This window comes from Aulostomus chinensis, chromosome 23 (assembly GCF_037954235.1).
Source record: "Aulostomus chinensis isolate RoL2024-O1b breed Wild chromosome 23, RoL_Achi_v1.0, whole genome shotgun sequence".
In the NCBI taxonomy this organism is placed as follows: domain Eukaryota; kingdom Metazoa; phylum Chordata; class Actinopteri; order Syngnathiformes; family Aulostomidae; genus Aulostomus; species Aulostomus chinensis.
In genome coordinates, this window is record NC_141342.1 from 16,114,091 (window position 1) to 16,241,664 (window position 127,574).

Below are 127,574 nucleotides of genomic sequence, written 5' to 3' on the forward strand. Positions count from 1 at the left end.
CTTGCAAAGATATTACAACATATTAAAATAATACACGATAAGTTCCTCATCGGTTTCAGTCACTCGGTGCTATTAGCAAATTGCTAATGTTAGGCTGTGGTGCAGCAAAATAATGGAAAAGTTCCTGAAGCAAATCAAAATAGGAGCATCACTAGCGTCAATTTTCATTAAAAAAATTCTGCATAATCTGGAGTTTTGTTTTGTTTTGTTTTTTTACGTCGCTGGATTATTGCTCCTTACGTGTAGGAATACGTGAGCCTTGAAACTTTTTTTTTTTTTAAATTCTCCTCTTAATTTGTTATATTTAGGGCCTGAGCCTGAAGGTACTTCATTTGGGGTTATTATTTATGTTCCATTAGCACAAAAACAGTATCACAGCTTGTCAAGAGGTATCTAACTGTGAAAAGTTAAGTCCAATGGCTGCATCATCAAAAGCCAGTATTTGTGTGTAGGAGACAATATTCAGTGAGCCTCATTGTGTCAGCTTTCACAGGCTTGATCTTCCTAACGCGCGTCCTTTCATCAACAGCAGGAACAGTCTCCTCTTACATGATGTAACGGCAGATAAAAAAAGAGACCTGAACAAGGTTATATCATCATCCTTTCATCTTCATTTGCTTTCTAACAGCTCCATAAAGCCAGTAGCTGTCATGATCGGTCATTTATGAGCCCTCCGCTAATTATAGACTCGTCCACAATGAGATCAGGTAGTCAGATGTGTGCAATGTGACATGGTTCGAGTTAATCACCCGAGCTCCCCTCGGCGTCGCTACGCTCGTCATCATTACTGGGTTCCTTTAAACGGAGCTGGGTGTGAGTTAAACAGTGCTGGCTGATCACTCATTCAACATAACGCATGAATAAATCTGCATCATCGCCTCAGATGTTGTGATAATCTTTTAGTCTGCCCTTTTTTTTTTTTTTTTTGCTTCGACCTCCAGTAATCTACTCTTCCCAAAAATAAACTTTAAGTTCATCCCAGTGGGTGTCCCTCTTCTCTATTTGAAGATTCCTCAAGGTGAGGTGTTAGATTTGAGGCGACCTATTCCCTTTCAACATCACATCGTTCTCGAGTCTCATGGTTTGAACCAAATTTTCGAAGGAATTCCGGCGCCGAGACATGAGAGGAAAACGTCATTCAGTCTCATCTGTTACGTTACTGTGGATTTTACTGCTCTCAGTCCAATTGTCTGCTGTGAGTTTGCCTCTCGTCTTTCAACTCTGTTTGATCTTTTGCAGGCTCTTTGTGCAAATGTGACTCTATAATAGCCAGACAGGCCCAGTTGTTAGCTTTGTCTGCGCTTTTGTTGCTGTTACCTCTCCCTCGAAGTTCCATGGGTTCTCAGCATTTTCTTTGTTGAACCGAAGCGAGGGAAGCAGCGATGACCTGTAGTCCCTTCAAATGTTGCTACGCCACCAATATCGTGTCATACGTTCATATAATCAGTAATCCCACATATTCCATGATCCTTCTGCCAGATTCGTTGGAGTTAATCTGTACAATACAAGCGAATTTTACGATGGCGCTTTGGGGATACTGTTTTCCAAAATGAGCCAGCAGCGCCACAGATTATTTTGCCGCTATATTATAATAAACGTGTGCATACAAGCGGTGATACATATTGTACTCATCTGTGTTTGCCATCAACTGGTTGCAGCAGTTCTGGCTGAGGAGCTCAGGTTTCTCAGCGTTACTGTTAGCAGTGTACACAAGGCTTCGCTCGCAGGTTTGGCATTTCATTCTGTTTGTATCAAGCTTCTTGTCTTGAGTCCCTCCAGTTTTCAGCGAGAAAACCTTGACAGGGTATAAGATGACGGCTCTAGCAATCAGCTCCTACAGTGTTTGCGCTCCTACCCACTTTCTCTCGGCACATAATGTCAAGTCTTGTCAGGTTTCCCCGCTTTCAAACTTGCAACAAAAGCGCCCCACTCTTTTTCAATTCCTCAAAGGAATCACAGCATTGAATCCTGACTTACTTTTGGGTTGCATTTTTTTGGAAATGTAAGGTATATATATGTAGGTGGCTAGGTGTGTGTGTGTGTGTGTGTGTGTATATATTCAAAAGGCAAAAGTCAAGAAAAGGGAACAGCTAAGGCTTATATATCTAGGTTTGAAAAAATATCTAAATATGAAGAGCTGCCAATCAGAAGGAAATCAAGTGTGGAATTGAAACTGGCAGCAAATTCAAATCCACACTGTCACAAGGAGTGCTGCAGGCCCTCTCTCTCTCTCTCTCTCTCTCTCTCTCTCTCTCTCTCTCTCTCTCTCTCTCTCTCTCTCTCTCTCTGTCCCTCCCCCTCTCCCGTCCCACCATCTCTCACCGTCAAACCCTGCACTTGTTAAATCTTCTGACAGGAGGTATTAACTTCAAAGTAAAGATCTGCAGACTTGAGATGGTGTCTCAAACACAGTAAACATCAAGTATCCACACACACACACACACACACACACACACACACACACACTCCCCCGATTTAAGGAGAGTCCAAACTAATCTTGTATTTAGAGTTGAGAAGATAATCAATAACAAGAGTGTTAATTGTAATAATGACTGTTAAGACGGCTTTGCAAATCCTATCGAAACAATTAGTCAGTGAATCGTAGAACTTTATTAGGGTTCCAGGTCGTGTGTGCTGACTGAACCTGCAGTCTTCCATGGAAGCAAACGTCCTTAAAAAAGCAGAGCCATGACCCACATTGGGAGTAAATAGTGAGTTGGGTCTGGCTCAAGGGTAGGACTTTAATGTTATGGCTATAAGTATGAGGGCAAACACCATAAAGGCATACATTTTTACGATCATATCTTCAACACCTTGGCCCAGAGTTCGCTCTCAAATGTGGGTCACGTCTTTGCTTTCCCTCTTTTTTTTTTTTTTTTTTTTTTGGTCGGAGGAGATGTTCATCCAGGTTGCTACTGTTAACTACGGTTACTAAAACCAAATATGACATTTGTCTGATGAGTTTAAGATCTGGATTTCAGTTTCAGTTCATTGTATTTCCGTATAAACGAGCGACCCTCGCATTCAAACGGACCTTTGACAAACGAGGTCACGTTGCATACAGAGATGCACCAAGGATACGCTAGCTGAGTTGGCTACTTTTGGTTAGCCTTCTGCTAATTTCAGAAGCTATCAGTTTAACAGCTGCAGCGGTAGTGACGTAGTCCAGACTACACGACGGAGGCGATGATGTAATGTCCTGCACCACCAGCGTGTCCATTTTTTTGATTTACAGTATGCTTTGGGATACGGCCGCCTTGAAACATCAAAAGCATCGAATCGAAACGCTTCTTTACAGCTCCGCCCTGTTGTCCAAACATGGTCATGTCTGTTTGCAGAGACACCTCGATGGAAGAGCCAAAAAGCCAACGGTCACGCTGGCTACATCTAGTCTATCGCTGCGGCGCGTTTGCATTCTTTCACAAAAACGTTTCAAAACATTTTAACATGTAACCAAAAAAATTAAAAAAAAATCAGTCGCTTACTCGCAATGACCTCATCAGCTTTTACCTGGAGAAAATAATAGCATCCTTATCATCTTTGTGTGATTATTTTCGGGTACATCATACAGAACTCTCCTCAAAGATGTCAGGAGGAATGAGACAGGACTGCATTCATCCTTGACAAAAGCTGCTTGTCTCACTAATGTGGCGAGGTAGGAATGTTTGTCTTGCTTTGCTCTAGCTGACTCAACGCCAGCATCACTGTTACTCTACATTTTTAAAGAATATTTACCAGCTTCTCAATAAAAACCCATCAGAAACATTGCCATTCAACCTCCATCTTATATCACCTCTCATGGCTGTATTTTTAGAAACCCCCGGCCACGCATTATTGTCTGTGGAGCTGGCATTTAATTAAGAAAATAATAATTAGAGTGAGGCCCAGGAAGAGCTGCACCTGTGCCTGAGACCAACTGGTGCCTCCGTGCTGATAAGGCCAGTGAACTGACAGGAGGAAAGCTGCACAGGCACTTGCATGACACATCTCAAGTATGCCTTTTCTCTAGAGTTGACTGACCCGTCACACGTGAAAGTATAATGAAGGAAAAGCATCCGTCACAGCCAAAGCCTCAGTCAGGGCCCAGATGCAGGCAGCCAGGGGCAGCATTTCAGCTTAATAACACCCAGCGGCTGCAGCTTGGTTTGTGTGTGTGTGTGTGTGTGTGTGTGTGTGTGTGTGTGTCCCCACAGCCACCTTCTCTCAGCAAAGAGCAATCCATGGCAAGATTTTAATGAGCTTCACACCTCCCCAAAATATTTTCACTTTTTCCCCTTATTTGTCTTTCCTTTCACCACCCAGGAGACTAAAGAGAACACAGTGGCCTGTCACATCTCCACAGTCAAATATTGCAACCCTGCATGTGCATGTGTGTTGCAACAACAATAACTCTTTCCACCCACACACTCTCTCTTTCACACACACAAACACATACACACCCTGCTCCATGAAAGCGCCTTTAGTTGCTCACGTGCCACAGCACACTTCAGTGAGTCCCACGCTTCAGAGGAAACTCCACGCTCAAGTCCAGAGGGGCAGCAAAGTGTGTGGGCGTTCATCCGGGCTGCCAGGGGAACGGAAGATGTTGCTCCTGATCAATCTGATGAGGCAGACTAGTTGAGTAAAAAAAAAAAAAAAAAGGCGGGGGGGGGGGGGGGGGGAGAGAAGCTGCTGGAATGCAAGGAAGGTTCAAAAGCAATGACACAATACCAAGCAGATTTATGGCAAAATAAGGTTTAAATGTGATGATGAAGCAGACATGTTTTGTTTGTTTGTGGCTTTTTAAACATGACACATCCGTGTTTTTTTTATGATATTATGTATGTTTGTGCACGCAAAGGCTTTTAATATTGCCCATAATATGCTGCATTTCTGACCAAGTCCCTCTTGAAAATGATTTGTTAAGAAAATGTAAAATTCTCAGATTAAAAAAAAGGATGATCACCTCTTAGAATTTGTGTTACGCCAGTTTATTTATTTTTTTCTGACAAGAATAAATATGCATTATCCGAATTTAAAGACTGGGGGAGGGGAGGGGGTGAATGGCATTTTATTTCTCCAGAGAAGGATTCACACTCAACCGTCTAATACGGTTTCCCAGAGGAGACGGAGGGAGATCAAGTGGCCCACACACTGAGCCGTGTGCGCGGAGGGGTGATGCCTCCAGAGCGCATCACAGGACGACAAAACCCCACTGCAGTGCCGGGATAGAGCAGCTTTGGCTTGAGAGATTGTTTCCTGTTGGGTTTTTTTTCTTTTCTTTTTTTTTGTGTGGGGGTGGGAAGGTGAAAACAAAAAGATCGATCTAAAAAAAAACAACAACAACTTCTTATCGTACCAGAATCGTCCTGATCCGTGTCTGTGCACAGACGCAATGTAGTGGAGAGAGACGATGAGGCGTGTGTGTGTGTGTGTGTGTGTGTGTGTGCGTGTGTGTGTGTGTGTGTGTTGGGGGGGGGGGGTCTCTACTGGTGGAGAGATGCGGGGATGCATGGACACCATCATGGGTGATTAGCTGAAAAAACACCGCTGGATATGTGCGCAAAGAAGTGTGGATAAGTGAGTTTCGGGGTGCACAGGATGGACACTGCGGAGGTAATTATCTTTGTGTCGGTGGTTGTGATTATTATAGTTTCGTTGCTGTCCAACGTCCTGGTGCTGATCTGCTTTCTGTACAACCCGGAGATCCGCAAGCAGGTCCCCGGTCTCTTCAACCTCAATCTCACCTTCTGCAACTTGTTGCTGACCGTCTACAACATGCCGCTCACTTTAGTGGGACTTGTGAGTAAAGCTCAACCGGGAGGTGACGGCTTCTGCCAGATCGTTGGCTTCCTGGAGACGTTCCTGTCTACAAACTCGATGCTGAGCATGGCAGCTCTGAGCATCGACAGATGGATCGCGGTGGTCTTCCCCCTGAGATACCACTCCAAAATGCGCCACAAAGACGCAGCGTTTGTGCTGGGGTACACGTGGGCGCACTCCATGTCCTTCTCCACGGTGGCCACCTGCCTCTCCTGGGTGGGTTACCACCGGCTTTACGCATCCTGCACCCTGTCAAACCCGAAGGCGAACAGTCGGACCCAGTTTGTTATCTTCACCGTCTTTTTCCACTCCTTCACCTTTTTCCTGTCTTTTATAGTGTTGTGCGTCACATACCTCAAAGTGCTTAAAGTAGCAAGGTTTCACTGTAAGAGAATCGACATTATTACAATGCAAACTCTTGTGCTGCTGGTGGATATACACCCCAGGTGAGCTCTCTTCCCTTATCTCTCCTGCTCATCCACTTCACCTCTATCCATTTCATCAGTAATTACACAGGCAAAGAGAAAAGAAAAACAACTGGGAAACTTAAAACCCCCCCCCCCACCTCACAAATTTCATTTTCAGTCTTTGCTCCCACAGTTGAATGACATTCACTGTACAGGATATATATATATATATATATATATATATATATATATATATATATATATATATATATATATATATATATATATGCAGAGTTGTGCACTAGAGGTCTGATTTCACAAGGGGAAAGTGGAAATGAGTGAAAATCTGATTGAAAGAGGCGGTCCCACAGAAGCAGGATTTGTGACATCATCCCGGTGTAATAATTTCAACAGAACAAAGTAGAAATTTGACGTCTCCGTTTTGCAAACAGTGAGGGTTGATTTGAGGATTATTTGTGTGTAATCTGGAATTTGTAATGAGGGAGAACGAGAGAGATTTTAAAGCTTTTAATATCTGCCAAAAAAAATAAATAAATAAAGTCAGTAATGATATTTGTGTGTGCATGGAGGGGGGCTTCAAGATCGCTCAGGAGAGCAAAAGAACAACCCGTACGAAGCCACCTTCTGATTAAAAATGGCTGTCCCCTGGAGATGTAATTTATTTACACCATTTTATTTGTTACATACCAACCAAACATGCTTTGCTGTGTTTGTATTGACATTTGAGTTGAATTCTTCTTTGATTCATGTCAGGAGTTTGTTTACTATGACCCCTCCCCCACACACACACGCACACACACACACAGGCATCATAATCCATTCCAATGGTCAGGTAGAGTATCAGTGTGCATGCTAGTGTTCTCTACTCACACTGATTAGCTCCACAGTGTAATATATGACTGAAGCATCCCACACAGTTTGACAGTTCTTCTTCTTTCACCCTCATATTTTATCTTATCAGACACATTTTTTCCCTTCAAGTGTGAGTGTGTGTCTGCTCAACTCTCTCTCTCCCAGTGTTCGACAGCGTTGCCTGGAGGAGCAGAGGAGGAGGCGACAGAGAGCGACGAGGAAGATCAGCACCTTCATCGGCACCTTCATGCTCTGTTTCGCTCCCTACGTGATCACGAGGTAAGTAAAGGAGAGAGAAACCCAGTGGAAGGAGGGTACGCTTGCACACGTCTCCATTACCTCCTTCCTCTGTCGCCACACTCCTCCTCCTCCTCTTCCTCTACACATCCTTTCTGCATCCTCTCCACACTGACCACAGTTGAAAGATTGGATTGGCTGACCTTGTGATAAGTAATATGCCTCTGCTCTGCTGTTGTTGCTGCATTAGCACTTCAATTTTCTTTTTATTTTTGAACCTTCAAGTTCACCGGGTGCACCTCAGTTAGTAAGTTAGCTAGATTCCTAACTGACATCAGGCACCAGACCAGCAGAGAGGATGCAGAGGTAATGTGCGAGTGTGAGAAAGTGGTACTCCAGTAGAAAGAATACACGAAGGATGTGGAAATAATGGAGGAGGTGGGTTATTTATTGCCTCTGATATGAAAGAATATTCATAACCTCGCAGATCTTTACGACGTAAAACCAGAAAGCATTAAAAACAATTATAAAACAAGGAGTGATTCTCCTAAACGACCAAACACAAAAAGTGAATGTGGTAATGACAACTAAAGGGACCTCAGGCATGTAAAATGTCAACATGCAACAATGCAAATAACACAATAAATGTCCGGATTTATTTCCAGAAATATGTCCAACTCATGTAAGCAGTTGCAGGCGTCTGTTTGTACAGCGATTGAAGGGTGTGCACAAGAAAACTGTGATTTCATAGATATAATCACTGTCAATTGGTCAGCCCCCCCCCCCCCTCCACACACACACACATGTTTTATTTCCTGAAAAATTAATGGAAATAGTCAAAGTGACATCAATGTCAATCAACGAGATGCTACTCGGGAAGTAATTCTGTGTTATTTTGGTGAGATTTAACTAGAAATCCAACAAATATTATTGGTACGACTTTTAATTTACAATAAATTGTACTGGGGTATCCCTCATCTCTGAATCAGATGGTAGAAAAACATAGTAGGTACTGCAAAGTCCAAAAGAAACAAGAAAAATCCACTGTCGGTTACTTCGAATTTAAAATTCTATATTAATGGGGAAAAAAATAATATAAAATGTTCTGCTAGCTTTTACTTTGCATACGTTATCTTGTGGAAAAAAAGTCTGATTTCTTGGGATGTGGAAAAACTTTTTTTTTTTCCCCCCTGATTTGTATCTTGACAAAATCCACATTAATATCATAAAAAAAGGAATTAAAATCAAACCAGGCTGCCAGGAATGAGTGTCCATCGTTCCGTTAATGGCAGGTTAACCAATAATTCTCTCGACAAATTGCTCCTAAAAGCTACACCTCTTCATCTCTGAGGTTTTTGAGTGACACATAATTATGTGTTGGAATAAGGAGCTCCGTGGCAGCTGACTTTACTTCCTGTTCACTCCCGGTGCTGTGGAGTGTGTTGGCAAATGTCAGTGATGGCCACTGGCCCGTGTAAGGCCCGGCGTTAATGTGCTGACAGGGCTTGACTCTAGACGGAGTAATCATCCAGAGTGCAAAGAGTGGAGGATCAGCGATTTCTTACACCTTTTTATGACAACACCTAATATTTCCAGACTTGACAAAAACTCGTGTCAAATAACCAGTTTTGTGTTTTTATGACAGTGACAATACAGCAAAGCTCGTTGCTTTAGTTCATGCGTGAGAGTCATATTTTCTGCAGAAAGAACAGGAGGCTGCAGAACCCCGTGTCCTTTGTCCTTTAAGGGGTTCTGTCTTGTCCAGTCCAGCACTGCTTTGAATATTAATTAGCAGCTCTGCCTTTTCTGATACTGCTGACTGGAATGGAGAAATGAGATGAGATTACACACTCAGACGGGAGAGCGAGAGGGAAATTCTTTCACTGTGGTTGTTTGATTAATGAATAAAGTCCATGTAAAAATGACGTATAGAAGTTGAAGGGCACGGATGCCTTTTCCAACATCTCTCACGCTCTCTCTCTCTCTGCCTCTCTCTCTTTACGCTTGCCTGCAGGATCGTGGAGTTGTTTCCAGCGGTGCCTATCAACCCTCACTGGGGAATTGTCTCCAAGTGCTTAGCTTACAGCAAGGCAGCCTGCGACCCTTTCGTGTACTCTTTGCTCCGAAACCAGTACAAGAAGACGTGCACTGACATCATCAACAGGCTGCTGAAGCGTAGCTCCCTGAACGCGTCAGGCACGCGCGGGCACGAGAATCAAGTCAACAGCATACCGACGGCAGAGTGACAGCCAGCCCACTGATGGGATACGCTCCAGTGGTTGACTCGGCAACTGTCAGAGAAAAAGCTGATTTATTGACGATGAAGAGGAGGACAAATATTGGTTGTTCTTGTCTGTGTCTGCTTGAATTTGATCTGACATGCCAAACAAAAAAACAACAAGTCAATTGAGACAAGGACAAATGCAAGCACGTGAATTTGACTTTGCTTGCATTAGTGAAGGACAGTAGGAAATACATTCACCTGGAGAGACAGATGTGATGTGCTCACCCAAGAATTAGTCTGCACCATTGCCTCATTTTATAACGGCGGGTAGCTTTCAGATTTGTATGGGAGCCCATTTCTGCTAGTTTAAAAAAAAAAAAAAAAAAGCAACAACAAAAAACAAAACATTGATTATGAAAAAGATATTCCAATGGTAACTTGTGATTTTGAGATGATCCCATCACTCTGATCTATCTCATAATTTTGGCAGCGTATTTAATTCGTCTGGGGGGGGGGGGTCCCCCATTTTTTTCTGAATTCATGACATTTTTCATGCAGCTCAATGTAGATTCTATAGAAGCCACTTATTCAAGAGTTTGATGTTATTCACTTTCTCTTCAGAGGTGGCTGTCACCTCGCTGAATGCAGTGTGCTTTAGCATATTTATGATTTGGGGATAAAATGTTTGTATTTTTTTTCTGGTGGAACTGGGCTTCCATAGAGTTGACATACTGATTTTACAGTATATCTGTTTTGATTTTACATCATTATAGTGTCTTCTTATTGTCTTATAAAATGATCCTTGCGTGTGTGTGTGTGTGTGTGTGTGTGTGTGTGTGTGTGTGAGTGAGTGAGTGTGTGTTAGTCTGTGCAACATGTGTGCACGTGACACTTTGTATCTTCACACTGTATGTAGCACTGAAATCCAACTTAACCAAAACTTGATACAAAACCCAGTCCCCAAATTGTATTACAGAGGAACATAACAGCTGTTCTGATTGGTTCAGACCTCAATTAAGCACATTTTGGAGGGTATTATCATTCTTTTGTGTGCCGCCTTTTGGATAAAGGAAAGGAATATCCATTTTGAAGGACTTTCTGACCAGGCGAAGATGTGTTTTCATGGGTATAATGGGCCTTTGCTGTCATGGCTGACTTGTGCCCCTCAGGTACTTTAGTCAGTGTAATTGACTCGCCTCAATGAGAGGAGGAACGCCGTCGGGACTTCTTTATGCTGTCTCATGCTTTTGAGCATAAAGGACTCAAAAGAGAAAGAAAAAGTCTTTGTTTTCTTTTGCCCTGCTGGGTGATCACATGTTACGACATGATTCTTAATACCAATTACAGCTAAGGTGCACTTTGGGAACAAATGATTCTTATAGCAGTGTTTTCTAATTTAAAAATTGTAACCATGCGGCTTGTAATGTCTTGGATTCCATCTTGACAGCAGCGTGCAATATTTATTCAAGCAACTGTTCCATATGTTTTCACACTATCACTGTGGAACTGGAGAAAAGCTGCGAACTGACAGTAATTGCTGAAAATTGCACAGTCGGCCCCCAAACAAAGACATCATGTCCATACAGTCGACCAATTAATATGAAAATATAAACCTATTTAACTAATAATTTAATAATAAAGCAGTTATGCATTCAGGGAGAGGCAGCAGACGTGTCCGCTAGCATGTTGAGGGTCGCCAGCTAGTTTTCCCTCAGTGTGATTGTGCTCAGAGGGAGAAAAAGCAAGACAGATTGGAGATCCTGTGAGACTTGATTACACTCTGTCACATTTCAGTTATTCAGTCTCAGGTTCCTGTGATAGTTGCCAACTATAACCTTTATTCTCTGTTGGCAGGTCGACCTCTAACCTCAACCCACAGTTGGAGGGCGTCGCCTTTGTGAATCTACCCTTCCCATGAAATAACCCCTTTTTCTCCCCTGCTCCCACCAGCCTCTCTTTGTGCTTGCCTGCAGTAGAGCGGAGTTATTTTCAGTGCTGCCTATCAAGCCTCGCTGGGGAATTGTCTGTTAGCGCCTGGCTTGCCGCATGGCAGCCCCGCGACCCCTTTGTGTAAAGCAAAGCAAAATTACTGACCCGCTTTCGCTGGGAAACATTAATTATATGAGGGTTATGAGCAACAGTGAATTCCACAATTATAGAACTACCAAATAAGAGATTTAAAAGGAAATATCACCAAAAATGTTAGAGCAATAACCCTGTTTGCATGGGTATGGTAATGTGGCGCGTGTATGCTATACTGAGCAATATCCCTGTAAATTTGGGAATGTATATGTTTCCAAGACAATTACAAGTTGCAGTTGCTCCTTACAGCGGAAGAATAACAGCCTGAAGAGAAGGGAAAATGAGCTGCGATAAGAAAAGAAATAGTTAAACACAACTGACCTGCTCATTAATTTAAAACTGATAAGATCCATTGCTTTGACCATGGACGTCAGACTCATGTTAGGCGTAGGTATGGCATGACCTTTAATATGCTCGCAAAAATTGCAATTGGAAACTTAAACTGGATCGCGCGTATGGAATTTGAAAAGAAAACAAACACCCTAAATCTTAGTCTCCTCTACTAACTTGACGCGTTTCACAGAACCATTTGGAATCATTAGAAACTATTAGGAAAAGTTCTGATTGTTGGTGGTAGTAAGTAAATGACCAACCAACCAGATGAGGGAACCAGAAGCCCCAGCCAGTTGGAAGAAAACCCCCTTTCCATCGAGAAACGCCTTCAGTCTCCTGTTCTGATTTAGCCAGTGCTAAGGCATCAGTGCTAACCTCTTCTGGAGCAGCTGTTCTTGTTGTTTCACGCTAAAGCAAACTACGCCCAAATCTCCAAAAGTTGGTCCGAACCACTGGTGGTTTGGACACAAATGCGTAACTTGAAGGCTATCGTGTTTAGTTTCTCATGAGATCCTGGAAAAATTACAACAGCATGAAAAATCAGACAACCAACGCTTGCTAGCCGGGGTAAAGATGTAGCAGTGAAGTGTGAAGCTAAAGGGATGACTAAAAAAAAAAACCAAACTCTTTTATAATGAATGCTGTATTGACTTCAATTGCTCCTGCGGTACAGAACATCATCTAAGCCCTAAAGCTCTGTCTCAACTAACCCCCTACGTGATTAATCTGCAACGCAGGAAGCTCCGTCCGTCCGAGGGCTTTTGATTGGGCTGCACTTGTTACAGGGGAGAAGATGAATGAAGTTTACATAAAATAGAATAATGTGATTTTTTAAAAAGTTCACTTTTTCAACTGGTAATACAGATTAAAAAAAAAAAAGAAGAATCTTCAATTAGAACACGCACAGTGTCAAAATAATCCAGAATGCCCAGAGAGCCAAACGTCAGTAGCTACAGATTCTAAAAAACAAACACGAGGGATTATATTGCATTTCTACTTTAATTGTGTGCCAATTTATAATCAATGCAATGGAAAAGTAGTTGACTTCATACATTGTGTAACCGCGACAACCAATGCCTTAAATTCTGTAACATATGGTAGTTTTGAATATTTCCGTTCATCAGATGAAGAATATAGAAATATTGATTATTGCCTTATCAGGTCTGTTCATGACTGGTAACTAGAGTCTGCCTCTGTATCTGTTACCATGGTTAAACTCTGCTGATGTTTTTGCTCTGATCCCACCCCCCCACCCCCCCAATAATGACTATTGATGGATAACAAGCAAGACTCAGTCCACATATTTAGATAAATGACAATGTGAAAAGTATTTTTGTGTCTTTTGATATACGTGTAACTTATGACGACACCGTATTTGTTTTTTTTTTCCCTGAGTGTTAAAGAATGTGCTGCTTCAAAATGCAAACTATTTTTTTTCAATGTCGTCGATAGTTGACAAAGACAATTGAGTGTAATATACCTCATTTTGGCGACTGACTGGATCGCCTCAAGTGTTTTATTCGCCTTCTAAGTTATTAAACCTCAGCTTAACGCTGCTGCTAGGTGTAAAAACATGATGATGACGACTGTTCGCTCTCTCTGTTGTCGACAAGGTGAATGAAAAGGAGACGACTGGTTGAGATTTTATCCACGACCATTAAACAGTAGACTTCTGTGGTTCTCTGATGTGGTGACTTATTGTGTGTGTCAGGAATTTGAAAGCTGGCGAAAAGACGTTTTCAGCACCACCGCGCATTTTGTACTCTGTGGATGAAAATAAACCAAGATTCATAAGAATGCATTCATTGATTCCACTAAAAGCTATGTGACATTCAGAAAAATAGGAAAAGTGAAACACAGGAATTGAAGTTTTTGCTCTAATTCTAACTAAAGCTATCTTTTTTTTGTGTACTACAGCCTAATTTGTCCACTTTTCAGTTATTTATTAGTGTTTGCATAGACATTCATAGATAACAAGTTAGAATAAAGTACGTGGCGTTCAAATGATTTTTATCTTTTTTCAAATTTTTAATAAAAACAGCGATGAATTAGTGATCGATGCAGCGAGCAAAAACAAAGAAACAAAGTCAAAGATACCTTAACCTATTCAGACAGACTGCTTGTGGACCGGGTTCATCTACATCTGCGGTACAGGGACACATCAGTGCCATGATCTTCTCTGGTTTTAATAAAGACATAAATAGAGGAAAGAATCTGAGTGATCTGAGTTTTTGCTTTGGAATCTGCAGAAATTGTGAGCGTTTCCACCTGTAATCAGTCGGAGCCGGCAGGAAGCAGCCCCTCTGTTCACACCACAGCGCAGGTGGTAATGAAGACAGCCGTGCTTGTACCGACTGTGATTCTGAACACTGATCGACACCCCAGGAGCCAGTGATTATTATCGGGTGGGTGGCGTTGACCGTAAACACACGGCTCGATCATGGTTGGCCTAAACCCACTCAGACAAAATGACACCTCTGGGCGAGAAATGAAACACAACTCAAAGTGAAAAGTGGACACCTACAGTACCTCTGCTAAGAAAGAATGTTCTTGTTCCCTCCCTTTACATTGAGAAGAATTCAACCCATGGCCCTCAATGGAACACCCCCACATTTTGGGAGAGACACTTATTTGACAAGAGGATAGATGCCCTGTCCTCTGACAGCCACAGACAACATCTGACAGCTAGTTAGCCTAGCGCAGTGAATGGTAGTGGAAGGGCATGGAAGCATACCTCATCGTGAGGTAACGTAATTCTGAACAGGACACAAAGCTGGAACTGCTCTCCTGACTTAGCGCAGACATTTGATGCAGCGGCTCAAAATTTAAGCCGACAAGGTAGAATGTTTTAGGACAATAAGAGGAGCAACTGCTGCTGCGTCTGTTTACTACTATATGAAGATCGCATGAGATGAGACAAGGCGGAAGGATTGATTAACTGCGCATGTGTCCTTTATTCTGAATTCTGAAGCTGTGCCTCAAATTAAACAACGTTTTCTACATTTTTAACCATGTTTTCAGGTTGACCTGTGCTCCGCGGTGTGAATTGGCGGGCAGGTAGCAGCAGCATCTATCAACAGCTGCAGGAGATGGGGTTCGCTGCCCATTTCCGAGAGGTCGTAGTGCTTTGCTCGCTGAATGGACCAAGCTGCAGCACAAATGCTGAGCTGGAACCTTTACAGACAAACTACTCCGACCCATATGACAATAAATAGATCACTTTACGTAAGTTTTGATGGTTTCAAGCGATGATATGACCCTGTAGATGCTCAATGTGGGATCAGTTTATCCACTTGAGGAAGGCTGCGTTTCAGGTCGTCCAGATCTGGACTCAATTGACCCCTATTGATCCTGCTGGGCTCTGTTTCATGGAAATCGGATCACGTGTGCTGCCGATGTGCCTTTTCACAAATGACTGTCACTATCACATTTCAACCTCATCTCACAGAAACATGTGAAATAGCCGCAAACAAAGAAGTGATCCTGCAAAATTAGATAGCACATCCCTGAGGTGGTCTGACTACAAATCATCTTTGTCCAAACCCAAAGAGAGGACTGTACCATCGGTGTCTGGCGGGTGTGCTTTGAGGGATTTCTAGTTGCATCTATATTGGATTATCACCCCGTGAAGCAAGATTTTATCATTATGATTAACAAGCCTACCCATGTAGCACATCTGAATATACCAGAGCTTTGGCTTGGACCAGGAGTGTGTGACGAGCTGAGCCACCCACAGTGTGTGTGTGTGTGTGTGTGTGTGTGTGTGTGTGTGTGTGTGTGTGTGTGTGTGTGTGTGTGTGTGTGTGTGTCCTCTGTGCTGTTGCTTGTTACCTAAACCTGTAACATCTGTGCTAGAGCTGCTGGAGATACAAAAAAATGACTCTCCCTGTGCAGTCACTTCCTCTTCTTACTTGCTACCATACAATACAACAGTTTTACTAACACACACTTGCTCCGTGTTCTCTGTGCAGTAAGAACATTCCAGTGAGTTCTTTTCAGACCCGGGGACACTACATACATGCAGTGGACATTATATTATAGAAGCATCCTGTGCTTTGTTTGGATTTTTTTTTATTGAGGATTGTGAGCTGCAAAGTTAATTTTTGGTGGCTTGGAAGACATTTTTGTATGGATTTTTGCCGATATCCACACAACCTGCTGACACGCTTAGTCACATATATAGATACAACGTGGTAAACTGGAGAAACGGAAATTTTCCCCGACTAAATCAAAACCCAGTGATATTTCTCAAAATACAGGATACTTTCACACCAGAGGAATGCAGATATTTTACTGGGTTATATGAACACAGTATCGCTCTGTGCTTAAATGGCATGTCTATTCAGAAATGACCCTTTTTAACCACACTTCTTCTCTCTATTGACCTGGACCCCTTTGATGTTGATCATTCCTGCAGAGAACTGAATGAGTCTCCGATATCGTGGAGCAGGGGAGGTGAAAGAGGTTAAGAGCGGGTTTACCGATTCTGCATGGCGACTCACTCCTGTGATCGCCAAGCAAGCACTCGAACACTTCAAAGGTTGGACAGACTTCTGAAGAAGCCTTGGCTTTTTGACTGCTGGCAAGGTCAGACTGCGCATGTGTCTTCCCGCACAACCTCCTCCTCCCCACCACCCACCCTGACTCCAAGGGATCCCCTACAGTCGCTGCAATCTTAATTTTCCAAACAAGTTCTTGAAACTAACAACGCCGCTGATTGGTGATCAGTGGATTTAGCCAAATGTGTTGCATCTAAGATAGCTTTTTGCCTCATTGTCGCCAAGTGTGTACACAATCAAGAGATGGAGAGTTTATTCAGTATTTTCAGAATCCTCCAAATTCGATCTCTACATCTGGTCCTTGAAGCGTATCTGCTGGCCAGATTCTGTAAACCGAGGCAGGAAAGAACAGGCTGCAATCAGTCTTATTAAAGTTGGGGTCTGGACAAAATATGAACACAATGTATGAACATAACCACAGATGACATTTCAAACTTTCTAAACAGGCAGAGTCACTCAGCCACATTCATTTTTAGAAAATCCCAAATATTCTTTAGATATATCATTTTAGATACTTGGGGTACTGCCGTGTGAGACGAGTTCCTTTAAATTCCTCAAGGAACGGTCATGCTGTCAAAATTGATTTTATATTTGCTTTCACAGCGTTTAGATTTTGATTTAAGGTGAAATCTAGATTTAGTATTAACATTTAGATTCAAAATTTAGATTTAATATATCAAAAATATATCATTTTAGATTGGGCATTTAGATTTCCATTAGCACTTCCATTTAGATTTTTGATATTTTAACTTTAAATTCGGATTTTTACACGTAGGTTCAACATTTAACCCATAGATTTAGCATTTAGGTTTCAGTTAACATTTAGAATGAGATTTAATATTTAGAGTTAACATGTCATTTTTTTTCACATGTGAATACATTTTTGAGGAATTTATGCCTGGCAGCTCGGTGTGCAGCGGTCAGCACTGTCGCCTCACAGCAAGAAGGTTCCGGGTTCGAGCCCCAGCTGGAGCACGGGGTCTTTCTGTGTGGAGTCTCCATGTTCTCCCTGTTCCTGCGTGGGTTCTCTCTGGTACTCCAGCTTCCTCCCACAGTCCAAAGACATCAAGAGGTGACGGATGCTCTAAATTGACTGTAGGTGTGACTGTGAGTGTGAATGGTTGTGTTGGCCCTGTGATGGACTGGCGATTCATCAAGGGAGAACCCTCCCTCTCCCATGGTCCTGAGATAGGCTCCACCCCCCCCCCGTGACCCTTAACAAGAAAAGTGGTAGAAAATGGATGGATGGAATTTATGCCTTAAATGTAATCAAATGGCTAATTGGAAATATATCGATACGATCAAGTTTTTATACTCTGTGACACACGAATCCTCCTCGGTGTCTTGAATGTGAATGAAATAGTTTCTGCTGTCACTGAGCGGGTTCTGGTCATGGCGGGTTGACACAAAATGCTCGGTAAGCCAGTGTGTGAAGGGTTCTGTTTACTGGTTCTACCATCAGCCAGTTGGACTATTTGCGGTCTCACTTGACTCCCCATGAGGTGAATGACGTTGTAGCAATGCTGCTGATAGCTGCTCTGTGGAAAGCCATTTTGCAGATGGATGCACTATTTAACAGTCAGTATTAGCGAAGGCGATGGCGGGCAGAGATAAGTCGGGCCTTTGTAGAGGATGACACGGTTATCTTTGCCTCAGGTTACTGCCTTCCCGCTGCGTGCCACACGCTGTAGCGCTGCTGTTAGTCATGTGGCAGCTGATATTAGTCATGCTACTGCTGCTGCTCGTCATGTTGCTGTTAGGGCTGATTGATTTGAGGCAGATGTTTTTGTACCAGGGTGTTTATTTTTTTTTAATGTTGGTGGTTGTATGAGTGTTGTTCAGGAATTCAAATGAATAAATGCTTGTTTTTTTTGTTTTATATGTTTTACGCTCGAACTACCATTCATCTGATTTCAACTTTTCCAGCTCTACTACAAAGTTATACATCGCTCAAAAATGTGATTTGTTTATCGGTGACTCACCATTAAATGTCTTAAGTTCATGAAGAATTTTTTCCCCCCTACATAAATCTTGGTGAATCCAGAATTCAGAAAACGCTTGTCGGTACACTTCACTAATGGAGACCAAAAAGTAACAGTAACAAAACTAAAAAAAAAAGAAAAAAGTCAATTTACCAATTTCCAAATGCTTCATACAGAATAATCCAAGTCTCATGTATCCAGTTTTTTGCTCATGACACTTTGATTTGATCTAAAACAACCTACATACCACCGTATTCTTTTGTATACCTGTACAACATAAGTTCCCTTGTGTTAACTGCTTGTATTTTAACAGTTTTACAGGTTTAGTGACCACCTCAAAAATATTTCTCATACCAGTGTATAAAATACCAATAATTTCACGGCGCTTCCTTATCTTACACATCTGTCGTTCCCAATAATCTAAATAAACATTCACTGTGTTTGAAATCATTGTTGAAAACTTAAGTTTCCATCCATCATCATCTTCCGCTTATTCCTTACTAGTAAGGGTCGCGGGGGGGGGTGGAGCCTATCCCAGCATCTACGGGCGAGAGGCGGGGTTCACCCTGGACAGGTCGCCAGTCCATCACAGGACCAACATACAGAGACGAACAACCATTCACCATTCAGTCACACCTACGGTCAATTTAGAGAATCCAATCAGCCTCGTCCCCAAATTGCATGTCTTTGGACTGTGGGAGGAAGCCGGAGTACCAGAGAGAACCCACGCAGGCACGGGGAGAACATGGAGACTCCACACAGAAAGATCCTGCGCCCGAGCCAGGACTCGAACCCAGAACCTTCTTGCTGTGAGGCCACAGTGCTAACCACTGCACCACCGTGCAGCCCGAAAACTTAGGTTTGTTTCATATAAATATATATATAAATATACATATAAATATATATAAAAAATATATATAAATATATATATATATATTTACACAAACACACACATTTGGTGTTAAAACAAGTTGCAATTTCATTTTCATATGTAAAAAAATGGTACAGAAATGTATTTGCTAAGTGTGAGGAAGAAAACTTTCACAAGAACAGCGGAAGAGGTTAAAACTATTCGTCTTTTATTTGCTAATGTTCTGAAAGCAGTGTACCTTAAAAATATATCTCTATATATCTATATATATATATATATATCAATGACCAACAAAAGGTCAGTGAGTCCACAAGTTTTTCTTTTAACAATGAAAAATTGTAGAAATGCAGGTAATACAGCTTTCGTATTGGTTTACATAACTTACGTATGTACAAAATAACAGTTTGCCATTTCTCACACTGGCTACATTAGATACTTCCTCATCTGTAATTTGTATTTTGTTTTTCTTTTATTTACAAAAATAAAGTTCAAATCTGAATATTCTGTTAATGTTGATATCACAAATAGAGCTCGGTTTGAATGTCTCTTATAAATTGAAATAGTGGGATCGTAAACATAACCTTTGACAGCTAAAAGTACTTCAATGTTGACGGTGGACGTAAAAAAAAAAAATCAATTGAAACAGGCAGCTTGAAACAATTGAACAAATAAAGCATCCTGTTTAAATTAATCCACAAATTTTTCTATATTTCAACAGCCACCCTCAGGGGTCCAAACCCGGCTTGGAGGTCATCTTCGTCTGATCAGAGCAGATGTTTCCTCTTCCAGTTGCTTCGTACAGTCATTATGTTCCCAGACGTCTTGCTCTGGATTGGCGAGCTTGGACTGGTTTACTGGGCAATCTGATGGGCTGTTTGTTGAATTTTTCCATTATTTCTTTGATTCGCGACAGGTTGGTGCGTCCGAGGATGAAATCGCACCTGGTGGCGCCCATCTCGTAGCCCACCTCACACTTCTTACTGACCAGGTTGTAGCCTTCAGCCCTAGCTGATACTCGGTACTCTCCAGGGTTCAGCAGTCGCCAGTAGTCGCCATCGGCAGCTGAAAATACACAAACACATGGCGGGTAAATATGTGGCACTTTTGTGTTTAGCTGACAAATGACTGCAAGGAATGTGCCATGAGTCAGGCTGCAAGTGTTGCACACTGCAGATATCTGGTTTTGGTAGTTTGCCAGTTGGTGGCAGTAGCAGCAAATAACAACTCCGTCATTATTGAGTCGGCTTTAATTACGCAGTACATCATTTCTGCCACTAGGGTTGTCTCAATCTGAGCTAACGAAAGAATTTTCTGAATTGACGATTACCCAAACAGAAACCATCTTCACGTTGTCGTTTTATAGCAACGAAACTGCCCCACCTTATATTTGCTGGCGTTAAATTAGCTTATCAGCAAAATCGATACCATTATCATTATGTATATCAATATATTTAAATTAGACGGGTTCCCTACTCATGCATCTACTGTAGTTCAGGTTGTGTGAGGCAGCCCAGTTCCAGAAATGGGTACTTGTACTTGAACTCTAGTCGCACTAGAGTGACTACAGACAAGTACAGTGACTTCAGACTTGAGACTCGACGCGTCACACTCCACAACAATCTTATTTGTGCTCTGGAGAGGTCTCGCAAGCTGAATCTCGGTTCCTTCTTAATGCGCATGCGTCGTTATCCTTGCGCGATCTGCCCCCTCCCGCCGAATTTTAAACAAACGGCGTGCTTTAACGCGGGGTCGCTACCTACCGGCCCCGGACCGGTATCGGGAATAATATCAATAATAATCACAATACTCGGACGGAGCCGGGACTTTGATCGCGAATACAGCTTTCCCGACACTTGGAGGCTCGTCGTCGTTTAATTTAACGGCTAGCTAGCTAGAGCCCGCTTCCGGAACTCCACCAGGTGATGGATGACGTGCTGCACGTGCGCTGAACAACTTTGGTTCGGAACGCGGAACACGAGCGGCTCCTGCCACACACCGAGGTCGGTTCAGTTTTGAATTCTCTTGTTTTTTTCTGCAGTATTTCAGGTTGTGTTATGCTTTTACTGTACTTCATATACCTTCACATAATATAATTAGAGGATTATCATCATAGTATGCAAGCGTGCATGGCTCATACACTGTAGCAGTGTGTTTTTTCAAGGGAAAAATACAGGTTGTTGACTCAAAAGTAAGTTGTTGTTTTTCTTCATGTTTAATCAGTGTTGCTTCTTGATGAGGGAGGGATGATAATGCAGTACATGCTTTGAGTTGCTTAGGTAGAAAGTAGCTATGTTGTGTTCTGAGCGGGCCGGCAGGAGACGATCACTCGCTTCCATCACTGGAGACTTGAGACTTGACTTGAAACTTTAGCTCAAAGGCCTGAGACCTGAGCTCAAAGACTTGTGAGCATCTCTGCCCAGACCTTTTATCTGTCATCAGAACTCCCAGGGTGTCTGAAATCCTCCACTTATCCACTGCTCGCTGCCTCAGGAGCTCCACGTAAAGGACTAAAGGGGACTCGTGTAAAACGTAAACAACTTTTTAAGATACTGTGAAGCTGAAATATCTCAAATATTGGGGATTAAAAAGATTCATTTAGATAAGTCTATAAAATAAAGAACGCGGTAAACTGCAATAAGGGTTGTGTCCTATAATACCAGGCTGGCACTAATATGTAGTACTGATCAGGGGTCCTTAGATGACGTGAATAGGAAGCTAAAGATGCACAGTTTGAACCTAGTATAGTTTGTAGATTGAACATAAAAAGCAACATTTCAGACACCTCCATTTAAAATAAGCAAACTGGTGATTTATTTTTGTTTGGCTTCCGAGAAAGTACTTTAAAAAAGTCTTCTTTATCCCTGTTGGATTTTCTCAGTCTCTTCCTGTTGAATGCCGCCTCTCTGTGACCTGGAAACTTGAGTGCGCTCACGGTGTATTTTCAGCCTTTGAGTCACTCATAAATCAGCATTGCTTCATTTCCGTCATCCAGACACCCACCTGACACATTTGAAAAGCTGCTGTGACAAATGAAATATGATGGCAGCTCTGTCCTCGCTGTTGATCTACCGTCAGCCCAAATATTAACACCCGGACATTTGCTCGCACATATTTTTAACCTCCGAATGGCAGGACGGGATCAAATTGTTTCCTGAAAATTGTTCAATAGAGATTTTCTAGTGGGATAATGCATTCCCGCTGCATCAAGAGGTTTTATTCATCATCAGAATGGAGCAAATGTCTGTGTTTTGAGGGTTAATACCAAGCACAATTGTCAAAAAAAACAGACGAAAAATCTGCAACTGCAATATATCTTAGAGGAAGCAGTGACTTATACTTTGTTCCAGGAAAAATAATAATAATAATAATAATAATAATACTAATCTACTTTTGGGCACTCGATTTCACGCTCTAAGTACAAATCTACTTCGGCTTTGACGGCTGCAGAAATTGCCTTGAGGATGCAATCGATGGTAAAAGTCAGAGCACAAGATTATGGCTATGACTGAACTGACTGCAGCTCAAGCTGAAATGCTTTAGCTGCTTTTTGTTCATTATTTTTTCTTCTATTTTACGCCGTAAAATGTCTTGACTCACTCCTGAGGAGTATGCGCTGCAGTCGGCAGACAGTCTGCGCTGTGCCGAGGTCGCTCCTGCTCCTTCCATTGCAAAAATAGAAGCTTACTCGCTTTTAAATTGCAGGGACAAAGAGCAAAAATAAACAAAATCCCCCAAACCAGAAGCCGCAGCAGCGTTACCTGTGCGAATATCATGGTTGATTCCCTCCACGGAGATGGTGGCATTGGCGATCGCACGGCCTTGCAGGTCCCTCACGATGCCTTTGATCCCGCGATGCACCTGGATGTGGAAAGCACGACCCACACAATCATATGACAACATGCCTGTCCTTCAACATCAACTGCATCATTTATGTTTTATACTGATAATAAGATATCTAGGGAGCACCTGAATACACCGTTAATTTAGGATTAGGCTGATTAGAAATAAAGCCCATATTTTAGTCTGTTTCCATTTGAGTTTGAGCTACAAATATTTAAAAAGGGTATGAAATTTATTGAAAGATTTTATTTTTAAATATCAATATTGACAGAACAGCTGTTTAGCAGCTGGTAGCTACGGATACAGCACTTCCAAGTAATTAGTCGGAAAAGTAAGGGTTTAAATAGAAGCTGCTTCTAAAATAACCTCCAAATGTTCTAAAAAGCCTGTGTTCCGTGGCTCTTTTGTGCGTGTGCGTAAATTTCCTTGTGTGAGTTGCGGGGGCTGTTTCGCTACTGTACCTGCTCCATGAAGACGAGGAGAGACTCTCGATTGTTCTCCCACTCCTCAGGCAGTTCGCTCTCATGAGGGAATTTGTCACAACCCACGTACATCGACAACTCAAAGCAGTTGGTGTGCAAGTAACTGAAATCATTCATACCTGCCAAGACAGACAAACATATCTGAAGGCAAGCATCCATGGCAGGTTAGCATTTTGTGAGCTGGGATTCAGGGTAAAATTGAAACTTCAGACTCTCTGATGCCTTTTTTTCTCTCCCCTTATTTGTTTGACTTCTTACATGATGCTTCAAGCTAAATGCAAGACGATTAGAAACAGCCGAAAGGATTCAACCCTGAATATGCAGATGTGTTCATGGGGGCTAAACAAAGCTACAGCTCAAAGGCTCAATGCTGAACAGCATAGAAATCCTGCATAAGACAGCGTTAGCATCAGCAGGAAAGAACACCCAGGCAGCAACGGACACTCACTGCCAGCTGCTGTATGCCAGGACGCCCCGTTGATGGTGCCGTCCTCCTTGGCAAAATCCTCTGTGTGACAAACCCTTCGGTTGGCGTCAGTCATCAGGCGGTGGGTGGAGGCGTAGGAGAAAGCTAGCCAGCGGAAGACGTGGTCATCTGGGGTAGGGGTCTGTTCCCTCGTCACCCCGTGGGAACGCGTTTTGTCGTATGGGAAGGTCACCACCAGCTCCCCTCCCTGGAGGTTACCACCCAGCACAAAGGGTATCTTCTCCATCCATGCTATCAGAGCCCGCGTCTCCAAGGCAACCTAGCGGGGACATGGAGTAGGGAGTATAATGTGATTCATGCAATCATCTCGGCACTGATTGCTAAATTAACCCTCCCTCGTGCCAAAAAGAATTTCACTGCAGTCTGCTTTCAAGAGGGACTGATATAGATGTGAAAAGGCTATTTCACATACCCTCTTGATGCGAACTAGTTACACTAAATTACTACTTCAACTAGTATCCAGAGCATGTATTTTCACACCACGAGGAATTAGATCCAATTTCCCCTGCTGTTTGGGCTCCTATAATTAAGCCAGCCCTATCTCGGAGCACTGGTCGGGCCGAGCAGTCAGCGAGGCGAGCGAGGACACGTTTCACAGCTTCCTGAGCAGAGATGGGCATCCCAGCTCTGCAGCTGCGGCAGCTATTCTGGGGGGGTTTGTGTGACTCACCCATGGCGACATGGTGACGACAAAACACCTGTGAGGGTGCAGCTTTTTTTAGACTGCTGGGTATATTTTAGCTCTCAGCTTCACTGTCGCAAATAGCAACCACAAGTTCACATCTCCGAAAATAGACAGTGCTGACCACGTGTTGTTGTTTTTTTTTAAACGCTATTCAAGACACAGATGGGCTTAACTGTGCGATTTGTTAAAGTGGAGGCGTGATAAGACAAAGACTCATTGAAGCTGTCACACCGACATTAAAAGTGAATGCAGTGAAAATTATGGAGATGAATGTTGTACTTCCATGAGTCTAACTCTGGAAAAGATCATTCTTATATTTAGAAAGCACTTTACAAAACAAGACAGATAAAATTGAGCAAGACAACATTTTATTTCCTCTCTCAGACAACACAAGTTAAGTTTTGCATTATTGCGAGAGAAATTAGTCATATAAATCATATCTTCTGTTGACACGACATAGTTAACTAATTGACCCATTGTCTCAAGAAAAGCGTTCCTGTGGTTTCTTGAGATGTCATCACTCGAAAAGGAGACAGAATGAACTTGTGATCATGAAGTAATGGCAAACATGACTGTTCTCAGCCTCCATCTCAAGTAACTCGACAAGAGAAATCAAGACTAACAACAAGAAATAACAGCTATACTCGCAAAGCTGAAATAAATAAGTGGAAAGCAGTGAATTTCCAAGTCCTCAAGTCAACTTCTGCGAAGGATCGGAGCAAAATCTTGGAACAATATTATGTGCATGCTAGAAGATCATGAAACATTTGACTCACCGATGCGTTTTTGGCCTGGTACCACTCTGGGATGGCTACATGGTGGTTGAACGTTTTGCGTGGGATCCACTTCTTGACCTCAGCTTCCCACAGTATGGTGTTTAGATCAGGGAAGTTATGATGGATGTCTATTCCATTTTTGCTCCACCGCCCCAGAGACCAGCCGCTGAGCTCTGAACCCTGGGTTAAAAAAAGGAGGAAATTACTGATGGTAATTCAGTGGGAATGAGAGTACTGCAACTATTAGGGCTGTAGCAAAACACTAATCTTGCGATATGATACACGATATTTGGCTCACGATATATGTATTACGATATTCAGCTCACGATACAATTTGATACACTTACATCCTTTTCTGAAAGATTTTAAAGGGACAAAGTGATTTTGGTGATATCTTGTGAGTGTTCCATTGACTTGGACTGAATTAATTGAACTGAAAGCATCAATTACACAATATATGGCTGTGACTGGCAGCTTGCAAATGCTGGACAAAGTGAATCAAAGATGTGGTGAGAAAATGACTTTCATTTATTGAAACTGAGGGCAAATTGTAGCTTTCAAGCTTTTGAAAAGTAAAGTGAGCAATGGAGAGTTAAAGTGCAGCCAGTGGCCTTCTTTGGTAGCTTTTTTTAGCTTGATACTGAACATGAAGTAGCTACTAGCCAGTCTAGCCTCCAGGTTAACTAAAAATAAACCATGGCAGCCAATAATTCAATTCACAGGTGACTATAGGATAGCGGGGCTTCATCGCCATGCGTCTTAGGCCGGTGTTTTCCACCACCGAATAAGGTCTCAAATCCTGACAAATAAAGTAGGCAATGGACTCCGGAATTTTCTGCGACCTCGGTGAAGAAGATGTTGCTAACTTGTGGCAACCACCGCCGTCACTGTCCAGCGTGGTTTGTTTCGGGTCGCCCCGCAGCTTCTTTGGCTCGGTCTCAGTTAGCATTTCCTTGTCTGGGTGATGACGTTTTAGGTGGGCTTGCAGGTTGGTGGTATTTCCAGAGTACTTGACGTTTGTGTGACAGTTTGCAAACCGCCGTACTTCTGCCTCAATCCTCGCTTTCCTTTTTGTTTTTGAACCCAAAATGCCCCCACACATCTGCGTTTAAGCATGCAGGCGCTGGATTTATACTCGCCGCCATTCTCTTGAATCTCTCAGCTCTCACCGCATGAGAAAGGCGTCGGCGTCTGGGTAACTAGAAATGCTCTACAGCGACGCTAGCGGCTGGCAGACCGAATCGCTCTTCCTGCAAAGTGCGGACATGGGGAATTTGAACGGGTCTTAATGTATCGATACTCGTGGCTTAAAAAACTATACTCTCTGGGGAAACAAGATATCGATGTATATCGCAGAATCAATAAAGTTGCTCAGCCCTAGCAACTTTAGTTGTATGAAGTTGACTAAAGCCCTATAACATGTTTCTGGAGACTTAAGTGGTTCTATAACCTTTTTTTTTTTTATAAGGGATTGTACCTGAACCCATGTTATGTTAATGCTGTATTGAATTTCAATGAAGGAATGCTAACACTTTCCATCTGCTGCCATTTGTGGTGCTTAGCTAACTGGTAGCCGTTGTGGGTTTCAGCTGTATTGCACACACGGAGGAGAGAAGGGTATTTATTTTCTTGTCTGGCTTCGCTGAACATGGCAAATAAGTGTACTTTCCAAAAATATAATGTCCTCTTAAGCAAATCTGTGTCAAGATTAAAGTTCAGTCATTCGCTCATCAGGTTTAGTCAATCAAACAATCATTCCTATGAATCATTGAGCAAACCAGAGTTGTAGGAAGTGATTCAGTGGCCTTGATCCAGGCTAGTAACTTGATTTAGTATAAATATCAAACACACGCTGTACTTGAATGAGTGCATGTGCTACAGAGAATGTGATTATATACTTATTATTGAGGAGCAGAAGTGTCTGCCACCCATTTACAGGCCTCGCACAATTGAATAAGCCTGTCGTCATCAACTGCTTGCGATTCCCAGTGTATTAGTTTTTCGGGAGTCCCATTACAAGCTTGCATGAAACTGTGTTACACTTCGTTAACCTACACATCATGGCACCAAATTACATGATGTCATTGGCTGCACAGATGCCAGGCACAATCATGTTTGGGTTTTTGATCTTTACTCGTCTTTCTTCTTCTCCCCTCTCTCTCTCTCTCTCTCTCTCTCTCTCTCTCCTTTTCTATTGGCTTCATTAACCCTGGGCCTTTAATCTGGCAGGCAGATGTAAGATGTTCGATGTCACCAGATGTAACCGATGACGTGTTCCAGTCCTGTTTCGTTGCAGAGAAGTCTAAGTGTGCATTTTAGGTATTCTGTCACGCCAATTTTCCAGCATGCGGCTGCATCACATGTGTTGTTGTCAGGAGAAGGTACACCTGTCAGGCACGTATGATGCTATTTTCACCATAGACCAGCTTGTGTGATATGAGGTCACTAATGGCAATCTTGCAGACCTACCGCTTCAAAGGCTTTCTCGTACCCATCAGGGTTGACAGATGGCAAGAGATGAATCCTGGTTTCCTCCACCAGGTGACGTATCCGCTTGTTGCCGGACAGATACTCCTGACACATAAACTGCATCAGCAGGAGGAGCAGCTCACGACCCAGAACCTCGTTACCATGGGAACCTGCTGTGTACCGGAACTCTGGTTCACCTGATTAACGGGTTCAAATGAAAGGGGAGCAATTAGGGAAATGTAGAGGGAGAGCAAACGATGAAACATGCAAACACTGTGTGTCTACTCACCGACTTCATGTTCTCCTGGGTTATCAGAGATCTCTATGGCGTACAGTTTGAGGCCGCTTTGGCTTTTTCCAATATTATAGATCCGAGTAACGTTGGGGCACATTTCATTAACCACCTTCATCAGCTGTGGAGGGAAGATAATGGAGCACTCTGATAAATATAATTCTGGTGTTTGTCCGGCACACTGTCATTTTGGGGGGGGGGGGTTCCAAATGAGACCGTCTCGAGAGATGGACCATTGCAATGTGGCAGAAACTTGTTTTTTCATGTTTTGAACTCTTAACATCACAATAGTATTTGACAGCTGTCGTTATTAGTGAAGTGACAGATAATTCTTTTTTTCCAGATTGGAGTGACTATCTCGTTCACTCCTCCATAAGATGGATAAATATTAAATACGTTTTTTCGTTTTAAATATACTTGCAATACCTACCTACCATTTTTCACCTTCAAAATGAAATACAACTTCACCCCCCAAAAAAGGGGAATTTGCATTTCAAGCACTTAGTCGTGTCTTGATCTCATCAGGACGTTTGTCTTTTTTCCCCCAGCTTGCATGACTTCTTGGTGACTCCAGAATTTAGAATAAAAAAACACTCTCTTAGCTTGCAGCTAATGGAGACTGACTAGCAACTGCAAAAACTGTCCAAATATGTCAGTTTGCAAACTCAGAATCTCATCATCCAGTATAATCCAGGTCTTCTCTAACCTGTTAAATACTCAGTAATCCACAAGCACTTTGATTTCAGATGAATCAAAGTAGAACGCTACATGAACCGGCGTGGTGTAGTATTCAACTTGGGATGTGCTGGGAGATACATTTGGAGGGGAAAAAATGTCAATTCAGGACACCTAATTGAAAGAAAGTTAAAGCATTTTGGATAAAATACTGTTTTGAATTCATATTTATCACTGAGAAAGAGTTAACTTTTGAGGGTTTTGCCTCTGAAAAAACAAAACAAAACCCTTTTTAAGATAGTTGGCACTTGTGGCCTCAAATAGTACAAAATATCCCAATGTTTTTTGAATATTTCACTACCAATTTCACCATTACTGTGTTGTAGAGCTCCTTTAATAACACTCGGCTAGTGAGGGGGCCTGCATGAGAAGCAGTCAAGGTAATTAGGAAGACAGGCCTGTAGAGGAGCTGATTAAAATAGCAACGATTATTTAGGATATGAGCGGAGACACACGGAGGGAAGAGTAGCAGGACAGAAAAAAAAAGAGAGACTAAAACATGATGTAATGTAAAGCAGCAGCATCAGTTTCAGTAATGTGTGTTTACTTGTTCTCCCTGCTGCTGCAGCAGTCATTAACCCGTCAGGAGTGATGACGTTTTAATTAAGTCTGGGTTGAATCCTCTCATTAAGTAAATCATTACACAAACATGAACGTAACATAAAACAACATAAAAACAAAGCAGCATTCAGGGTTGGATATTCTTTCAATTTAATAAGTGTTCCCTTGATAGACGTACTTGGATTATATTTACCAGGATCAACATCCTACTCATTCTGCCACATCATTGCCTCTCAGAGGTTTCTTATTCTAATGGAATTAACAAAAATAAGGGCTAAATTGAGCATTTATCGGTTTTATGCAGACTACAAAGACACTGTTTAGCAAGAATAAACCAGGATAACGGCAAGATAATGTGCCTGTAATCTTCCTCTCTTACATATGTAGAAAATGTTCCACCCACTTAAGTCTCTAAACATACTCCCAAAGCTGCTATATATCAGTTGAGGCCTTTGAAAAGGACAGTCTTTTAGTGCCACAAGAGGTATTTTTGAAGCCTTCTCGAGGGGAATGTTCATTATTTGAGAAGTCATAATGGGCTATTTTCACTTTGAGGTTGTGCCGCTGCATTCTGTTACCCGCTGTGGCCTAGGCAGCGTCGGTACCTGCACCAAGAAAGAAATGTCAAGGGTGAAAAGGCTTTAGAAGCTGAGTTTTAAAAATAGTCCTTTCTTTGTGACAGCCTTCTGAGGCTGGACACTTGGTGTGTGACACACATTAGCCTCAATGGTTGGGGGGGCAGTCCGTTTTGATATTCCTGGAGTAGCATTTCAAGCTGCCACGCCAAAAACAAGGCAGTTGTTGTACAAAGAGCCAGGTGGCCCCTGAATGAATTGGAAAAAGTCTTGTAACAGCAGTTTGGGACACCTGTAGGCAACTGTTTCGCACAGGGTTGCTGCTACGTTACAGAAGATTATGATTCAAGGCACTTGTACCTTCACAAGCACTCGGTCACAGTGCGCACAGTGACAAATACAGCTGTCCTCCTCAGTACAAACACACCACTGTTCATGACAAGCTTATGAATAAGTAATGACACAAGCGAGGGCGCGCTCTCTGCATTTTCATGTGGCTGGCAGCGCTCTGTTCACTTGTTGCACACTTTGTTCTTGTAAAGGGCACAGCTTGTCTTGTATAAGCAGTTTCTCAAGATGTTTTATTGCTCCGGTCTCTTTGCTAAATGAGGGCTGGTCAAGACTCACCTGCCTCATTTCTTTGTAGCTGTGATGTCTGAAGTCCAGGTTGTCTGATGTAATGACTTCATTGCGTCTGTGGTAATAATTATTTGGATCTATGGGGGAAATCAGAGAACATGCATATTAATATCCCGACCATAAATGTGGAGCAATTCCCCTCTTTCTTTGAAATCAAAGGGAGTTCGCCTACAGAACAGATATGAAGTTCTTTCTCTCTAGTCGTCGCTAACACAGTGGACATTTTTACTGCTTATAGCCTGTTTTAGTTTAGTATGTTAGCATGATAACATTTACATTATGGCCAAAATACAGAGGCTCTGTCCATGGTGTGAGTCTAGCGACGGCCATTACAACCAGTAATCAGTGTTAGCTATGGCAGCACCACGGTAAAAATCCAGTTCTGTGCTTGTGTCTTTGAATAGAACCTGCTACGCTTTGGGAGGATTTGGGGGAGCTAAATGCAATCAGATCAAATCAAGGCTCCAGCCCCCCCGTGACCCTTAAGCGCATGGATGGATGGATGGATGGATGGATGGATGGATAGATGGATGGAGATTAGATCAGTTCAGGTCAAGTCATTCATCCTTATTGTTTCAACAAAGTGAAATATTTGAAACCCCTTACCTGGCATAGGGCAGCCAAGGATTTCCACTCTCATACAGATACTGCCGCTGTGAAACCAGGACAGAGGGTTGACTCGAATGTATCTGGCGACCACAGGGGTTGGGAAAATGTTCCGGACTGGGATCTCCTTTTCCCTGTTGGCACCGAAGATCTACTGAGGCATTAAACAAAATGGTGAATTAACAGTCGAGAACAGGATGTAGAGTTGAGTTTGCTAGGTCATTGTTATTCACGAGTGTGTTTAAGGGGAAATGCTGACAGAAAAACAGAAGTCTGATTCCTTCATGCTTAAGTTTGAGGTTACATTAATTTTTTGACATTTTGGCTTCATCCTCAACATGCTAAACAAAGCAACAATGAAACCAAAACAACTTCCTTCCTCTCCTTTCATTTTCATCCTTTATCTTGTTCGTCTTCTGTGCAAAACGCAACCCCCCACCCCCCCCCCCCCCCACCCCGGAAAAAAAAAACCCAACATATCAGTGGAGGTAAATATTGTAGTTTTTATGGCTTTAAAATTGGGGCACTAGTAGAACATCATTAATCTTTGACAACTGTGAGATTGCTCTTCATTTCTACACCCACGCTTTGGCACTTGGGAGTTCCTCTCTGCACCTTTTGGCATTTTGAAAGTCGAAGTGCACGTTGGCATTTGTTACACAAGGGGGGGCGAGTGGGTGAGAGGGAGGCTTACTGATGGGGCATTATCTCCCATGGTGATGACATCTCCAGCTTAGGTGATGCCAGCTAAGGGAGCGCACAATTACCATCGAAATTTAATGAGCAGAGATGTGGAAACACGAGGGGGAAATGATGAAATTTTCCTCAAAATGATCATTTGATATCATTCCCCAAAACTTAGAGCTTGCGCCGGCTGCTGTAGTTTGTGTTTTGCCATTTGTTTTCTCTCTTTAGTTTGCATCAGGTGTTTAAGGGGAAAGCGGCTCTGATGCGATATTCCTCGCTCGTGGATCATCAGTATTTACTATTGCCTCTCAACTCATTAAGCGTGGAAATTAGCAAAGATCTAAATCTTCCTTTGTAATTACTCCTGCACAAGAATTCATTTTGGCGCCTGACATTCAGGGACGCACACCAAGAAGGGGAAAAAAAAGAGAAAAGATAAAGGAGCCGGGCCTTCCTTTTGATTGTAATAAAACACTTTGCACTTTGTGCATATTCATAGTGGGTTACTCACCAAGTCTTCGGAGCCATTCTTCAGTGTTATCCATGTGTGACTGTCGTTGCTCACCATGACCTTGTACGAAGTTACCCAATCACTCCTGTTCACATAATGAGAAAATAAAAGCAAGTGAGGAAGTAAAGAAAGGAAAGTCAGTCATCATGGCAGGTTGAATTCAATGCAAATGAAGCTCCTTAGCAGAGAAGTGCAATACACACATGGGTGAAAGGCCAATTAGGAATAGAGAAATAAGAGAGCAGATCAGATCATTTCAATCAGGAGTGTCACTTGAGCATTTTTTTTTTTTTTTTTTTTTTTATTACTGGCACTTTTGGAATGTGAGCGAAAGTGAAATTTGTCATGCAGATGGTTTTCATTTCTGTTGGGCTCTGTTTTTAAGTCTATATTCTGGGAAATGTGAGCAGACTTGCCTTTTTGTTGAACTGAATTAATTCATCCAAGTCAGTGAGGATTAATGTGGAATGCCAACATTTTACCATCTTTAACTTAAGCCATTTAACGGCATTAGGAGAATTGCCTTACTAAAATAATCAGGTTTAAGGTGCTTTAAGTATTTAAAGCATTTAAAAAAATGCCAATAGGAAGGGAAAAATGAACACTCTTGACTTGATGTCAACTATGCAGAGATAAAGAGCTCTCCTGGTTCTTGGAGGTGACATTTAAAATAATATTAGAGCTGCTTTTGATAATTATGATCTGAGAGACTGGTGGAAGCTTCCAGAGGATCCAAGGAGCAAAAAATTGTGGTAATACCTCCATAATTTTGCAGTTAAGGCATTTAGACTCACCATATTTCTTATTATCATAGTATTTTAGCAATATTTCCTTCTTTTCTATTATGATAATTTAAAACGCTTATCAAACTATATAGTTGTGCCTTATTTAATCATTTTAATTGTTTATATTTTAGCAAATTTCCCAACTAAATGTTATGGTGGAGGTTTTTAGTAGCTGATAACTGATTTACAGAAAAAAATAGGTATTCACATGTGATGTATTTATGGGAAAAGAAGCTAAAGACAGAGCAGTTTATGTCATTCTGTAAAAGCGGGTCACTGATGTCCAATCACGCCAGTGTCTCCTGATAAAGACGTCACCGCTGAGCTGGTCAAGCTTGCTAAGAATTCCCAGTTCTGCTAATTAAAGCTCTGCTGTGGACAGAAGCCTCGGTGCTAGCGCCACAGACAGCTACATGCCCGACAGAGCTAATTGCTGAGAAATTCTGTCTCAGGCAGAGGTGTCTTCAACACCCTTAGATTGCAGTCGCCGTGAAGGGAAATTACAAACATTGTCTGATAAAGTATCTCCCCGCGCTACACGGCAGTCTCAAGTCTGTGCCGCCCTTTCCAATTAAGTACAAAGGCCAAAAGTTGTCAAATAATATTACAGAGCAAAGAGTAGTGTGGGTTGTAAGGAAAGATGTGAACAGCAGCAGTCATCGCTTTTCTTCCGTGAACAGAGGACGAGTACAATTCATATGGTTTATATCACTTTTATCAAGTTATTGTTATCAGACGTAACTTTTTCTTTAAAAATACTGAGTAGTACATCAGAAAATTAACAGATCCTTCATTTAGTTCATGATATCGCTGCTTTATGTTGATTTTCTTTTTAGATGATTATTTCTGACCAGCTATAGCTGAAAAGAGAATCCATCTTTAGCAGAGTGAGTGTGAAAAGAATGGATTTCTCAGGCTCGTGTGTGTGTGTGTGTGTGTGGTTTTGTGCGTCAGAAAAGGTGATGTTCTGTAGCCTATGACCATTTCTTTACAGTTCTTAAAGAAACATACCAACTTTTTAGGAAATATGCTTATTTGCCATCCTCCACAATGCCTGACAAGGAGATGGGTACCCTTCTCTCCTGCGTGTGGGCACTAGAAATGCACAGAGATCGGCTCATGGCTAGTTAGCTTTGCACAATGAATTGTAGTGGATGAGAAGTGTTAGCGTAAGAGATACACTGGTTGCATTTTTTTGGCCTCTTCTAACTTAAAAAAAAAAAAAAAATTTGCGTCAAGTTAAATTTATTTGTAGAGCGGCAAATAACAACAAAAGTTATCTCATGACACTTTATAAGTAGAGCAGATTTTTGAGCCACACTCTGAATTAATTTACACTCAACAATTCCCCACGAGCAAGCAGATGTGGTGACTTTTAACAGAAAGAAAGAGATTAATAAAGTAAAGAGACAGGTACAGATAAGAAAAGAGACAGGGACAGAGAGAGGGAAAGTAGGTAGAGAATGACAGACAGACGGGGGGATGTGAACAAGATGGAAGGAGAAAGACAAGCTAAGGAAAGACGGAGGGAAACCAGTTGAATGCAGCTGCCAGTGAAGGATACAAGAGGCTGCAGGCTAGTCCTCAACCCTGAGGTCGTCAGCCACTTTCCCTTTGTTAGCTTCTTCAGTAGTGTGATGGACTCTCAACTGTCTGATTAGGTTTTTGTTGACTGTGGCTCCCCCATGGAATGTGTTGGCCTTGCGTGTTTTAGAAATTGAGAGCTTGGTGCATTGCTAGTTAGCATACCTCTGTCAAAGGTCATCAGTTGCACTTTTCTCCAGCTAATCACAGCTGACAGTAAGAGAGAGGAGGATGGTTATTTCTAGAAAAACAGATATCCTGAACCATTTATTGATTTTTGACTGTGGCATGCTAATATGCCCATCCACTACCATTCATTATGCTAAGCTAACTAGCTGGTCTGTGTGGGTCTCAGGCCCCCTAATGCACACACTTTGAGGGGAAAAGTATGACTCATCTTGTCTGTCTCTGGGAACGAAGGCAAATAAGTGTACGTCCCCCAAATTTTGGTACGTTCCTTTTATTTCCGTTAATAGAACTACAATAGTGGCACAGTGGGCAAAGGGAAGCAATGGTCATGGTTAGGAGTGACTTATTCTACATTTGAAGAAACACATTATTAAAACATGAACGCATCTTACTATAAAAACAAACTCACAGTGCTATTAACCCTATTTTGATCAGTATCATTGTTTTAAGTTTTCATAGCTGTGAAAAAAGAAGTACCACCTCAAACGGTAAAAGGAGTAACTCCAAAGCGAGAGGATCGGAAAAACCTTGTGAGAAGGGTAAAGGTTCAGCAGCAGGCGGATGAGAAGGTTGTTTGTTTGCATTTGTTCGGTCAAATTTTCCAGTTGGCTTTAGAGGAAAATTCAAGAGTCATTTAAGGTTTTTGGAAGGATTTATTGCTGTAGTCTTCCTCCAGGTTTTGAGAAGCCTCAAGAGACTTGTGCCATATGTGATTACAGTTTGGCTATTTATTTACTGTGTTTGAGTTTTTATTACCCATGGTAGCAGCATCTCTCTCTCTCTCTCTCTCTCTCTCTCTCTCTCTCTCTCTGTCTCTCTCTCTGTCTCTCTCTCTGTCTCTCTTACTGTCTAAATACTGTCTCTCTTTTACTGACTAAATTGAGTCCATTTACCATTTACTGTCATCCATCCACCATTTTGGTAAGGACCAAGAGAACTCCAGCAACAATTTGAGTGACTGTCCGTCTGACTTTTTTTTTGTTTGTTTTAGCAATTTACATTCATCCCTGCAATTACCTTTCAAATTTAGCATTAAATTCCCCCCCCCCCCCCCCCCCCCCGTGATCTGCAGCCCTTCGTGCATGTGTACTCACGACCAGAGGGAGCTCCTGCCTTGTGTGATGACCCCCGTGAACTTTGTCAACCTCCTGGCATCCACTTCGAACCACTGCAGCGGGTCATCTCTCCCGGCACACCACGCCCCGTCATAGAGGTCATCTTCATAAAGGCCAGCCTGCGGGTCACAAACAGCCATGTGGTGGGCCACTGACTGACATGCACTCTTTATCCAAGGTAACCTGTGGCGACAGTTTGTGCTTCTTTTTCTTTCTCCTAAATCTAGATGTTTTTAGATACATGGATGATGACCGTAGAGTCCAAAACACGGGGAAGGGGAGCCAAAAGTCTTAGCTGTCAGTCGCATCTTCCCGTGTTTGAGACAGAAAAGAAAGAAAAAGAATATCCTCACATTCCTGCATGTCTCGAATGATACTCATAGAAATTTCTTCCAGAAGTGTTCAGCTACCAAATTCCAAATGCTGTTGAATGATGAGCTAAGTCTGCATGAGCGATTCCTTTCTGTGACAATCCAGATCCAGCTACAGACCCATAGTCTTCTTTAATTTGGAATACTTTCTTGAAAAAAACAAAACAAAAAACTGGCAGATGTACCGCTTTATTGGCAGCAACTGCGTGTATTTAGATGCAGGTTACGATAGAGTTGTGAAATTTCTTAGGTTTCTCTGTGGGGATAACAAATGTGGAGCATATGTGCTCTCTTTCACCACAGCGTTTGGAGGTACTGTTCATGATATCATGCCATAAGTTGCTACATCTGCCGTACAGGACGATATATATATATGAAATATGTACCATATATATGCGCACCAGGTTTGACACGTCTGTTTTTACATTCATCTTCTGAAGCAGGAAAGAACCTGTGTGCTGACCTTAAATCTTGAGTTTCAGGTGTGTATGTACAGTACAAGCTTGATTAATGACCTTAAAACTTTGTTTGAGGAAACTTTTATTGCCCACAAGACCTTTCAAGGAAACTTCTCCAGCGTTTTGCGTATTCATAGAAGCTGCGCATTCCAGTAAGTGAGATAGGAGTCATTTTAACAAGGTTTTGTTTTTCAAACCTGAGTGGTGTTATACACATGCACATCTATTGCGTACATTTATTTTGTGGTAAACATCAGCCTGCAAATAAATTTCATTGTAGCTGTATTATCATCAGGGCACCCATTTAGATTTCGATCGTTTTAATGTAGGTGTAAAATGAAGCGTTTTTAAGATGTCTGGATGCTTGTCACTTCAAACAGTTCCTCTCAGTATGCAAAAAAACAACAACAATGTTACAGAGCTGAAATTCATCCCAGTACAGTTGGTGTCTGGAATCTAAAAAAAAGGGGGGGGGGGGGGGGGGAGCGGTGATGATTTGCGTAAATAAACCGTTATTGGCCACTGGCCCAGTTCCACATCTGCCTCCTATAGTTTCTCCTGATTTACAGATATTTGTTCTCCACGCCGCGATGCTATCTTTGTCCCCCTGTGATGTCTGACAGGCACTCATACACACTCCAAACAAATCTTACGTTGGCTTCCTCGATGTCTGTTGTCGATGAGACTCGTGTGTGTTTCATTAATTGTGGAATCGGATTCAGAGCAGTGCAGTGTGCAGGAGACGAGGCTCGCTGCAGACTAGTCAAATCCCCTCAAAGCACAGCATGCACTAACAGGAAATACCTTTTCTCCCAGATGTCAATCCTTGTTATTTTGCTTCAGATACCCACTGATTTGATGGCAACCCCATTACCGTTTCTTTTGCTGAAACACACTGATAACCCCACACATATTACAGAATAAAAGCCTGTTATCACAGCCGACATCTTTGCAAGGAGCTTAAATATGAACTGAAACCAATCCTGAAATTAAAAGATATTATCTCACTTTCATATTACTTTTGAATCACTGCTGTGTGGAAGAATGAATGAATGAATGACAGATGAGATTGCAATGTGAGGGTCCTTTCAAGTTTTTCTGATAAGTTGTCACATTCCAGTCTTACCTGAATGTTAAGACGACCTCTGTGCGCACCGAGGCCATAGCGTTTGGTAGTTGAAGCATGAAGCTGGAAATCATCAATCTTCAGTGTCTCCAGCCCCATGGGAGGGCAATCTGGGTGGAAAAAAAAAAAAAGAATGACACCCAGGTTTTTTGATGTGGTATCATGATGTTAGCGGTGCGTTGCTTTCTTCACAGTAAAGCCTGTGATTCAGAGACCAGGCAGTTGACTCAACAGTAATGAGCCATTAGACTGAGACAGGAGAGCAACTGCATCAAAATAACTACTTTTTCCTCTACTAAAAAACGATGAGTCCACATGGGAGAAAAAAAAATCTGAAATGATTTAAACACCATGATGAATACGCGAATGTCAAATCTAGTTTCATGGTTGATTAATGCCTGGCAGGTCAGACGTCTCGACAGAGAGAAAGCGCACATATCCTGACCTCTCCTACAGTTTTCTTTTTCTAATTTGAAGCTACGCACCGGTCACGGACATCTACCTGCACCCTGAATGCATGATTAAATTGTCAAAGTGACTTTAGCAATATCAGGATTCTAAAAAGGAAGAAATATACAAATCGCGGCAGCTACGACTCTGTCAAACACACTTAAAGTTGTACAAGATTAAATGATGCTGTTGTGACAGTGTGAGACTGTTGTTTTGTCAACAATACAAAACGTGTATAAAAAAAACAAAGTTTTGTGATTCTTCAAGGCTTTTTGCATGAAATCCATTCGGATTCCCAAAACCATCCATGAGGTCATGATGTTGGTGCCAATGTGCCATAATGTTTTGCAGAAATATCACCATGCAAAATATATTTATCCGAACATTAAAGACTTTTTTTTTTTTTAGCTTTGTAGCTTGAAGCATGATAGCAAGTGCAAAAGGTCAAGATGTATTTAAAAAAAAATGCTTCCAGTTTAAACAAGTTGTCCCACATTTATCTTCAAGTGGGCTGAAGTGATTTGCATTTTTTATTTCGACGTTGAAAGGAACACGTCGACGTTTTCAGGAAACAGCTATGCTTCGCAGCCCATCCTTTACCATTAGCATTATGTTAAGCTAACTAGCAGCTAACTAGTCTCTGTGGGTGTCATCTCCCTCACAGAAGAGAGAAAGGGTATCTGTGTCTGGCTCAGGGGAAGAAGACAAATGTGCTAATTGCTTCAAAAAAAGAAAAAAAGACAGGTTCCTTTTAAAGTTTCTTATTCCGTCTGATACATCACGTTCTCTCCCGCAAATCATGAATTTGACCGGGGATTTAGAACAGAATTTCAGTGGATGATACTCTCGGCCCAAACTAAAAGATTCGGCAAACCCTACGATGCCCCATAATTCATCTCTTTAGCAGTCAAATCCCTGTATTAATAACTTTAGCAGGCCAGTTCTTCTGTAGCACTCTCTGATTTGCCAAGCGTGAGACTCTACAAGGCATTTTTTGCGTTTATTTTGGAAAAATACAGCTTTAAAAAAGGAGAGGCTGCACATCACTGAAGAATGTTTTCATTTAGTGCTGGAGAGAGTTGGAGGTTCTTTGGGAGCAAATGCCTGCTTTAAGTGATTGCAGAACCTGAGATCACTAAATAGAAGTCTTTGTGGGAGATGGGCTCTTTTTATTTTTATTTATTTTACTGTATATCACCAAGCGGGGGTTGAGTAGGAAAAAGGTTGAGGTGTGAATTCCCTGCTGGCCAGTGACAGTTTGGGTCTGATACAGCTGTATGCAAACTTCCTGGATCACATTAATGGAACCAAAAACAAACAAAAAAAACACCAGCCGCAAGTGTGTTTGCGGCATATGCTGCGCATGTCGTTGTCATCCAGCCAGGTCGGTCTTCACAAATGAGTGAGAAAGGATTTATGAACTCTGAACTTTGACTGGATATGTAGAGTGAATATGACTCTGTGTCAAGTTAGTGTTGCAGCCCGATGACGCCTCGAACACATGAATCACATGCTTTTACAGAGAAGCCAAATTACAAAAAAAAAAAAAAGACCAGATCTTTTCTGTTTGTTGCATAAAGCAAACAGGACTAAATGAATTCCTGCAGTAGAACCGAAGTATAACGTTTGATTAGCAAGCTAGAGGCTACAAGGCTAATTGGGGTATTCAATAAAACACAGGTGCCGCTCCACTCTTGACCCTTTTATTCCCATATGCAAAATCCTCTCTGGACTCATCCACAGGCTCTCTGAATGGAACCATCACAACATATTAGGGACAGACGGAGCTTGAAGCAGCACCGAAGGATCAAGGTTAGCTGGACAAAAAACAAAGGAAACAAAACAGACTTTAATGTGTGGCTGCCACGTTGCACAGCCCTAAATCATGATCACCATCTGGGTACAATCCTCTATTAAACCCCTCTCAGAAAGTACACTTTCATTTTATTATCTGAAAATAAAATTCAAGTGTATTTTCCCAAGTGAATTCACGTCAGTGTTCTTGTATGTAAATGTACTAAAGTCCATTTGAAGTGTAGAAGAAAGTATTTATTTTGCTAACAATACCTGTAGGTTATTCTGGTGCTTCTCTCTTAATCTTTTAGTTCAGAAAAGTATCAGGACCTTTTTGTTTTAGTGCTTGTGAATCAAAAAAAATTTTGTTCTCTTTTTTCCGTCTTCAAAAGTTTACAAGAAAAATTGACCGACCCCGCCGGAGGTTTAAAAAAAAAAAAAAAAAAAATCCGCATCACCCTTCAGCTGCACATCAAACAAAGCAGAGCCTCTTTACTGTCATCAGTCTTTCACAAAATAGCATTTTAACAACCTCAGCTTGACCGTGTGCACATGTGAGAAACGGTGATATCAGAGTAGAAACATCCTGTTGAAACAGCCGCTGGATTAAATTTCAAAAATCTCCTCTAAGAACCTTAATGCATTCCTTGTTGTTGTGGTCTGGGGCTCCGTTTGGGTTGATAATTCTACTTTTGAGCCAAGTAATTTTTTGTTGGGGGGGGGGGGGGGGTAATGTAGCTGGGTGGAATTCTACGTTTGAGGGTTGAGGAGTAATGGTGCTGCACATGACGGCACAAGCGGCCAGGAAATGAAATACGGGGCTCTTCATTTCTCGGTTTTGCAACTCCTTGTCTCCTCTCTTCTGTCCTCAGAGAGAGAGGGAGAGATCCTTTCAGTCCTGTTGATATGTAATTGAGGGGTGGCACATAGCTGGGAAGTTGAGTTTCTGTCCTGTTATTCATATCAGGTTTGTATCACATTATTGGCTGTATATTAATCCAAACCAATATTATCATGATTAAGATAAAGTCGAGCAATTATTCTGTGTGTGTCACAATAAAGTGTTGCGCTTCTGATTACCATTGCACCATGGTTTTCATTTAGAATGTGGTGAACGACACAAGAATGATGCTTCTGCAATCCTGCAATAAGCAAAAAAAAAAAAAAAAAAAAATCACGAATAGACGTTCTGGTTTTTTCCTCCAGACCTCTCAGCCCCAAATGAAACAATAGGATTTTAACAGCCAGGACTTGACAGTTTAATGAAATTTTTTTTTACCAAAAATGGACATTTAGAGGCTCTCACTCTTCAGTTGGATCACAACTTTTCCCCTTTTAAGAGTTCAGCATGTTTACAATACAGAGAAATATTAGAACTTTGTTAAAAAGAAAAAGTGTTATGATTCGGCACATCACCCAACCCAAGCGCTTGCTATCGATTGTTAAAAAGTCAGTTGGATTATTTTGTAAAGAAATGGTATGAATATGAATCAATAAATAAAATAGTAGAATGAGATTTTTATCCAGCATTTCTGCACGGGTACCATCACTGCATCCTGAGCTTTAACACCAGCCCACGGGGAGGAGGAGGAGGAGGAGGAGGATGATGGTTAACGGAAATACAAACAAGTCGCATTGTTTTGTCACTGCAGTAGCAGACTGACGACGTCTGGCCTGTAATGGCACGACGACACGGAGGGACATCTGGCTCCATGCCTCACACTAATGCGTAGCCAGGAGTTCATTTTTTCTTGTGCTTGCTTTTAATTAACTCCACCAAGAAGGAAATATAATCACACGCGTTGGTCTGTCTGTCTGTCTGTCTGTCTTTTGGCAGGATAATTAAAAAAACTGGAAGCATTTTCAAGGAAATTTGGTCCGACGATGAATTAGGTTAAACATTGATAAGATTCAAGTGAGACATTCGACATAAAAGACCGGCCTCTTTGATTTCTCGTTGCAATGTTTCACAGTTATTGGTTCTTCTGGAATTACATCTGTGAAGGTGATTCGGGCAGGAGTTGGAGGAGATAATTGTCCAAATCTGACCAATGATGTCTTTGAGATCTGAGTATTAAATACTTGATGTTATCAGGAAGTCACACTGAGATCAGGAGCTCATTGGCAAGTGACAGCTGAGCACAGAATCAATCTGAATACAACAAGGAAATGATAAATACCTTAAAAAAGGAAATAATTGAATAAATGGACATTTAAGTAGTTGCAGTCAGCTAAAACAGTCACACCTGAAATCAGTAAGATTCTTGATCAGATATTTTTTATTGACCCATCGGTATCGGTTCATCCAGCTCTAATTTGCTCTGTGAGCTATTCTCGTAGGAAGGTGCTCCAGCGCAGAGCCTGGAGAAGTTGTTTGTTGCTCACAAAGAGCTCGCGTCTAATCCTGATTTAATAGCCGACCTGCAGGGATCCCGCGGCAGCACAGATGATAAAGGAGTCTCCAAGTTGCGAGGTGCCGTGCACATTTATGCATTTTGCACAGCAGCGGTAGACCAATGCATCTGCAGTTCATGCCATCGTCCTCTGAACGCCTGCAGGTAAAGCGCGCTGCACTTTGTATGTGCAGTAAAAGACTTAGTCATGAGCAGTGGCGTCCGTGCGTCAGGCATTAGAGTTCTGCTTCTCTTCTAACAATGTCAAGCTAGTTCATGAAGGTGAACAACATCCATGACTGAACAGTTAAGCTGGCGAAGACTTGATTGGGTGGCCTTAATAAATCAGCTGCTACCTGGAGAGACTGAAAAAAACATGCAGAAGACAGACTTTTGTTCAGTCGCAGTTCCAGCGATGATGAACATGATTTCAGGCGTCTAAACCTTCCAGATTTGTGAATATGTGGCCCTCTTAGTGCCAGACATGTCAGCATGGATTTTCCAGAATTCAAGGATATCCAACTTTCTGCTCCCATTCTCCCCTTTTTTTTCTTTCTTTTTCTTTTCTTTTCTTTTTTTGGTCCGTCTCAGTAGGGTCCTTTATTGCCTCAAGATAAACACATAAATTCACAGTTTAGCCAAAACCCTATCAACACTGTCAGAGCAGTGGAAAGTTTCAGGTTTCAAAGCCGTGTAGTTTGTCTTGATTCATACCTTCAGTGGTGCGTGTTGAATCTGTTATCTGACATGACAGTAAGGCTACTGGAGCATCTTGGCTTTTGCAAATCTACTGTGATCCAGTAGAACCCCCACCCCACCCTACCCAAGAAAAAAGAAGAATGTTTCATAGTCAAAGAGGACATCAGTGCATTGACTCCACTTCTGAGAGCATCGGCTTAATGCTGCCAAACTTTTCCTCTCAGGGAAAATATTGTCTTGAAAAACTCTTCCGCTTACCAATCATTTCTCATGTCTGAGCGAATTTGTTTCTTTCTTCCCATCCCACTCTAGCGGCTCCCCTGGAAAACCATCATGATCGTCACCGAGTTTCTTCAGCTCCTCACTCACCCGCTTTTGTCGAGCCATATAGCCGGTGTCCTTCCGAGATGCCATTTGGGGTCTTCAGGGTGGCCTTCTTATTGTTCTTCTCAGCTTTTTTGGTGGCTGGTTTCTCTAGAGAAGCACATCAAATTAAATTATGGAAGTTGTGTTTTTTTTTTTTTGGTTGTTTTTTTTTTGGATAGGAATGTTGAAAGATTTCATCAACATCAAGAAGGAAAAGAAATAAACAACTTGGCTGAATCAAGAGACAGTCTGGACAGAAACCTTTTGAACCATTTTGCTCATTTTTAGATTTAGATAAACATGTGAGAGTCTTTAATACAGTGATAACATGCATGTGATAACTGGCCCTCAACACATGGGGGGGGGGGGTCGCATTCCAGGGTCTGAGGATGGGAGTGAGGCGAGTTACTGTCAGGTCAGGATAGGAACCACGTGATAACAATTCGTCCCACATCTGAAAGTGGTTATGCTCGTCTCATTCTGGGGACAGGTTCAATCCTCCCACTGCTTCCAGCTGGTTCAGCGTAATGGATCCAGACAGAGACAGAGATACGAGGATTTAGATGTTAGTGAGTGCCGGCGGTGATTATGTCAAGTGGGTCAAGAGAGATGTAGAAATATCACAGTAGCAGTACAAATACTTTATTTCAGAACAATTTGCGCAATTATAAAATTGGCGAATTGCCTGGGTTGAGTAACTGCTAATAGTCTTAAACTCACCAAAAAAACCTTCCACTTTGTGGCTCGGTCACAGTAGCGCTGAGAGGTTGGTTTTGGCTCAAAGCTTAGTGCTTTTGTAATACTGATAAGTAAATAAGATGTGGATTATACCAGATGATGCTCTTGGGAGTTTATAAACAGATGATTTTGAGCAGTTTTGTTGTAGCAGCTGCTGTTAGCCGTGAGTTGCCATTAGCTTCAAGCTAAATGTACGTGCTTTTGCTGGAGTCGCAAAGATGTAATGCAGGAAGGAAAAAAATAACATATTTGTAAGCTGGAGACGCTTATTTGCAAGTATTTGAAAGACCAAAAAAAAAAACCCAACCTTGTTGGGTGGTGTCGCTTTAAGTAAACTGAAGGGCAGAAATGCCTGGAAGTCTTTGAAAAAAACATTTCCACAAATGTGGATCTTTGTTTTCTTCTCTCTTTTAGATACGTTTACCCCATTTAACTGACAAAACACATTTATAGTCTCAGAAATGTGTGTTGGAATGATCCTGATCCAGCGATTACAGTATTAGAATGAAAAGATGGAACTTCAGTGTTGATAATGTTGAATGCATTCTTTTATCAAAATCACAATCTGCACCACAACTGATATTGATACTTTATTGATCGCACAAGGAAAATTAATGACGTGGAATGAAATCTTGATAATCCTCCGAAAAAGAGGATAGAAAATTCCCTATTTTCACACTTCATTAGTGTATATGAGGTAAAAGGCGTAATGCTTTCCCGAAAGTATCGCCAAAATGCAAATACAAGCACGAATCAACTGCAATTCTCTATTTTCAATAACTAAAATGCTACAAATAGTTTTTTTTTCCCTGTATAATGGAAGTAAAACAGCTCAAACTCATCCAAAGGGTCACTTTTGAAGTATAATATTCTCCTCCCCTCCCACCTGCAGCAGGTATCCCTGCTTCGACATGTGAATTCTGAATGCCTGAAACATGAGGTCACCATACACATACACACACACACACACACACACACACACACACACACACACACAGCTGCTCTAAATTATCTGCCACGGACCAAAAAAAAAAACAAAAAACCTCACGCCGCCGCTGTCTACCAATCACCTGGTGGGATTTGAAACATGCCTACTGAGCCGTACGTCTCCTACAGACTGTCATTGGTCTGCAGCACTCTGCCTCTGTGTTAGAGAAAACGTGGAGCTCACATGTGTTTCAAATGCAGCCCTGACTTCTACCACTCGTGAGGTCGTTCTTAATCTTGCTGTAGTGAAGACTCCGCGCTGAAACGCCGCTCTGATCGATGGGTTTAGAGGGAGGAGGAGGTCATTGTTGTTGTTATTTAATGTCTGCACTTCCATCACCATGCAAATTAAATTCAGCTGCACCTCTCAAAGTCCTAGAGGACACCACGGTTGAGTCTGAAACCTTAAGTCACATGACCAGACATTGAGAAAAAGCTACTACTTTCTGCCAAATTCTAAAGAAAGCTTGTATGCAGAAGCACAAACTCTATTTTAAATAAAATAAAATTACAAACAAAAAATCAGTCTTTTTATGTTTTCCCTCTGCTCTTGCTTTTCTATACCATGCAAAATAAATCAAAACTTGCCTCCGAAAGCTGGATGACAAGTCATCACTGTCATCTAGTGGTAACAGTGATTCCTAAAGTTACTGCAAAAACTGTCCCTGCATTTGCATTGCAACCTCACAAACCTCTCAAATCAGCTGAATTTTTATCTCTGACATCATTTTGTAGATGATTTATGGTGCACAGATGAAGATGGCAGTGGTTTTTTTTACCTGATTTGGCATCAGCGGTAGCTTTATTCGCCTGCCTGTCTGCTTTTTCCTTGGGCACTTTCTTGGCAGGGTATTGGCTTGGGTGCTCATGTCTGTCAGGTATCGAGGCCCCGGGCTTCTCCACCATTTGGACCTGGTTGTATTGTTGTCTTGTCAGCAGCTCCTGCATATAATAATCCTCATCCTCACTGGGAGAGCCATGGCTGAAGTTTGCAAGCCCCACGAGGAGACCGAGCAGAGCCAGAGGGGTGAAGAGGCTGAAGCGCTGTCTTGTCATGACCCCGTGGATTATGTCCAGCTGAGAGTCCCGATAGTGTCTCCAGAGGAGCCTGCTGCTGCTGCCAGGCTGTGTCCCATCAACTGCTCCCTTTTCCCTTCCCTTCCCACTCCAATACGGAGAGTTCACAAAGTTCTCAGAGCGCTCCAAGTCACTGACGAAAGCAGCGGAGCCAGAGGGTCCATGGACGCCTCAGCCTGGGAAAAATGCAGTGAGGGAGGGAGAGCAGGAGGAGATGAGGGAGCCAAGAGGGACGAGACAGACAAGAGCTTCTTGCAATTAGATGCTGGCAGGTGACTCAGAAAAGAAAGCTTTGCGCTTTTCTCTCTGAAGTTAAATCAATCCAGACTGCTGACACACCGCACACTCATTTTATTAGTGTGGGTAGATGTGAAATAGGAATAAAAATCTCTCTGGGAAACATACTTTGACACATTCAGGATCTGCTTTCTTCTCCCATCTCCTCCCACTCCATCTGCTCTAACCAGAGGAAAGTTTTCTCTTTGCTGCGGGGGGAATCAGCTTAGGGACTACTTTCTAGTTTCTATTTTGCATCCAAAAAGGAGAGACGGAGGCAAGATTCCTGATCCATGTGGTCCAAACCGGCATAAAATATCAGTTTTCAGACAAATAGTAGCAGTCATCTAACCTCTTCTGTTTCCCAGCTGTAATAGTTTATTAAAACTGCATCAATAGTTTTAAACCTGTTCTGTCACTGTATCTCGTCACGCCGTGGCTGTTGTAGTTGGAGCCGAGGCCTTTTTGGCCTCAGCAGTCGCTTAACTCCACAAACTCACCGTGGAGCATCCAGACGTGTTCCAACACAAGAACCTGCGTGTCACTGCCGATCACATCAGGCCCGACTGTTCTCATTCTCACGCTCACAAACATGAAGCAGCTCTGGATGACACAAGTGTGATTCAACGCTGCGTCAACCAGTAACACTCCTGAATAAAACCAAACCATATGATGATACAACGAAGATTTCTGAAATGGTTACAAAAATTAAGACAATAAAAGTGTTATGTCCGAGTTTGCCGAGCAGAGAATTGTCTACCCTTGGGCTTAAAAGACTTAGTCATAAGGAGAAGAGGGAATCCACGGAGAATTCACACAACTAATGAGTACAGCTTTTGACATTTCATCAACCTCAGGCAAGACAAACTAAGGCACAGGAAATTATCTCTTAACAAGCCTGGTGCCCGGCCTGGACACTCCCCTATTTAAATTCACCAGTTCATTACACATAGCTGATGTTGAGGGGCAATCAGTCGTTAATAGCACTAAGATGGAGGAGAAAGGATGCTGAGGCTATAATCCCCCAAATCGTCTGGAGGCTGGAGGAGTCTTTTGCCAGTTACAAAGGCTTCACGCTTCGCCCACCTCTTCTCTTGACTAACTCTTGACTGTCAGAAACAGCCGGAAAGGATTTCAAGATTTTACCTTAGAACATTCACAACTCTAGGTTGCCTCCAGATGTTTGACACAGTCTTCAAACGGTTAATGATGTGGGGAGGGTCTCACAGCTCCTAAGCACTTCCCTGTCTTTTAAATAAGCCTTCCTGATGAGAGCATCTGTGTGCCTGTATCCCTGTAAACCCCCCCCCCCCCCCCATAACAAACAAATATTCACATTTTCCTAAACTGCCCATTGTGCACAACAGACAGTTATAAACAAAACTTTGAGGTTTGGATAAGATCAGCCTGACATTCCAAGGAATTACTGTCATATGGGATGTTTCCACTGTCACTGTAAGTTCCAACTCGTGTCCAATAGGTTGAGGTTACGATGGTGCAGTGGTTAGTTTGTGGAGTGTGCATGTTTGTGGGTTCACTGGGTGCTCCAGCTTTCTTCCTCACACCAAATCCAGGCGAGTTAGTTGAGTGGAGACTGACTTACTTAACTAACTGAGCGTAGGTGTTAGTGTGGATGGTTCCCTGTCTCTGTGTGTCGGCCCTGCCATGGAAGCGCGACACGTTAAGGGTGTATCCTGCCTCCCGCCCAATGACAGCTGGGAAAGGATGGACGGATGGATGCACAGATGGATGGACGGATGCTTGATCCATAAGGTGTGGATCAGATGTTACAAGGTAGACATTTTAGGCTCTAAAAATGGCTTGTAGAAGTCCGATAACGTCAAAGCTTCTGAAGCAGGAGGATCAAATAGTCACTAACCAGACGGTGGAGCAGCTTCAGGCAAGGATGTTGTCAAAGTAGCTGTCGCTCTCAGTGAGGAACACCCGTAATCTCTGGAGGAGAAAAGCGGGGAAATCCCATCTGAATTCTGTTTAATTGGACGTCAGTGCCTGGAGTGACAGACTCGAGGCTCAAGTAGCAAATACCTCCCTGCTGCTGCTCCGCCAGTTTATAATTGATGAAAAAGGCCACTAGCTTAATAAAGACAGTCTAAGGGTGGAAAGAGTGATGCATAATGGTTCTGTACAGTTCAGCAAGACAGGACGAGAAAGTAGCTAGAGATTAAATGGGGATAAAGAACATCGGACAATGACTCAACACAAATCAGTATATGCAACGTGAGAGATTAAAATGACAAGTCCTTTCACTTTTTAATGGACTTTGTATGCACTCCGTACACGCAGTGGAGATTAAAATGCATGCAAATACGTTTTGCGATCAAATTCAACCTTGAGTGTGTCCAAGTGGTGTGTAAACCAATAAATCTAATGAACGCTGATGTTAAGAGATCATTGAGGACAAAAAAAAAACAGTTTGGCACCTGAATGACAAACCTATTTTGTCTCTCTTATTTATTCATCCAAGAAAATGAAATGTGACACATTTATAGAACCAGAACATGGCATATGTTACAACCTTGAAATTTATGACTTTGAAGCACACGTTTACAATCTGTGTTCGTCTCGCGCTGATAAACACTGACAGCCAATCGCGCTGAATTTACTATCAGAGATGATATCGTTGATGTCGCTATTTAAGTTAGAGTTAGTAAAGATGTAAAAATAGGAGATGTAGAAGCTGGTTTTGTTACTGTAACTGGAAAACCGCTCCATCTTGATCTTGTCATACAAATCATAAAAACATCTTTCCACTTTACATTACAAAACAGCTCTGATATGTTACATCAGAGTTTTTAGTATTTTTTATATATTGACGTATTGTCCAGCCTTGAAGGAGAGGCTGAATAATAGTGTGAGGATGAGCTGGCTACACTTGAGGGAAACTGACCGTGTAGTTGATGGAATAAATTTGATACATCAGCACATAGAAACTGATTTAAAAATAGCCTTTGTTTTATCAGAGCTTTGGTCCTTTTATTCAAAACTATAAACAGGACACTGGAAGAGGTTAAAGGCTGATGTTTAATCTTGGTAACATTTCTCCTGTGTCCATGGAAACCATGTGGTGGTCATTTTCTAGAGCTGCAGGCATGCAGAACAGTATGTTTTGACTGCAGAAGTCGGTGTCCGCTTGTGTTTGGCTGTCGGGAAACCTGATGTGTGTGTATCAATCAAGACAAAACCAACACAGCAGACTGATACAAAGTGGAATACAAATGTTTCATGTTCACATCATCAATCACATCTTGAATGACAGTTATTTTTTTATAACTCGACTCAGATTCCTCACCATTTACCAGGTGATAGCGCTTTTGTTTTATGTATGATACATATGTTTTGCAAGTAAACATCTGGCTCAGATATTAAAGACAGCTGAGATGTCTTTCATGTAATAAGAGGCATGCTCAGGTCATCCAGTCAGTAAGATGTTGTTTTTACAAACATTGTGAATGACTGATAGAGAATAACACAACATTCTGAATTATTCAGTTTTTACCCAGAGACAGCTAGGAGCGCTGCACCATGGTCCTTTGCTTCTGTGACATACGGCTGCCACGGTGACCGATCGATCTTCGACCGCCAAACTCATTTCACTTCATCCTCGAGTCCCAGTGGACGTTTGTGACAAATTAGAGGAAATTCCCTCAAGGCGGCCCAGAGATATCGCATTTATGTGAGGTGACGGTGACCTTTGACCGCCAAACTCATTTCACTTCATCCTCGAGTCCCAGTGGAAATTTGTGGCTAATTTAGAGAAACTCCATCATGGTGTTCCTGAGATGTTGCACACACACGTGAGGTGACCGTGACCTTTTACCCCCAAAATGCTTTTCACTTCATCCTCAAGTCCCAGTGGATGTTTGAGAGAGAGTTTAAGCCTTTCCTTCAAGATATTTCAGAGGTACTGGAGCAGGTATAATGTTATGAATAAAAAAGCATATTTACAAATAGTAAAATATGTCTCAGTTATAATCTTCTATCGTGCCAGATTACATGATTATGCTGAACAGATATTTCTGATTTCGCATGTGCAACTGCTGGACACAAGACGTCTTCAACTCCTCTGTCAGGACCATCCTCAGTGTTCCACATGTTCCACATTAAACCTGTGTACTCTGAAAATTGGACCAGAATCAGCTTCTGAAATATTTGTGATATCACAAATCAGACTCGTAGGAAAAGTGTTACACCAATTAATGTGGAAACAGCCTTCTAGTGTCATATTCATCTTTCAACACAGTAAATCACAAACTTTTAACTGTAGGAACAAGAAGGAAAAAAAAACACATTTTTGGCTGGAGGAGGACTTGAACAATGGATCAAATGACTATGTAAAAAGGAGGTCAATGGTAGTGGTGAACCACAGGGAATTATCACTGGGCACTGCAGCTCTTTGGAGCCCTCTAGCTTCATTGTTTTGGCACTTATAAGTGTTTTTTTTGGACCCTGGAATTAAACCGTTTTCTTTTTTCTGAATGCGTCAGATGGCACGGACAAATCTAGCAATTAGCTGGTGAACATACTGGAGCATTTATCAACTTTGCCTCAGAAGTTGAACAGAACGGCTAAAAGGAAACTTAAGTACCGACCTGCATTCATCACTCAAACGAATGAATGCTAATGCTTCTCCGTATCTGCTTGAAAATCTGAATTGGCAAAACAAATTTGTCATATCTGGTGGAACTGCTGTGTTTTTTCCCCAAGGCAGGCTTTAAATGTAATAAGTATTCAAAACTTCTTCTTTTTTTTTTTTTTTACATCTGTCTTTTACATCGACTGCAACCGCCTCTGTGGTTTTATTCTCTCTGCATTGGCTCCTTTCAGTTATGATCGGTATTTTATGATCCCTGCTTAAATTATTACATTTGTCACATTCTTTAATCCTACTGTTTCGGACCATTTACTATTGTTTGTGGCTTAGAAGGAGTTGCTGAGTATGTCCTGTCTTTAGAGAGTCTTTAGTGATGGAAAAGCTCACACCCATTTAGACCTGAAGTTGCTCAACGACAACAATGTCAGTTTTACTACACGGTGGCCTGGATCCTGATGCACCGCCGCCCACAGCTTCCTCCCTTCCTGAACACCTGTGTTTCTAATTCCTCGTCTACATTCGGCGTGATGAGAGACGTTCCAGCTGGACTTGATCGAAAACAAACCAGATGTTCTATTCTCATAACAAGTTTTTAATCTATCTTTTGTGGAACCAAGAGTTTGTGAATGAGTACAATCAAACGTAATGAGTGCAACATTCAGCTGTGACACATCTGGGAATGTGGAAGCTTTTATTTCATCCTCTCCTTCATATTGTCTTTGATATTTTTGTTAATATTATTGAAAACAACAGGTTTATTCAGTGCAGCAATTACACAATACAGCTGCAACAGAGGAAACTCATGTAAAGCAGGTCAACCGGCACCCTTAAGGATATTTGGCAGAAGGGGAGGAAATGCACAGATGTATCCACATTAGAATTCTGTACGGTCCTTGTTGTGAAATGCTTGGCTGGAGTCTGAGGTGAGAGTTAATGCAGAGCAATGACCCTGGATGCATTGAACCCTGTTGGAACAATGATAGAACTGCTGGGCCATTAGAAGCCCGAGAGGACAGAGGAAAGGAAGAGGAATCATCTGGTTTAGGGCAATCTCTATTATTAATGAATGGCTCTAATAGAAACAGGCAAAGTCGTACATTCAGCCATATGGAGGCTTTCCAAAGCTTAAACGCAGGAATTGAGATAAATAATCAAGGCAGGCATTTGAGATTTGACTCGGTGGTACGTCCTTTCAAAAGGAACCGTCCGTTTCTTGGATTCTCAAGCGCTCGGAAAAAACAAACTGGCCAAAAACACGAAAATAGCTGCAAGCTGTTAGACAATAGCAGCATCTTATGGATGTAGTGTAACTGTATGGAGGCCCTGCCTGGCCACCATGTCTGTTTCTCAAATATGTGTCTAAAAGTGTTTTTTTTCTTCTTTTCCTCTTTTAAAACTGCATAGCACTTTATATCACAAACAGATGTTTATGGGCAGAGCCCTTAATATCCTACAAATGTTAGGAAGTAAAGAGACTATTCAGAACTTTCAGGTTAAAATTTTTTTTTAAGTACTTTTTCTTTTTCCTCAAACAAACTTCACCAAATTGATGCCACAGGTTTTTTTTTGTGTTTTGTTTTGTTTTGGTTTTTTTTTTTTAACAAAGATGTGTTTGTTGCCTGCATTCCTCCGTGGCTGCATCACCAGTGGGCACTGGCCGCCGCACTCGCAGCCTCTTGAAATGTAATTGGCGGGCTATCAGAGAACTCAATTAGCATGATTTATTGCAAATGGTTTCTGCATAACGTTGTTTACCCCGATCGTTCTTTTTCCTCTTATCACCAAAATAAAGGGGGAAAAAAAACCACTTCATTAATCTTTGACAACAATGGGATACAGAGCTAAAAGAGGATTTTTCTCACTTTGTTTGAAATGAGCAAGAAAAAAAAGAGGTACAAGCGTTCCCTCTCATAGCAGTGGAAAATAATGCATAACAATTTGTTTATACTGTGTTATCTTCAAACATGGGGCAGGAGTGAGACATCGGGACATTTTCAGCCTTCTTTTTTAATGCATTTTAAGCTAAACCTCTTCAACATTGTCACAGGAATCTTTAAACGATGCATTTCCCCATAGAGAATGAAGTTTTCTCTCCCGGTGTTTATGCAGACATTCATGGAATTACGCATGAAAAAAATTGGGTACAAGATTTCAGGAATGTTTCATGACTATATTTTCAGTATTGACAATAGTTTGACCCTGACGGTGAAGGTCAAATATCCTGTACATGGGGGATTGCCTAGGAAAGAAAGGAGGTCCATATTAAGATTAGATTTTCATGACTTGAAAAATGGCCATATGCAATAAATATTGCGATACAGAGGAGGAGCCGAGGAGCTGATGAGGAACATAGTGGGAGAGGTCTTCAAAGTTTAGCCGACCTGGCAGAAACGAGACAGACCCGGGGAGAAGTTTCTCACCTGCCGCCTGTTACGAGTTCCTTAAATGGGACCTGAAACGCTTCGACTTATCACGCGTCTCCGCTGTCATCCTGCTGGCGTCTTCTGTTTTAAAGCAGGAGGACCAAGCAGGGACAAAAACAACTCAGCTGACTCCTCTCACCAAGAGAGGAGGTGACAGTATGAGAGCAGGTTCTCTCATGAAGAGCACATGGGCCGTTAGATTGATGTTTAATACCTTAATAAACTTTTTTTTGGTATATTTAAAGAGTACTGACATGTATCTACCGCATGTAATCGTTTTAATGGACCCACGATGCGTCTTTGAAACTCTTTAGTCATACAGCTGGCGAGGGTTTTGTTCCATAGAGGATACATTTAGTGTTATTTTCTCTCTTTTTTTTCTTTTTTGTCAACAAACCCAACATGAACACCAACAATGTGGTCATCTTGGCCACCTTGTCTGTGGTTGTCAAAGCTCAACCGCAATTGGTTTCTTGCATTCTACGGTAATAAACATGAGGGGGTTTTTTTGGTGGTGGGGGGGGGGGGGCTCAAGAGTAAAAAGGAGAATAATTGAAGGATCTTGGCCCAAAAGTTTGCAGGCTGTTGTGGGTAGGGGCAAGGACATTGAGGAGGAGGTGGCAGATTTTGTAGCAGATATGGGACTTGAGTGGTATCCAGTGAGGGTGGATGGGGGGGTTTGATGTGCTCCTGGAACTCGCTGCTGGTGAGAGGTCTTGCAGCTGAGTTCTTCACACACTGGAGCTCATCCAGGGCTTTGCTTGGTACCCATGACGGGACTCCAGGGCAGTAATCCAGGCATGAGGTGATGAAGGCAGGGATGAGGGTCTTAGCCACAGAGTCAGAGAGCGTTTTTAGTTGACTAGTGTTATATCTCAAGGATAATGTGTTCGGATTGTTTCAAAATAAACCCCAGCTCCGAGCGAGAAGGCTCAAAGGAACAGTGACGCATTTCTGGCTTCATGTTTGAGGGTCATGAATTGGAGCCTGATTTGCAACTAGCATCTCACACTCCAAACCAACAGAGGGCAGCGTATGAAAAAAAATGAACTCTTTCACTAATGTTGTAAGCAATTAGCAATGGGGTGAAGGCACATGAAGCAGGAGCAACACAGGCGGATCGATGCGCCCTCACCACTAATGGTGGGGATGGTGGGCTTTAGCAGTGATGCAAGAGATGAGATGAAGTTAGGACATCGTTAGAGCCAGTTTAACTTGGTGCTGCAATATCGCCTCTTGAGGTAAAAAGTGGTGTTACAAGATGACCTGGTGCTTCAGACTTACAAAGGGTACCTTTAACGTTAAAGGGCAACAGTGTAGGTTTGATTTATAGACGTAAACATTTCTCTTTTTTTGTTACAAATACAGCTAGGTGACAAGTATATGAAAGTGCTGCAATAGATGAAAATGATCTTTTGCAAGAATGACATTCATCCCTACAGAGGGAGGCAGCCAGCTTTTTTCTGTCATTTTTGTGTGACAAAAACACATTGATCAGAAACGTTTGGGTTTTTTTTTTCCCTTTAATTTGTCACCAAATAGTAATTCAAACATTTCCATTTTCTTCAGTTCTGTACTTACTTAAACAAATAGATTGCTGGGTCAGGATTACCCCTCTCTCGCAATATACTGGGAGGTGTTTTTTTTTTTTTTTTTTCTTTTGCACTGATACTGTATTTTCCTCAAGGACTAGGCTGCCCTTTGCTCTGCTATTCTGCTGCTGTGCTGCTCTTTTGCAACCCCTGCACACTCTAGCTTCTGCTCATATAGCATTTCAGAAGCTCCTCCTCCACATGCACCCAGCTCCAAGGCTCCAAATCAACCTCCCTCCCCCTGGGCAAAGTTTATTTTCATCCCTCCCCAGTCTCTGCTGTGCTGATCTGAGAGTATCCGTGTGGGAAGTGATGAGGTTCAGAACCTAGATGCCAAATATCAGCTCTGTATTTACATTATAGATCCACGTGTTGCTTAACTGAATTATTTTTTCGGGCAAGAGGCATTCAAAAAAAAAAAAAAAAAAAAGATCTAAAGAAGAAAAATCATTTCCCAGAACGAGTTTCAGTGTTGGCATACAGAGGCCAGCGTTTAACAGAGGCATTGAGGGGGAAAAAAAAAAAAAAACCTGTGAAAAATGGCAGTTTTCTCAGCAGTCGTCCAGTTTCCTGTCAGTCACTGAGCTGTGATACAGCACAGAGCAGGATAAGAGATGCCTCGATAATATTTGTGAATTCCAGGGATAGTGAGGTTGATTAGAGGCTCTCACTGAAGCAGAGCGACTGCAGCCGGCCAGATGGACCGTCCAACTCCAACAAAATATGCATCTGATTTGCAGTCACTTGTTCTCTGTCTCTCTCTCTCTCTCTGACACTTTCTCTCTCTTTCTTGCTCTCTCTCTCTCTCTCTCTCTCTCTCTGTCTCTCCACCTCCTTGGGTCAGATTGTCTTGATTTTTCTTGTTTGCCCTCGACACTGCTGGCATCTCCAGATCGTGCAGACCACAGAGCTGCATTTACTTTGGAAACAACAAAAGAAATAGGATCTGACATCATTCCCTACATCTGCATGAGTGCAGCTTCTCTGGGTCTATTCTGGTGAGAGGGGCCACCGGAACGCAGACCTGTCTTTACTGAATCCTCTCTGGTGATGTCGCTTTATGTTAAGCTGCTGCAGTAGGCTCCGAAATACCTTTAGTCCAAATTGCAACTGTATACTTTTCTGCCCTCTAGTGGGGATGGAAGAGATTGCGACAGTTTTCCAGCCTGTCATATTTCTCCACTCTTCGTTAAGCAATGTTCATTTTGATTAAAAAAAAAAAAAAAATACCGAATGGCCTTTCATCTATTCCTCATTATAATTTACCTGTCAGGGAAAAAAAAAAACCCACAATTATTTCAAAGTTTTCGGTCTGTTGTGATTGCCGACAGATGTTTCGTTGTATTTGTTTGTACCTCACTGTTCTCTGACATGGTAGGACCTTTAAATGTGCTGAACTATTAAAGCTAGAAAAACAGTTATGCTACTTTGTTTCTGTTGAATTTGCTTTATGGACAGTCTCTCTCTTGTTCCTTGTTTCTTTTCGTTTGTCATTTTTCACGCTGTAGATTCCTGTAGTTTCCCCGCTGCGGTCCGCTCCTGTTTGATTCTCTATGTCACTTCTCGCATGTGCCTGTTTCCCGCCTTTGTCGTGTGATGGTTAGCGGTTAGCAGAACTTAGCTGGAGTGATGATTTGTTTTTTGTGGTACTTTCTTACTTACTCCCAATATTTGCAGAACCGTTGTGGATTTAACCACACATAAATGCACATTTTCTTTTCCCAAATTTCAGAAAAATTCCAGTATAGTTGAATGGAAATCCAGTTATTGCCAGATCCTGTAGTTCTTCATGTCTGATGAGCTAGTTTGCGTCCTAGTGTTTGGTCAGTTTCCCTAATTGAGTTTATCTTTTTTTAAATTTTGGCATAATAAATCATCTTAATTCCTCATTTCCTTCCTGCTTCTTTCGTCTGCACCACCACAAACCTTCCACATGTCACAAGCACGTCACAAAACAGGTCATGAAATGATATGAGCAAGATAAAATCAACGTGAGGCTCTAAATTTTGGTTTTGGTCAATTTACAGTTAATTACACAGCCTTATCAGCTCTGTCCCTCTTTAAAATATTTTAAAAAATTCTTTGGTTCAGTTGCTAAGTGCCTTTTTTACCCTAATTTTTAATTTTGTCTGCCACTCATTATTTAGTATTTGTGATAAGAGAGAGATTGAAAATTACTATAACTTGTCTGCCATTAAACATCTGTAGAAAAAAAGGATTATTTTTTACCTTGTATATTTTTACTCTTTATTTTGTGCTACTACTTGGAGTAGATTGCTGTTGACTGACGTTTTGTTGTGTTCTTGTATGGAATGACAATTCATATGTATTTAAAAAAAAAGAGAGAGAAACAGAAAAATACTTCAGTTGGATTTCTTTCATCCCCTGATATGAAATGATATCAGTAAACCAGTGTGGTACAACTGCTATACACGAAAGGACTTGTTCCATTCTTTTCACTTCAAGTATGTTACTGAATTAATACATTTTAAACTTGCAACTACGTAGATTTGCCACTAGAGGGTACTGTCGTTGAACTAATCTCTCCTGGTCTTGTCGCAGGTGTTGCTATGGAGACATTTCTCACTAACACACGATAGCGTCTGCATGGATACACTTTAATTTTTATTTTAATGGACAACACGTTTTTTTCAGATCTGGATGGTAGATTCAATTAATCAAATCAGTCCAAAAAAAAAAAAAGACAACACAAGCAAATACAATATTTAATATCACTGAATTCACTTTTAATTTCTATTGAATTTTGTACATCTGGTCACAAAAACAATCAGGAACTGTCAAGATCTCTCTTTTACTCTCTCTCTCACACACAGACACGCAGACATACACACACATCACCACACTGCCTTGTGCTTCTCTATCTTTGATTCATCTCTGCTTTTATAACTTAAAAATAATTTAAATTACAAAAAAAAAAGGGAAAATTCCATGGGCACTTAAGAGAGATGAAACTATCAGACAGATGGACTAGCTGACATGTCAGTGGTTGTTTTACTTTTTTTTTGTTATAATAAGAGAGGGTGATGTTCAGAGTTTCGAATCCCAGAGGAAGGACTCGTTCCGCAGCACTTTGGCCAATTTCTCATTGAACGGCGTGTAGAAATCCCTCAGGATCTCCTTAGTGATGGGTAGCATGGGTCCTAGGTTTTTGTCTGCCGGTCTCCGGGTGTTTGATGCGGGACTTCTTGTGATTTGGGACTCTATTTGTTTTGTCAGTGGCCCTGTTAAAACACACACAAACATGTCTCTCAAATCACTTCTTTCTGGGTCACTTTGCTACACATTTAAACAAAACAGAATTTGGTTGTTTTCTCACACGAACTCCAGCTAGTATCAAGAGGGTTGGGTGAAGACATTTTTCTGGAGTTGCCCTTTTCACACATGCAGCAGGAGGTTGTCCGGGTTTGGTACGCTCCACTTGAGATGCTCTGGGTTATTCCAGGCATTGCACTTGAATAGAGCATGCAGGAGGCAGGACATGATGCAGATGTATAGCCTCGGCCATGCTGCATCCCACTGTACCACGATGGAGACGTCTGATGTCACAATATTGTGTCATCTTTCATTTTTAGACGCGGACTCAGTTTGGACATTCTGTGGTACTACCGTTTGACGGTTTTTGAATTGTTGCACATTACTCCTTATTTTCTACCCAGTTCCTGTTTTACTTTGTAAACACTTCCCCGTGTCTTTGTGTGCTTTACACCTCCTGTCTTTGTCCGTTACCCACCTTTATTTTTTCTTGTCCTAGTCACGCACCTGTGTCTTGTTCGTTTGTTAGTGCAGGTTTTACCACCTGTTGTTCAGTGTGTCATTAGCTGCCACTTTCACTGATTGGTTCGTTTGTTCATTCACCTAATTTCCTCCCTGTGTTTTTTGTTGTTGTTGTTGTTGTTGTTTTGTTTTTGGTAAGTGAAGTTTTCAGTTATTTGTGTTAAACCTGACTTTAGTTTAGTTTAGTTCTGGGCTTTTCTACATGTTTGGGTCCACCTGCCTCCAACAACACCAAGCTTAACAGAAAGACCAGTAAGTAAAATAACCTCGCCAGTAGATTTTTTTTGTGCTGTGAGTTTCTTCAGATACTTCTAGACATTTTTAAAGTCTTGCCATACAGACATCAGTTTGCTGCTGGCGTCCATTTACTGTTTACTGAAAGTTGTGCATACAGACTCTGAATTATCTACTTGCAGAGGACGGCACTGTGCTGTTCCTTGAATCGACAATTTCGTTGTTGGTCTATCCCATCTATTCAGTGTATTCGTCTGCATCTTTGTAGAAATGACCCTTCTGCTTCACCATCATCTTTTTGTATTTAGTCACATGACTGGAATGTCATCATCCCCTCCACTAGCTTGCCTTGAATCCTCAAGACAGTGGCCTGCTCCACTTTACACGTGTGCTCATTTGGACTTTACAGGGACTTTGTACAAGGGCGCTGCTGGGAACTGTAAAGTCTGATTCAGACATTCTCGCTCACAGCTCCTGTGGGTAATGTCTAGATATGTTCAGGATTGCAGAGCATGTGTGAAACAGCCCCCCCCCCCCCCCCCCCCCCCAAAAAAGTCTGAAATGTCACTGCACAGCAGAGCACAGGGCCTCGTCTCTCGGAGGTAATTGCACCTTGGCTGGTGTTGGCAGCCCTTTGAAGAGCCAAGTCGGAGGTTTGGAGCAGTTAAACTGTGCGATGAACCAGAGAGACAGAAGTAAGGGGGGCTCACTGATGGGATTATAAAGGTGTAGGGCTTGCTGTTGCACACATACGCCGGCCTGTTACCATTTGCATTCTCTACACCAGGGAAAGGCTTTCACTTTTGAAAGTATGGAGGGGTGAAGTAAGTTCAGGACTATATATCTGAAGGAAATTAAATCTACTTTTGTCAGAAGTCTGCACATGAATTAAGGATTGGAATCAAAAGAATTTTCATTTGCTGTGCAGTTGAGGTTAAAAGGTCATGCAATTCTCATTATTTCCCTGGAGTTATTTAGCTCTCCCTGTGGACGATTGTAGCTGGAATACAGACTGTGACTGACTAGCTGTCGCCAGACAAAAGGCTGAGCAGGGAGGGAGGTGCGATGCAGCTTTTGTTTGAATTTTAACATGTTCTTCTTCACCTTGGATTGTTCTCTTCAGCGTGTTTAGTCGCATTAGATCTTGATGGCACAGTGTACTCCAGCTCCAGGTACTGAACCACGCTGTACCGTGTTACCCTGATGCCATATCGGCCCATTAACTTGGAGGAATCAGCCTTGCTTAAGCAACCTCACATGTTATACATCACTTCTTATTTCTGTTTTCAGTCTGTACATTTTGCAATAGCTGATCAATTTTATAGGCGTTGACACCAGTGCTGTTCCAGATTAGAGCGCTAATGATGGCATGCATTCAATGTTACTTTCATAATCTCGAACAGCCTTGGCTTCAGTAATCTGTTTTTTATTCTATTGATCAGAAACCACAGAGGAAATGGCTACACACGAGCTCACTCACCCAAATTAAGGAAATCAAAGACTTTGTGCATTGTGTATTTCCGATTGGTCGCATGGTCTTCCAACCTCAGGACCAGAATCTGTTCCCTGCTGAAGACGGTCAGCCAGTCCAGCAAATATACAATATACAGGCCAACCTGCAGTCTGACCTGCGGTAAACAAAACAGAATCAATGTGAGAGTTCAATTTTCCCCTTCAGCAGAGAGGACCACATGCATGCTTGGTTAAACTGCTTAGTGGAAATGATCAGGGAGTTATAAGGAAAGACAGAGGGAGGGAATTTCACCAGCTTTCATCTCCCACAGTCAGTCGGCTGGGCACCATGTGGGCATTTCAACATGTGCTGTCATCCTGTGAGGGATCTGGGAAAGACGGTGTTTCCTCCAGAATCACAGACCTGCACCGTAACTCGCCGTGGGCCCAATACTCACTTCATACGATGGTTTTTTCCATTTCTCCATAATATCTCTTAACTTCACACAGTGAGGAAACAATTAGTTACATCAAGGGGGTTTTGCTTACGGGAGCACTGTCTGTCAGGATTTCACACACACACACACACACACACACACACACACACACACACACACACACACACAAAAATGATGATACAGATTTTTACCAAACATGGTAAAACGGCGCAAAATGGGCAAAGGAAGAGAGCCTTACATTTTGGGGCGGACAGGTCATAGCGCCATCTGGTGGCAAAAGGAAATGGCATGCTTTGTTTCACTTTTATGTTGGCTTCCTTGTGTCAACAACAAAAAAAAAAATTGTCAAATTCTTTGAAACGCGGTGGTGGGTTACTGTGACGACAGAGTTTTCTGTGTGTTGCCACGGTGAGGTAGTTGATTTTTATATCTTCGCCGCTGAATGCAAAACATTCGTAACCGGACTCCACGTGATCAGATCTTTTACATCTGCAGCAAGCATGATTTGATGTACTTCACAATTTCAGTTAGTGTGTGATCTCTAGTGCCACCTAGTGGACTTATGGCGGTACTTGCTGCAGAATTGCAGGTGTTCCAAAACTAAATTCTCTCTCTTTAACAGCCTTTCATAACCGATGATTACAAACCAAACAAGCAACTTTTCCTCTGTTAATGAAACTCAGGACAACAGTGAAGAGAATAGTCTGGTGCCGGTGTTGATTTTCTGCCCGGGCCGTGTTCTGAGTTCTAGAAGCTTTATCGAGGAGTCACAGACGCGAGGGACCACTGTAAGGACAGCTGTAACCCTTTTAACATGGTCTGATAACTCTGGTGAGATATTAGTGGATGGGCAATTAGGCCAGTGGTAGAGTGTGAGCACGCTCCCAGAGGGCCGTAGCGCTTTTCAGCAGCAGTTGAGGAGGCGGACCTCTGAATACGTTCACCTCCTCCCTCTTAGCCCGTCTGGCCCTGGCCACTGGGATAAACCTGGCAAGGGCTCAGATTCTGGGGTCATGCACAGCCTGACACTGAACTTTAGTCTTTTTTTCTTTTTGTTCAGTACGAATAAGGAAGTTCACACCAGTGAGAAACTCGGTTTGCAAGCACAAAGAGAGGCTCTCGATGCTGCAGTGGTTAAACAGCGCTGCCAATCCCTTTCTGTCCCGCAAGCCTTAGCATGCCCTAATGAAGTGTGGATTTCACTCCGTCTGTCTTTTTCACTCCTTTCTCCCCACCAGCTAATGTACTGAGTTCTATAGGGCTGAGAGACAAAAGCTGGGAGGGGGGGGGGGGCACACTCACTGGCATGGCATTGTTGACAGTAGTGTTGTACACACAGGAGCGCATTGTGTACTCCGTAAGGCACCCCTCGAATAACTGCAGCGACTCGGACACCTTCTCCTGGAAATCCTCTGCAGACTTATTGGCAGTACCAAAGTAAAGGTAGTCTGAGTACAGCCTGCAAGACAACAAAGACACCCAGCAAGCAAACAGGACAGACAATTACGTTTTAAGAGCCATAGTGTTTCTACTACAAAGATTTAAGCCTGGCTATTAAACATACTTCCTGAAATGCTAACACTTGGCAGATTTGTCTTTTAAAATCCGTATGCTTATACCAAACAGATGCTGGAGAACAACAAAGCAACAAGTAAAAACAAAAATGAACTGGAGAAACTGCGTCAACTGAGGTGAAGTTGACAAGAACTGATGAAGTGACAGGAGGGAGCAGAGCAACAAGTCTCAAGGTGTTTGAGGCTGTGAAAATGAGAGCTGTCATGGGCAGAAACTTCACAGCTGACAGATGTTTCCAGATGTGCTGCCCAAGTTCCTCTGACAGAAGCACAAAGACACGGAAAAATCAGCGGTCAGCCAAGGAGGGCAGCAAATGAAAGACCAATCAAGCTGCCTTTCCTTGGAAATTGAAAGATGTCCAGCGGCGCCATCAGCTCAGAGTTGGCAGAGAGCAGCAGGACTCAGGTACGCCGCCCATCTAACAATCTGGGGAGGTCTGGTCAGAAGTGGTGTTTGTGAAAGACTTGCAGCCAAAAAAGCCATTTCTCAGATGTGGAAAAGTGCAGAAAAACACAAAAACTAGGGTGCAGAATGTGTGTTGGATTTGGTCAGAATGAATGGCCTCTTCAATCCTGGCAAATGCTTGCCCACCACACAATACACTCCAGGGAGGTGTGTCATCTGTTCTAAAATAATTCTGCAGCATGACCTCCACTCACATGCTGTACAGCCGTAATCCTGACTGGATGATCTGTGGAGACGAGGAGCGCAAAGAGTCCTGCAACAGATGGCGTGACCCCCCTCAGAGCAGAGCCCTGATTCCAACATGGTGGACCCACACAACTGAAGACAGCCTGAATTAAGCCGACTGGTGCAGTTGCAGTATACATCCTTCAAATATGTTCTTCTGTGTCATGCTAAATCAACACGTTCGCATTGGATATAGCTACAAAGGTGTTTTTGAACGTGAATCTTTGCCATTCTGCATATAAAACGGCATCATTTAATGGCATTAGAAAGTTTGCCGCAATTAGCTAGTTACAGCGAAAAGCGAGTCCAAGTGAGGAAATATGAAGGAATTTCTTTTAAGGCCCTCCCGCGGTATTAAGGTGAGGAAGGTGCACAAGAATAAGACGGACAACCTGGAGAACAGAACACCTCTCTGACCCCATCTGTCTGTGGAGAGGAGACATAATCAACAGTCGGAGGAGATGCCAGGCTTGTCTATGATGCCTAAAAGCGGCAACGTTAAATGAGTCTAGCATGCAATTCATTTCCCCCGCAGTTGCTTTGATTGCATCTGACAGAGACAATTATAGGGACCGTGTTTAAAAAGTCAACCTGAACAGCAGATGGTAACCTAAACAGAAGGTCTAGCTAGCAGGTATATCAGAAAGGCATAATGAAACGGTTGTGACTGAGCGAGAAGAAGTGAATCTTCTGTGTAGTCAGGTATTTGTTTGCTAGTACCAGCAGCCATGTCGGCGTCTTAACTGACATTTTTGCACCGAAACTCTTGTTATAAATGAGGGAGATGACTCCTACCTTTCCACCGGGTCCCTGAGCATAACGATGAAGCGGGCATCAGGCTGCAGGGCGTGCACGAAGTCTTGGATGAGGAAGGGAGGCTCGCCCTCTGTCGTGTTGTCGTAGAAATACACCCAGGCGTTGTTGTCCCACATGGTGGACGCGCTGGCTTCTCCTGCAAAATGCGCCGGTAATGGTTCAAACACGAGCAAACACACTTCTCACAGAGACTCAAACCCTGTTAGAATTTAAGATGCATTATTTTTAATGGAGAAACCGATTTGAACTGTTTTCCTGGTTTTGTTTTAATTAGAAGTAGCAGCACTAAAGAAACCTTTAGAGCACGAGGCGCAAAGTAAAGAATCAAAGTGAGACCGACTGCCCAAAAACTTGAATGCTGAGGAGTTTTCTGCTTCAAAAACACGATAGTTAACAGAATCTTCCAGTGATGTTGACTCAGAAAATATAGAGGGAAGTGGGAGGAAAATGGAAATAAACTGCTTCAAGCACCTCCAAGTAAGAAAACGTTTCAGGGTGTTTGTACTACAAACATTGTTTTTAGATCCAATTTTCACTGAGAGTTTTGTGGCGTGAAGTTATCTACTTTTTCTTTAATGGTTCCCAGATTAGTTTATTAACACTGGATGTTTAAAGATATTACCAACACACATGCATTAAGTCCATTAAATGAGAGACTGTGGCGCAAATACACAAATACATATCCAGTGGTGAGAGAAATTGTTGCGTGATTGTAATTCGCATGGCGACATCACTGGCGCTCCTAATCAGTCAGAGGAGGTCGTTTCTCAAACTATTCAAGAGCGGGAACTTTATCAGACCGCACTGAGAAATGATATCCAGGATTCATTAGTCTGTCTGTGCCTTCATTATCTTCGTATCCTCTTTGAAGTAACGCTGGGATGTATTTGGTCGGAACACAACACGAGCCTTATCTGCCTCATTTCCCTCGGAGACAGGCAGGATAGCCGGGTTCCTATTTTCTGTGATGACGGTGAGAGTGACAGAATCACTGCTAATGCTGTTATGCCTTCCACACTGTGATCAAGTCTATTTAAAGGTCTACGTGTCCATTAAAAGAGCTTAGAGGGAAGAGGCAATCATAGGGCAAACAAATGGCAGAGCCAGAGCGCTGTGGCCTCACAGCGGCTTGGTTTTGGCTGGCAGTTGAAGAGAGTCAGAAGCCGGGGATCCTGGCCACAGGCCTGCACCTTGCTGCGCTCTCCCAGGGCATGGTGTGAATACTGAGCAGGGTTTTGGCACACTCCTCCCCTTATGAGGATTATTTATTTAAAGTGGGAAACAAGACAGGGCTGCATGCTAAGCTGCACTCAATGCAGCAACTCAGTCCAGTGTGAAAAGGCTATTGTTAAAACTTAAATCATTTTTCTTTGCAGCAGAGCAACTCTTTGAGAGTGTCCTTAGACGACAAGAAAAGGCAAAGATGGATGGAGGAAAAAGGGGGTTGGGGGCAGGAAATGCAGATAGAGGAAGACTCTTCCACCCCACAGCGGATATTATTGCAAAAAGATTCCTTTCTACAACACTTGAGTGAAGTGTCTAAGGGAAGCAGAGGGAAGTCCAGAAATATTAAGCTGTTCGATTCTCTCCGTACCCCTGAGCCACTGCTTCTCCGAAAAATCTCCATCACTTCCTTGAGTGAGAGTGGCTGCTGCAGCGAGGCCGTGCGTTTCAGCCTCGCTACCTGCTGCTTTAATAGCGGCTTTGTAATATTGGAAGGGAGATTACAAGTGAAGTTCCAGGCAAGTGTCAGGTCACCCTGAGCAAAGTGCTATTGGCTGCAGCCTGACGAGGGCGCCGAGCACTGTCAGGCCACGTTCCCGCTCACAGATCAGAGCCGTGATACATGACCTGAGTAACCACCGGGATGTAGCGGTGGGAGCGGAACTGCAGCTGTCCTCTGATATGTCACTCTGACAGAACAGGACGGAAGAGATAGGACTGAGCAGGAAATACGTGTGTGACGAAAAGTGCCGATGGCTCTGATTAGCCAGGACTAACATGCCATCATTTGTATCTCGGTGTCTGAGCTCCCTTTGTCATTTTGACGAGGGAATGAAAATTGGTGATAATGCAAGAGATTACCAGCAGCCCCGTCAAAGAAACAGCGCTGGGTTTTACCTTGTTCACTCAGAGTTCACCATCCAGACACTTGATGCTTGAATTACTCCCCATCGTTTTGTTCCATTTGCAATGACAACAACGTTAAAGATTCACCTTGTGTCATCACTGCTGAATAGAAGGCTTGCAACTGGCATGCTAATTCTTTCCTTCACTGCGACGGGAACCGAGGATGACAGTCGGCAGACGATTTGCAGCCCTGATTATTTTGCTGCGCCTCAAAAGGAAACTTCATCAAATTGCTTCACGTCATCCTCAACAGTCGCTTCACTTGCATTTGAAAGTTTTCGAGAAAAACAATGAAAGCCGGACCAGCGACGGGCTCCGTGTACGTTGCAGCCTCCAGCAGCGTCTTATTCAGTCATTTCTTTGAATAAAAGCCACATTCATAAATGTAAATGTAGAGCTCCAAAGTGCTTAATGAAGAACTGGGACATAGTCGAAAGAGAACAAAAAGACTGCTGTGCAAAGGGGAGCACACTTGTTCCACTAATCTCCCAGAAAACAAGTTGGACTCTCCAACCACTGACAGTTTGTGGAAACTATATTTAGACGGTTAAAAAAAAAAAATGACTGCAACATAACAAATTGATTTCTATGTCTGAAATGTCAACCTCATTACTAAAAGAGGGCTGAGGAAAAGGGAATTTAGTTTTTAATGTTTTTTTTTCCTTCTGTGTGGTATTCAATCCTCTCTCAGAAATCCTGTTAGATGCAAGAGTTTAAAAGTTAAAGGAATCTTTTTCGTGACTAAATAGTTTGCTGATTATCTGGAACAGACAACATCCATGGGGCTGGATATTAAATAAATAATAGGTCTGGTTGCATCACATTCGGTTGGGTTTATGAAGCCAGTGATTTCTGCTTGATCTCATGTATAAAGCGCCAGTTCCTAACAGAAGTTCCCCAAGGTACTCACATATGGAGAAGGACCAAACCACCTCATGAGACCAAAGTACTTGAGGAAAACCTGCCTTTTATGAGCCGAACTTTGCTTAGAGTCGGCGGCCATCTGCCTCAACCAGCCGTGTTTAAGTGTTCTTAAATTAAATGTTTTTTTTAATCGACTAAGGTTTATTACTGAACCATGAGTGCTCTTGGTGATGTAATAAATCACACAGATAAATTAATAATCCATCTGACAGTGATGAATGAAACTGCAACTGAGTGTTATTGGTTTTTTTTGGTGTTGTTGTTGTTTTCTTTAATTAAATTACAATGGAGTTCCATGGAGTATTTATCGTTTGGGCTTACCGATGATGATGTTTGGCTGGCTCGGTGTTCCGCTGGCATTTGCTGTGAGGTTGCCCTGGATTTGATAGGTGGCTTGATCGAACAGGTCCAGGTAGTCCTCCACGGGATAGCGATCATGGAAGCCCTCGCTGAGTCGGATGATACCTTGAAGAAGACGTGTGTGTGTTAGTGTGCTTGTTTCATCTCTTGGATATTTTACATCTGGTTAGAAGCAAAGATAGTGTCCTCTCTTAAAAGTTACTGTTTGTAGTCGTTCATCTAAGTGCTCAACAACCCAATCAAATTCAAATCCGGAACCCTCCGTTCGGTTTTCATTGTTTCCAGTAAAGTCTCAGGGACATGTAAATACTGGTGAATGTGTTTGCCGTCTGAGCCGCTGTGGTCTAATTACAATTTACAAGGTAGCTGTGGAGATTTGAGAGTAAGACTTGAGTACCCGTGCCGTAGGGATAATGAGGTAGCTCTGGTGTCGCAGTACAACACCTCTCTGTAGTTAGCAGGAAAACACGATTTAAAAGAGAGGAGGGAAAAAAATCCTGTCCAAACGCCGGGGCTGCATCATTATTCATCCACAACCATCACAAATATACTAGGTGTGATAGCGCCGGCGTGTCGCACTAAGGGGCTTTTTCTTTTTTAATCCTTGTGCTTTTTGATCTGAATGAAGCATCACACAATTTTCAAACAATCTCATCTTTATTTATTTACATATTTGGAAGGGTTCTGAATGTGGCGAACACATCTGCCTGTGACTGAAACTACTCCCCTAAAAAAGCTAGACGGCACATCAACTGATCGACTGAGTGGAGCCTGAAGGGAAATGAAACAAATACAAAACAGGACCATTTGAATTTAGAGTGTCAAAGGAGAGCTCTAGGAGGAATATAGAGAATGAGAGAGTGGCAGTGAAGATGATGGGATGAGGAGCCAGAAGGCCCTCTGAGAGCGTACACCTCCGCCATGGAGCAAAATATCACAAACAACCACATCCCTCCACTGGCCGAGATCAGTCTTTGGGATCCAGGATTTACAGTACGATCTGGATAACTTCCAAATTAATCACTTGCTCCTCGACATATAATCTATCTTTGTACCAAATTTTATAACAATGTAATCAGAATCCCGTCTTGGCTTTTGGAGATATTCTGATTAACAAACAAACACAAAAAAAGCATATTTTGATCCCCCCCCCCCCCCCCCGTAAAAATGTCCAATTCTATCCAAATATGCTCCACATTGCACATTTTGTTTGAACTTTTCTTATGACACGTGCTTGCATTTTTGTTTTTTCTTCATGGTGATGTATCTTGTAGTTTCCACAAAATTGAGGAAAAAACCGTAAGTGTCCTATTTGCCAGAGGCTCATTATTAATAAACAAACTGGCTCTTCCTTGGCTCGTGCTCCATCCTCTAAGTTCGGAGAAAATCAGGCTAATAGTTTTTTTTATATAATCCTGCACACAAACCAGTACCAAAAACATTACCTCCTTGGCAGAGGCAACATGGGGGCTAAAGTGGGATAAAGCTGCAAAAGCTGCAGAAAACACAAGCACCAGGCAGGAAAAGGAAGACAAACAACTCCTCCACATCCACCAGCGTCATGAGGTGCAAATCATTATCAGTTCCGAGTGAACACAACAAAGAAAAGACGCCTCTAAGAGAGATTAGGGACTGGATGAACTTCAGAAAGAAATGCGGTGACTGTCGGTGAGAATTTGGATGAAATTACCAAGAAAGGTGGCCAACAGTATATGGAGCAACACCAACAAGTATAATGCCAAAAAAAAAACTAGTGCGTGTGAAATTATTAAAAATCACGGAAGTCATTTTTAAACGGCTCGCTGGAGGCGAAACAAAAATGTATATCAGTCTTTGCAGAGCAGAAGAGAGAAATCACCATGCAAATTGAGTCCTGGTGATTCTGCGCTGATGCGATAGCACAGCTGCTGTTCTTTAAGAAGAATTATGAGATTATCAACATACTGCATGTCCACGTCTTTCAGCTCAAGTCATCTAATCTGCCTCCTTTTCTGTGTAATCGCAACTGACTTTGAACAGAGCCGTCAGTCGAGAGGCAGATCGCTGCCCTTCAGTTTAACTGCTGCTCTTCACGTCGTCTTCTTTTCTCTCTGTTTCTCTTTCTCTGTCTGTCTCTCTCTGTCTCTGTCTTTCTCTCTCTCTGTCTGTCTGTCTCTCTCTCACTCTCACTCTCACTCACTCACTCCTGTCTCTTGAGCCGGGGAAGATGTTCCATTATTCATTAGCCGTAACGGCTGTTTCAGTTATAAAAGACAACAAGAAAAGCATGTCGGTATTTGAAGAACCCGGCAGAATTATGGGTGTGCCGGACCGCCCATTGAATCACCAGTGCCCGCCTTGGACGAGCCCCTGCCCCTGATGTCAGACAGGATAGATTATTGTAATAGCTGCTGGATATTAGGAATTCCTTCAAATAAACTGCGGCTGAGTCATCAGAGGTGAGTCCCAGTTCAGGGCCGACTGATGTGCAGCTCCGTCTCGCTGCTGTGTTCCTGACATTATGAATGAGTAACCTATGGCTGCAGCCACCCACAATGGCCCAGTTCAGGGTTTTAGAAAAATGATCCATCACTGGTTATGTAGTGCATATATATATATATATATATATATATATATATATATATATATATATATATATATATATATATATAGCTACTGACAAAGTTGAAAAATAGAGAGAGACCCTTCAAAGTAATATATATTTATCTGATTAGCGAGAAGAGCTCCAGATATTTCTCTGCTGCGACTACTTCAGCGCCACAGCCTGATAACGAGATTGCAACAGAACAACTCAGTGAAAATGCAAACTAACAAATCCAGGCTTTGTTAATGACGTTCTTAAAAAAGTGCAACAAATTGCTTTTCTATTATCATTTTTTTTTTGTTTATTATAATCTTACTTTTATATTTATTCGCTCAGGCATAATGAAGGTCTAGTCCTGACGCCATTCAAATAAATGTTAAATTGCAGTGGTTTCTTTGCAACTTTTCGGTCTATGTGCCCGTCTCCTACGCAATTCTTCCACGGAATAGATTCATTACTTTGGAAAATGATGGCGAAGGTGGCGGGGGTGTGGGGGGGGGGGGGATCAGTGGTGGAAAACAAATTGTGCAAGATCCCCAAAAAAAGTTTTGTATTTCTTGGTCACTTTGGCCTGAATGGAAGAGTCACAGAGGAGGATTTGGCAAGTTTACTTTGTTCCAGACATCTGTTATCACTTAATCAATTCAGCATCAGCTTATTCTTAATTAACTCCGCCAAGGCCGTGAGGTCAGAGTAAAAAAGTGGGTCTCTCTTCAAACGTCTTTCAATTATCTGAAAGCCATGATGTCTTTTTTATATATATAACATATATAATTTCAGGCCAATCTCAAAATAAAAATCAATGAATTTCTCCCTCAGGTAGGGGTGTGTGTGTGTGTGTGTGTGTGTGTGTGTGTGTGTGTGTGTGTGTGTGTGTGAGAGAGAGTGAGAGGGCTCCAGTGCTTTGATTTAAGACTTCGATGAAAACTTTTGCAGTATCTTGAAGAGTACTTTTTCCCCCCACCCAAAACCATTTAGTGTTTTCTACTCTTCACGTCCCCTCCAGGGCTTCACAGGAAGATTATGTATCATCTTTTATTGGAGTAAAAAATACATTAAATTTAGTCCGCTGTGACTCACATATAACAACAAAGCAATAAGATACGAAGTGAAACTTGGGTTGGTTTTCATTCTGATTTTCTGCTGATGTTGAATGATTAGTCTCACTTCCATGTCTTTCTTGACCTTAAATACCCCCCATCTGTGCTGGTGTGATGGTTTCTTTTCCACATCAACGTCACACTCCGGAAGCGACCAGATGTCTTAAGTCTCCATGACAGTTTGAGGGTTTATCTCTTTGTTTGAGTAAATGACATATTACCACCTGTTCAAACTCCAGGAGAGCCAGGCGCCATCGCTGCAGTACGCCGGCGGTAATTTACAGCTAAATTGGAAAGTATTCCCTAAAATGATTTGCTGTCTAAATAAATAAAAGCGACATTTTCTCTGAAATGTAATTTAAAAACTTTTTTGTTGGGTTTTTTTTTTTTTTTTGTCTTCTAAGAAGCGTGGGGGTGTTAAGAACTGTAGGTGGAAAGTCTTCAGAAACATGATCAACATGAGGTCTGATCAGATGGTGCAGGTCTTTACAAGTCTGAGAGACAAATCTATGTCACAGATGAAATCCTGTTCATTAGGATCCCTCTGCATCCTTGTTGAGACATTAATGAGCGCCGTCACCGCGTGAGCTCAGCCATCTGTGGATAGAGACTGGGTACATTTCTTTGGTGAGGCGACGACGGCGGTTTAAACACAAAGCGCATGAGGGGTGAGGCTGGGAGGGGGCGACTATCAGTCAAAATGGCGAACGGGAGAGTCACGAAAGATCGTAAACACACCATAACAGCTGTAAATTTGACGCTAACAAGTCTCAGTTAGAGAATAAACCGTTTATTCTCCTGCACGGCACAGGATGGGTGTTGAATATTCATTTCCCGGTTAATTGCAGTGGGATGTGTGTGTGTGTGTGCCTCAGGGAGAATTGAATCATCCAGGACCCACATCCACCTGGCCTTTAATGTAAAAAAAAAAAACAACAACAAAAAACAGAACGCGGGAATAGTTTTTGGTCAATTTAAAATAAAAAAAAACCAAGATTTTGATAGATCGCTCAATGTTTAAAAATGATAGAATCCCAATCCACATGCCATAAAGATATGATTCATGTAATTATGCTCCTGAGACACAGATCTGCCACTGCAGAGCCACATTTCACACCTTTAATGCTCTCGGGGTCTCATTACCAGCCTGGAGGCCTCCAACATGGCAAATCCTCTGTTCTTTTTCTTTTTCTTTTTTTTTTTTCCTACTCACCAAACCTCTTGCGGGTCCACCAGTGCGGCTCTTTGAAAGTAGTGAACTTGACGTCAGGGTGCAGTCTCAGTCTGTCGTACAGATCCGTCGTGCCACACTTTGGTTGGCCAATGATATAGAAATAAGGAAGGCACCGCATGCGGTAGAGTTTTCCGTCACGGTGAAACAAGTGTTCTCGGAAAGTGTTCCTCAAGTGCTGAAAGACTGTACGGAAGCGCCTGGAATAGCGAGCGTATAAGTTTGTCCTGTATGGATCTGAAGTGATATTCCCAGTGTACTCCTCATACCAGCAGGGGTTCTTGACACCAGGCAGGAATTTGCGGGGGATAACCGAAAACATCTGGAAAGACACACACAGACCAAAACAAGGCAGTTCATTAAGCTGCTGAGTCACTTGACTTCCCAGAAGATAAAACCTCCGATAAACTTTCGGGGTTATTCTTGCTAAGATTGCATGATGAAAGATAAATACTTCCCGGATAAGTTAAACAATTAAATATACAAGCTGCTGCGGGTGTAAGCAAACACCATCTGTGGGATCTGAATACATGTTTGTGAGAAATCGGCGCTGCAGGACAAACCCTCAAGAGAGGCACACGTGCAGACGGTGGTTCAAAATTGATATGTTTTTCTTGTACTGGCCTTAAGGGTGAGGAAAAAAAATACCAGTGATCAATTTTCAAAGTCTGATGTGTTTTATCTCTTCCTTTGACAAGGGGATAGTTTCTTTTTCTTTTGAAAACAGGCGGGGGAAAAGATGAGATTGTTTTTTTAATCTATTCATTTGTCAGCATTGTTCCAAAAAAAACAAACAGCTAAAAGTATTCACATTTCAGAAAGCAGGTTAGACAAAAAAAACAGTCAAACACACCAGTTTTAAACCCTGAAGTCTGACTTGACTGGACCTTTAGCTTAGCCGCAACTGTGCTGTCTCAGTCTGAGCACATACACACTAGTAATAATTGATACCATGGCAACGGGCTAAGGCAGAGGGGAGTCTCCATTTGAATCCGGTGGAACGATGAAAATTAAATGAAATACGACCGGACGCTGGTGAAGACGATGACATGAAAGAAAAATGAATAACTAAGTTATTGATATTAACCCTTTGCAGTCCCAGTTCTTGATTTATATTTGATACTTTTAAAGACGTTTTGACTTTTTTTTTTTCAACCCCACGAAAACATTGCAAAGTTTTTTTTTAAATGTTTCTTTGACGTATGCATTGTCGCGTCAACATTGCCGATCACGCCGCGGCGATCTGGAATGATCTTTTCAACCATTTATCACCTCAGATGAAACCAGTTATAAGCTCGGTGCTGATGGATCAAGATTTCAGGGCGGTTGACCGGCTAATGATTCCGTGGGGGGGCTGATGGTGCACTGGCCTCCTTAATGAATGATAAATGTGATGCAGTGTGCCCGAGGGTTGAGGCTGATTCACTCGTCCTCAGGTGGAGAAGAGGCGACTCATATCTGACATAGTCTTCCTCTCTCTCTCTCACTTCTTCATCACTTTTTCAACCCATCAAAGAAACGACAGACCCCTGCTACCAGGACTGTCTCTCTCTGCCTGTGAGCCACGGCTACTTGAGGGACAATTAATGACGCATCCATCCACGGATGCGGAATCGATTGTCCTGCGGGCCACACTCCTATTCGTTAGCTTGTCCAATAAGAAAGTTATGTTGCCAACAGCTCTGGGAAAAAAGCCATTATCATTAGAATGAACAATTAATTGGACCAGGTTTTGAGGTGAGACAGACACCGTGTGTGCACTGCAAAGTCAGTCTTCCTGGTCGGAAAAAATGCGGTTACACTTCACGTAACAAAATTACGTAATGTTATAAGACAGGCTTATTTTATACTCAATATATCATAATAGTAAGATAACGTAGTTTGCTCTTGACAAGAATTTAGACAAATATACTCTCAGACAATCATTGCGAGGTGACTTTGAGCTTTAGATCGCCCTCTGGAAAAAAAAAGGTAGAGACATATGCAATTATCTGGCGTGACATAACGTGTTATACAAGATTTCCAGCAGTTTTATCTTTTTATCAATTAAATTAGAAACTGCAGCCAGTGGAGAATAACTGTGGTGAGGCTGTATTGAACCTTGGGTAGACAGCATGTGGGCAGGAATTTGAATTACCTTTTCACTTAGCGCTAAGGGCGCTTCAAGGCACATCTGTCATTGTCAATTAGAAGAGAGTTCAATAGAAAGCTGGGCCACATTTAATTTATTAGTATTATCTCTCTAGTTTAATAATAAAACACTATAAAACACGGAGGTGTTTATTAAGGCAGTTAAGGACATTAAAAACTAATCTGCATCCTCAATGCGGCTTGATAGATATCAAAATTCGATGGAGACTCACGTGTTGCTCGCTGTTAACAAGTGCCTTGAGCTCTGGAAGCTGTCGATTACTACGAAACTCCACCTTAGATGTGATGGACTTGACCACCAGTTTGATATGTGTGTAGTCCTTGACTGACGAGAGGTTGAAGGCAAAGGGTCCCGGGCTGACCAGGCTGCTGAAATGATAGGGTGAAGGCGTGAGGAGGAGACCCTTCTTGTCCCCCGTCAAAATGTATGAGGCCATGATGAGGAACATGACAGCCAGGCCAAACAGGAAGCTGTAGAGCCGGACCTTCCTGAAGCTGCCAAGGGTGCTCCATCTCTTAGGTAATTCCCGTTTCACCTCCAGGACAGCAAACAGGTTCATGGGTGTGTCGTCAACCTGTAGAAGTAAGGGTCTCTTCCTGTAGTCGTCTGCCGTGGAGCCCAGCAGGGTGTATTTGTAGTCCATCTGTGTCATGGCGTCCGCAGCCTGCGAGTCCCGGGTGTCACAGCTCACACACACGGGGGTGTTACTGGGTAGGAGCCAGTCACATAGTAGCTTCTGTGGTGGTAAATTGACTGACTGCTGATGTGCATGATGGGTTGTGATGAACAGCCCACCTCATCTGCTGATGCATCCCTGAAATGAGGAAACACACAGGCGACTGAGGGCAGAGCAGCAGTCAACACCAATAGACTCAAGTTATGACGAAGCTGATAAAGCAACTTCCACAGAAACATCTGTAAATAAAACAAAATGCTCCTTTGAGTCCCCAGATGTTTCCTTGATGTAAAACTATGAGTAGACTTTTTGGAAAATATTTCCATTTTAGTAGAGAAGAATGGATCATCACCTGTAAAGCTGAGGAAATCCTGGTGACATTACGATATGTATACATTACTGTATATGGCATGTATAGCATACATCTGTGTATGAGAGAGAGAGAATCTCTCTTTATATATACATACATATATGTATGTGTGTGCTCATAATACCCAACAACCCCCACCATGGAAGTTTTTTGTGTAATCCTACAAACAGTAAGTAAGTATGAGTCACCAATAAATGAGAACAAACTACTTCTCGGAAATGCCGACATTTTCAAATTGCTGATGAATAAATCAGGTTATGCAAGGTTGAACCTAAATTAAATGACAACTTCTTCTTCTTTTTCTTCTTCTTCTTCTTCTTCTTCTTCTTCTTCCACTTCCTGTTAAATCACACAGCACAGCTAACCCAGCACCTCATAGTCCATCCTCCTATCCTCCCTGTGCATTGGAGTCACAATATGGAGGGGAGCGATAAGGACACGGAATGCATTCAGCCTAGAAATGACAGGGCTGTGTGTCCAAGTCTCCTGGGGAGAAACAGGAATCTGGACCGGAGACGGGATTATATTATCAGAAAATGGTATTCCTCTCAGATCAAGCGTCACCCACAGATAAAAGAGGGCTAAAAGAATTGTGGATCTTTAATGATAATGCTCCTCCTGCAAGCCACATGAAGCTCTCTTTGTGTCTGGAGCTGAGCCAATATCATGGCAGTGAATACAATACAACATAAAGACCCAAAAAAAAAAAAAAGCCAACAGAGCTGAGACACTTAAAAAGGATGAGTGGGATGTTCAGGATTATGCTTGAAGCCTTTGGTATTGTTTCACATTTGAAACCAATACAGCCACCCTGCTGACGTAGCGCATGTTAAACCTGCTCTCATACATCATCAGATAAGGCCACTACGGAAGTGAGTCATTGCTCCTCCTCACAGGTGCTGATATTGTGTGTCCTCCCCGCCCCAACTAACATTTCCCCGTCACCCACAGGCTTTGCACCGCTCTGTATATCTGTGGAGCTTGTGGCAGGGCTGATAAGAGGACGCCTGGAGAGCGCCTGCCTCCCTGCTCAAGCAATGTCATTTACCCCCAGCTGAGCCCTCAGCATCACCCCGCAGCAAAAGTCAGGTGAAGAAAATAACAAGAAAAAGACAGATTCCCAACCCTCCGAAAAAGTTCCTCTGCAACTTTTAACCAGTAAAAGAGCAGTCGTTAACAAAGAGGTTTAGCCGCAAAAAGCTGCAACCATAGACATTAATATTTGATGTCGTTTTTCTCTTTTTATCCAGAAAATGAACCCCTCTTTTGCAGAAAGGTTTTTCTTTTGTCACTTAATTAAAAAAAAAAGGCTGTATAGGTTTTAAAATATGATCACTTCTTGCTCACCAGGATAAGTCTTTTTTTTTTTTTTAAATACTTAAATACGGGAATTTTCACAGCAAAAAAAAAAAAGAAAGAAAAAGAATCCCAATCACGATAAATGTTTTGGATCGATAGTGAGACTTTGAAAATATCCGGCATTTCTTGAGCTCTGGGTTAAATCATGTTGAAATTAATCAAATGCAAAATAATGAGGTCAGATATTGTGGGAGTAAAATAGAACGTGGGAGTCTAAAAGCCTGAGTTTGCAGAGGGAGACGGGTGTTTCGATTCCACATCTCAGTCTCTTTCACGAAAGTTTCTTTCACAACTTAAAAAAACAGAATCCAACTGGCTTCCTACGCACATCTCAGTGTCATTGTAAAAATAAGATAATTGACTGACAACACAGTGAACTGGTTCTGGAATGTTGCAACAGCAGGAACTGGATGCATTGGAGCTTTTACCTGGGATCTCAAGAGATCTTGTCAAATCTCCAGACTCAGTTTTAGATCCATTCTGTCTTTTGGCTTTGTGTCAGCGGCCTCACCAACTCCTCCACGTGATGCCAGTTGATGCCCAGCTTCAGGCTTGTAACGTTAATTGTTGCAGGCACCCTGTCTCTGCTGTGGCGGTAGCCATGACCGTCACCGGATTTAGCTTTTAGCTCGCTGTCGTCCTCGTTCAGTCATCAGTGTGAGTCCAGACACGAGCAACTCGCCACCATCAATTCTTTTCTTTATACCCGCCAGTTGATTGAATCTCCTCCAAATCACTAAATACAAAGTAACAATACATACAAACCCCATCAGCGCAGAAGTGGGGCTGTGCCGTTGCCATGGAAACGGCCTATTGTCTCTTTATGTGAGTGATCCAATTTTAGAGCATTTACAGTCTTGGAATTTAATCTTGTCGCCTCGTTAACGGGCTGTGGTCATTTTTGTGACGATTTCATTTTTATAAATCTTTTTTCTTGACCTTTTCCCGCATTTTCCGTGTTTTACTTGTACATCACCGGTTGTACCGTATTTCCATAGCTCCACCCTCTCTGCTGCTCTGGGGTGCCCCGCTGATGACCACACTTCTCCTCCGTCACACGTGGAGTCGCAGGCTGTATCTTGTCACCTGGTGGCGAGGAGTGTCACTGAGGGGGACGTATAGCGTGTGAGAGCATCACACTGTTTTCCGCCAGAGGAGGCGCAAGCACAGCAATCAGGAAACACACACTCGCGTGGCTACTGAGACCGGAGGCAACACGGGGGACCAAACCAGCAACACCCGTAAGCAGAACAACTGACTGGACGCCTTTTTGTGGTCATTTCTGTGAGACCCGGTCAAGTTTAACATGTTACTGCTGGGTGAGATGCGATCACACTCGGGTACCAAGCCCACTGATAACTACTGATGGCCATACGCACTCATCTGTAGTCATCAGGCCATTAGCACGTTGACTGTCTGTGTCCTTCATTAAGTCAATGGGGCGCTTGTGCTCAAGGGTGTTAAGATAGATGGACAGAAGTACAGGGGACGAAGGTTAAAGATGGAGCGAGATAGAGGTGAAACGAATGTAGAGACGAGGAGTCATTGACGAGAATGTCACTCTGAATCAATCAGTCAGCTCAGTGTGGCGGCGGCTGACTGGCAGCTTGACTGATCCGCTCTATTCATACGGCAAATACACCGCTCCTGTCCATCAAACGTGATGAAATAGCTTAAATCAAGCAGAACTGGTAATATGGCTGCAGGGTAATGGACAAAGAGGACACAAGGTTGCATCACGCGCTGCTACATCGGACAAAGCTTCAAATCCACAATCGTTGGGGGGGGGGGGGGGGTCTATATTTTTACACAGTGCAGCTGTCTGTTGGACTACAGTTGATAAACAGCAACAAATTTAATATTTTTAAAGGGAAAGTTGGTTAAAATGAGCAATAAAGCACATTTGATAGTAGTGGAGGTATGGAAACAGCAAGGAGGAAATTTTCCAGTGCTAGAAAAGAAGGTGCGCCAAGGATGTTTTTCTTGTTACTGTGACACTGAAAGAGCTTTACTTTATTGAAGTATTGTATTTCATTGTGACAATCTTATAAGTAAATAAATGATATGTTAGAGCTGTACAACCACTAGCTCACACATTCACATGTAGTTTCAGAGAACAAATTATACATGCAGGAAGCAAAGGGAGATGTGGATTAAGGAAAGCTGTTGAAAGAAAAGTGGGTTGTTTAAACCTGGAATAAACCAAAACTAAGAATTTACGGTTTGATTAAAAGATGAATTTGGTGTGGAGAATTCATGTAAAACTTCACCTGCTCAAGGGTAAAAGATCCTTTCGTGCCCACTTCAGGGCTGGTTTCCTCCCTCTCCGTACTGAAGCAGGCTGTCGGGTGTGCAAAAGTTCATTTTGCTTTTAAATTGCTCATAAAACCGTTTAAGATTGCAATTATTTAGCGAAGTAAGAGAGCCGAGGCGGGGTTCAGAGTTGTGTGAGCTGAAAACATGCAGACTTCAAGAACAAGCATGGAGTAAAAGACAGATGGCGGTGCGGATGGTTCTCTGTCTGCTTGGGATATTTCTTGTCACAATTTCTCTAGACATTTACTAGATACTTAACTAGCCTGAGTAACCCATCTCATGTGGTTCTTTTCCACTACAGGAAGAGACACATGAGATGCTTTGGTTGTAGCGTTGTGATGTGGTATAAATTAATTGAAATTTATTTTGCAGTACTAAACAGTTGTTCTTAAACGGTCGGTCTGATTGGTTGAACCAATGTGTTCCTGTTTTTCCTTTTCTTTTCTTTTTTTACCCTTTTAACTAAATACCAATCGACATAAATGATGTCTGTAAAGTGTTTCCTGATGACCCTGATAAAGGCCACAAGCGTCTGTCTTATTAAGTTGTTCCATGTGCTACAAGGGCAGCTGGAGCTTTCTGACCTCTGAATGGTGAAAATTAATACCCAAACTATGTAAAGTACTATTCCAGCTCTATGTTATTTAAAAAAAAAAGAGAGAGAGAGAGAGAAAAAGCCCTTTTTAAAAAAAAATAGACACTTGCAAGACAGCCAAGCATGATTTCAGTCCTCTGATTGTCCAACAGCCAGACTGTTGCCGGTTGAAGATGAGGCGCCCTGACCTCCTCACACCGAATGTGAAACTAAAGTAGATTTGACTGAAGTTCGCCCTGATTCCGGCTAATTGGCAGCTACCCTCGTCCATCCAGTAACTCCCAACTTAAAGAACCTTGAAGTCAAACAGTGTCATCAGACTTGAAGAATCCTCCACATTAGCCAGAACACTCCGATTCATTATGATTATAATTAACTTCAAAGACAACGGCATCACTTGTAATGGTCTGCATGCTGGGATGATGGTTCCCTCCCTGTGTGGTGCAGATGAAATTGCTTCGGCCTTAATAAGTCATCAGAGGGGAAACCTGTCTCGCCTGTCATTCACAGACTCATCAGTTACTCAGCCAATCAGGCAGATTTGTTTAACTCTGGTCCAAGCAATTCATTTTAGCTCCAACACTGACACATAATTGCTGTCCACCTTTTCTTCTTTGCTCAGCCGTCCTTTTCTTTGTCAAAATAAAACAAATTTAAAAAGCTGCAATGCACTGAGGATCTATTTGAAATGTTGTACCGTTAAAAGTGGCTGTATTGCAGCCGTAAACTTGAACATTGTCTTTCTTAGCTTCTGTTATACAAGGGGAAAAAAAAGGTGACTGAAAAACATACGAAACATCTCTTTACTTGGAGGTTAATAATATCCCTCCAATAACATGCATGAATTATGGTTATATTCCACAACAGGTTGTATTCACACAATAGATGTTGCAAAAAAAAAAAAACCAAAGCACTTGAATAATTCATTCTTCAAACCACAGCGGAAAATGATTGTTATACCTGGCGAGGGAGAGAGAGAGAGAGAGAGAGAGAGAGCTGTCCTACTTCCTTCGCTCCCTGGCATTTCAAATTAAGGAAATTAATTGCATGGCTTGCTGATGAGCCCCTAAAATGCCCTTTTTGTTTTGATTCAAAGCAAAGCGCCAACACTCTCTCTCTTTCTAGCGGGCCAGAGAGAGAGAGAGAGAGAGAGAGAGACACTGCCGTTTCACAGAAAATTGTAGAACTATCTAAGATATCCACACAGACCTTCCTGAGTTATTGTCTTCATCTTGGACTGTTAGAGAAGAGTAAAAGATTCCCCCCCCCCCCCCCTCTATTGGGTAAAGCACATTTACAGTTATACTCAAGTGTCCTGCTTTTTTCTTTTAAAAAATGGTGTAGAAAACAAGAATCGAGCGTCTCACCATATGTTTCTGACCTTGGAGGAGCCGTCTCGTTGTTTCTGGTTAAATCGTGAAGAGAAGGACTCGCCGCTGATATTTCCAATAGAACCGAATGTGCTCAATGAATCTTCCGACAAAAGTAAAGACTTTTTTTTGTTTGTTTTTTTAAATTGGAATCATAATTTCCCTGAACTATACGTGGCATCTTCCAATTCCTCAAAACAGTTCAGAATCCCACGATTCTCGATTTTCTGTCACAAATGACGACAACGCAGCACAAATCCGGACACTTGAGAGTCTGGAACCAGCAAATTCTTAGCATTTTTGCTTAAAAACAAAACTGGCAAGATTACTGAATTATTGAAATAATGAACTGATTTAATCCTAACTGGCAGCTTTCGATTTGCTGTCAACTGGCATACCAAGTGGATGAATTATTAAATCGCTCTTCAAGATTTTCCAAATGTTATCAGAATAAATTGATTATATTACAGTCATGACACAAGTCATTTCGCAGGTTGTGTGTTGCTCCAAAAAATTATTTATCAACCGTTTTACAGCCGCTTTTACTTATTTTGGGGGAGAGAAATACCGAGACGATGATGCAGACACTGGCTTTTTTAAATGAGATAAACAACAGTGAACGCAGGATTAAAACTTGGAAAATGAATTTTTTGTTTCGCGGGACCTTTAAATGTCAGAGTATCTTTTGTTATTCCGAGCTGTTTGCATGGCATGACAGTTTTAACTTCCCTTATCTACAGAATCAATAGGCAGATTAGTGTTGTGTGGGTGACTGGGATGCTGTATGACTTCTGCGCACAACCAGTCTGGTCCGTATTACTGTAAAGGCATGAGAAATATCGGTGGAAACTTCTGAGGAAAATGAGTCACAGAGTACACAACATATTAGCATGAGCGAAACCAGCTATGTCTGGATCATGAAAGGGCAAACTGAGAGGGAGAGAGTAAACAAACAAAGATTTGTACTCTAAATTTACACAGTGTACATTGTAAATAAGTGATAAACAAGAGCGCGCAGTGCATATGGGATTGTCCCTCCTGCGGTATTTTGTATCACTCTATCCATAGAAATACACATGGTCACCTTCTTAAGATAATTACCAATGGCCTTTTTTTTTGTGACATTTTTTTTCGTACCTAAATCAACTCCTTATGATGTTTTGTCTCCAGGTTTTTTTGTGTTTTCTGAAAACTTGGGGGGGAAAAAAAATGACTCGGGCGATTATTTTAGGGAGGCAACGACATGGAATTTACTGGTACGTTAGGAATTCAAAGTATAGACGGATGAACAACCTGTGATGATGAACCGACTTGGGAAACCTTGAGAATAGAACAGCACATTCTGTCCACAGAGTCCTTGAGAGCAGTAGCAGCAGCAGCAGCAGCAGCAGCCCAGGAGTGCTCTCCACTCTCCACCTACTCCACCAGACTCATTCACCATCCGCTGTCACTCTGAAGACACACACAGTCATTACGTGCTCTAAGCTTTGACTAAACCTGTGTACGTACCGTAGGAACGCCGCAGACGATAGGGAACGATTTGAGGAACCCTTTTCAGCTCCTGCGTCACACTTCTAAACAAATGAGAACGTGAAAGCTTGATTTGTACTTGTGCTTGGCTGTGGCCTTAAATATGTGACCTACATCTTAGCGAAGCATTTATTTCTCTGCAGTGGTCCGGCTGTGTCACGCCGCAATTACACCACCGAAACACTAGCAGGCGTTGAGCCTCTAATGCTAATGCTTGTGACAAGTTTCTTCTCGAGCTTCCCATAATTTTAGCAAATATTTTTTTGGAGCTGGTTTTGTGCTACCCTCAACTGTGGAGTCTCCACAATGTCCGTAAGGTAAGTTTACTCTTTATTGAGGAGTTGCAAAGGACATATTGTGACTGCTAGTTACTTTTTAGTGCCAGTAATCCTGTAATGGAGCTAGTACTTCATGCAGTAATTAAATTAGTATGCTAACCACAGTGTTTCATCACTTCCTGTTCAGAGACACTTGCATGTTCGAAGTAGTTCCTCCTGTTTTCAAGATATTTCCTCCTTAAGACCGCAGTCACATCATCCAAGAAGATGTCCTCACGAAGAATAGAATAAGCAGCTTTACTGTATGATCAGACTGTAAGCAGAATGTCAGTTTCCTTCACTGCCAGCTGATGAGACAACTGTAAAAGCCAGTGGTAGCTGACAGGCTGTAAACATGCCATTGCTGTAATTTCACTTCTCTGAAACCGTGTGCTCATTCCACGCTCACATTCTCAGAACCCTGGAGTGGACTTTGGTTGAAGTCCACCAAAAACACAGGAAGCACTGTGAGGGCGGAGAGCGTGACAGAGGCCGCCAGAAAGAAGAACAAAGGAGGGGGTGTCATCGCTGTCTCAGCTGAAAAAAAAAAAATGTTTTTCCACTAGGCCACTCACAATAATTAAAGTTCAGCAGGAGGCCACTGCAGTCTGGTACAGCCACGCGCGTCAGCCTGACATGTGACAATGAGGCGAGGTGCTGATTGGTTGGAGACAGCTGATGATAAATTGCTGTTGATGACACTGCCCTTGTCCTCTATCAGGGTTTTTGTTTTTTTTTCCCTGTAATTTGCCAGATGAATTTTAATGTGTTCTCTTCACAAACTGGGAATAACTGCTTTTTAAAAAGTGCTTTTAAATAATTTCTGTGCGCTCGAAAACCTAATATTTTTCTTTTTGTTCTTTTCTTTCGACTGTCTTACATTTTCTGTTTCCTGTCATGTACAATAAACATGGCTCCCTTCAGTTCATCTCGAGTCCTAGTGGGCGATAATGCAAAATTTGAAGACATTCCTTCGCGGTGTCACTGAGATATTGTGCAAAATATGAAATATTGTGTATATTTCAGGTGACAGTGACACTTGACCTTTGACCCACGTGTTTCAGTTCATCATCCCTTCAGCCACTAAATTGGGAGGTGACCCTCTGAGTATATAACTGCCATTGAACAGCAGCATGCCAGTCTACAGATCCTTTCTTCACTTTTCAAAGTGCTCTGCTCTGAAATAAGAATGACAAATGTCAGCCCTAACTATGGGTTATCAATGTAAATAAATGAAATCAATGTGAAGAGGCGTCATTGAGAGTGAGAACAAAAAGCAGACTGTTCAAGCATGAAATTAATCCTTACAATATTTTGGGAGCACAAGTGAAACATCTGGAAATGGGATTACAGCGGGCTACATTTCTACAATGTACCACACAGTCCCGTGATTATAGAGCGAGCAGGAGCTGAATGATCTGTCATATAAGTCACTTCCTTCTCGAGGCTCCCTGGGGGCCGCCGCCCACTCAGGTCATGTAAATCACAACCGTATGACACAAGCAAGACAGAGAGGATCAGTATTCACCGTATGACTGCCAGCGGATTCATCCATCTACTGTAGATCACACACACACACACACACAAAACTACTCAATCAAATCTCCAGGAAGATGCACAAAGCCCCTGCCACTGCCATGACCTCAACGTGGCCCGGCCAAGGAAGCGCTGGATCAAATTATCAATGCAGACGGATGGTGGCTGAGAACCCCCCCCCCCCCCCCCCCCCCCCCCACCCCCCCACCACCACCACCACCACACACCACACCACCCATCCGGAGTCATATGTAGTTGCAGCTCAACTGGGATCTCATGCACATTCCCAGTTCAGCACTTTGCTCCGTCTTCTTATCTTTTATTCATCGTTTTAATTTTGCTCCCACAGACCAGAACTCCTTCCGAGGTGCTCATGATGGTGTCATTAAAAAAGTGCAAGGGAAAAAAGAAAAGAAAAAATAGAACAATAGCTGCCATTTAAATTATTGATTGCAGTAATGGATATGTAGGGGAGTATGGAGAGCTTTGGTCTCAACACATGCGAGTCTCAAGTGGAACTGGATATGAGAATTCAGAGATGAGAGGAACTCAAACAAACCGTCTTAAACGGGGGGTCTACTTTACATCAGATCATGAATAAATGATGATCTTTAACACAATAAACAATCAGGAAATTTCCGCGTGGATAAAAAGGAATAAGAGAGGCAAAATATATCAGCACAGCTCCTAACCAATGAATAATTCATCAGGATGAACTTAGTTGTGATGTGCCTGTAACTTATCATCTAACTTTAGAATACCCCGGTGAATTCTAATAATCCTGGGGACGTCCTCGTGTTTATTTCCATATCTTTCTTATTGCTGAATAGATCTTCCCCGACTTTTATCTTTTTGTCTAGTGTTCTGTCAGCGGTCAGATGTTCTTGTCTTTAGACACTTTCGTATTCTTTGTGAAATCTGTCCTGCAGTTCATTTTTTTTTTTTGACATGTAGGTGGAAATAAAAGAGAGCGCAGCATTGCAGAAAGCTGACTGACACAGGAAACTATTAAAAGTGAATGTGAAGTCGTGATATATCACTCACGGAGGCTCAGCACTGCTGCGTAGGAGGAAGTTTTTTACTTCTTTTTTTTTGGGTTAGTTTGTTGTGAAATGTGTGCCAATCGGCTTCTTCTATACTTAAGGGCCATCGCTTGTGTTTTAAATTGACCAAAAAAAAAAAAAAAATGTGGTTGGTAAATGTAGCCCCTGACATTTTTACCAAGCAACTCGGCTAGAGATCTGTTTTCCTAGAAGGTGGATGAAAGCGAGGCGTACCGCAAATGGGCCAACCAGAAATTGAAGGTGTCAATCTTGGGCTTATACCAGTACTTTTTCAGTACTAAAATTAACACAGATATACTGGAGAAAACATTTCCAGCACTTGCAGATGCTGGAAGTTACCAAGAAGGAGCTTTCATTCACTGCACCTGCTTTCCTCCGTGAGTCTGAATGCCGGGAACCCTCCATATGGACCAAAGTTCAATCTACTGTTAATCTGTCCTTTTGACAGAAGTAGACGGGCTGAAAGCAGTTGGCAATTAATCCAATGGGAATGTTTACTGTTTCCAGTGGAATGCCTCTGAGTCCACAGTGCAGCATAATGGCTCCAGTCCAAATCAGCTCACAGGAAAACAGGGGGAGAACCTGAACCTGCTTGCACAGGAACGTAAATTTACAGCAGTTTTCCAGCCGCTTGTTGTTCCCCATTAATGCCCTTTCACATCTGTAGGATACATCTGTCAACACTGTTCTCTGCTGGGCACTTCAAAGTTGGTAAACCGCAATTTAAATGTGTTTTTATGACACATCTGCTCAACGTGTAAATACAGGATTTATTTTTGTTCGAGGTCAAAGAGGGCCATTTCAATAAAAAAAAAAAGAAGTTTTAACAACAACTGAAAAGTTTTTAGAGCGCATTCAACCTCCTCCAGTGTTTTTTTTGTTTTTTTTTTTAAGTCAAATTGACATAATGTTCATTAATAATTTATCCCAAAATGGCACGTGTTCTTCACTGATGCAAGCTGGACCTCTGCACCAAATAGGTTAAGAAAAGTGGCCTGATAGTTTTCTATAATCCTGCTAACACACTCACAAATGACTCAGTGTCTCTGGCGTGATTAAATTAATTTGCAGGAGAGTAGTCTGGTGGAAGTCTTGTCTCTGTAAAACATCGTGCAAAATGTCAAGGTAGTTCTTCCTGAACTGTTGCTGTGTTTTTGTGGCGTGTGATATGAAGGGTTACTCCTGGAACTTGAGGGGCGGTCTGATCACCTTTGTGCTTGTCCCGACTGCAGCAACCGTCCAATTAGACTCTCTCTCTGTTTCAGGGCAGTTCTGTGGAGAAAAAGATGTCTACTGGAGCTGCAGGTACTTGGAAGCCACTGATTGGTCCAGACCGTATTTGCGAGTTCAGCTTCGACTGCGACGTTCCCAACGTGCCGGAACAACGGCGACCAAATATCGATGAAGGCCAGCGATGGTTGATACGTGAAGGTTTGTGATGTCTCTTTGTATTGATGTTCCAATTTGCGTCTTTTTCCGTTTTGTGTTTTGAGCAGTAAAGTGTGCATGACTCAGTCAGTGTACAAAATAAGACATAAACCTGCCACAAACTGTATATTTTCAAACAGTTCATGCTGGCAGCAGCCATTTCGAACGGGGATCTCAGGTTCCATCAGGTATCTCAGAATTTTCTGACCAAGAACTTGGAAATTGAAGGCACCATAAAGGTTCATGTCACCCTGTGAGTTCCCTGAATTCAGAATCAGAATCACAACCAGAATCAGAAAAAGCTTTATTGCCCGGTACGATTTTATTTGTTGCAGTGCTGTTAGTGCATGCAATCCAATAAACTATTAAAAAGTACAAAAAAATATAACAATATAATATAATTCATGCCTATTAATGGAAGTATTAATAGTAGTAATCCTTCCTTCCCATCTATTTTCATTGTAGAAAGGAAAGGAAAAAAGACCTTTGAAGAGAAACGTAATAATGTAAGATATGTTTCCGCTTTGAATCCCCGCATCACAGGTTTGAGGTCCTTTAAATCAGTTTTAAATCTGCCATAACATAAAAGGACATAATCCAATTTTGAATTAAGAAATTAAATCAGCAGAAGTCAAGTAATCAGGTAGATTTATTATTCTGTGGCTCAGTGTCGCTAGTAATTAAGACATAAATTAATTGCTTAAAATAAATCACACTTAAGTCTAACGTGTGTGTGGAGGGGCGGGTAGTTAGCAGTCAATAATATGATTATATGTAATTCCTGGATTACGTGTAATTTCTGTACCTTAATACTTCATGGGTTGTTGTTGTTTTTCTTGACTATTCTGGGCAGTCTTTCTCTCATCGACACATGTTGGTTCTCTGGAGACGAATCTCTAGGAGTTGCTAAGTGATGATGATGATCTGAAATGGCTCAGGATTGGCCAAGTAGGAAGAGAGGAAGTCATTCATTAAATCAAATGAGGCTTGAAACTTTCTTTCTGATCGAGGTCCCATCAACTTAAATTGTTTACTTATCGTTCTATGATTAGAATTTGTGCACATCAGCCCCTCCGAACCCCCCCCCCCCTCCCCCCAAAAATAAAACATCTATCTCATCCTACAGTCATTAGAAATGAAGCTGTTTTTTTTCTTCTTCTTATTCGATGCAGTTAGATGCCATTTGACGCCCAGCAAGTCATCATCTAACCGGAAAAAAAGTCCGCCAAGTTATTAATGCGTGACTTATGATGAGAAGAAGCACCACAGGCTTTGATTCCTGTTTCATCTTTTTTTTTTTTTTTTTAAATCATTCTCCAGGAGATGTATAGTAATCCTGTGCAGCATTTCACACCTTGTTATAGTAATAGCCATAGCTTCATTTCAACTGCCTCCTCCCAGACGGGGGATGAGAGCACGGATTGACTGTTAGCCGATGACTGCCAAGAAAACGTGTGAATTTAAAAAGAAAAAGTTGGGGAAAAAAAATAGCTATTACCGAGTCAGTTGGCTTAATGCTTCGCCGCACAGGAGCGGGCCTGTTGCAAACAATTTTAGAGAGGTTACTCGAGGGCATCCCAGCAGATCCATAATATTAACTCACCGTGTGGATTCTCAACTTATAAGATGCTGAGCTTTATCTTCTCCGCTGCTACAGAGTACATACGGCAGCACGCTGCAATGAAGTTTGGACATACTCTTTTACAGATAGGCGGGTAGGTTAATTCTCTAAATTAAGGGTGAGCATAAAGATGTCTCTTTTTAAAATAGAGGATTAATCACACATGGGTATGTTAATTTTTAAGACTGCCAATATGTTTCACCTCTCTCACTGAAGGATCAATTACACTATAATTGAGTGTGAGGTTTAGCATAAATCTCAGTAATGCATCTGTTCAGTCCGCTCTGGAAATAGACTGTGGCAAAAAAGGAAAAAAAAAAAAAAATTAATTACAACTCTACCTGCAAGTCCTGACAAATGGTGGGAGGAGGAGAAATGTTATAACTACAGCATATCCATCTTGTTAAGTGTAAAAATGTTTCCGCTTGGCCAAGTTTATACTGGCAGCAGCTGCCTGCGTAGATATAAAACTCCAGCTCCAAATTAACTTGGCAGGGATAATCCCACAAAATGATAGCTGCAGGAATGGAAGTACAAAGTCCTTGTGACCTGGTCCAGGTCAGAGTGTGTCTCTTCACTGCCAGAACAGCCTGAAAAATATAAACAGGCCTGCAGGTGCGTCTGACACTTAAGGTGGACATTTCAAAGCTGTCTGGTAAACGGAACTCAATGTTGACCTTTGATCCCGGTCAGACATCCAGCTAGGTGGCAAGTTTTGTGTTTGCTGAGCTTGAAAGGCTTCTGCTCTCGGGCTAATTCTACTCCCCGTTATGTTGCAGTGAATTCAGAAGTCAATTTTTTTTTTCCCCCCGGGACTTTCTAAAAGTGGACATACAACGAGCCATAGAGGCACACACTGCAAACGGTTAGCTCAAAGGTAACGTAGAGTTTTGGAGCAACTCGTGAAAAGCCTGTTCTGCGTGAACATTCGTGTCAAAAGATATTTTCCAAATGTAGTAAGTAGCTGGTTGAACGACCTCACAATGTGTCGGCAAAAAAAGTTAGGAGGGAGAGCAGTGAAAAAGCAAGAATACTGCACAGATGACACTTCGGTTGACTACATCATGGGTCAGCAACCCTATTAACCCGATGGCGGAAGAGCATGAACACAAAATATCAGGGTCGAATCCAATCAGAGCCAGACTAGGATGGGCCCGGAGAAAAAATATGACCTGGAGAGCATTCGCCATACTAACATTAATCTGAGCCGGCCAGGCAGTCTCAAAGTGGGCATGATGCACGTGTGCCAACACTGAAGCTGATATCACCGCTCTTTTTGTCTTTGATGTTATCATGAATTTCGTTTTTGTTGGCATCATTTTTAAGTTGACGTCATGTAGGAAAAAAGAAAAAAACACCACGCATATTCCACTCTGATGGAACTGTATGATTGAATCAGTCACGGTGTCTTTTCATGGTCCGGTGCAACCTATGGAAATATGGACATCTGGGTCAGTCCGTGGATCGACATCATCATCCCGATATCAGTCAGTGAATAATGTCGGGATCAGCACCCGATTCCAGATCAAATCCGCCCATCGCCGCAACCCCCCCGGCCAAGACAAGTACATGCTGGAAAGACTGCGTCCACTTTATAACTCAAAGATCTCCTGATGTGTTAGGCGCCACTTTCAAGCAAAAAATGAACGGAGAAAAAAGAAATGGATCTCAGAAAGTATCTCAGTGGTTTGCTGGTCTCTTGGAGAGGAACGGCGGTGCTATTGAGAGATTTCACAGTTGCTCATTGAAAAGGTTATTGGAAAATGAACACTTCTCTGGTCTCTGCGGTACATTGTTGAGGTCCCTGTAGGTCGGTGTTGAGGCCCATTAGAGTGACATCTGGAGGACAGATACTGGGGACACGTACAACCACTAATACTGGCTCTTTCTGCTAAGCTAAGGGATTCCATGGGAACACATGAAAGCATCCATAACCCACTGGCTGAGTAAATATAGATTATAAAAGTCATGTGGCCAAAAACAGAATTGTGAATCAAATGACACAAAATAACCAGGAACTCTAAAAATGGCCAAGGCCGCATTTACTTCACTACCAAATGTGACTAGAAATATAAGTTTTTATTGCTTCAGAAAAGAGGGAAAATCTGAGAATTTATCAGAGCTCGTTTAATAATGTGACAGTGAGGGGGGGGGGGTGATCTTTACATTATTTTATAGATCCACTGATTGGTCCACCAAAGAAAATTGAAGAAAAGAACACCATTTCCCAGCTCGCATTGCTCCCTCTGTCTGCACAACAACGTTAAGCCCGAATGCATTTAATTTTCTGCAATAAAGGCAAAGAAATTCAGGATTTCTATTTGAAATTAGCTGACTGTTAAAACAGAGAACCTATCAGCTTTAGTTTATTTCTTATTCTGAGGGAATTTCAGAGCATGATCATGAACTTATTCAGTACTTTTGTTCTTATTTCCTATAATATTTCCACACAAGGAATGTTTTAAGCTCTAAATGTCACTCCTGTCATTTCAGGCCTGCCTACGCCCAACATTTCAAACGACCTATAAAATCATTTTCTCCAGTTTAAATCTCATGCAGCTGCATTTTAGTCAGTTGATATGAGGTGAGACGGATCTTCATCCAACCAGTCGGCCAAAAACACCAGATATTGTTTTTCTGGAATTACTGAGAAAAGACCAAAAAAAAAAAAAAAAAGACAGGAAACCTGCCAGAACTTGCAAAATCCCTGGATGAAATCCCACCGGGGATTTTTGCTTCACGTCCTTACCTATCTGTGTCTTCTCATATTTCTTTTCATATCACTGTTAATCATTTGCTTGGCTTATAAAGGCACGAAATGACCAAGAAAATAGTTTCCGAACGGTGATATGTTAAGTAAATAGTGACTTTCCCTGCATATGTATTATAAATCCCTTGACAGACAGCCATTAATCAAACTCCGAGCTCTTCTTGTGTGCCTGGCTCCGCCGAGGTGGCACCATCAGGTACAGATGGCGAGGGGAAACTCCAGCCAGTTTAGACGCCCATGCATCATTAATACGAGCAATGGCCCCTAACTTGGCAGTGTGAGGCAGCACTCCCGGGTTGCCAGATTCACCTTTTTACTCATCATCTCAAAGTCACATTTACACAGAGCATCTAAACAGTTTGAAACTGAAACAGATACCGAAAACAAGCTCTTTTTTTTTTTTTATTCATTCATTTTTCATACCGTGCTCTCACATCGGCTCTTGCACTTAGTGATCCACATACAACAGTTTATGAAGCGTTTTTATGCCTCGGCGCTGGCGGCAGCTGTGGCTGGAGGACCTACGTGTCAGGTTGTCTGTTCAAATCAGCCTTGTCACATTTCAGGAAAGCCTTCGGCCAGTTTCTTCAAATTTGCTACGAATGTTCACTTCAAGTCAAGAAGGAACTGTTTGGATTTTACATATCAAAGGTCAGTGACTGAACAATTTTGGTCAGAACTTAAGAATTCACAAAAAATGCCTCAAAGCATGAAATTAAGAAGTTATGACATTTCATATGCAAGGTCAAAGATCACGATAATGAAACACCATATTGTTCTCCAACAACTTTGCTCTGGCCATTGTTCTTTGCCATCTCAGAAATGGGTTTGTTCCATTTTGCCCCCCCCCCCCCTAAAAAAAGAAACTCTAAATCTAGATTACATATTGTATACATATATGTCTTGATAAACATGCGTGTAAACTTGGCCCAAGGCTTCCCATGCAAGGTAGGAAATCTAGACTACGTTACATACGTAATTGTGTCCTGTATGTAGTCAGGCTACAGATTATACAATCTGTACGTGGAAACAAAAAAGCGAAAATGATCGTTTGCAAGCTGGAATCTACATTTAATAAAGGTTCTAATGTATGACAGATTCTATACAATGATCGGGGTCTCGTGCGTCGCGCACACTTCCGAGGCAAGGCTAAGGACAACCGGAAAGACAAGTAAATGCGCAAGATGTCGAACTGTTTTCAGGAGGCGATAACTTTACAAAAAACTTCCATGCAAGTCATTCTGGAGATAAAAGCAGATTAATGTCCGTCAGCTATGTTAACTTAATGACTACGAGCTCGTCAATCACGCTGACAAATATACCCTCGGACTGCTGCCTCACAAAGAAAGCATCTTTTAGAGTGGTGTCTCCTCCACATCCACATAAATTCTGCCTGCTGATCCACGATTCCCATACAAAATGGAACCTCGTCGGAGGATCCATCCATCACGGGGGCCCCTGCGTGCACCATTATTTTCCAAGTCCAACTCCCAACACTTGAGCACAGCCGGATGCTATCTCCAGGACTGATCATCGCGTCTAAAACTGGAGCCTGCTGTCACATAGATGTGAGCTCGCCACAACAGCAGTCTAACTATGAAACATTTATGCAACAAAGGGTTGCTGGTGACAGGCGTATAGCTAAAGATGGCATCTTTAAGAGCTGACATGTTTTTGAGAGGCTGCTGAATAGCGTAGGACTTCCTTTTAAATATACAAGCGGCACAGAACAAAATCGCATCTGACAGCTGATGTGTTTGTGTCGATGCATAAATATTGCATACTGATGAGCTAGATGTGTGTAGGTAGTTCCACCATTTGCATTTGTTACCATCCGTATCTGTAACGAACAATATTTTGCATGATTCTGCATCGATTAATCTGTCAATTCTTATTCGTATACGCATGTCAGTGCCAAAGAGCAGATACAAAAAAACATTCATGTTCCCAGAACCCAACTTAACAAATTCTAATTGCTTGTTTTGTCTTGCAAAGGCTCGATGGATACAGGATTTCTGTGGGAGATGCTGATATTAGCAAGTGAGCAAATTCCAACTTTGAGATCTTGGCCAAAACACATGTTTGTTTTTTTGTTGTTTTTAATCCCCGATACTTTATTAACAAACGCTGTGACAAAGTTATGTCATCGTGGCATTTCCCAGCTAAAAAAACCCCGCCTCTCGCCTGAAGGCTGCTGGGATAGGCTCCCCCCACGACCCTTAACAGGATAAGAGGTAGAAAATGGATGGATGGATGTCAACAATGATGTCAGTGTAATGAAAAAGAAAGTTTATATATGATTGGAGAACATAGCAGGCACACAAAAAAAACCCCGCTGCTACCGATACCTGTGATAGGCCATTATTGGCTAATATGAACTGTCACACCCTGATGTCAACCAGGTTCTACTAAAAAGGCGGAGCAGGAAGAGGCAGGGAAGCGGCTGAACCCAGTATCCCCTATGTTTGGTTGACGAATAATCGATTAGAACTCGTCACAAAAATGTTGCCAGCTAGTTTTTCAGTTATGTGCCGAGTCATTCCAGAACTGATCAATCATCTTTAAGCGGGCCAGGGTGTCTGACCCAGAGGTAAACTTCCAAATATTGACGACAAGGCAACAATTAGGGCAGCAAATAACGACCATGTTCATCATCGATTAATCAGTCCATTATTTCCATGAATAATCAAATAATCAAGTCTAAAAGACACTCACGTGTTCAAACTTCTTTTGTCTGTCTTACAATTCAAAATTCATCCTTTTCTGTTGCAAAAAAAACCCACAGAAAAACTGCTTTTATTCATGGTCTGGCAATTGTTTGCTTTGGGGAAAAAAAAGACTCAAATAATGAGTCAATTATCAAATAATTGGTGAGTCATTTTCTTTAACTGCATCTCTGTGCATCCTCTATCATCTACCAATACCACCATGTACCATTTATGTATGTTTTTTGGGGGGATCCAGCATGTAAAAAGATCAATTCTGACATCTTTTGGGTAAATTATAAGGCGGTCAATAATCCTTTCGGTCGAGATACTGAAGAGGATGACATTTTTAGTGTGTGTTCGACACTGCCTGCATGCGTGTGTGTGTGTGTGTGTCCCAAGAGCCCTGCTGAGCTACACATAGCAGCCCCCCACTTGACACTAAGCTTCCTGCAGCAGTGACTGAAATAAAAGACCCCTAAAAGAGAGGTCAAATGCCTCATTTGAGAAACACAGACTGCAGCTTCAGGCTCCCGGGCTGAAAGAAGGAGACGTAACCCAAAGAGGGGGGAAAAAAGGTGTCAGAGTTATCAGAGCAGGGCAAAGAATGTGTGAGTCACGGGGAAAATGAAGGAATATCTAAAGGACTGGTCAGAGGTTTTCGAGATGAGACACTGTCGGTTCTCTCGTCTGGTGCAAGAGAACGTGTTCTCGGTAAATTCAGGAAACATGGAGCGAAAAACATTACTGGCAGCAAATCAAGTCGAGCAGCACGATGTTTATTCATTCTTGCTTCTGATTTCTAGTAAATTTTGATAAATTATAACGCATCCGGGAGTAAATATGACTTTCAAACAAGGACTTTGATCAAGATTTAATGGGGAGGCGATAAAGGCTCCATTTGAAAATTAAAAATGTTTGAATAAACAAGAAACAGCAGACAATTCCCATGAAAGTTTGGACGATCCTCTTAAAAGCTGATCCATCCGTTTAAGTCACCCTCCCCCTGAAAACACACAAGCAAGAGCACCCCAGCTTTCTCTTGAACTCACACTGAGACACACCAAGGATACATTTCATCACTGTCACCATCTAATGACTTTAAATCCATGAATCTGAAAAGGGCAACAGTTCTGTGCATGTTTCCCCACCACTTTTCATGATGCAGCCGCCTTAAAAAGGGCATTTTCATCTAATTCCCTGAGATAACCTCTACAATTTCAATTGAATTGCCTTCCCCCTGAGGGATCTTCAACACAGATCTCAATAACAAAGGCTTTTCCTCTTTGTCTTTATTGCAATAATTAAGAGTCTGCTGCTGGTCTGGAGCTGAAAGTAAGCCACTAGAATCTCTGATGAAAATCAAAGATGGCAAACGCATCCTAAAAGGTTGACTCTCCACTGTGATCGCATTTACATGTAATCAAAGTTCAGCAGAACCACATTTTCATAATTAACAGCAGAGTTGTAACATAAATATTATTCATGGTTCTGTCTCTCTCTCTCGCTCTCTTTTTTCTTTTTATGAAGCCCAAAGCGTGACTTCCCATGCAGATTTTGACAGCATGTGGCCGGCAATGAATGTGATTCATTGTTTATTAACTTTTAAGTTCCTTTTAAATGAATTCTTCATCACGCCGACGAGAAACTTTAACGCCGCATCTAAATCAAGAAGGAGCAGCCTGAAATATTACAGCTCAACCCGTGTCGGACGTTGCAGTTTATCAAAGCGCTGCACTGAAATCTGTGGTTGGAGAGATGAAACGAAAACAAAACAAAGCGCCTGCTAGAGGCCACGCACACGACACCCCGTCGCGGCGTTTAAATCATTCTAATCATGCATCTCGCTCACTGTATCATAATATATTGCGGCGTGAAAGAGAATCCCCGCCATTCAGAACGCCCACGTCTCTCCATCCCACTCAGACTCTGTGTCAACTTCCAAGCAAGCAGTTACACTCTCCGACATCTCTCTCTCTCTCTCTCTCTCTCTCTCTCTCTCACATATTTTGGGTGTCTTGCCACAACGTGTTATAAAGCCTGAATCATTTTCAAATTAGTGGTTCACTCGGCCAACTAACGATCCTTTTCATGACTGATTATGTTTTGTTTTTTTAATTTTATGAATACATGAATTGTTCAGTCAGGAATGTAATGTGAAGAAAAACCAACGACCCCCCCCCCCAAAAAAAACCTACAAAAAGCATAAATCATAATCTCCCCAGGGGGCTAAGCTGATACCTCCAAAATATCCTGTTTTTGTTTTTGTTTTTTTTGTGTCTGATGAACAGTTAAGGACACATAAACATAACTTGAAGAAAAGCATCATTCTTCTATATGAGAAGCTGCGATGATATTTGAGTACTTTTTCCGCCACTTTTACTCATATGAAGTTATTTTTGAAACCCTCAAGGCAGGTCGCTAGCGCTCGCCTTATTGAACGCTCAGATACAGCAATTAAAACCCCTTGTATTCCTCCGCACATGAAACTAGAGAGAGAGGTTAAAGTGACGCCAGCCAGCGTGAGGGCATGTCCCAGCAATTAACTAAAAGGCATTAGCCCTCAAATGAAACGAGAGCATGTCGTAGAGATGTGTTTATGAGGTGAGAAAGACTGTTTAGGAGGGAAAGGGAGGGTGATGTCGTGAGGCAGAGAGCAAGCGATGACCCCCCCAGAGCAGGAATACACTTCTCACGACACAAAACGATGTAAATGTGGTCCGAGCCGGCAAAAAATATCCACTGCTGATCAAAGTTTGTATTTTTTTGAATAAAATCTTTCTAGGAAAACATAGTCGATTTGTGTCAGTATTAGATTTGTGGTGATGCCGTTTATAACGCATGCATTTTCATCCCTTTTTGTTGATCATGCTGTCTTGAGGTTTGGAACTGGCGACGTGTCTGCACATCGATAGATTTATAATCCCTTTAGCTGGAGATGCACCGATACATATTTTTTCACATCTGAGCCTGTATTCGCTGATACTGAATCCAGAGTTCTTCTTTTTTTTTTCCCCCTTCATTATTATTGTTTTTGACATTATGTTTCAGGTTACAACATGAAGCTGTGGAAAATGAGATTTTATTTCATCAAAATTAGATCCAACAACTAGAAAACAACCTCATAATACTTTACATTTCAACATATTCCAACGCGGTTTATTTGAGCCGTATCTATGGGATCCGTTCATCAAGCTACGGAATTGACTCCAGATTGGCAGCATCATTCCAGATAATCTGATCAGCACCCATATTCTGATATTCTACCTCTAATTAAGAACCTGGTTTATTATACTGTTTCATATATTTGGGGGGACCACAATGTCCTAGAAGAGCAGATATATATATATATTTATATATATATTTATATATAAGAAATAAATCAAGTCCCCGTTGATGGGTTAGAGCTGCAGGCTGAGGTCTGGTGTCTCAGGTATAGGACAAAGAGGGAAGAGGACCACTCCATGCCTCCGGGGGCTTCCTCTGCTCCGATTGGTCAGTGGGAAATCCTTTTGTTTTGGCTCTCACGGTTGAAGAGCCAAGCAACCTACTGCAAGCAAAGGAGACAAATATTCCTGCACAATCACTAAATATGAGCCCCATGTTCAACTGCTGAATAGGTTCTCCCCTAATACGCTGCATAGCAGCGACTCGAAAGATTGCAGCTGTCCGCCACTTTTAACTGATTAGAAGTGAGTAAACTCTTCAGTTGGGGTAAAATACATAGTGACCCATTCATTCTCTACGGGGCAGCGGGCTCCTCGCCGCTGAATGGAGCCCGTTATATTGGCGAGGGCTCCGGTGTAATACAGCGCACCCACAGTCAAATCACCCAAGAAACTTTTCCATTTCTTCAGAGACACAGTCATGCAACCGAGGGCATGAACTTCAACGGCAGGGAACAACAACAGAGAACAGCAAAACCTAAAAAAAAGATTCAAATTAATTAAAAAAAAAAGAAAAGAAAAGCATGATATGGGAATAAAACAAACCTACCAGGAGTTTCTTCTCGGAGCCGGCAGCGCTCACACGACCTCCCGTATCAAACAACTTCTTATTACCGGCTGGTTTATTTCCATTCCGTTCACCGGTCAATCGATGACTGGCATTTTAACTCCGTGTGATTGATGTGTTCCTCCCTCGCTGGTGGTTACATGTGAACTAAATAATTCTCAGCGCTGTGTCAGTCTCTCTGTCTCCCTTCTGCTCCTTTAACGCTCCCGATGTGAACGCCGGGAGTCAGCCTCTCTCTACCCCCCCTCTCTTTCTCTCTCTATCTCTCGCCATAATGGGGAGGAGCGGGGCGGGTGGAGGGAGGGAGGGAGGTGGTGGTTTTGGTCCTGGTGGCGGGTGTTGAATGGGGGAGGGAGGAGAGCAGGGGTCCTTTCCTAAGAACCTATAATCCATGCAGCAGAAACCTCCATGACAGGAATAAACATCATAAAACATTCATTTAAAGGGTCATTTCACACAAATTGAATAAACTCATCTTTATACCCTAATGCTGCTAAATTTTCTACCACATGGTTGTGGTAGCTTGACTCAAGTCTACATGCTTTTGGTTTCCACCGAACACAATCTGGCAACAAAAGCCAGATCCTTGCTAAGACTTTCCATTTAGTTGGTCACCCCCCCCCCCCGTAGTTCTTGTACTGTATTCCTACTTTTACAAAGCGAATTCACCCCACCAAGCTGGTCATCGCTTCACCCACTATGTGCTTCCTCCATCACGTGAGGTCACATCATTTCACTAGACGGTGAGGAATTTCACCAGGGGGGATGTAGTGCATGGGAACAACCAGAGGAGGCGCTAGTGCTGGAGACCAGGGGGTATCCAGCCTCTTACCTGGAGACACAACCAATTACTTGTTTTGGTCTGCACATGCTCTGTTTGTTTGTTTTTAACCAAAAACCCCAGTAATGGCGTGACTCGAAAGCTAACTAGAATGTGTCTGGTCCCAAAATCTTGTGCCTTCCTGCCCCCAGATTCTGCATTTAAAAGGAGAATTTTTTCATACGTGTTAACTGATTCTATCTATAAATTGTGTTTTTGTTTAATTGTCAAGCATTTTTTTTGTTGTGACGAGAAAAAGGAAACGTGCCTCAGGTGTGTTTCTATCAAGTGGTTTTACGCAGATAAAAACAAAAAAAAAATCAGTGCTGCCAGAGGATGGCAGTAAAGGCAAAGTGACGCACGGCTGTGGCTGTGAGAAAGACAGTAGAAGAAGAAGAAGAAGAGCAAGGATTAGCAAGATTAGTGAGGCGACTGGAGGAAATTATCTTCAGACATGATGAATTGTTCTCCGCTAGGGCGTGTTGCTGCTGTCTGGAGACAAAATTGTTTTGTGATTTTGCCATTTCATCAAGCTTTTTTAAGAGGATACTTCACAATTTGCTTCAAAGTACACCAATGGAAAGATAACTTATGATATATATTAGTTGTACAGAATCATCTTATGAGCTCTTCAGGCTAATTTATCTGCACTCATACTCTGTTAGCTGTCGCCTCTCGACCTCGTCTTGATTTGCGATTCATATCGTAACCTAACGTCCAAGGGGAGCAGGTCGTCCTGATCCAGATATCTGCATTCTGTCCACACTAGAAGCTCTAAAACCTGCCCTTTGACACCAAGCCGAAGGGTTTGAGATCTGTATTTTTCAGCCTCGCCGTCGGGTGTCCACCTCTGCAATGCAGATTTAATTCATTTCCTCCAGCACAGAAATGTGCCTGAAACCAGCTGTCAGAAACACCTTTGATTTAAACCAAGACAGAGCAACACTTGAAACCAGAGACCCTAAGGGGACAGGAGCTAAATATGATATGAATTTAAGTTCCTTGTGCTCACCAGAATCTACCTGGACCAGATAGTTTCTCTAATTCTTTTTCTTTTTTTTCACCTTAGGGGGCGTCTCTAAAGAGCTCCCTTAAAACTGTCAAAATTTTGGACAAACGCTTTCTTGCACATATCATAAAATGTCTTCTCACGAGGGGGGGGGGGGGGGATCTGCTGGATGATCCTCTATCAGCTACATGACCCATCAAATGAGGGCTTGACTGGCTTCCTTTGGGTTTTGCCTCTTATTTGTTGGTGCTCCTGTTTATGCCACGCAAGAAAAAAGTGGAAAAAAAAGGTATTTCATATAACAAATTACTCAAATATTTCAATTCAAGCCTTCAGACTGCTGTATCTGGTGGAGAACCTGAAACGCCTCGATTCTAACGAGAATTACCAGTTATTTTGGCATCATGGCTACAGGATGACTCCATCATTCCTAAAAAATATTTAGATATTTTGTCTTTTGAATCCACGATTGTCCAGTTCTGAGAAATATTTTCCTATATGTGCATAAGAATGTCTTTTTTTTTATCACCGCAAACATTTCATGCTCTGAATATAAAAACCTCATATTGTCCATGCCTGTTTTGGACTGTTATTAGATTACTGTGGCGTGTGTGTGTGTGTGTGTGTGTGTGTGTGTGTGTGTGTGTGTGTGTGTGTGTGTGTGTGTGTGTGTGTGTGTTTGTTTGTGTGTGTGTGTGTGTGTGTGTGTGCGTGTGTGCGTGCTTGTGTGTGGATGGAGGGGCTGCTTTAAGGGGAGTGACAGTGGGGGAGGGGACAGGGGCCACCAAGACAGCTGCTGCCTCACTGGCTGGTTATTCAGACCATTATGGCAAAGAAGGATTTATAGGAGGCCACATGTCAGTTTGTTAGGTTGCTCATGCTTTGCCGAGGAGCTGAGTTAGTGGGGGCTTCTGTGACTAATGATAACAAGTTATTCCAGGTCCAGACTAGAGAACGTGAAGGCAAATGTTGTATTTATCTGTCTAAATCATCTCTGACAGGGAGGAGAGGACAGGATATATGGAGGAAGATTCATTAGGATTAACCAGCTGCATGAAGCTGGACTGAGATGTGGCTGCAATACGCTCAAATTAGGGAGGTTTCACTAACATAGGCTTGAAAAATATGTTTGCTTTCCTGAAAGCAGCGTAGAATATGTCTGGCGTCGTGTGTCGGTTCAGGGGAGCTGCAGAAGTAGCACTCTGAATGTTCCTATATGCTGGGGTTCAGCTGATGGTCAGGTGGTGCTGGAGGAGGGTGTAGTGTTATCATTATTACGTTATCATTCGTCTTGTTTCAAATTAATCAGCCAGGCTGGAAAAGGACACAGGAATATTTCCATCAACTGGTTGGTAATGAATAAACTTGGCTCTGCATATTGTGTTTTCGTCAGTAGATGGCACCATAGGTAACCTCACACGTGATTGCAACAAATACAGCAGAAGAAGACATTTTGACCATGGATAAGCCCCCCAAAAAAATGTAGATTTCAGAACAAAAGTCAAACGTCGTTGGTAGACTGTTGTTGTTGTTGTTGTTGTTTTGCCTTATTAGGTAAAAATTGAACCCTAACTCAGAAACGGAACGTGCCAGGGTGCCTATATCAGTGGAGGGTTGTTTTTGAGGAGGCGGCTGATACAAACCAAGCCGTAACTCCAGAGCTGAACGTGTTAGAAGGCCCATAATCTGAATTTTTATTATCCCGAGACAGAGTGGAATGTGCGTGCAAAATTTGGGGCAAATTGCCAGCTGACCAATTTTCACCAAAACTCTAAGCCCAGTAACTCCAGAACAGAATGTGCTTGAAAGCTCATATTCAGAGTTCTTAATCCCGAGATGGAGCAGAACGCGTGTGCAATGTTTAGGGCAAAATGCCAGAGAACCGATCTTCACCAAAAACCCACTATGCCTCTGGGTGATAAAGTTGGAATTCAAGGTTGTGGCAAAATGTTTTTGGACCTCACAGCCTCAGATTTTTTTTTTTTTTTTCAAAATTGGCGACTAGCAATTTCTCTTCAAAATTTCCTCTCATCCTCATGATTATGATATTGCGATAGTCTGAATATCAGCTCTCCAGCATATCACATTCCCACATTGTGTCTCGTTTTGTACCTGGGAGTTTCATGTTGACGAATTACTTTGTAGTTGGTCTTTCATGTCAGCAGGAACATTACATGCAGTGCTGAGACAACAATGATCGGTACACCAAGAAAGATGCCACAGTGGCTGAAACTCCCTGTTGGACGGGTTGATGATTTGCCGCCTCAAAGCTTCATCGAGAAAAAGAATTTCCATTTCCCGTTTTTTTTTGTTGTTGTTTTTTTTGTCTCAGTTAAGGTCAAAGGTCATCAAGCCTTTCCTGTACTGGAATCTCAGCTTTCACAGACCTAGCATTCAATCCACTGATATGATTTCTGTTTTGAAATCATGTCTTGAGACTTGCTTTTTTTCCCCTCCCTGACATTATCTCGGTTGTGCAACAGTGTGATGATGAACTTATTTTAAAAATTGATGCTTTACTTTTTTCCCCCAATTAGCGAGAATTCATTTGCGAATGTCTGATAAGGTATGTTATGTGATTTTGTTTTGAAAATAACAGAATTATGATGACTTTAGTCTGTTTTTCCGGGCCGTGCCGGTGGTGCAGTGGTGAGCAAAACCTTCAAAATTAACAATGCCACTTCAATAGTGACTCCTTCTCAGTTATAGTTCCATGAATTTCTACTAAAGACGCAATTAGCGACAAGTCACAAATCCTGTATATTGTGGATTGTTTTTCATAGGAAAGGATTTTCAGTCGTAGATTACCACGCTGGGCGGCACGGTGGTGCAGTGGTTAGAGGTGTCACCTCACAGCAAGAAGGTTCCGGGTTCCAGCCCCGGCTGGAGCACGGGATCTTTCTGTGTTTGCTTGTTCTCCCTGTACCTGTGTGGGTTCTCTCCGGGTTCTCCAGCTTCCTCCCACAGTCCAAAGACATCAAGAGGGGACGAGGCTGATTGATACTCTAAATTGACCGTAGGTGTGACTGTGAGTGTGAATGGTTGTCTGTCTCTATGTGTTGGCCCTGTGATGGACTGGCGACCCATCCAGGGTGAACCGCAGCTCTTCAAAGAATAGTGGAAAACAACTGGCAAAATTTAGGGACTTCCCTGTTTCCATCAACCTTTTCAATCGCAATACTTCAAACTATGTTAATGGAAGCAGTACTACTGAAGTTTCAAATGAAGTCTGAGTACATCACAACCTCCCGAAAGTTAAAATCTATCAAGATATTTTCTGAATTTTCTCTCACCTCCTTGCATGTGCTCTCAGTGTTTGGAGCTGTCAGGGTCAGCGTACCTACTTACTGTTTCCCAGCATGAGTGTGTATGTCCTTTCACTTATTGCAATAAACAAGCAGCCTGAGGGCGGTAGGAGAGCCTCAAGAATTTCATCTCCTCACGATATTCACTCAGTGAGAAGACGGCCCGCTCCCACTCCCTTGAGAATTATCTCAGTCTAATCGACCTTTTGCGAAAGTCTTCAATGCTGTCAACCACAACGCCGATGATGATGATGATGATGATGATGATGATGACGACGATGATGGTGAAGTGGGTTTGTTATGGCTGTTATTCTCTACTGCAAGTCATCCAGAGCACATGAGTCACCGTGCCTGCAGTCTTCCCCACGTTTGCAGTCTGACAGTCCTCACAGTATCAGCCCGTCTCAACCCACCCCCACCCCCACAGCGATGAAAGCCTGGTGAAAACCACTGAAAAAGGAAACGAATATAAAACTTGCTTGTCAGTGTGTTGCGAGCGTCGTGTCAGGCTGACGAGCTCTGCAGCTTGTTCCTGAGACCTTTGTGTCACGTTCACGCCTATTCTGGAAAAGGGAAAACAGATACTCGCACTGGTACTTTGGGTCTTTTCAGTTTGGCCTTCAATAGTTTTCCGCTTGTTTTTTTTTTTAATGTCAGAGAAAGATAGAAGGTGTTTCATGCCTTTAAATCATTACTTCAGTTTTGGCTTGTAAACGAAAATCTCTGTGTGACAGTTTTCAATTTTTTTTTTCTCAAAAATTTGATCAGAATTCTCTAACTCTCTACTCTAATATAAATAATATTCATGAGCTTTTATTTTGTAGTGAAAATGACTCTTGATGTGATTCCATAATGAACTTGTCCAGGAGACTAACATCCCTCCGAGGATCTGTGATATTTCCGTGACTGTGGACTGAGAGGAGGATCCATAGCGAGAGGAACAGAGCGAGCGCCCCCCCCCCCCCCCCCCGCGGCTCCTCTGAAGAGGGGCGTTTTTCTGAATAACTCACGGCTGAGATCCAACACAGCTCAGGATGCTCTCAGGCTCTCTGTTACTGACGGAAAGTCATGAGCACTGAAGCCACTGAACGACATCTGCAGCTGTTTGTTTATTTATTAATTCATATAAAACCACAATCTTTCCCTGGGTGGTTTTCTCATCCTAACCACATCTTAACCACTGCGTTGTCACAGTAAAACATTACGTTTTGCATTTTAATTAAAAGGAACTTCCTGCATTTTGCAAGCGTACTTGTGGTCCAGATAAACTTTATTATCCCCTCGTGCCCTTCATTATGCAGCCAGCAGTGATAAAAACCAAAAATAAATAGACACTGAACTGCTAGCCACACGTGTATAACTTTTCATACAATAACATTAAATTTTTTTAAGTGACAATGCATCGCACAGTCTCTGGGAGTGTTTGTATTCTGCATAATAAGAAGAGTTTAAAATTTTGGGCAGCCAAAATTCAGACAGTAGAAATTAGAAATATCGTCCACAGACAGCTGTTATTGAAAAGACGTGTGATTAAAAATCCCGCTCAGGGGTCGTTTTTAAGTGAAAAGTGATTATTTCAAATCATTTCCACTGTCGTGAAAAAGAGGTGACGTATCTTAATGTTGTCCTTCGCGCAAACGTGTTTGTGTGTGTTTTCAGGGGCTCAGGCACCATGCGGTTCTCTCCTGCCTGAGCATTACTCATCTCTCCCTCCATGTTGTGTGTGTCAAGGTGATTACACTCCGGCCGTAATGATTTTTGTACAAGCTATTCAGCACAAATGTAAGAGCTGAACAAAGACCGTGGCATGCAATCTCAGAAATGGAAAAATGGCGTTATGAAGAAATACCGCTCTAAAAGGGTAGCTCTGCCTTACAATCAATATTCACCCATTTTCAGCTTCAAGATGCCGGAAAATGTCCAATATGTACAGAAAAATTATCTTAAAATCTGTCAGGTTTCTAATTATTCTCCTTTTCTAGCTCATCTTCCATACCGTCACCGAATTAAAAACCTCCAACCGAGGTCCTCAAAAAATTTTCCTCACTTTCCCATTCTTATTCATACAGTTTGAAAAATTCTGATAAGCTAAATTAAAACACCACAAAGAAAAACAAAACCTTCAATATTAGTAATGCCACTTCAGTAGTGACTCCTTCTCAGTTATAATTCCACGGATTACTACTAAAGTCACAAATCCTGTATATTGTGGATTGTTTATCATAGGAAAGGATTTTCAGTCGTAGATTATCACGCTGGGCGGCGCGGTGGTGCAGTGGTTAGAGGTGTCGCCTCACAGCAAGAAGGTTCTGGGTTCAAGTCCCAGCTCCAGCACGGGATCTTTCTGTGTGGAGTCTGCATGTTCTCCCTGTTCCTGTGTGGGTTCTCTCCGGTACTCCAGCTTCCTCCCACAGTCCAAAGACATCAAGAGGGGACGAGGCTGATTGATTCTCTAAATTGACTGTAGGTGTGACTGTGAGTGTGAATGGTTGTCTGTCTCTATGTGTTGGTCCTGTGATGGACTGACGACCCATCCAGGGTGAACCCTGCCTCTCGCCTGAAGGCTGCTGGGATAGACTCCACCACCATGACCCTTGGAGAAAATGGATGGATGAATGTATTATCACACTATTGTTTGTTGTATTTTGGATTTGGATTTTTGTGGTAGGGTTTATCGGTAAAATGTGAATATATAGTTATAAATCTCTTAACTTTTTTAAAACCTGAGAGAAGTCAAAAGTCAGAGTACTAGATTTGTATTTGATATTGGCTAAAACTGTTTGGAAAAATATAGCAAAACCCACTTATGGCTTGACACGGAGCGGGAGAAATGTGCTACCACCCGTTTATGTTCAGGAATCAGAGGTTCCTCTGAGTTCAGATGAGTCAAGATGAATGTTTTTAGCAAAGATCAAAAGAGGTGGTGGTGGGGGTGTTGAACCTCATGTGTTCCTGCGTTAATCTGCTGTAATCTCTCCAAAATGTTTGACTCAACAATCAGAAGCAGACATCAGTACGTGACTCCACAGAGAACATTGCTGCCTCAGCGCTTCAGCAAACAGGGACTTTCGATCGAAGCTGCCACTCTCCATCGCCTCCGTCATACCTCTCTGAGCCGTTGAGGCTGCTCTTTTCACATCACTAGATGAATGGGAAAATTGAATATTTCTGTTGCATTACTCAATAAAAGCAATTAACCATATTGTGTGTCTACTAAGAGTTCAAAGAGTCAATGGAGGGTAAACCTGAGTTGTTTTGCCCCCCCCCCCCCCCCGGAATTGACATTGGAGAGTCTGCTTGTGGTAAAGGTTTTTTTCTAATAAGAGCTCTTGTCTCAGGGGAGAGCTGAATCCTGCAGTGCTGGACAGGATCAGGGTCAACACCCGTTCTCCCCTGAATGGAACAAAATAAATACATTTTCCAGGAATCTGGGGGGGGGGGGATTCTGCACTTCACTTGGTGAAACAAATAATATGAGTTAACATATAGAGAGTAGACAAACGGCAATGTTCTAACACCAGAGATACAGAGATATCAGGGACGTGGCCGCATCAGCTGATCTGAATCAGTCGTGATGACACCAAGCATATAAATACTGTAACTGCTTCCACCTCAGTTTTATAATAGTATTAGTTGCATTTTATCAACTACTTCAAGAGAATACTGGCCTCGCTTGGGGGGGGGGGGGCAATTGGAGTCCATATTTACAGTGATAGCTCATTTCTAATTTACTTGGGCGGGGGGGGGGGCACACAGGTACCCACAGGTACCCAGTATTGACAAAATACTTCCAACGTTGTTTCGCTGTAATGCCAAACTGTAGTATGTGTCTGATATTGATAGAAGACTGTGTCACCTTCTTGTCGGGGAAATTACATTGTAATTTTGAGGAGCTGCACCATAGAGCATCAGCTTTTGAAGAGGATGGGATGTACTTGTACTATCCAATAAACTCACACAATTTGGAAAGACCTGGAAACCTCGCTTATCTTGCAGTGACAATATCTACAACATAGAAAAGACATACTGCCTGAAGTCTAGATTTTTCTTGAGCACTTTGTTGCGGTTGCGAATTTTTTATCCTCCTTATTTTTTTCCGCTGCATTCCTTTTTGGGTGTCCTTCCAGTAGAATTTGCAATTTTAGCATGCATTCCCAGTGTGTTTGGCTTCTGGTGTTAACGCAAACATGTTGTGTCACATTAAGTGTCATTTCCTATGACTTCACACACGCAAATCTGTGGAATTGGGTGAATGAACTCTGAATGTATACACAGTTAAACTGAAACTCAGTTGCCCGATGAAAGATATTTGCAATAGCCGGTTTAAATACATATAATTGATAAAGAAGAAAGACAGTTGGATGAACAAAGTTATTATTAGCGTTAAAAATCATAGGATATATAGTTTTAAACACAAAATAAACGTGTGTATGTAGCCCTAATATACCAAAACACACACACACAAAAAAACAACCAGCGGCTGCAATATTATAATTTGCCTTTACCAGAAGACAAAAACCAACAATTGGAGGACATCAGAGTGCTAAAAACCCTGGAAAGACACTTGTGCGTATAGATGGCACGATCTATTATTCAAAACAAACTAAATTAATCACAGAAAGCAAATTATCTCCGAGTCTCTCCCACACAACCTTGAGCCAGAAAACCTTCAACCTTCTCAGTGGTATTGACGAGCCGCAGAAAAATGATGATCCGTAGGTAGACGTGGATGCGTTCTCTGGCTCTCAGGAGATCAGGTGTTCGAAACGTCCAATCGTCAGCACATTTACATTCAGCTCACATTTGTATCAATACCTTATTTGCGTTTGTGCTGAATGTATCCCGAGACAAAAGGGACATTTGAGTTTCCAAATGTACGGAGAGTGTAGATGAGGATGTATTTATTCCCCACATTGTCGTGTCAGCTTTGCAGGGTTTGACAGATGCAAGTAAATGATGTACAACAGTTGTGCATAGATTTGTGCACACACGTAATTTAATCCATCTTTTAAATCATTTTTACCGTATCTTGAACAACTTGCCATTGTGCTGCTGCTTTTGTTTGTCACTGTAGGTGTGGAACTATGTGTTTTTGGTTTTTTTTTCAAAGTATGATTGCTTTCAGATAGTGAGAAATGTTTTGCTCTTCTGTATGAATGAACGACACAAATCAGCTTGAAATTTGAACCACGTGTACAGTAACGCATTTTTTTTTGGCTGCAATTGGTGTGTTTTATTGATATTTTGAGCAACATATTGATAACACAAAGTAAAAATATACGAATAAAAAGAATGTATACTGTTTTCACGGTTAATATGTAGCAAATGGATATTTTCATGTTTGCAAAAGTACATACTAATTACTAGTACTCATTAAATTTGCAAATTCAACAGGCAAAAAAAAAAATTGTTCCCCTGGAACTCCATCTTATCCTGAGGAAAACTTTAAACGTGCTTTGATGCCAGGAACCATTTTAATGAGGTTACAAAAGAATTCGAATAGCAACCAACGTGAACTGAAGTAGAGCTGCAGGTAAATAAATGTGCAAATCATTTGCTCCGTTTTCATCTTTTGCAAGGATTTTGATGAGATTTTTAAACGGCACAAACATAAACTGTCGACTCCAAGAGGCTTACGACGAAGTAATTATTTGAGCAATTGAAACCTGTCAATCAAGTGTTTCGGCGGTGGAGTGTATTTACAGTGCTGTTGGTTTAGTCGCCAGGGACGCAGCTTGAGGAGAATATTTTTGCGATGTTGATGATGTTTGCAGTGAGGGAGGTCTCACACACGCTTTTGAAGCCATGCCGAGTTGTGAATTCTGCACTGTAGCGTGATGACCCAGAGGCTGGATGCACATGTTATTTTTCATTCAGCTCTCCTCACATCTTGTACTCTGTGTTTTTGAGTGCGTGTCATGGGAAATTCCGCTTCCTCTGCCTCTTCTGAACCAGTTTGATATTGTATCCGCTTATCCTATCCCAACCTTAGCGTGCTTCTATCCCACTGGAGAAAATGGTCCTCAGAGGACGGGTTTGTCCGTCCGTCTCATTCTTGTGAACTGAACATATCGGGAACACCTTGAGGGAATTTCTCCAAATTGTGCATACATAATCATGAGGACACAAAGATGAACGTTCTGGATTTTGATGGTGAAAGGTCAAAGTCACTGACTGCTGAAACTACATTTCAGTCTTATGAATGCAGTATTCCACTGAACCGTTGGTGGAACTTCTTCAAATTTGGTACAAATGTTCACTTGGAATAATGGATGAATTAGTCAGAATCTGAAAATCAAGGTTGCTAAGTGCAAAAAATAAGCGATATCCAGTAAGGGGCTTTTTCTCTGGTTTTTGTTTTTTTTTTCGTAGTTTTTTTTTGTTGATGCATTTCTTTGTCATAGCCCCAGCTAGGAAAGAACTAAACCACCATGACAAATTAACACCACACAACAAAACTCAGGGCAAAGGATGTCACTCAACTCAAAGAACCAACTACAACAAAACAAAAGCTACTGTAAATTAGGGCTCTAGTGATACACTAATCTCGCGATACGGTACGATACACGATATTCGTCTCACAATACGATATATATATATATCACGATATTCAGCTCACGATATGATATGTATTACGATATTCAGCTCACGATACAATTTGATACACTTACATCCTTTTCTGAAAGATTTTAAAGGGACAAAGTGATTTTGATGATATCTTGTGAGTGTTCCATTGACTTGGACTGAATTAATTGAACTGAAATCATCAATTACACAATATATGGCTGTGACTGGCAGCTTGCAAATGCTGGACAAAGTGAATCAAAGATGTGGTGAGAAAATGACTTTCATTTATTGAAACTGAGTGCAAATTGTAGCTTTCAAGCTTTTGAAAAGTAAAGTGAGCAATGGAGAGTTAAAGTGCAGCAAGTGGCCTTCTTTGGTAGCTTTTTTTAGCTTGATACTGAACATGTGAGGTAGCTATGAGCCAGTCTAGCCTCCAGGTTAACTAAAAATAAACCATGGCAGCCAATAATTCAATTCGCGGGTGACTATAGCATAGCGGGGCTCCATCACAGTCACCATGCGCCTAAAGCAGGTGTTTTCCACCACCAAATAAGGTCTCAAATCCTGACAAATAAAGTAGGCAATGGACTCCGGAATTTTCTGCGACCTCGGTGAAGAAGATGTTGCTAACTTGTGGCATCCACCGCCGTCACTGTCCAGCGTGGTTTGTTTCGCGTCGCCCCGCAGCTTCTTTGGCTCGGTCTCAGTTAGCATTTCCTTGTCCGGGTGATGACGTTTTGGGTGGGCTTGCAGGTTGGTGGTATTTCCAGAGTACTTGACGTTTGTGTGACAGTTTGCAAACCGCCGTACTTCTGTCTCAATCGTTGCTTTCCTTTTTGTTTTTGAACCCAAAATGCCCCCACACATCTGCGTTTAAGCATGCAGGCGCTGGATTTATACTCGCAGCCATTCTCTTGAATCGCTCAGCTCTCACCGCATGAGAAAGGCGTCGGCGTCTGGGTAACTAGAAATGCTCTACAGCGACACTAGCGGCTGGCAGACCGAATCGCTCTTCCTGCAAAGTGCGGGACACGGAGAATTTGAATGGGGCTTAATGTGTCGATACTCGCAGCTGAAAAATCGATCCTCTCTGGGGAAAGAAGATATCGATAAATATCGCAGAATCAATAAAGTTGCTCAGCCCCATCTATCTAAATTATGGAATAAGTCAGTGAACAAAAACCTGACATAGTTGTGTTGGAACCCTTTTTTACTCTGTATAGCAATAAATTATTAATAATAACAACAAAACACATTTTTGGCCATAAATCTAGAACTTATTCAGTAATTATGACAAACTTCACAAAAATCTCAAACAACATGAAAAATGTGAATGAAAATAGTTGAAATGAAGCATAATATTTCAAGTAAAAACCCTTTTCTGTGCATTATTGTTACATCCCTGCCTTGTAATATATGATGAATTCCATATTTTGTTTGAAAAAAAAAAGCAACACAAAAAAAACAAACACCTAGAACCTTTTATTAAAGTCTGGACTACATACTGTATATTACATGAGTCTGGACAAACATGGATGTAAACAACAGCGAGTGGACTGGTTGGTGGAGACGTACTACCACAAGACGTAGTTAATAATAGAAACATTACAACCCAATATTTTCATCTTGCAATTGTTGTTTTCCCCGAGAGGATGAAGAAGTAAATGAAAAATGTTGTCAGTGACTCAGCCGTGGCCTAGATGTGTGGCTGTTTCCACCAATCAGCATCCATTTCCATGCAAATAAGTGTGATTAAAGCTGATTTTCTCTCTCTCGCTCTCTCTCCCTTGCGCGCACACACCCAAGACCTTTCCAGCGTTCCATTCACAAATCAAATCGAGATCATTAGTTTAATGCGAACGATCTGTTTGTAGCGTTGTATAAATTGGAGCAGCATGATGGTTGCTTGCTTCCACACTCTACCGTGGACAAATTAACTTGTTTTTAATGGATTAAAAGCTGGGGGAGAGTTCTGACTGTAGCATATATCGATGTATCAGGGATCGGTCTTTTGTGAGAAACCTAAAATTCTGTTGGTTTTTCTTTTTTGGGGGGGGGGGGGGGTTAATGATCCCACAGACATTTTCAAGAAGAGCATAACGCCATAAAACCTGTGAATTTCTCAACAGAAATGTAATACACACAGTGAGTGTGAAGATAGCTTCCATTACACAAGATTGCACATACTTATGAGCCATTGGTGAGACATTATTACCTAAATTATTGTCTAAGTGACAAGCAAAGTGAGAGCAGGTGCTGAGGATGTGCACAGCGGCACATAAAATCGGTCAGCTCCAGTTGTTCATAAAGAGACACTGGTGCTTGAAGCTCAAATATGAAACCCTGAAAAGGCCAAAATCAACTTGTCATATGTGCTACCTATCTGGTTGTAAAGTTTTTCAAAGTATTAGTGTTTTTCATTTTGTTATATGTTGCATCATTTATATCCATAGAGTTAAAGCATTAACATTCAATACATTCAAATTACGAATGATGTTGATTGTTTTTGCCTTATAACGTTAGCTACAGAACGTTAGCAGTATTAGCTCCATCTAATGGTCATTATTCAAGATAGGTTAGCTTAAGTTATTTGCGTGCGTGTCATTATAATGAAATGCTAAGCTGTCAATAAATATGACAACATAAATACATACAATTTGGTTCTGATGCAGAAATCTTTTTGAATCCCTGTGTTTGGAGATACACAGTGAAAACCAATCTGAAATGTGGACGGACTACCAGCTAGTTTTTTGGGGGGGTTTTAAGACATCAGATGCCAAAAGGTTGGAAACCACCTGTATTTAACACTGCCTGCAGAGTTAATTTACTATTTCTCCTAAACAGGCTAGTGTCATCCCAGTAATTGGATGACACCTATAAATCACCTGACAGATGACGTCGCCAACCAACACCTGGTGATTCTTCCGATGAAGCTGGCAGAAGCAGGCATCCAAACTGTCAAGGTACATCAATGAAAACTAGCCTGTTTAGAAGAAATAGTAAATTAATTATATATGGTCAGGCTAAATGAACCTGTTTACGCAGCTGCCTGCAGAGGCTTGTTATATCATCAGTTGTGTACAATATCCTTTTTAAAAGTAAATCAAGCTTTCAAGTAAATGACATGCTAAGTGAGAGGAGAGTTTAACAGCGGCGATACTCACCTTATTCTTGATGAGATGTACTTAAATCAAGCTGTTTCCACGAGTTACTTTCAGAATATTAAACTTGAACTTCTTGTACATATTACAAAGTGTGACTATGAGTACAGATGCACATTCCTGTGTATAAAATTGCAGTTCCCGAATTCGTCATGTCATGTCACAACTGCGGTACATTTTGTTGATGATGCAGAAATGTGTCGTACTTTTGAGCTGAGTTTGCAACACTTCCTGGGAAGGAAACTGGACCAAAGCAGATTGAATGTCGAAAAATTGCTGGGGGGGGGGGGGGGGGGAACAAACAAACAAAAAAACGTGCTAATATTTCAGATTGGAATTCTCCACACATCTTACTCCTATTATTTTTCACTCCCACTTCAGGTTAAAGATAGTCAGAAAATTTGGTTTACATGGTAGCCTCTTATTGTTTTCATGGGGTTAATATCGGAATATTGCCGTGTGGGTAAACATAACCAGTGTTTCTCTCTGAAATGAAGAGGAAGGGAAGTATGAAGTTGCATAAAATGGCAAAACTCAAGTACATGTAACTCAAAATAGTACCGAAGGACAACACTTGTGTAAGTACACTTGGTTCTTTCCACCAGCGGTCACAATTATCTGTAACAAAAACAAACATGTTTTGCTGTAGAAGCTGTTTCCTCTGTTCTTGAGCTCTTGTTGGCATCCTCATTAGCACAACTGCTCCACAGCGATGCAACCGCAAACATGATCCGCTCAGCTTCATTTCAAACACACTTCATTGCCCAAATTGTAATCAAATGCACCATCACAAATTAAAAAAGTGACATAAAAGACCCTAACGTATTCATGGAGCCATGTAATGTAACTTAAGATCGTGAGCAGGCGTCACATCGAATGATTTCAACTCCTCCTCTCAGGGGAAAAAAATAGAATGTAGATTCATATTCATACAAGAGTCTCAAGCAACATCTCTCAACATCTGAGTGGATTGAATTACAGCGGAAATGCATCCTGCTGAAGGTCAGTAACAAGGCCTGTCAAAAGTTGATCTATTAGATTAAAGAGAGGTTCAGCTCCGAGTTTAACTCAAGAGTCAAAACGATGCGGACGCGAATCGATGTTATTCCTCAGTCGTAGAAATGGAGTTTTAAAAAAAAAAGAGGAATACTGGATAACTGGGCTGGGGCCAGGAGCCGCTTCACTGGTCTCAAGTGGAATCACAGGTGAGTAAATCTGTACTGCAGCTATATGGCCGTATTTAATTGCCTGTGTGGCTGTTGGTGGTGGAGATTAATTGAATGGCCCGTGTCCAGGTTGCTGTCTGACCCGCTGTGTGGTTGCTTGTCCAGGTTCCCAAGCTGCAACCTGTCCGTCACAGTCGGTAAGACAGCCGCTCCGTCCAGGTGCCAACCTGTGCTCCTGCGTGCCAAAGGGATGACTTCACATCCTCCATTAACACTGAGTCCCATTCATTCACGATTGCAGGACTCTATAATGCAGGAGGGATGGGAGGATCAGGCCAGAGGTATAGAAAAACAAGGTCGGGATTGGAAGGTTAGCAAATAGTACATTTAGTGCTCCACTTGCACCTGTGAAATAAAAATAGTACCCATGAAGGACGCTACCGAGGAGTAAAAGGATGATTATTATTTTATGATTTTTGCTATTAACCCATTCATTTTACATCCATTAAAATGTCAGAACTGAGTGGGGAAAAAGGCTCGTTGCAAATGCCTGCAGGTAAAATAGCTTTTTTGGTTCAAATAACAAATTAAAAACAAAGATATTCTGAGCAGAAATGAGCAGCAAACACTGGCATTTATGAAACGAGCAAATATTTGGCTTATTTGCTGTCAGACTTCAATGATTCATTGATCGTCTGGACTGAAATAATGAAACAAAGAAAAGGCTTCACGCTCAGTTAGCTCTCATTTGTTTTAGTCTTAAAGCAATGACCTCTCAGACAGATGTTCAACCCCTCCGATCATGATTAAAAGCTCAAATTAGAAACCACTGCGGGGAGGTTTTCTTGTTTCACCGTCATACACACACAACTTTGTCTTGTTTCACTCCGGCAGGTGTTACAAAGTCGAGGCGGGCGACGTAGGAGGAGGCTCTCATCCCTCTTGAGCGTTATTGTGATAGCACGTTGTTTCACACTCTCTCAGGTGTTGTAGCAGCAGCAGCAGTGAGTCAGCTGACTAAAACAGATGTGGGCTCACGTCCAAGGTCATTAAGCCCCTCCAAGCTGCTGTTTCCAAAACAGAGACTCTTGCACACTTCCTGCTCTGATTTTAATTGTTTGCCATTATCAGTCTGTGAGACTTTTTTTTTTTTTTTTGTGGAATTCCTCATTGGCTGTGTGGAAGTTATCGGACGCGTAATCTCAGGTAAAATGTTGACACGGAGAACAATAGCAGGCGTTTCTGAGATATTGCAAACATGTGACAGCGATCTTGACCTTTAACCACCCAAATCATTTCAATCTTTATTTTCAAATTTAAGGAGGTTCCCTCAAGACGTTCCAGAGATACCATAGCCAGTGGGGGGGGGGGGGGGGGGGGGGGCAGAAGTGATGTGCATGGCCCGTGGCCTTGAGTATAAAATCATTATACTACAAAATGTAGTGCAATGATATTCTACTACCTAATCTGAAAACTGTGCCCTAAACATCCCCAGAATATACTGAATGTTCTGCAGTTTCTCTCCAAAGACCACCGCCCGTACCCTTTATGGAACTTCAGGAACGTTATAAGACAATGTTCCCATCCTTTACGCGGGTGTCGCCGAGAACAAGCTTACAGTCCGCGGATCTTTTTCCCTCTTATTAAGTTCTAAAGGGATCATTTTACGTGGCTCTTAAAGAACAATATCGTTTGCCTTTAGAGCCCAGAAGTTTGGAACACCGACCATAAAAAAAAACAACAAAATGGAACATTGAGCTGAAATAATAGGAGGAAATTTGAAGTGCCGGACGTTTGTAACCACAAGGGGACATTTTTGGAACATCTCCAACATTTTATAAAAGTTCAGGATGTTAATCATCATTAGAGAACCTTTAGAGAACATTCTCTCTGATGTGGATATTCTTTTTAATTTCTCTGCCCTTGTTTTATCCCTTTGTAATTTTCCACTTTCTCCCATGTAAAGCAAAGCCAATCAGATTCCGCAGCTCGTTTTCTTTTCATGGCTTTGAGCCCATTAGCTCAGACAGCAACGACATGTTAAAAAGAAAAAAAAGATTTACAAGTTAAAGAGCCAAATCCATCCTGGCGTCTTATCTCATCCCTCAAGGCTTTGGCCACCGTACAGGATAGCCAGAAGCTTTATTGGTGGATAACGGCCGCTACGAGCTGCTTTCATAGCGGGAACAGCGGGATGATAACTGTCCGACTATGAGAAACTGGGGCATTAAGTTCAAAGCGGGCTCAAACATCTCCCTCATATTTCCTGTAGCAGAGTTGGCACACACACGGTCATAAAAGCAGCACTTCAGTGGTTATAAGCGCCGTCTTTACTTTACTGCTGATATTACGGGTAGCAAATCTGATGAACTTCGCTCTGAACTAAAACCACATATGTTACTCCTCCCGCTGCTGCGCACTTGCTCACCTCTTTCCGAGTGTTGGGATAGATTTCATTTCCGTTGCATGCTCAGCTGTTGTTAACCAGATGCTTATCTTAAAGCATGTAGCTGCTACCGTGGGAATAATTCAATTTGTTTACAAGCAGGCGAGGGACGCTGTGTAGTGGATCTGGAGCCAGAACACAAGGAATAAGAGAGAAGAACAGATATTTTACAAAGACAACAAAAGTTATAGGGGCTATGTTTTTATAGAGAAAAAATTCATTCATTTGATATATTGTTGGTCAGTGTCTAACGGTACATTATAAATGTAAAGCCAGTTGACGAAAATCAGTTCTCTGGGTCTTGCAAGGTGATGCAGAAAAGTCTGACTTCCACCATCTCTCTCTCTCTCTCTCTCTCTCTCTCTCTCTCTCTCTCTCTCTCTCTCTCACACACACACACACACACAATACAATTCATTCCAGACGCCTCACATCTGTTCGTCAAACCATTCACAACCCTTTCAGTAAGCGCTTTCCTCACCTCTCCTGCATGCTGCCCGGCATTGATCACAGTTGGGCATCATTTAAGGAGGACCAAGTACAATGAAAGAAAAAAAATAATAAAATCAATCAGTCAGGAGAAGTCCAATTACACAGCTCCTTATTTGAAAGAAGGAGAGGAAGCTAAGATGATAAAAGATAAATAATAAAGCACAGTTTAAAAAAAAAGATATCAAAATAAAATGATTCAAATAGATTAAACTCTTAAGAAAATTGTGAATAATAAACCAAATTCGTTAAAAAAAATACCTCAAAAATTTAAAACAGAACCAGACCGAGAAGATGTAATTTTTCTTTTAATTTCAGGTTAATTATACTTTCAGCTCCATTTAGATCCCTGGGAGTCTATTCTAGGGTCGGGGAGCCTGATCGCTGAAAGCAGCAACCCCAAACACTGTATTCTACTTTGTGGAATTAAAAAAAAAAGGGGGTTTCTGACAGGTGGTGCGTTAAAATGCCACACTGCTACCTTATAAACTGATAGAAGAATTCTAAAATCAATATTAAAACAAACCGTTCAACAGCGTGTGACAGTGTGCTCTTCTTTTGGTCTTTGGGAGCGCTGCAAGATAAACGGAGAGCAGCATCCAGAGTCGGCGTATTAGAGGTTGTAAACATTTTATATGAGGGAAAATAAAAGCAAATACATGCTAATAAATAGTTAACAAACAGCAAATCACTGGAGCTTTTTCTTTCATTTTCTTTGACTTCAAACGGAATAAACCACAGTGAATAAACCAGAAAACTGATCCTGGTTAGATCTTATATCTTACACAACTGCTGTGAGGCAATTATGTGATTAAGCGATACACGCAGTAGGAAGGGTGACACCACAGCTCTCTTTCTTTTGATTAAACCCATCAGAGTGTGATTGAGCAGCCTGTTCAGCCATGCTACAGTGACCTGTAATGGCTTCTAAACGGAAATATCATCTTGACCACATGCACCAGTCTTTGAGGGGCTCTCCTGCCTGTTGCTGCGCTTTTCAAATAGAAAACGTGGTTTAAGAGCATTCGCTTTGCTCGTGTCTCTTTAATGTGGAAAGTATGAAGGCCACACTCCACTGGAAAACTGCAATTCTGGTCAGCGCTCGTGTCCTGTTAGTAGGCCAAGTTGTTGAGTACTTGGTGCAGAATGTCTCCAAACATCTACGCAGAGTTTCCTGCTCATTGATCCTTGCAAAGGTCACCGGTGTCTTTTGTCGCCGTCACGGCACTTGTGCACCGCTGAAAACAAAGCTGGTGGTCGTGACAGGCAAGAGTGTGAAAGGGAGACAAACTTCTGGATGGACAGATGTGCGGTGGTTGAGTTGAATTACTGTCGACGTCAGCTTGCATGTGGAAAATCATCATTTTCTGATGAACATTCAAATACACCCAATGAACCCCTGAGAGGGGTTATTTTTACCCCTGCTTCCACACAGTCAGCACTGGCAAGGGTGTATTATCTTAGGCAGTAAAGTTATTCATTTTCATAACTTTTTTTTGGGGGGGGGGGGTGATTTAACAAAGTAACTCATAGAATTCAAATAGAATAACTTATAAAACATGGATTATACCAGATGATGAGCTTGAGAGCTGGTGAACGGACATTTTGCTTGCGTTGTTAGCCGTAAGGAGCCATTAGCTTCGAGCTAAAACCAGCCTGGCTGCTTCTGCATTCCGGAGTCACAAAGAAGTGATACTACTGGATGCTCAAGACACCTTTTTGGGTGAAATATAACTTCAAAGTAAGAAGCGGGGTATATTCTGGCCCGCTAATGTCTGATATATCTTTGCATGTTGTCAGACAATACTTCAATGACAAGGGTTCAAACGTTACCTGAGGCATACATGCGGCTTGTGCAAAGAGTGCCCACATAAATTTATCTGCCAAATGAATCTGTCAAAGTAGAAGATAAATGAACTAAGGAGTTATTCAGCGGATCAAGGGAGGCATCCGTGTCCTCTAAAACCCCTAGGTAGGTATCTGCATGGAGCTGATAAAGATACAGATTTTGTTACACTGGCAAACCCCGCTGATTAATATTCATGAGGATGCATCCCTAATTGCGGATAATCCCTTGTGTTTGCACACTCCATTTATAGGTGCTATTTCACACCTTTAAAAAGCTATCATCAATCAGCCACGCGCGCTCCTAACCTGAAACCATGCCGACCGAATCAACACATATTTGTTTCTTTCGCCTTGAAGCAGCAGAGAAGCTTCAGTCAATAAACTTAAAACTTCATTCTTCAGATGTTGCCGCTCACCTTTAATTAGAAATAGAAGTTACCCCTCAATGCCAATAAGCCTTGAATCTCAACAGGAACCATGGTGAGAAATATTATCATAAATTTCTATTTCATTTTTACTTGAATCCCATTAAAAAAATATTTCCATTTGTATTCCGTGGGTAGTTTTTCTGTTTCCAAAGGGTGATTTGGAGGAGTGTGTGTGTGTGTGTGTGTGTGTGTGTGTGTGTGTGTGTTTCCTTTCTCCTGTTTTCGTGCACATTCGATGCACATAATTTGCATAGTTAAAAAAAAAAAGTGGAAAAATGTAACGTGTATTTTTAGTATTTGTTTCCTTCTTTTCGTGACTGTGGTGGGTTAAAAAAAATTGTATCGAGTCTTAAGGAAAACATGTTTTCAAATGGATCATTCCTCCACCGTGGATAAAAGTTGCACGTCACATCATAGCGTCATTTTATCCAGCAGAAAGTCTTCCACATAAAATATTAAAAAAAACAGCCAGTGTGTACATGGTTGCAGTATCAGCCACACACAAGTTATTTTATCTTATCTTTATTTCCCATAATGACTAAAAAAAAAAAAAATATATATATATATATAAAATCACAGGTTACTTGTGTATTCAGAAAAAAAAGGCATCTTGTGGGAGGAAGCAATTTCCTGTTGAATTCATCCCTTACGTGTTCTTGCATGCATTGATTTCTGCCATTTTATTTGTCAGAGATCTCTTTAAAGGTGAAATATGGTGTCACCAGTCCGCTCCGCCTCATGCGGCCTCTATTTGTAAATCTACGTCCAGCCTTAAGACGCGACAAACGTTATTGTCACTGCCGCCTCTCATCCTCCTGCTGGCGTCATATCTGGGTGTCTTGCGAGTGCCACCTTATCCGGGGAATGTTCAGCTATGACTCATACAACAGTGCAGCTCATCCATCTTGCTGAGAAGAGATCGTTCACTCGCAGGGAGGATAGTCAGGACTGTGCGTTGTAGCTTTTAGTTTAGCTTGTAGCCTGATTCACTTACCTCTTGTCTAGCGCTGTGTTCCTCCTCCCCCGAGGATGATAGCCCCAACTCATCCTGCTAATTGAAGCAAATATGCTTCAGCTTTTAAATCCAGACTCAACCACTGTAACAGAGGCTTTTTCAGGGACCAACCAACAGATGACACTCAGTTCAGCCATTTGTCTGTCATGTCACTGTTTTGATTATGGCTTACAACCGTAGGGGGAGGTTTGCATAATAAATCAACTGCTAGATTGATAGTTTAATCTCAGAACTCATGCTATCAAAGCACTAGCGCATGAACAGCAGGAATACAGGGTTCCGTTGTTTGTTTGTTGTTGTTTTTTTTCCCTCCGAAATCAAGTTTTCTGTTTACGAAGTCATAATCTGATTGGAGTTTAAACTCATACAAGATTTGGCTTGTAGGACTTGTCTCGTTAATCCTAATCAAGTCATTCAAGTCTTTCCCATACATCCATTCTGTCACAACTGCCTGAGCCGAGACTGACGGTGACAAAGATGCTCCTCCAACACGGCCAGCGCTCGCACGCCTCTAGCAGGCAGAGGAAGATGCTATTATTGGAAATAGACGTTTGAAGCGACCTCCAGCTTGTGCATGATTGTTTTTCAGCCTTTGAGGGGACACACAGGCATTATGGGTTCGATCCCTCTGGGAAGCACCGGAGAGCTTTATGGCTTCTACCTCCAGAAAATTAAACTGATATATTTTCAAACAAGCCTTGAAGCAGTAGCTTTATAAACCCCTCCAAAAAAAAAAAAAAAATCCACTGTGGTCCTGCTTCATCTACTGAACACTTGAAATGAACTTGTGACCTGTGGAGAAAATAATAAATGACATTTTGAGACAGGTCGCCTGCAGAGGTGTTATTTGATATGAACATCCTGATAGGCAGTCCTCTTGAGACATCCATCATGTCTTCCCTTATTGTTGATTCTGCCAAATGGGAATGTGATTGCCAGAGTAATTGCTCAAATGCGTACCGTAAGTCAGCCTAAGCTTACGGTATTGAAGGACTTAAGCAGGATAAACAAGTGACTAACTGCTTCTCATTCATCTTAATGTACACGTCAGCATTCAATAGCTTCTGGTAATTTCATGTATTCATTACATGCTGTAAAGCTGTATAGAAGCATTACCGTTCGCTGTTTTCCTGAAATGGATACTAAATGATTTAATGCACAAAATGCTGTCATCCGCCAGCTTAGTTTACGGCTGCAAAAAAAAAAAGGCCAAAAAAACAGTTGATGTATTCTGAATCTAAATGGCACATTTGCTTCCTTTTGCATATTTTCTCCTCTCCTCCTGGTGTTATTATGGATAATGTGAGAAGCATCGTCAGCTAAGTGCCAACGAAGCTGTTAGCTGCTCAAAGTTCAGGTTGCGGTAGACGCGGGTCATCTAGCTACTACGCTTACTCACGTCAAACCACATGCACTTAGTGAATGCTGAGTCAGTGACAATTTGATTAATATTAGGATTTTTGAAGATGAAATATTTTGGTGATGAGAACAATTAGCTGATTGGTTAATCGACATATTGCCGATTTCACAAATAAGGGTTCGCTGTGTCACGTGTAGCCACTATCACAGTGATTTTTGAAACAGTGTTTTTCTAAATGTAATAACAAAAGTGGATACTTCGTCTTTTGAAGTATGTCTTCATGTCAATACTTGGTCAATTCCTCCCTTTTCCCTCCTATTCCACATTCCCATTTGTACTCTTTTTCCCAGAATCCCCTTCTGCTGTTGGACGCGCCGTGGGCACCCACAAGCTCTCTCTTTCTCACGTGTGGAGTCGTGGGCTGCATCTTTTCTCATCAAGCTTCATCAAGCTTCAGTTCATCTCAGCCCCAAATGTTTGCACCCCCAACCGACCAGAGGAGGCGCTAGTGCAGCAACCAGGACTGGTAAGCAACCCAACAGACCCCTACACTACCTGGGCGTCCATGTCTGTGTGTTTACGACTGATGCCTCTACCCAGCAGACGCTGAAATGTGGGGCCCATATGGGTTTTAAATGGGCTGCAATATGGGTCCCGAGTGGGTTTGTTCCACAGCGGCCACAGTGGTTAGCTGAGAGCCCCGTGTAGGTCCCATTTTTAGCATCCCAAGTGGTTAGCATCTGGGCCTTTTAAACGTAATTTGAGAGGAATGTTTTGCACATTTAAGTTTTATTCATCATTTAAGTTCACATTTTAGTTTTACCAGAGGGAAAATACAATAGCAGACAATATAGCGTTGGAGAAACTTTATTAGTATGATTATGTTTCCACTTTTTTTCCATTCCAAGAAGTTTTGTTTTTTGTTGTTTTTTTTCCTAACAATTGAGAGAGAGGAAATAACCAGTCATTTTGAATATTTGATACTTTCAAAGAGTATGTTGGACCTCCTCTGAACACGAGTCACAAACATTTCCCATGATCACATTTTCCATGAAATAACTGAGAAAACTGTTTTCAGAGAGTCGTTTTTATCACCCATTTCAAATGAGTGACATTTTCAAAGAGAATGCGGTGGATGGTCCTCCAAGATTTACACGTCCCACCCTGCCCCCCCCCCCACACACACACACACACACACACACACACACACACACACAGCTCACCAGCACACCCATGGGTGCACACCGCACAGTTTATGGCTCAATACCCTGAGACAAATGCACTAATAAAGCATCGAATAAAAAATTCGGTGTTCAGGATATGGGAGACGTCTCCGTCACATCTAACCAGGAATTTTGTGCTTATCCCAGTGCTGCTTGTTCTGATGATACCTGGACACCACATCAGTCTTCTTAATGGCCTGACCCAAAGGTTTGACTGTGTCTTTAAGGAGACGTCTCCCGTTTGTCTGTCCGGGAAGTATGTGCTTAGCGCAGAACTGCTGGTTCTGGTTATACTTGGCCACTACGTCTGTCTTCTTCATGGCCGGATCCAGGGTGTTGGCTGTGTCTTTAAGGAGACGTCTCCTGTCCGTCTCTTCTAGAAGTTTGTGCTCTGTCTTCGTTAGGGTCTGCTCGCTCATCGTGGATTTAGGTTCAGGCTGTGTGTCTTAGTCCTTCCTACAGAGTCTCAAAGTTTCTGAATTTGTGACGCCAATCTCACAGTCTCATAAACACATTGGATGCCATCATTTGTGGACATAACTGGTAAAGGAGATGACAAACTGAGATGTCTGACTGAGATGACAGTCTTAGATGTCAGAAGTCAGACGGAAGTGCAGTTTGACCTAGATGGTCAAGCGAGACCAGTGCTACCTGGTGGTAGCATAACGCGCTTCAAAAACAAACCGCTAATCACTTTGAATCCTTTTGTGTGCTGGGCACAAGAAATCCTTAATTTTATTGTTATATGCTGACGCCATACTTAATGAATTTTACTGTTAGAAAATAATTATTGATGTATCATTACACTTGATGGATGGATGGATGGATGGATGGATGGACACTATGGTCCGGTTAGATTTAGGCACAAAAGCACTTCAGGGTTAAAGTGGTTAAATGCAGTGTGACATAAATACTAAGACTAAATACGCTGCATCCTAGTTTCATTTGCTTCCAAAATCGACGCTGGAGCCGTGTGTATCAATACCTTTACCTCACGAGGAAGTAAACATTTATAAGGGTAAACGGGTAAACCATCGCTAATTTTCCCAAGAGGCGCTGCCAAAGTTGATACTCTGAATTCCACACAAGCTTCCTTAAATGACTAAGTAGCGATTTTAACAGGTTATTTATCAAGCCAACATGCCAAACATTTGCTGTGCTCACACTTTTCAAGCATGTTAGTCCTGGCTGCTTTTATTTGTATTTATATTAGAGTGAATTAGTGGCACAAACAAGCAATTTGAAGCTGTAATGGGCAACAGGTTAATTGATGCCAAAAATAATCACTAGTTGTCGTCCTGGAAATGATTTCCTGGCTCGAACCATTAAGCCAGTTTTCAATCATTGTTGTAAGGGTGACAGCGTTTGTCTGAGGGGATTGCACTGTTTATTCATATTCATGATGTTTTTTGTGACAGTCCTGGCTGTGCTCTCCATCTTTCTTTCTTGGTCATCCTTCAGAGAAAGTCACCTTTACTGTCAACGCCGCTGCCACTCCAGACGTGTGCGCTGTTGTATTATACACCTGGGACACCAGCCGAGCTCAACAATGTGCAAACATGAAAAGGAGCATCAGGGTAATTGGTGCTCTCCCTGCACCCGTTGCTCAACATAATCAGGGACTCTGTGCTTCAGTCAGATCCAAAGAGGTTTACGAAGGGAGGGAGTGAGCGAGCGAGGGAGACAACCAGGGCACTGAACACTCTGGGAACTTGTTCCAGCTGGCTAGATTTTCGGCGCCGTCTGAAACGTCCCCTCACACCATCACACACAAGGGTCACAGAGCTCAGATCGCCACGCTACGCCGAACCCACTGCACTCCCCCTCCAAAAAAAAAAAAAAAAAAAAAAAAAACAACATTCCACCACTCCGCTCCCAATACAAGCCTGAATTTCTTGCCCTTTTCAGATCCTGCAGGTAAAAACAAAAAAAAACAAACAACATTTCGATGTGCTTTGGTGCTGGTTAAAGGTTACGCTGAGAATATGAAGCAGGTGTTTCGCAGCCTCAAGGATCCTCTGCTTAGACTGGGAGGGACTCTTTGTTTAGGCGAAAATTAGTGGACTGAGGTGGATTGTCAGGAAAATTGTCAGCACCGGCCACTGGAGAAAAATATGTCTGTGATATGTTTCTGTAATATCAAATATGAAATGGCTTAATCCAAACAGGCTCTGTGGAATTCAGTCAAAGCACGAAGTTGAAATGCTCCCCTGTATTTATGATAGCGGCAGGATGTGTTTTAGGCTCCTACCACCAGTTTATCTCCTGATACCACATCATTATCTCCCAGCAATCTTTTGATTCCTTTCACGCTTTAACAGCTATTGTCTTCTTGTAGTCCAATCTACCAGCTTGCAAGTCCAAGCATCTTTTGCATTCTGTTTGCGCAACAGCGATGCTTCATTAGATGAATCACTTGCTGACAGGCTGTAAACATAGACTTAGGATCACCCAGGAACATAAGGGAGACAATTGTGAGCTGCGTGTCACACACCTGAAACTAGAAGGCTCGGTCTATTGTAAACGAGAGAGATAAAAATCCAACTGTATGTTGATGAAGGTGCAGCGCGTGTGTCTCTCATATTATAATTCCTTTTGAGGCTTTGATTGCACAGGCTTTCAAAGTCTCATCTAAAATGTAGAGAGATGTTTCTACCCGAGCTGTGTGTGCCTCCGTGTGTGTGTGCATGTGTGTTCATGTTAGGAATATTCCTGTGATTATGTCTACAATTGCGTCAAGCTAACTAAGGGTTAACCTTTTCATGTTGCAGCCTGTCACTCACAGTTTCCTGTAGATGGATCTGGTCTGGTTCCAGTTTTTTTGTTTTTTTTTTAGCTTCAGGTTTCCCTCTGTACAGAGTCTGAGAGCTGAACTTATTCAATAAGAGGACCGGGGCAAAGACTCCATTAAAATTCCAGTGTTTTGGCTCAAGTTGAACCCATAGCCAGGGGGTAAAAAAAAAAAAGAGTGTATCCAGTAAAGCAAAGCAAACAGGTAAAACTCTCGCCCAAGTTCAAATGCCAAGAATCAGTCATAACACAATAAAAGCTGTGTTTAAGCAGTCTGGATATTCATGAGCCCGATGAGAAGCATTATGGAAGTGTCTCCCACTAAACTATTTTAAGCCCATTGCTGTAAACACAACTAAATATAGGCCTGTCTGTTATATGGACTTGGCAGGAGTGCCAAACAGTCAGAGCTCTATGCAACAAGGCCACAGGAATTCCTGGTGTTCGAATATGAAAACTGAGGGCCCCTCATGGATGTAAGCCCTGTCACCAAGGTGCAGGCGAGCTGAGTGGAAAAGCAAACTTCTCTCAGATTTCATGGGGATGCAGGAAAATTGCAAAGAGAAGAGAGGGAGAGAGAGTCGTGGCACCTGGAGGTACAGACAGTCTGGAGATTACCCGCTGGCTACTGCTGCACTTTCATATTTCATCACATCATTATGGTACCTATCGTCTGATCATGTTTATTATGCCTGAGGACACTACGCATCTGAATTCACACTGTAAACTGATCATGTTTATCTTGGGTATGTATTTTAGCTGAAATTCCACAAAGTCTAGACGCCAAGAAGCCATAAGGTAGATGTTGTACATACTGTACCACGCAGTGAGAGGCGGTTGAAGTAACGGAGACACACGTTTAAAGTTTACGGAGTGAAATTTGGAAAATGCAATTCGCAGCAGACCCACGGGTCAGTCTTTCAATGATTCCCTCAAAGAGAATGAGGACAATTACAGAGTTGCACTGCAGCACCAACCGAAGTCTTCAAGTTTGGGAAGCGACGTGCAACATGCACGCTATGGGA

At 42.1% G+C, this 127,574-nt stretch overlaps 3 protein-coding genes and 1 long non-coding RNA gene across 7 annotated transcripts; 2 read left to right on the top strand and 2 right to left on the bottom strand.

Moving 5' to 3' along the window:
- The first annotated feature begins 5,513 nt into the window (after positions 1–5,513).
- On the top strand, positions 5,514–13,767 carry LOC147239789 (G protein-coupled receptor 26-like). Its single transcript, XM_086195117.1, has 3 exons — positions 5,514–6,248; positions 7,248–7,361; positions 9,334–13,767. The coding sequence occupies exons 1-3, from the start codon at positions 5,581–5,583 to the stop codon at positions 9,563–9,565; spliced, it is 1,014 nt and encodes a 337-aa protein (XP_086051243.1). The 5' UTR covers positions 5,514–5,580; the 3' UTR covers positions 9,566–13,767.
- A 5,802-nt stretch (positions 13,768–19,569) lies between these two features.
- Positions 19,570–47,043, bottom strand: cpxm2 (carboxypeptidase X (M14 family), member 2). The gene is made up of 14 exons (XM_086194451.1): positions 46,550–47,043; positions 44,049–44,153; positions 38,344–38,453; positions 36,368–36,507; positions 32,716–32,800; positions 31,518–31,668; positions 30,900–30,988; positions 28,399–28,522; positions 28,110–28,306; positions 25,641–25,820; positions 24,141–24,438; positions 23,672–23,811; positions 23,129–23,228; positions 19,570–20,432 (listed from the first exon to the last, which is right to left on the bottom strand). The coding sequence occupies exons 1-14, from the start codon at positions 46,824–46,826 to the stop codon at positions 20,176–20,178; spliced, it is 2,253 nt and encodes a 750-aa protein (XP_086050577.1). The 5' UTR covers positions 46,827–47,043; the 3' UTR covers positions 19,570–20,175.
- Positions 21,050–44,381, top strand: LOC147239791 (uncharacterized). The gene is made up of 3 exons (XR_015111408.1): positions 21,050–21,370; positions 36,346–36,566; positions 43,992–44,381. It is a non-coding gene; the product is annotated as an uncharacterized LOC147239791 (long non-coding RNA).
- An 11,327-nt stretch (positions 47,044–58,370) lies between the features above and the next one.
- chst15b (carbohydrate (N-acetylgalactosamine 4-sulfate 6-O) sulfotransferase 15b) lies at positions 58,371–99,157 on the bottom strand. Of its 4 annotated transcripts, none has more exons than XM_086194452.1 (8): positions 98,905–99,157; positions 75,463–76,065; positions 73,082–73,421; positions 68,146–68,289; positions 64,750–64,906; positions 62,992–63,148; positions 61,260–61,407; positions 58,371–58,992 (listed from the first exon to the last, which is right to left on the bottom strand). In XM_086194452.1, exons 2-8 carry the CDS (start codon positions 75,901–75,903, stop codon positions 58,799–58,801), a joined length of 1,581 nt encoding a protein of 526 aa, XP_086050578.1. In that variant the 5' UTR covers positions 75,904–76,065; positions 98,905–99,157; the 3' UTR covers positions 58,371–58,798. The 4 variants fall into 4 exon arrangements, with proteins under 4 accessions (XP_086050578.1, XP_086050579.1, XP_086050581.1 ...); XM_086194453.1 differs by having other exon boundaries at positions 98,901–99,157; XM_086194455.1 differs by lacking the exon at positions 98,905–99,157 and adding an exon at positions 88,618–88,767.
- Positions 99,158–127,574: the final 28,417 nt, after the last annotated feature.

What these genes read in the sequence shown, in the direction of transcription:
- chst15b (XM_086194452.1), bottom strand. Translation starts at nt 75,903, where the DNA reads ATGACACAGATGGACTACAAATACACCCTGCTGGGCTCCACGGCAGAC. An exon ending in GTGGACCCGCAAGAGGTTTG is followed by an intron (nt 68,290 to 73,081) that starts GTGAGTAGGAAA and finishes GTCTTCTTCAAG; the next exon opens with GTATCATCCGACTCAGCGAG. An exon ending in CTCAGGGACCCGGTGGAAAG is followed by an intron (nt 63,149 to 64,749) that starts GTAGGAGTCATC and finishes GTTGTCTTGCAG; the next exon opens with GCTGTACTCAGACTACCTTT.
- LOC147239789 (XM_086195117.1), top strand. Translation starts at nt 5,581, where the DNA reads ATGGACACTGCGGAGGTAATTATCTTTGTGTCGGTGGTTGTGATTATT. An exon ending in CTGGTGGATATACACCCCAG is followed by an intron (nt 6,249 to 7,247) that starts GTGAGCTCTCTT and finishes TCTCTCTCCCAG; the next exon opens with TGTTCGACAGCGTTGCCTGG. An exon ending in GCTCCCTACGTGATCACGAG is followed by an intron (nt 7,362 to 9,333) that starts GTAAGTAAAGGA and finishes GCTTGCCTGCAG; the next exon opens with GATCGTGGAGTTGTTTCCAG.
- cpxm2 (XM_086194451.1), bottom strand. Translation starts at nt 46,826, where the DNA reads ATGACAAGACAGCGCTTCAGCCTCTTCACCCCTCTGGCTCTGCTCGGT. An exon ending in ATATGGCTCGACAAAAGCGG is followed by an intron (nt 38,454 to 44,048) that starts GTGAGTGAGGAG and finishes TTTTCCACCCAG; the next exon opens with ATTGCCCTCCCATGGGGCTG. An exon ending in ACCAGGCCAAAAACGCATCG is followed by an intron (nt 24,439 to 25,640) that starts GTGAGTCAAATG and finishes TGTCCCCGCTAG; the next exon opens with GTTGCCTTGGAGACGCGGGC.